Source organism: Danio aesculapii, chromosome 6 (genome assembly GCF_903798145.1).
Source record: "Danio aesculapii chromosome 6, fDanAes4.1, whole genome shotgun sequence".
In the NCBI taxonomy this organism is placed as follows: Eukaryota; Metazoa; Chordata; class Actinopteri; order Cypriniformes; family Danionidae; genus Danio; species Danio aesculapii.
Genome location: NC_079440.1, coordinates 19,145,897 through 19,267,792, shown reverse-complemented (window position 1 = coordinate 19,267,792; position 121,896 = coordinate 19,145,897). Strand labels below are relative to the sequence as shown.

Below are 121,896 nucleotides of genomic sequence, written 5' to 3'. Positions count from 1 at the left end.
GTTTGTATTAAATCAGTAGTAATGCATAAGCTATGATCTTTTCGTCCCTGACAGTGGGACATGTCAAGGAAAAGCTCCCTCATTGGCTATGTTGCTGCCAACGTCATTTTTGTGCGCCTCCAACATGCGCATGAAACCTTCAAACCGGTGTTGCTCCAGAGAGTCTATAAATGTTCATGCATCGGCGGGTTAGCACAGAGGGCAAATTATGCGCGAGCGATTATGTCCGAACCATGGCTTTACCCGACAGTTTACTCTGCATATATACGGATTTTTTCAGCAGCCACAGACCACTGGAAGCTTTCCTAATGCCGTTTTTTGATGGGCCTGATAAAAACCTGACAGAGACAGAGGTAAATGAGCCTGAAGGGGCAAATGACGAAAGCGTGCAGTAAATTGCATGTTAATATATTATTACATGCAGGACGGCTCTACGATAACGTATTTAATACCTAAACCTAGCGTGTGTAACAAAATAGGCATTTGGGTGGAATTTGGGAAACGTGTTATATTCCATTCAGAGCCTAATTTTTAAACAATCTACTTAGGAAGAGAAATATGTGACGAATTTAATGTAAACACTATTACTTGAGTAAAGGAATGCTGGCAGATTTCACATCTAGCTGGTGGGAACGTTCACTGGGGACATTCTAAAACGCTTAACGCGAAAAAAAGCTTATAAGTTACCTAAACATCAACCAAAGAAACCAAAATTTCTGTCAACGTTACTTGTACTTAACTTCAACTACTTTAAAAAGAGCGAGCCCCAATTCCATGGAAAAAGTGAGAAACATCACATTAAACGTTTTCTCCCGCATTGGAGTCTATTATAAGGAAAAGCCTAACGTGGCTTAATGTACCTTAACACCAGCGGGAGGAAAAAGTTCTATCAAATTTTACATGTGATTTACACCAAGTTTGATTTTATAAACAGCTTTTTTTAACATTTGGCTTCCCTCGGTTGTTGTAAAGTTATGTTAAGCCCTTTTTTATTATGGACTTCAATGGGGAGAAAACACTTAACATTATATTGGTCACTTTATCTATGGAATTAGGGCCCACTCTTTTGAATAAAGTTAGTGTTAATCATAAGTAAAGTCTGACAGAAACTAAGGTTTCCCTGGTCAGTGTTAAGGTATGTTAAGCTGTTTCCTTATAATAAACTTCTACAGGGAAAATGCTTAAAGTGATATTGTTTACTTGGTGCAATAAATTAAAAGCTTGTTCTTTTAACAGCAGAAAGTGTTTGAGTAATTTTTATAGATATTTAATTGTATCCGAATGTTAAGTTAAACCACATTAAGCTCTTATAATGGACTTTAATGGGGATAAAACGCTTGACGTCACATTGTTCACTTTATCCACAGAATTGGTGCTTGATCTTTTGCTAGTAGTTAGTGTTTATTATACGTAAAATTTTTACAGATTTTTGGTGTGCCCCACTTGTCGAGGTACGTTAAGCCATGTTAAGCTTTTTTCTTTTATAATGGACTTGAAACGTGAAATTATATAACGTGAATTGTATAACGTGAAAATTAGAGCTCATTCTTTTGACATCAGAAAGTGTTTGTTATGAGTAAAATTTGATAGAAATTTAAATTTTCTCACTTGTTGTCAAGTACTTTAAGCCACATTAAGCTTTTTCCTTATAAGACTTTAATGGGGGAGAAAATGGCTAATGTGACGTTTTGTCGTTAATTGTGGCTCGCTCATTTCACAGTAGTTGAAGTGAATTGCAAGTAAAGTTTGACAGAAATTTGAGTTTCTCTGGTTGATGTTTGATACATTAAGCGACGTTAAGCTTTTTTCATGTTAAGCGTTTTAGAATGTCCTGTTGACAGTTCCCAGGAGCTAGATGTGAAGTCTGCAGGTTATTTGGTCTAATCCTAAAAGTTTAATCCCTTCCCAAAATCCTAAAGCTGAATCACAAGATTTCCTGTATTTTGAAGAAAAAAAATAACTAAAGCTTGCTAAAAAATAAGTTATGCTTGAATCTTAGCTTTTCGCTGTCAACGCTTTTGGTCTGTTAACAGTAAATAATTGAAATTTTACGTGCAATGACTTGATGAGAATGTTTTCATGTTTAAATTCAGTGGTGTAAAGTAACAAATTACAATTACTCAAATTATTGTAATTGAGTAGTTCTACTCAGTAAAGTACAATTCCTCAGAAGCTTTAAAAATGTGTAATTTTACTTTTACTCGAGTGTATTTTTTGTGCGTTATCTGTACTTTTACTCCACTACCCTTCTATAACCTACAGTACTTTATTTTTACATGTATATAGATAGAAATGCATTACATAGAAGTAGTAAGTAGAATAATCTGTCCTGTGATTTCCATCCAATCAAATCGCTCATAGAAAAATGGCAGCATACAGAACAACCTCAAGAAATGGGTGCTTTATAAATGCCGCAAATGTATACAGTGTGGAAGCATTAAAAGTGTCCAAGAAGACACTGTTTAGATAATGATGATGAAGTAATCTACTGTGTGAGGACTGGAATCACCAAATGGCTTTAAACAAAACTAAAATCACTACCATAATGATGATACTTTATCTCATCTTTTATCTTATGGTTTCTTTTATATTTTCCTAAAAAAAACGTGTCTGCCAAATCTAATCCACGTGGAGCCTCTTAAAACTGAAAGTGATATCACAAAAAGGGTCTCCACTGACCCTCATGACTTTCGCTTACTGTATGAGGATGTACTACATTTGAAATTGAACTTTCCTTTGTGAATGTTAAAAAAAAGTAGGGAAGAATGTGAAAACCCCGATTTAAACCTCTTTTTTACTTTTCTAATTTTATGCACATTCATTTTGCGTCTTCAAAGTATAATTTTACTTCCAAAATTAATTCTATTTTTCATACACTGTGTACTTTACCCCAGAAATGGAAGTTAATGTGACGGCATGTCTCATAGGCATGGGACAATAACTGTTTTCAAGGTTTACCGCGGTTTGGAAAAGTCAAGGTTTTAAAACTGCCAAAATGTTCTGCTATACCATTCCTAAAGTGTGTGTAAGATTTATTTATTTATATTTTTAGTTTTTCAGTACAACAGTATGTCCAGCAGAAAAGATATCCAATGATGGAGTTTTAAAATGTAAAGAAATCTGTGTTTTTGGAACTAATGAAGACAGCAGAAGTCAATGATTCATTTGATTTAGCCTGATATCTTTACTGTCCCAAAATATTTGTTTCTCAAAATAAAATATATTGTGTTCAATGGGGAAAAACATTGGACATTTAAAAAAAATTTGGACATGCCCAGGGGATAGGCAAAAATACATTGAAATATATTTTAAAATAAAATACCAAATACTTCAATTTTATGTGCATCAAAATAAACTACAAAATACAGCAGTCACAACAAGTATTAAAATAAAATACGTTTTTTTAAACTACAAAATACTTTTCCAAGGGAGCATGACGTTTCTTCGCAAACCTTCCATCAGTAGGCATATTTGATCAATCCCTTCACCATTGAACTGACTTAGTGAAGTAAACACTGACTTTGTTTACATGGACACCAATAATTCAATTTTAATGCAATTAAGACAATACTTTGATTTAAGAGTCTACCATGTAAACAGCTATTTTTGATTAATTTAATCAGATTAAGGTCATAATCAAACTAAAGAGAAATCGTATTAAGATGTGTGGAGCATGGCGATTTTAGTCGCATTATTGAAGTGCAGTACAGACATGTAAACACCTTAATCGATCTACTACCGTGATGTAGGGCTTTTCGCCGCGTTTTGCGACAGGCTAGTCTCTCTCACACACACACATGGCAGTTTGACGCTCTTTGCACCTACAGAGTCAGTGCAGACCACAGACACCTGCATCGTGAAATGAGGAGGCTTTTTTCTTCCATTCAGCATGCGATATGAACTTCCATTAAATCAACAGTCTTTTAGCAGTTCATAGTTGCATCCCGTTTTACATGTTATAGCCTTGATTAAATTAATCGAAAATCGCTGTTTACATGGTTAATTCTTAATCAGAGTATTGTCTTAATCCCATTAAAATCAAATTATTGGTGTCCACGTAAATGTAGTCAATGTTTGACAGCAACAGCTTTTCTCTGAACATTCTTAATCATCTCTAATCCTGTACATGAGGAGTTATTCATAAACTTTTGTTTCTTTCATATTAGTATACATTTTGTTCATATTTCACACAGAAAGTCATGTCTGTGAAAACCATGTAATGCAGATAATGAGTTGGAATGTAGTACTATATCTTTTCATTGTGTTTTCATCCATCGCGTGGCCAGTAAAATTGCAACCATCTCTTAACAGTCCTATATTTTTTAAGGGTGATATATGAAGAGGTTATTTTAATTTTCGTTTATTCATTCATTTCACAGTGATGGGTTGCAGCTGGAAGGACATCCGCTTCGTAAAACATATGCTGGATAAGTTGACTGTTCATTCCACTGTGGCGACCCCTGATTAATAAAGGGACTAAGCCAAATAGAAAATGAATAAATTCATTGTACTTTGGCTTAGTCCCTTTTTTATCAGGGTCACCACAGCAGAATGAACTATTCCGGCAAATGTTTTTACGCAGCGGATGCTCTTCCAGCTGCAACCCAGTGCTGGGAAACACCCAAACACACTCATTTATTTATATATATATATATATATATATATATATATATATATATATATATATATACATACATACATACATACATACACACACACACACACACACACACACACACACACACACACACACACACACTCATACATTACCGCCAATTTAGTTAATTCAATTCTCTAAACTTCATTAATATCCTGCTGCTGCCATGTCACAGGAGTCCAGACTGTATAGACTAGAGGTTTTTTTTTTTAAATATTTTTTATATCTATAGACTGGAATATTATTAAATATTTGTGTCTCATATACTGTATTGTGCCACTTTAACATCTTTCCTTTTCGTTAACTATAAAGAGCACCTGCAGATCAGTTACTGGCATCTGAAACAGCCAATGCAGTATTTTAGGATTAACCACTACTCTGTAAGCCTTATTTTTATCTTGTTTGTCTTATTTTTTTGGCATCACATCAGCAATCCATCCAAAACTACTTTTATTTGTGCAGTTTACTCATTCTGCCAAGATGTTTTCAGTTCTTCTTTAACTGGAAGAGTCTCAGGGAAGAGTATCTCTTTAACTTTACCCCCTCAGTGAACACCAGTACAGCATCTTTAGGTGTTTTATATTTTTAAACTTCCTCTACATTTCCACCTGCAGCCCTGAGGCTGACACTGAGGATGTTCTGAAGCTCCTCATCTTGTTCTTAAGAACTGATATTTTAAAAGCATCAATCAGAGGCCACATTTTTATGATGTCATCATGTAGACTTCTTACAAAGTATTTTTAAAAGTACAAGACATTGATACAAAATATTTACCCATTTTCATAACCTCCTATCAAATACAAATAACAAAATACTATTTTGTATTAAAAAAAAAACGTATTTAAAAATACTTGTATCAGAAATACTACCCATCCCTGGACATACCACATTTGTTTACTGCCACAAGGAAAATCAGTGTTTTTTCTGCCAGTTTACTAAATATGAGGAACATGTTTTTATTTGATGTTAGCACCAATATATCACATGACAGGAATTGATTGGATTTGAATAATTCATTGAAGCTCAATCTAAATGTTTCTGGAGTAGAGATTGCCGTATCTTATTGCTTGTAACAATATACCAGTTAAAATTCTCCCACACTAAAATTTTACTTATTGTATTAATAAAGAGAACCCCTGTAATTGGTCTGTGCAATGAGTTATCACAATAGTACATGTGCAATAATTTTGAATGTTTAAGCCTTATAAGACATTTACTGACATCTGTTCTCTGTAAATTCTCTTCATAACTCTAGTCGAGCGTTTGAAATGACTAATTTTTGTGACCAGACATTAAGTATCTCAGAATGAGGACGAAATCATGCTGTTTTATATTATTCAATACAGTGAGAAAGACTAGGTCAATTAGCATTTCATTATAAATGTAGTTTATGCAAATAAAATAACCAGGATGGCTTAAAGAACACAAATAATCCATATATTGTCACAAGCATATGTTTGATCCACTTATCTGTTTCTATCATATCCTTTATCCTCTTTGCTGCCCTGAGCTGGCATCTTTTCTTTAGCACTATATATGATAATATGTATGAATGCTTGACTATGAAAAAAAAAAAAAAACATAATCACGATTATTTTGGTCATAATTGTAATCATGATTATTTAAAATGATTATCAGTGCACTGTTAAAACATTCTTGCTGCCTTAAATATTTAAGTTGAATCAAATGAACTTTTTCTAGTCATCTCAACTTACATTATTCAAACTGACTTAAAATATTAAGTTAAAATTTGTAAAACTTAAATAATGTTGTTGAAACCTGATCATTTAAAATAATCTAAACCTAAATTATTAAAATAAGTTAAAGCAGCATAAAAATATAAATATGATTCAATAATCATTTTATCTCGATTAATGTTTTTTTCATAATCTTTGGAAGCCAAAATCAAAGCTGAATTTCGATTAATTGCACAGCCCTGATAATGGCCATTTTTTTTGTCTCTCAGTGGATTCATATTAATTATCGTCAATAATATCCTTTTTGCAATAAGTACCAGAAAAGATCATGATATTGTGTCCAAGATACAACATCAAAATCAGTGGTCTCAAACTCTATTCCTGGAGGGTCACCGCTCTGCATAGTTTAGCTCCAACCACCTCCAACTCACACCTGCTTAATAGTCTCTAGTAGTCTTGAACACCTAGATTATTTGGATCAGCTGTGTTTGATTAGGGTTGGAGCAAAACTGTGCAGAGCTGCGGCCCTACAGGAATTGAGTTTGAGATCTTTGATCTAGATGCACTGGGAGGCAATGTCAGTGACATATACCGGGGTCACTGGGTGTTTCAGGTCTTTCAACACCAGGCATCCCAGTAGCAATCACCCACCGATCAGCTGTCTTTATCCATAGCCATCTTGTGGCTTTCTCTGCAGCTTTGCAAACAGACTTAATGGCCCTCTTCCCAGCTGCTAGGCCTAGTTGGTTGAAGATTTTACAGAGTGAATACCCTGCAAACCCTCTACTGCCCACCTATATTGGCTCACAGTGGGTCTTCCAACCCCCTTCCCGGCACTTCTCTACTAGCTCCTGGTACTTTGAGCATTTCCTTTCATTTGTCTTTTCCATCTACTCTTCCCAAAGCACTATAAGTTCAAGCATGATCAACTGTCTTGTTGCTTCAGAAATGATAATTATATCTGATCGGAGTTAGACATGGGCCGGTATAAGATTCTGACGGTATAAAAACCTTGGATAAAAATATCACGGGTTCACTGTATCATGGTATTGTGATTACTGCTCTAAAATATATTCTTTTTAAATGTCTGGGTAAAAAAACAATAAATTTTTTCCCCTTTGAACACTATTAATTTTTGAGAAATGTTTAAAATATTTTGGAGGAGTAAATATGTCAGGCTAAATAAATCAAATGAATCATTGACTTTTGCTGCCTTCAGAGTTCTTTACAATTGAAAACAGCATCTTAAATCTTATATATACCTTAGGAACGATATTAAAGAAATTTTTTTGCGGTTTTAAAACCTTGAGTTTTCCAAACTGCGGTATACCTTGAAAACGGTTATCGTCCCATGCCTAGTCGATGTGATGTTGTAACAATGTGCTGTGGGAACTTTAACTCCTTCCCCAGGTCCACTTGCAACTCCAAGTTAAACGCTAAGTGAAATAGGTCCGACCTTGTCCTTTGCAGTTGGCAGGGTTCCTCCCCAGCTTTCACAAAGTCAGTTCTCCTTTTCGAGGCAAGATTGTACCTACTAGAGATGAGGGAATTGCATATGCTTTCTGTCACCACCTTCAGTACTGGGTCATGCTCAATAGGTGTTGTAATGATCCCCTATCAGAGCATAACTGGCATGCTGGACTCTCAATCTTGCCCCACACGTAAAGGTTGGCTGGACTTGGTAGGGTATTGTACACAGCCTGGATGAGGAATCGGATGTGCTGGAATGTTTTTTCAAGTGTTTTTACATTTGTAGGTTACCCTCCCACTTTGTCCATACCTCCTGCTGCCTCAGCCCCACTGTCCTGCTCAGACGCTCTTTTGCCACTCCAGCTCAACCTTCTTTCTGGACAAGCTGGTGTCTCTTCTTTCCTCTGGCCTTGCCCACTAGGGTCTTTGGAAAAAATCTAAAAAAGCCTAAATCTATAGATAAATGGATATAAATCTATATCACCAATAATTATTCTGGAGAATTATTTTAAAACATAAGTACATAGATTAAGATTTAAAGCGATCACTTTTATATGAAAATGTACTTGCTATATACTCTCCCTCAAGTGGTTCCAAATCTCTGAGTTTCTTTCTACATTTGTTTCTATAGAAGAAATAGAAGAAAGATGTTTAAAGAAAGCTGAAAACCTGTATATTGACTTGCATAGCAGGAAAAACAGACACTAGAGAAGTCGAAGGTTACAGGTTTTTAGCTTCCTTCAAAATCTCTTTTGTAGTCCACAGAATAAAGAAAGTCAAACAGGTTTGGAACAAGTGAAGGGTGAGTAAAGACCACACCATGTTCTTAGGTAGGGCTGCACATTATAGCGTTTCAACATTGATATGACAATGGGATCATTCGCAATAGTCACATTGCAGGATCTGCAATGTTCAGTTTAGTCATCCCTTAGGAAATTTGAGTTGAATTTTAGCTGACCAGGAACCACATTGTTGAGTCATTGTGAAGTTTAACCTTAGAGGTCCCATGAAGTGCTTTTACAAACATGTTTGACACAATCTCAAAAAAAAAAAACCACGAAGAGAGAATAGGACATAGTGGAGCTTCTCCCCTTTAAAAAAAAAAGTTTTGTTTTATAACAGCTCTGCTAGTGAGAGTGGTTGAGCTCAAGTGCATCAAATGAAAAGCAAATCAGAAGCGCCTTGAAGGGGACGGGTCATGTCAGATACTGGAGAGCATTTGATTGGTTATGATGTGATTAGAAACTATAGTGTGAGGTGACATGAATTAAACCCTTGATTTATATGGCCGGAAGTGACAAACTACAAACTTTACATTATTTATATCAGTTTTATTGTTTCTAAATGTGAATTTTGTCACTGTTTTGGAGCACACTAGCTTATATATATATATATATATATATATATATATATATATATATATATGCTAAAAACAAATGATACTAACATCTAAAAAACTTTATTTTAATTTTATGGGACCTTTTAATAGTTAAAGTTTGCTTGTTTACTTTGTTTTTAAGGACAATGACTGTAAGTTTTGAGATGCGTTTAATAATTTGTTTACAAGAAATTATAACAATGAAGAAATTATTGTATTTAACTTTTTTATACAATGAAGACTGTTAACTTGTTCTTGAATACAGTTTAATTACAGATTAAGTGTCCTACGAAATCATCCCAATCAATTGAAAATTAGGAGTTCTTTCCAAATTGAGCTATTTAAGCCATCAGGTAAAGTAATTATATTCATATCACAGGTAATTAAACATTACAATGTCAGTTTTCCAATATCGCAATATATATCGCAGAAAGATATTTGCAGTATCGTTGAAGCCCTATTCTTAAGCCTCATTCACACAACGAGCGACTTGCAGCGGTAAGCAACCGTTTGTTTCAATGGAGTCAGCGACTTCCAGTGACCTTTGTCTACGCGAGCGACAGCAGCTGTTGGCGACCAGGTGGGGGTGTCGAGCGATGCAACAAATTCGAGAATCCTTCAACTTTATGCAAATGTAGAGCGACTATCTTGAGTGACATCCAATCGGAGCACCAGTAGAGCTCACGTGATCCTCTCTCAGCTCGCTCAGAGGATGGTTGTGTTTGTGCTGCATGAACCTACACAGACCTATGTTTGCAGCAGGTCGCCATCTTGAGCCATAAAGTCGCTGCTAGTGTGAATGAGGCATTAGGCTAATTGTGTTTTAATCAAAATCATTTGACCCTTCTAACTACTTTAATTTTATTACAGGTTGTGAGCGAGGTCTACCCATTATGGACATATTCCTACCTTGCCCTGCTCTTTCCTGTTTTCTTGGCCACAGATTATCTTCGCTACAAACCTGTAATCATTCTCCAGGCGGCCAGCTACATAGTGACATATGCATTGCTTGTGAAGGCCCAGGGTCTGCAGGCCATGCAGGTAGTGGAGGTCTTCTTTGGTCTGGCAACTGCCACTGAAATTGCTTACTATTCCTACATATACAGTGTCGTGGAGCCGTCTCATTATCAGATGGTGACTGGATTTTGTCGCAGCGTGACTCTTTTGGGCTCAGCCATGGGCTCTCTTCTGGGACAGATTCTGTTCTCTGTAGCAGATATTGCTCTGTTTTACCTGTGTGTCATCACACTTGTGTCTTTCTGCATCGCGTTTGTTGCCCCTTGGTTCTTACCGATGCCCAGTAAGAGCCTTTTTTTTCACCAAAGAGAGAGCAGCTCTCAGGATGAAGCAGTTCTGGAAACCGTAAACAGGAGTCCACTGATTGAGAAGCCAGAGGATCCTTATTCCAACAAGCAGTTTAATGCACATGAGAAAACGGTGGGTAGACTTTGTGGTATAATTTAAAATATATAAAGTAGAGGAATCATACATAATAATTTTTTACATAAAATAATTTTATTTATTTAATTATTTAGAACTTGATCTGGCGTGCGTTTCCCAAACAATGACAACTCATGCCTGAACTATCATAGTATGATGCATCATTTGGGAAAAGAACGATGTAGTGACGAGTGTTTACCAAAACCCGTAGTTTCTCTGTCACAGATCCATCATTTGAACCACGTTAGTTATAACGTAAAACGCCTAAAATGATGCTCTAAACGGTAAAATAAGTAACAACTTCTTTACAGAAGGACCCCATAATTTATTTGTGCAAATTATATTGTTTTAGATGTACACGCATTTAAAAAAAAATTTTATTAGTTTATAATTATTTATCAATATTAGGTTTGGTAAAAACATGCACTCGTTTTCTATATTAATTGAAATATATGTAAATGGCACATATAGGGCCTGTGTTTCCTTTACAAATATTATTGAGAACATTACATATTCTATTCTAACATAAAATCAATTACAAAAGCGAACACATATTCTAATATCATATATAAATATAGGCTATTAAGAAATTAAATGTATTATTTATTAGGAAATGAAGAAAATCCTACTTTAATATTAATGATGATGATGATTATTATTATTATTTTATTATTCTTGTTATTGTTAAGTAGGATTTTGTTTTTTATTTTTTGAAAAGTCTACTTTTACAATTTGACACATGCAAACCACTGCAGAAATGTTCTAACCAACAGGCCCATGTCATATACCTTAAAGATACTTAATAAATAACCTACTATAAATTAAAAGCATTAATGTATGCTATGTTTTTTGCTTTCACAAGGATTGGTGGCGTAACATAAATTCCGCTTATAGCTTTGCCATGAGGCACGGCTGCGTTCAAAATGACATTAATGTTTTCAAAGTGCATTGCGAAGGGAGCACAATTGTAAACATAGAGATCACTAAAACGGAACTGTAAAAATACTTTGAAAGCAAATTACACCTAAGAGTGATGAAGTTTAAATGTTAGAATGTTCTAAACAAATAGGGCAAAGGGGGGGTAACTGGCAATAGAACATAGCCAGGTACTATGTTTTTAACTACAGCTCCAGAGGTGTAGTTGTAAGTGTACAAGTTTGCGACGCAGTATGCGAATGTTCATTGGAACGATGGATTTGGGAAATGCCAAATCAGCGAACTATGTTTGTAAATGACGGAACATATGACCTTAATTGGCGATGGTTTTAGGAAATGCACCTTTGATTAAGATATTTCGTATAGAGGTTTACATATTGTTCCCAAGAGCAAATAAAAATAGAATTTTTAAAAATTACCCAATTCAAAAGTTCCATTTACTTGATTCTTAATAGTGTGTTTTTACCTGAATGATCCACAGCTGTATTTTTGTTGATGTTTAATGATAGTTGTTCTTGAGTCCCATTTTTGTCATGAACAGTTAAACTAATTATTAACAGTTAAAAATGAGCTCATTTAAAAAATGTTTTTAAATTCATCAGGTTGACAAATGTTTCGTTTTTCAGCATTTCTATGCATTTGATCTGTTTTTCAAAGAATGACTGTTCAATTTGTTTTGTCACTTACCTTTAATTGAAAATTGTTATGTACTCATGCTCTTGTCATTCCAATCCCATAAGATTTTTATTTTTGAAAATGCAATTAAGATATTTAAATGAAAACTAAAAGGCTTTAGTCCACTAAACAAAGCCGAGAAGATCCACATGGGTAATCTAAACCAGTGTTTCCCAACCTTGTTTCTGAAGGCACACCAACTGTACACATTTTCAACCTCTTCCTAATTAAAGGCACCTGAATCAACTCATCAGAACATTGGAAGAAACTCCAAAACCTGAAGTGAATGGGTCAGATAAGAGAGACATCCAAAATATTTGCTTTTGATGTGCATCCAGGAACGGGGTTGTTAAACACTAATCCTAAACCATTATTATTGCAATATTATTGCTGACCATGTCCATCCCTTCATGACCACAGTTTACCCATCTTCTGATGGCTACTTTCAGCAGGAAAGCGTGCCATGTCATAAAGTCAGAATCATCTCAGACTGGATTTTTTAACATGACAATGAGTTCACTGTACTCAAATGGCCTCCACAGTCACCATACCTCAATCCAATAGAGCACCATTGGGATGTGGTCACATCATGAATGTGCAGCCAACAAATTTGCAGTGACTGCGTGATGCTATCATGTCAATATAGACCAAAATCTCGGAGGAATATTTCCAGTACCTTGTTGAATTTATGCCACAAAGATTAAGTCAGTTCTGAAGGCAAAAGGGGGTCCAACCCGGTACTAGTAATGTGTACCTAAAAAAAAAAAAAAAGTGGCCGGTGAGTATTTTTAACAGCTAATTAGGGTATTTCATGCAAAAATGTGCAAGTATTGTCATATTTTGTTCAATAACACAATGTTCATTATTACTAAAGCATTTCATGTTGTAATTGCATTATTTTGAATTATCAAGTTAATTGTTTCAAGTAATCAGAATCAAAATCAATTCCAAATACTTTGAAACTGAACAACAGCTTCTTTACTGTAATTCAAAATAGATACAAAACATCTTGAAATTATAATTTTGTTTGTTTGTTTAAAAGATTTAGCAAAGTCTTTAGGTTGGAATGACATAAATGCAAGTTATTTTTAGGTGAACAATCCAATAATGGCCTACTCAGACAGTTGACAATTATAAATTAAGTACATGCATGTTTATCAAGTTACTATATGACAAATTTTGTCTCAATTGTTTGACTTTTAGACTCTGAAGAATAATACCAGCAGTAATGGATTACTGGAAGTGTTAAAAATGCTGTGGGCAGACTTCCTGCAGTGCTACTCCTCCTCCACCCTACTGGCCTGGTCTGTGTGGTGGGCTTTGTCCACTTGTGGTTACCTCCAAGTGATTAACTATGCTCAAGCACTTTGGGAGGATATATTGACTTCCAAAAATTTCGACGTCTACAATGGATACGTGGAGACCATTTCTACGTTGCTTGGTATGGTCATCTGTTTTTCTGTTTAAAATTGACTTGATTGTATTCCCATTCTTAAACTACTCATGCTTTCTCTGTTAAGCATTTTTTCTGTGGTTTGTCAATTTCACAATCATATATAACAACAGAGACGCACTATATCATGTGATTAACAACCAAGGCAAGTTCAGAGATCAAATCTTATTTTTTTATTTTACCTTTACCCTTACTTTTAGTGTAATAGACGGTCGTCAACATTTGAAGTGGTTCAAAACCTTTCATCAACATTGTTCATAAACTATTGAACAACACCCATTTTTGCCTCAAAAAAACTTTTCTAGTTCATATATTGACTACTGTAGATGTTTGTGACCATGCCAAAGGGAAGTAATTAATTCTGAAGCAATAATTGATTGCGTAATGCTCACCTACTCACTGCTTTGCTTCACTCTCAATGAGTTTAGGTATGTGATTAGCTATGCCAAGGATTTTGTTTTCTAGTTCCTTGTGTTTTCTTGAGCTCAGACTGGTATGGCAAGACTGACAGCATAGTTGATTTAGATATAATACTGTTTAGATATAATACTGCTGCTCATGAAGCCTTAAAAGCCAAAACCCAATTATGGCATCGGGCTTGCTGATTTATAACATTGGACTTTTAGAAGAGGTATAGGTTTTAAAGACATGGAAAACAAAGTTCAAAGTAGGATACAGGTTTTTTTTCTCAATATTAGGGATGCACCCATTTTTGGCCAATATCGATAACCGATAACTCTTAAGATTTGGAGGCAGATAACCGATAAACTATAGCAGATAAATATAAATATTTCAAAATGTTATATTTTTATACAATAAACAACTGATTTTATTTTAAAAACTTCATAAAAGTTTGTACTGGTCTTATGAACTGTAATAATTTAAAAATTGCAAGGTCATTATATAGAACTATATTCATGATTTTACGTAAATTAGCATGCTAAAAATAAATTATTTCCTTTTCTTTTCTTTTGCATTGCAAATTAACATGCAACTTGACTGTTGCATAAAAATAATTAGTTATATAACAAAAAGGGACTTTAACAAACAAGTTAAATAAATAGATTTTAAGTAAAATGAAAATAAAAGAACTAAAACCAGCTCAAATGTTCTTGAATGAAACGTGCTACAGTAATGTACATATGTACAAGTATGTAATATCCGAAAGCGTGTTTTGAGAGGTGTTTTGACCGTTTAGAGCCACTGTACAAGCAAAAAGCTGGAAAATGCAGCATAAATTTGTCCCATTTTAGATTCTGCTGCTTGTCAATAAGACAACGCTTCTATGTTTTTTCTTGCTGTCAATTGCGGGAAAAATGATCGATGAAAGGTTTATGATAAACCGCTGTGAGTTTCAAACTTTAACTGCAGGCGCGGTGCAATGCGCGTGAATGAGAAGGAGAGTCAGATTTGTCCTCAAGTCAGATTTTGATAAAACACCTGAGCATTGAGCACAGATGACTTTGACAATCACAGTGCATAATATAAAGACAGAATGTGGCGAAGGGTTGAGAACGCTAGATTCAGTGACTGGCGCACATCTCCCCCTGCTGCTGTAAAGGCTCTGACGGCTCACTAGTCACTATTTGTGTGCGTGGAAACAGCCATCAGGTGCGCTCATGATAGATATGCCGATCAAACTGAATACAATCTCACATGCATTGCTACTATTATAGTTACACATTTAATATTTTTCCTGAGGCGATTAAAAACCAAAATACACAATTACACTCTATCAAACATATCTACAATGATAAGGAACATGCACAAAGAAAGGACAGAATTTAAAGTAATAAACAATGTGAGAAAAGCTCCATTATAGTGCACTGGACAAGTCTGAACAAGTTCGACCCACACATGCACGAGGCAGGCAGTTCTGTACAATTACGCAACCGATCGGCCTAATTTTGATATCTGCTCAATAATGATAACATTAAAAATAGCATTTATCTACCGATAATGATATGGCCGCTGATATATTGTGCATGAATACATGCATACATCCATATATATATATATCTCCATCCATCCATCAGACCTTTCATATACTTCATATTGATGGAAAAACAGTAGGATGTTCTGAGCGTACTTCACACAGGTTAGTGGGCTTGATAAACCACATGTAGTGAGAAACTCTTTCCTCTCCTTCACACCCAGACACTTTATTATAAACACTCTATGTTCCTGGGATAACATTATGCGATCCTGAGTGTGCTTCAAACGGGTAAGTGGACTCCACTTGCTAGAAACACACTCTTTCCTCTCTATATCAGGGTGTCTGCTGGGTCTTAAAAAGTCTAAAAATGTCTTAAATATCAAAAACAATTTTAGGCCTAAAAAAGTATTACATTTACTTAAATATTGTGTTTTAGGCTTAAATCATTTTAAACAGGTCTTAATTTTGAAATTTTTTTTTTGTAAAACATTCATTAGAGAACCACATTGAAAGCTTTCTGACATTTATATCACATTCCCATTCAGAATCATATTTCGAATTTCCCCCCAAATAAAGCATATTCAATGTTCAATATTCACGAAATCAAAGCTTTTGAGCTAGGGATGCGAGATTTTCACCCTGGTCCTCTTTTATTGCTCAAGTAATGAAATTTGAGATTTGCTTGGCAGTAAATCTCAGATTTCTTGCAAAAGTGTTGTAATTGAGCTTGGACACTTTAATAGGATTTGCCATAATATAAATAGTTTATTTTTTTGTCCCACCAGGTGCTTTTGCGGCGTTTGTTGTCGGCTATGTGAAAGTGTCCTGGGCAGTGTGGGGAGAACTCGCTCTCTGCATTTTCACTGTGGTAATTGCAGTGTGTGTGTACCTCATGTATGCTGTCAGAAATATCTGGGTTTGCTACACCTCCTATATAATCTTCAGGGCTGTCTACATGCTTCTCATCACCATAGCAACGTGAGTAGATCTGTGAATCTCTACACATTTCCTCTAGTGTTTGTATCAGATCATGTTCAAGTGCTAAATATAACCGGTTTCTATGTTGCCATTTTTTTATACAATCTTCTCAAACCCAATGATGAAATGGTCATCTGAAGTTGAGAAAAGGTTATGAAATTAAGTTGGTTTATCTACTGTATTACCAAAGTAACTTTTTCAACTTCATTTACTGTGAGAATGCAATATTAAATTATTTTGAAAACAATTAAAAAAAGCAAGTATACATAATTAAGTATTCAATTTTAGCAGTTTGTTAAATGTTAAAAGTTTCTGTCTGTCTCCTGTCTATCTGTCTATCTACTGTATCTATTTAGTTTTAAAATGTTAATAACCGATAGACTGTTGCCTTAATACAATCTTTTTGAATTTGAGTTGAAAGTCCTTCTATTAAAAGTGGTAGTCATTAAGGAATGGATCATTCTTTTCCACCAGAATGGTCATGTTCTGGAGCCGAAGCCCATTATAATTTTTTTTTAACAGTAAATCTGCAGTCTGTCACGAACGACTGTTATTTTTTTTATTATTTTTTTTTTTTCACAAACTTAAATCGCAATATTTTCTTTGGCAATATTATATCAATAAACTGACCCACATATTAAAATATTGGCAATATTTATTATACTATTTAGTTCTATATTAAAATCTATTTCAGTCCACAACAGTAGATTTTGATGTTGAGCTTTGTATTTAAGTCTGATTTATACTTCTGCGTCAAGCACAAAGTATGCTCGAGCGCAGCATTCGTGCGGTCTCATAGCTCTCGTCGTGGCTAATGTGCACAAACGGTATTTTCGACATTTAATACAAAAATATGGTGAAAATTATGGCGTTTTGTAGAATGTTTGTTCTACAAAATCGCTACAAAAAACAGCATTTTTTTGATGCAGCCAAGAACGCCGTTTTTGAGGCAGTTGGCTCTCCATATTTGTCAAAGATGGCAAAAAAATTAAAAATAAAAATAAAAAATGAACAAATAAAAAATTCCATTTTGTGTAAAACAGTTCTTTGCTTGCTATACAGACACTCAGCCACTTGCAGTCCAATGTCATGGAGGATTGTCAATTACAATTTACACTTCTACTGCAATCTTGAATTATGTAAATTAGCCTGTATGATTTTCAGTTAAGCAGCTGAAACATCTCTCTCTCTCTCTCTCTCTCTCTCTCTCTCTCTCTCTCTCTCTCTCTCTCTCTCTCTCTCTCTCTCTCTCTCTCTCTCTCTCTCTCTCTCTCCTCTCTCTCTCTCTCTCTCTCTCTCTCTCTCTCTCTCTCTCTCTCTCCTCTCTCTCTCTCTCTCTCTCTCTCTCTCTCTCTCTCTCTCTCTCTCTCTATATATATATATATATATATATATATATATATATATATATATATATATATATATATATATATATATATATCAGGTACATTCTGTTTTTATATAAAAACTAGGAACAGTTATATTTTTCGGGAGTCGCAATAACCCAGTACAATAGGTTTTAATACGACAGTACGTTGGGAAAGTGTTCAGTCCCGATAGGGAGGACGATGCGGAGCTCACCTGCTACCCAGAGGGGAGACCTGGTGACAACCTGTGGACTAGCCCAGAGATAGGGAGTCGATGCATAAGGTGGGTTAGCGGGAAGGGAAGACACGAGCCCCCCTTGAAGGGGGGACTAAACCATGGCTGATTGAGCGTATGGGATCGCCAGCGGGGATCACGTATAGCAGGCACCTATACCCAGAACGCGGGCTGACCAACGAGCATGCCAACAACGTAACGGGCCAACACCTGACTCCTCCGCTGAGTCAAGTGCTGGGGGCCTCGGAGGAACAGGGTTCGCCAAATGGGGAACTAAACTGACAAACCTGAAAAAGCGCACGTATCTCCGGGTTAGGGAGAATGGCGCAGCAAGCGTGTTTCGACACCTCAACCGAATAGTTTCCTCAATCACCAAGGGTTACCAAATACCCTTGAGGAAACCGGCTCCACTCGCAGAATGTAAACCCTGCAAATGTATAGGGTGTCACCCAACCCGCAACTCTACAAATGTCTGTCATAGAGGCGCTGCGTGCTAACGCCCAGTAGGATGCGACGCTCCGAGTGGAGTGCGCTCTCACCCCTAGGCTAGGGAGTCAGGAAGATGGCATCCACTATCCAGTGGGCCAACCTTTGTTTAGATACGGCACTTCCCTTCTGCCGACCACCGTAACAGACAAAGAGCTGGTCAGAGGATCTAAAGCTCAGAGTGCGGTCTACATAAATTCGCAAAGCGTGAACAGGACAGAACAATGAAAGGGCTGGCTCTGCCTCCGCAGGCAGCGCTTGCAGGCTCACTACCTGATCCTTAAACTGCGTGGTAGGAACCTTGGGCACATAGCCGGGCCGGGGTCTCAAGACAACGTGAGAGTAGGCTGGCCCGAATTCTAGGCACGAGTCACTGACCGAAAATGCCTCCAGGTCCCCAACCCTCGTAATCAATGCCAGCAGAGCTGTCTTCAAGAACTGAAATCTCAAGGATACTGAGTCGAGTGGTTCGAAGAGATCCCCACGTAGGCTCTTAGCCCTACCGAGAGATCCCAAGAGGGCATGAGAGGGGAGTAGGGTGGAAACATCCGCCTCGCGCCTCTGAGGAACCGGATGATGAGGTTATGCCTCCCCATGGTGCAGCCATCCACCGCATCATGATGAGCGGAGATGGTGGCCACGTAAACCTTCAGTGCGGAGGGCGACAGCCTTCCTGAAGGAAAGAAAGCACAACACTGATCTGGCAAGATCGGGGTTCTTTTCGGCGAGAAGCGCACCGCTCAGTGAATAGACTCCACTTCAGGGCGTAGGCATGCCTCGTAGAGGGTGCACTAGCCTGAGTGATAGTATTAACCACCGCCAACGGTAAGTTACCCAAGTCTTCCTCGTCGCGTCTATGGACCACACGTGGAGGTTCCACAGATCTGAGCGAGGGTGCCAGATGGTGCCCTGTCCCTGAGAGAATAGGTCCTCTCTCAAAGGGACCCACCAGGGGGGCCGTCGCGAGGAGGGAAAGTTCTGATATCCAGGTCCGGTTGGGCCAGAGAGGCGCAACTAGCAAGACCTGCTCCTCGTCCTCCCCGACCTTGCACAGTAACTGCGCGAGTAGGCTCACTGGGGGAAATGCATATTTGCGCAAGCCCCGAGACTCGCGGTGCAGTCGCCATTCTCCTGGCGTAGGAGCTGCCGTGAGAGCCCGTTGGCTGCACGGTTGGGCTCATCTGGGATGTGAATAGCAAGCAGTAACTTCAGCCGCGTATGACTCCAGAGGAGCAGACGGCAAGCGAGCTGAGACATGCGGCGGGAGCGTATACCCCCCATATGGTTGATATACGCTACCGCCGCCGTGCTGTCCGTATTGACCAGCACGTGTTGCCCCCTCAGCACCGGTAAAAAGCGGCGTAGAGCGAGAAACACTGCCATCGGCTCTAGGCAGTTGATATGCCAATGCAGCTGGGTTCCCTTCCACAGGTCCGCAGCAGCAGGCCCGCAACACACAGCCCCCCCCCAACCCGTACTGGAGGCATCTGTTGAAATGACAACATGCCTGGACGCCTGACCTAGGGGCACTCCGGCCCGTAAAAAGAAGGGGTCCCTCCAGGGGGTGAGGGTGCAGCGACACAGCACAGTGACAGTCACTCGGTGTGTGCCCGCATGCCATGCGCGTCTGGGGACCCGATCGTGAAGCCAATGCCGTAGTGGTTCAGCATTAGCTCGGAGAGTTCTCGTGAGAGTAGCACCTTCATGGTGATCGAGTCCAGCTCCAACCCGAGAAAGGAGATGCTCTGCATGGGGGCGAGCTTGCTCTTTTCTCGGTTGACCTGAAACCCCAACAGGCGGTGGTGCCGGAGCACCTTGTCTCTGTGCATAATCAATTGCTCCCGAGAGTGGACTAAAACCAGCCAGTCATCGAGATAATTGAGCATGCGGATGCCCGCGAGCCGAAGGGGTGTGAGGGCACCCTCCACGAGCTTTGTGCAAACCCGCGAAGACAGAAATCCCGAAGGGGAGGACCCGTTCTGCCATGCTCGACCTTCAAACGCAAACCGCAGTTTTGTGGCGTGGAGGTATGGAGACATGGAAATACGCGTCCTTCAGGTCTATTGCTGCAAACCAATCCCGAGGACGAACGCATCGGGTGATGCACACCTGTGAAGGCAGCGGTTCAAAGCGTGCAGATCTAGGATTGGCCATAGCCCACCGCTCTTTTTGGGCACGATGAAGTACGGGCTGTTAAACCCGCGCTCCATCTCGGCTGGAGGTACCGGCTCGATTGCATCCTTCGCCAGGAGGACAGCAATCTCCTCTCGCAAGACAGGGGCGGATGCAGGGCTGACCCTGGTGAAATACTGGGGGGGGGTGGAGCGGTCATACAATCCCGCCAATAGAGATATCGCCTCCGACTGCTCCATCACTGGTGTGAATTCCTGGGCAAATTCACCGACGATGTCGCCGAACAGGCCAGCCTGGGATATGGGTGAGTTAAGAAGGCGTATCACTAGGTTTAGTCTGAGGTGGCGTTCCTGTGTGACCATCGTCCTTCCCAGGGCACACACAGCCGACTATTTATTTATTTTTTTACATTTTTTTTTAAGAGCATAGTCTGATGCGGTGCAGAGCTCATGCTCAGTCCTGGGTCGGAACCATCCTCGCGCAGCCGGGCCAGTGCCTGCGCTTGGTAGCGCTGGTAGGTGGCCATAGTATGCATGGTGAGGGCGAAGGCGCACGCAGCACACTGCGTGAGCCTACTGTGCCCATCCAGGAAGAAGGGGATGGGGGAGGCTTAGAAGGTCTTGCCTTCATCCTCCACATCACACCCCTCTAATCGGTCTGGCCGCGGGGCTGGGGGATAAACCATCTCCAGAGCCACGGCCGAAGCAGCCTGGGGAAGCACAGCCACAAAGTCTGCTTCTAGATTCGACGCCGCGCTCATCATCCCGGAGGGAGAGAGCGGGTTCGAATCCTCAACAGACCTTGACAGCTCACCCTCCAAGGATGGTGAGGATGGAAGCGCACGCAGACCGGGCAGAAAAAAGTGCCCTCAAGACTGCGTGAGTTTACTGTGCACTTCCGGGAAGAAGGGGACAGGAGGCTTTGAAGGTCTTGCCTCCTTATATCCTCCGCATAACACCCATCTAGTCGGTCCGGCCACGGGGGCTGGGGGATAAACCATCACCAGACCCACGGCTGAAACAGCAGAGAAAGCACGGCCATCATGTCTGCTTTTTAGATGCCAACGCCGCGCTCTCCACCCCGGAGGGAGGGAGAGAGCGGGTACGCATCCTCATCAGACAATGACAGCCCATACTCCGATGCAGCAAGCCGACGGAGCGCTTCTCTTTACCTGAAGCTTGGTATAGTGTAGTGTAGTGTACTTTGTCATTATGCTTGGTCTTTCTTTGGCTCTGTAAAAAGCACCACATCAAAACTGCAAATCGCAATTTTTATCAGAAAAGTCCCAAATTTTCAAATCATGCAGCCCCAGTCTGTTGACTTGCATAATAAAAAAAAATACTAAGAAAGTAATTGTTTACCACCATCAGATGTTTGGATATCATATTGTTTAAAAAATGTATTAATAGTTTTTGTTCCCAAAAAAAACACACGTTTGAAACTAGATTAAATGATGACATGATTGTTTAATTCCCATCAAAATCCAATCAAATACACTTCCTCTGCAATGGGAAGCTTCTAAATCTGACTGCAGTCTCAGTTAGCTGTTGTTGAGTTCTCCATAATATTGCGTTGTGTTCTTTTTATATTCCAGGTATCAGATTGCTGCTAACCTAAGCATGAAACGATATGCTTTGGTTTTCGGGGTAAACACTTTCATTGCGCTCTCGCTGCAGATGCTTCTCACAGTGATTGTAGTAGATTCTGCAGGTCTAGGCCTGGACATTTCCATACAGGTAAAGTACAGCATGAACTCAGCGTGTTTTCAATTCTCGTGCATCACTAATTTCTGCTAATATTCTGTGTTTGCTCATGTCTGCAGTTTTTGATCTATGCCAGTTACTTTGCGGCAGTAGCAGTGATATTCTTTTTTGCTGGGCTGTATAAACTGTTCAGAAGCAGGACGTCTGGAGGACAGAATGAATCGTCTTCAGCAGAGGCTTGAAATGACCCGCATCAGCATCTGTTAAGCACAAGTTTCTAAAGTTATACTCTGTTTAACTGAATAAGTAGGTCAAAATAATAGAAAAGCCAACTTTGCCAAATCTGTTTGATCAATCCAACTTTAAAGGTTTTATTAGCACTGATGATTATGATTGTGACTGAACATTGTAAGTGGCTGCTGTGGTTCGCTGATTATGTAGGATGAAATGTATTTATGTAAATGACACTATTATGATGCCTTACTGAAAGGCTGTTACTTGAAGCTAAGAAACTATAGGTAAAAATAATCTTTTTGATTTATGGGGTCATGAAATGCCATTTCCTGCGTTTTATGTTTCACAAGGTTAGTTTAAAACATTTTTCTGCGTAAAATTGTTTAATATTTCGCCACCTTTTAATTTATATGGTTCTTTCTGCATTCAAAAAAAGATCACGATCTCGATTCAACCCTACACACGATCTTAATTCAGCTTTTCTACGATTCAGCCAATTATATTTACAAGGTTCACAGCATCTTCACAGCAACATGGACACCTTCACATGGCTTTAAAAGTGTGACATACTGTATTTATAAGGTATAAATTCCCCAAAAATGTCATTTCTGTCTTCATATAATGATGTACTCGCGGCTTCGAAATCACACGTGAGGTGAGCGCAAGCTGTTTGTTTACTACTGAGAATGCACGTCAATGACACCTACTTTAGTATACAGAACCTGCATAGACTGTGAATAACAGGTAATAAAGTTGTAAATAAAGTTCAGTTTGTTGCACAGAGCGATTGTTTGAGGGCCGTGCGGGAGGTTTGATTTTCATGTATGTGTTTTTTTTCTCTCAGTGTAGGCAGCCATGAGCCGCACTCAGCAGTGAAAGTGAAGCCTTCGCGTGCATCATTTAAATGATCATATTGCATTTTACAGTTATGATTACGACAAGCATTAGTAATGTTTTTTCTTTCATAGCTAACACATAGTGTTATGCATGAAAATAAAGGTTTACTGTGTCAGTATAGCTACTCTAGCCTATATATGATGTTCAATATAATGCAAGAAGTAATCTACCCTACTGAAAAAAACAGCTTAAACCAGCCTAGGCCTGGTTTTAGCTGGTCATCTCCCAGCCTGACCAGCTAGGACCTGGCTGGGAAATGGCTAGAAACCAGCCTGGAAATGGCCAAAACCACTCTAAATCCAGGCTGGTCAACCAGCAAAAACCAGCCAACCAGCCTAGGCTGGTTTAAGCTGGATTTTCCACAGGGTGATAATGACAAATGAAAACAAATGGTCTAATAATGTCAATGACATATGACAAGCATGTCTTAAACATAATAATTAAACTTTATAATTATGAATCGTTATATTCTGATGGCATCATTTTACTTTGAATTAACAAACAGAACATATTGAAAGTCTGTTCATGTCCACCATAATGTCTATACAAAATGTTGCATTTTAAGCAACAGTAGAGCTACACAAAGGCCTAATATTATAGTTGTTTTACCATATTTTTGAGAATTACCAACAATAATAATAAAAGCCTTCTCGTATTAACCTTTATTTTACATCCACAGAATCGTGAGAAAATCGTGATCTTGATTTTAAGCAAAAAAATTTGTGATTCCCATTTTTTCCAGTATCGTGCAGCCCTACTGAGCTCTGAAGTGTTTGTTGTGCATAGCATAAATGATATAGGGAACAAGTCTATTTCATCATGTCAGGGACCCTAAATCAATTCTACAGCATCAAAATCCTTTTCAATTTATAAATCTGGATTTTTTTGGAGCAGGTCAAATGTTAATGTTAATGTTAAATTTTAATGTCAAATGGTAATGGAACATTCTAATCCAAAATCGAATGCAACGATTCAATTGAACTTATTTATTTCATATTTTGGAAATAAATGTTGTTCAAGTTAAATATTTGTCCAATGCAGAAGTTAATTATAGGTGACAATATGGGGTGGATAATTAAACTTTCCTTTTCCTTTAGACAGGAAGCAGGTAGTGCTTCTGTAATTTGTCTCTAGAGATGAATACGGGTGAAATAAAAACATTTATTGTAATTAAGATCTAACATTAATACAATGAAAGTTATGGTGCAATCTGCTAGAAAACAGACAATTCTTCAGCATGCTTTGCTTTACATTAAAAATATTTCAGTTATTTCATCTGCATAACAACAGTTTATAAAATAGATTGTTTTGTTCTATTGTAAAATAAAGGGAATCGGTTTTTCTAAAGCATGGGTGGTTTAGGAGTTCTGCATCAATATCTACATCAATATGCTGCGTTTTTGGTTGATACGTAAAATGGCATTCTGTTAGCTTTGTTAACAGCACTAGCTATCATATTTTAAATGAGGGCATTTATATTACATCTTGGTCACTGAGATTATCCCGATTGGTCTTCTTTTTTGTATTCAAAGTGCTAATTGGCTCACAAATAAAATAGAGACACACACAGAAGTATTTTGGTAGGACTTCAGATTTTACATTTTAAATTTGTAAATAAAAAGTCTCAATTTACACTAGTTAAAAAAAGAAACATTGCATCATATCAATAAGTGGTCATAGAATAAGTCAAATAACCAAGTTTTGGGATAGAACCTTATCATTCAAAGGTGGCGATTTATTAATAAATCATAATTTTCATCCTTATTTTCATACTTGAAATCAAGCAGCGTTAGCTTGTGCAGTAACAAAAGTAAACTGCTGTGATTAAACAGATTTTATTGAATCATTAAAAATGCACTCGGTGTGTTTTAATAGTTAAGATATCTATGATAAAGCCATATTTAATAATAGTCGATAAATCTGGGGCAACAAATCTGCTTCAATAAAAATTTGTGACCTGTTGAATCTCCCAGTTTCAAGTCAAAGGATCGTACACCAAATTACTCTTCAATAAAAAATAAACATTAGCAGTTTGAAAATGATACATGTTTATTAAGAACAGTTAGATTTGTCCATCTCATGACCCCTTTAAACATAATTCAGAAAATATCTGTTTGATATATACATTCATTAAAGCAATTTATTTTTACTAGTCTATTGTATGAAGGTGGATGATATATTGAACTTGTATATCATTAACAAGAATTAGGCCAATACTAGTTGGCGGCTATATTAGCTAGTTTGAATCTCGCTACTTTTTTGTTTTCTTTCCTTCATGCCTTTTTGTTTGTTAAACGTATTGTAACTGTGTTCAGAAGAGGGTGATCATTTTCCCACTGACAAACTGATTGGTGGTGTTGTTGTTCAATATAATATATTGTTGTTAGCAAAACTAAATGGGGCTTTTGTCAGCTAGCGGTTTAGTTATTTATCACATGAGTGATATGACCACTGGTAATCACAGCCTTGCAGTCGCTGCTGTTCTAAATTTGCAAGTATGATCAGTGTTTTTTAAGAATTGAAAATGATTAAATGACTCAATTAAACAGATCATCACATGATCAATCACATTCAGTTACCAGATATTGCAAAAAGCATAGTGGTAAGCATGGATATCAGTATCGGGCAAAATGTCCACATTATTGTTACCCGATAATCAATAAATAGGCAGATACACAAATCTTTATATGAATTATTCTGAACCTGATTAGATAATACGCAAACACATACAGTGGGCAACTGTTATAATATTTGCAAACTTTAAAACCTTATACATCTACATTTTTCTAATAACAGTAACATTAAAAATAAGCAAATATCGGCCAATACAGGTATGGTCACCGATGGGTCACTAGTAAAAAGTTGCTTATTTATTACCTGATAATCATAATTGGAACCAAAAGTATAATTTGACAGCAGTTCATCATGTTGTGCCAGACAGAATCTGTGGACAATTTTTTTGCTATTTTTACGGAGAAGATTTATGCTGAATGATTTTGGGAGTATTGTAACTCAACTTAGAACTAGAAATAAAAAATAATGACTTTAAAATTAATTAAACTTTAAGGCTTACAGTGCAAATTCCTTTAGATCCATTTGTTTGGTAAACAAAGCAAATCTTTCATATAATATACACTCACTGGCCACATTATTAGGTACACCTTGCTTGTACCAGGTTGGACCCCCTTTTGCCTTCAGAACTGCCTTAATCCTTCATGGCATAGATTCAACAAGGTACTGGAAATATTCCTCAGAGATTTTGTCTGTTTCGCAGTTGCTGCAGATTTGTCAGCTGCACATCCATGATGCGAATCTACCATTCCACCACATCCCAAATGTGCTCTATTGGATTGAGATCTGGTGACTTTTGGAGGCCAATTGAGTACAACGATTCACTCCTTATGACATGGCATGTTATCCTGCTGGAAGTAGCCATCAGAAGATGGGTACACTGTGGTCATAAAGGGATGGACATGATCAGCAACAATACTTGAGTAGACTGTGGCTTTGACACGATGCTCAGTTGGTACTAATGGGCCCAAAGTGTGCCAAGAAAATATGCCCCACACCATTACACCACTAGCAGTGGTGAATACCTCGGTGGTAACGAGTGGTTATTTGAGTTACTATTGCCTTACTATCAGCTGGAGCCAGTCTTGCTATTCTCCTCTGACCTCTGGCATCAGCAAGGCATTTGTGCCCACAGAACTGCTGCTTCCTGGATATTTTCTCTTTTTTGCACCCATCTCTGTAAGCCCTAGAAATGGTTGTGCTTTAAGATCCTAGTACATCAGCAGTTTCTGAAATACTCCGACCAGCCTGTCTGTCACCAACAACCATGTTCAAAGTCACTTAAATCACCTTTCTTCCCTATTCTGATGCTCTGTTTGAACTGCAGCAGATCATCTTGATCATGTCTACATGCCTAAATGCAATGAGTTGCTGCCATGTGATTGGCTGATTATAAATTTGTGTTAACGAGCAGTTGGACAGGTGTACCTAATAAAGTGGCGGGTATGTGTATCTACTAAAAGACAGAAAATATTATTTTACAAACTGTATTGTAAATAAATCATAGAAACATTCGCATATTAGTTAAAACAATAACTAAAATGAATGTATTTATATTTACTTATATTAATACTCGGTGGAAAAAAAGTGCATAGCCTATGAGTAAATTCCTTTCATAAGTGTCTCAAATGTTTTCTGGCATTTTTGCAGGTTAGGATGCTTTCAGAGCATTGAAAATTGACTCAACTTAAAATTGTAAGGCAACTTATGCAGAGCTTTTTTGAATTGACTCAACTTTTAACCTAAGTACTGCACTTGACTCAATTTAAGTTGCATCAACTATACCTCTGCAGCCAAACAAAGAGCAAAAAAAGGCCTTCAACTGTTCAATTGTTTTGAAATAAAATTATATTTCAAAACATGATATCAAGTCAAATAACATACTTTAATAGTAATTTATTATATTTATATTTGGGAAAAAAATATACAATTGTGTTTGTGTTTTGCCACTGATTACATCAGATTCAGAAACTGAGAAAAAGAAAAAGTGAGTTACATGCAAAAAGAACTAATAAAATTAACAAAAAGCATTCCACCTTTTCACGGCAGTAGTCAACATTTGAGGGTGGCACAGAGGTTCAGTGGTTAGCACTGTCCCCTCACAGCAAGAAGGTCACTGGTTCGAGTCACGGCTGCATGAGCCAGTTGGCATTTCTGTGTGGAGTTTGCATGTTCTCCCTGTGTTCGCGTGGGTTTCCTCCAGGTGCTCCGGTTTCCCCCGTAGTCCAAAGACATGTGCTATAGGTGAATTGAATAAGCTAAATTGGCCGTAGTGTATGTATGTATGTGTGTGTGAATGTGAGAGTGTATGGGTGTTTCCCAGTACTGGGTTGCAGCTGGAAGGCCATCCGCTGTGTAAAACATATTCTGGATAAGTTGGCAGTGTTGTTCCCTGATGAACAAAGGCACTAAGCCGAAGGAACATGAATAGTCAACATTTGAACACTGTTGTATTGTTTTAGAACAACAATTTAATCCACTTTCAAATGTTGACTATATTATTTCCTGCCTGTTTTGTTTAGTTCACATGCTTTCTAAATGAGGTTGTAGGCTTGATACTTCCATTCCCAAGTAATGTTCACTGTTAGGATGCCATTTGTATTTTGTTGTCAATTAATCATCAGCTTATTTTTCATGAACGTATCCATTTTAAGCTTTTATACCCCCCACCACTTACTCCCATAGATTATTATGGGTCAACGTTACATTTTGTTGTCTGTGGAAGGCCTGAGAGCTCTCAGATTTCACCTCAAATATCTTAAGTTGTAATTAGAAGATGAACAAAGATCTTTCAGGTTTGAAACAACATGGGGGTGAGCGATTTAAAGAGCCCCTATTATACATAAAATAGGCTCATACTTTGGTTGTAAGGGTCTCCAACAACAGTCTTAATATGCATGCAAGGTCAAAAAACACTTTCATTTCACCTAATTATCCCAGAGACTCCCAAATGAATCTTTCAGCGATTCATTTGTTCCCAAACCCCTCCTTAGTGCAAAGCTAATCTGCGCTGATTGGACCGATGACAGCATGTTGCGATTTATCGACAGCGCTCAGTGCGAGACCGAGTGAAATGCACTCCTTATCAACAATATTGAAGTAGTCAGAGTGCATAGTGTATGTGTGAGCATACCTGCCAACACTCCTGTTTTTCCCGGGAGTCTCACATATTTCAGACCCATTTCCAGCCACCCACCCATTTGTTATTTATTCCGGAAAACTCCCGTAATTTCTCAGCATTGGTCCTCAGCATTTTGGTACGGTCGATGGAACCCAACTGTGGTCGCCAACATTGGTATAGGATCCGATCGCAGCGGCCGCCCAAAACACGCGTCATAGTAGTTACTAACACCATAGAACTCAGTACCCGGTTCAACAGTGTTATCAGGGCTGGCGCATTCATAGAGGCGACCTAGTTGGCCGCCATGGGTCCTTACTTTCATCCACGACACCCACCCCCTCCCTCCCGATCCTCACTTTCATCCGCGAACTGGTCACTTTCTTTTTCACTTTTGGGTTGATGGCAACGTGATCGCCGTTCGCCTAGAGTGTCAGTTCAGCTTGCTCCAGCCCTGAGTGTTATTCAGACACCTCACCCCGAACCTAACCCCCTGGTCTCCTGGATTTTCAGGGATAGATATGGCAGGTATGTGTGTGCATTTAAACACCAGCATATTGCTCTAGTCTTAAGCATGACACACATTCAGTATTAATCCACACAGCGGCAAAAGCTGAACTATTTTGAAACTTGACCGCTGCACATGTGTAGGATCAGCTGACGGTGGCCATAGCAACGACAAACGGCTGGGGAAAACGAGCTCACAAACGCATTTAAGTCCGTAAACAAAGCGGCACGTGTCACGTTTTAACGTGGCATTAAGACATGAGAATATATAGAGTTAACCAGATACAGTACAAGCGGTTACAAGTAACAGAACACAGTTAAATACATAATTTGGCAACCATTTTAATCGCACTTACTTGTGAAATGGAGGAAGAAACTGATCTATGATCCACTGATCCATGTACTGAAAGTCCTTTTAACAAACGGCTGATGAATTCTTCATTTTAAGCGTGTGTATTCCAGAAGCACTCGAACAGCAGAAGGCTGGGCTATAATGCTGAGGTATTTTTGCAAAAATAAACCTCAACCACTGACTCTTCACAGTTTCATCTTTGGGTAGAGAAAATAGCACTAACTTTCCCCTCACACTTCCAGTAATATCCAGTTGAGCACAGCGTTGATTCAACCGTCGTCTGCTATTGTGCATTTCTAGCCTCTTTTTCTTTGTGTACTGTGCTTGTGGGCGGGACCGCAGGTTTCAAATTTCCCGGGTTTGCGCGCGCAACAACTGGGTGGGGCTTAAGTTTCATATCCACGTCACGGCGAAATGGCTAAAGACTCGTTATCAAGACGATTCATTCTACTAGGAGTCGACTCTTATATAAATGAATCAATAGTTTTATACACTGTCAACTTTCAGATTTAAGCCTTAGCTGGATACTTCACTTAGAGCTGTGTTTCTACACGGAAGGTCATTCTCAAAAACCCATAATGGGGGCTCTTTAAAGGGACAGTTCACCCAAAAATTAACATTTACTCACTGTTTACTTGCCCTCATATAATTATAGTTCTTTGTCTATTGAACACAAAAGATATTTTGAACAATGCTGAAAACCTGTAATCACTGACTTCTTTAAAAGGAAAGTACTATAGAATTTTATGGTTACAGGTTTTCAGCATTCTTCAAAATATCTTATTGTTTAATAGAAGAAAGGTTTTAAACTCGGTGAGCAAATTATGACAGGATGTTTATTTTTGAATGAACTATCCCATTTAAAACAGTTTGGTCATCCTCAATGCCTTCATTAGACAGGATTTAATAGATGATTCATTAAAAAGCTCTTCTTCCCTTAAAGATACAGGCGAGCTTGTCTGTGTACTTATCGAACACTGCTCTTTTTGTCCCGGAAGCATCAGATTACGCACAACACAATCAAATGAATTATTTAGATTTGCTCAATACTTGTTACTGAAGAATCAAGAATGAGGCTAAAGATACAATAAAAGCACTTTTATTATTATTGACTATAACGTCAAACCAGCTGAAAGGTGCATATTTTCTACTGTATTTATTACTTGTTGTATCTTTAATTATTTTCTCTGTTCAAAATTTAAAGACAAGTGTTACATTTTATTTTGGAAGGCTTTTTAGAAATATACAGAACTCAAGTTTACTGTAATAATACATTCATTCTAAATAGAGTCCTGAGGTTTTAAGAGGATAGTTCACCCAAAATGAACGTTAATTCACTGTGGTTTTAAACCTTTATGATTTGTCTTTCTTTGGTTCTACACAAAAGTCTCATTGTAGGAATAAAAAAATACTATGAAAGTCAATGCGTTCCATGAACTAGCATTCTTCAGAATATCTTCTTTTGTGTTCAACAGAAGAAAGAAGCTTAAATGGGTTTTGAACAAGCGAAGAGTGAGTAAATGTTGATTAAGATTTCATTTTTAGGTGAACTATCCCCAAACTTTTAATGTGTATTTGTACAGCAATAACAGGATTGTTTTTTGGACGGTTGAAATGATCCATGAATGTGCCAACATTATAAAAATGTGCTTCGATTTCTGTTAATATTTTGTTGGGACCAAAACATGATGGCGTGAGCATTTTGTATGTATGAACCATATCAATGTTTATTTATGTTGTTGAATTTGGTCTAATGGAGAAGGTGCACTATCAGATGTAGTACTGCTCTTTTCTTCTAACAATGGTTTTGTAGCTTTATTTTTCTGTTGAAATTCAATAAAGGATATATATATATCTATATATTACCACTGAAATTGTTTGTTTTTGTATATTTTTATTTAGGAAGAGGATTAGGTACTAATGAGTGTCTTTTTTTTGTTTAAACATTGGGATAGTAGGATTAGAATTAGCTTTAATCATCACAAAGGCATGGATTCATCCTGTCTTTTATCAGTGGTTCAGGCTGATGGTGGTGTAATGGTCTAAAAATGGTGTGAGGGAGGATTTCTTGGCATTCTCTGGGCTTTGTAAGGTTAAAAAATGACTTTTTTTTGCTGCTTGTTTTAAGTACTTGAGTTGAAACAACACAATTCTTTACGGCTATTAAGGGACAACTTAGTCATTTTTACAAATTTAAGTGGATTGAACAAAAGTATTAAGTTTTAGTGAAATTTCGAGAGGAGCACGTAATATGATTGATCACGGCTGGTCTCTCATCTGTAATCATTAGTATGCCAATCGAATTATTCCAATCTCACTATAAATAGCCTGTACACTGTAAGAAAAATCCTGTTTGCCTTTATTTTTTAACCTAAATCAAGTGAACTTTATTAGTCCATTGAACTTATATTATGTTAAACTGACATAAAACAGCTTGCGTAACTTATAAAATTAAGTTAGAACATGATTAACTTTATTTTAATAAGTTACAATGACCTAAAACATGCTGTCAGGACTAATTGATCATCTAATTGTTTTACAGTGTAACATTACTCCTTTACACTGTAAAAAGTGATTAATTATTTAATGCGAGTAAAGCAATTGCCTTTAAAGCAACAAGTTGACTTCACAAAGATAAAGTAAACCCACTGTAACTCGGAACTGTTAAGTTGAATTATTTTTTACAATTATGCAAATTTAACTCAATTTTTAAAGTCAACTAATCCCTTTTGTCAGACAATTTAAGCACATATGTTCAAATAATTACTGTAATTATTACGTTACATATTTGGTGCTTCGTTAAGTTTATAAAATCTGTATTGAATTTAAAATACACACTGGAGTCTGGAAGAGCAGTTCTATTTTACTGTATGTTATTTTGCTAGATACAGAAAAGCTGGAAAAAACTTATATAATAAAGGTGTATTGGAAAAAAATGATTAGTTTATTTTTATTTAAAAGCACAATTTGCATAATTATAAAAATAAAGTCAACTTAACAGTTTCAAGTTATAATGGATTTACTTACATTATTTTTGTAAAGTCAATTTGTTGCTTTTAAGGCAATTGGTTTACTCGCTTTAAGTAACCAATCACTTTTTACAGTGTATTTTCATTTTTGAAGAATCCCCCCATCCACCCCTTTACCAGGGGGAGCTCTCGAGAACTATCTGATCTCGTACCCCTTACATGCTCATTGACCAAGCGGGAGCCATGGGCTCAATTATCTCAGAGCTCAGGGTTCTCTCCTGGGACAGCAAGCCAAACTTGCTATTAATATCAAGCAATATCTAAGTGTGAACTCTTGAAATCACAAGGAATTGTGTGAAACTCACCATTTTCTACAATGCAGTCTACCACAGATTTGCTGCTGACCAGTTAACTATACTATACTAACACAATTAACAGAACACCTCACAGATCTGAATATATTGAAGTTGTTTTTTTTTTCCAAAACCTGATTTTAATATTGTTTCAATAGCGATATTTCAATATTGTTAATGAAACATGGAGATGGATGACACACAAGGCCAGACAGAATCTGTAGACATTTTTTGCTATTTCTGCAGAGAATTTTGTGGCTTTATGTGGAATTATTTTTAGAGTATCATAACTAAAAACTTAATATTTGAAATATTTATATTTTTTTTACTTTTTAACTTTTATTTAATGTTTACAATCTAGATCCACTTATTCACAGCAGTCTCTCATATAATATATCTACTAAAAGACAGAAAATATTACTTTACAAACTAGTGTAAAAAAATCCAATAAACATTTTCATATCAGTCAATAATATTACTGAAATTAATATAAAAACTGAATAAATATACATTTACACAAGCAAATTAATAAACTCAATGATGAGCTAAAAATCTGCGGATTTCTATGCGCGCAGATTCCGTGTGCGCCTACATAAAACATCCAATGCAGCCACTTTTTATTTTTATTTTTAAGTCAGGAGTGTCCCAACTCGGTCCTGGTGGGCCGGTGTCCTGCATAGTTTAACTCCAACTTCCTTCAACACTCCTACCTAAAAGTTACTAGTAAAACTAGAAACAGCTTGATTAGCTAGTTCAGGTATGTCTTGGAACTAAGCTTTGCAGGACACCGGTCCTCCGGGAGTTTGGGCAACCCTGTTTTAAGTTGATTCAACTTCAAGACTATAATATTACGTAAAACAAATGCAACAAAATCAAGTTGAGCTAACTTATAGTTCTAAAATTACTGTTAGATAAACACACTTTTTATTTGATACAGGTAACTTATTTATGGGTTGCAATATGTAACCTGTACTCATTTTAATTAGGTTTAAGAAACGTATGTTGTTAGTAAAATTAACCTAATCATTTGGTAAATTAACTTATTTAAATTGGGTAGCTATAACCTCATACAAATAATAAGCACTATACAATGATCTGAACTAACAAGAGATTAACATACTTTCCTGTCAATAACAATTACAATTTTAATTTAATAAGAAAAAGATGGGAAGATAAACCATAACATTTATTGTCATTTTAATAGTGACTGCCAAAAAAGGCTTTTAAGTGTCATTTTTGGTATCATTTATCAACCATTTGCAGAAATGACAGCTGCACATCTCTCATGGAATAGAAATAGTGTCAATATATTTCCAGAGAACTAAGCTAAACACTTCCATTTGAATTCTGTAAAGGAATATGATTGTTTACATTGACACAGAAATGCATTTAAAAAAAATTACATTTGCTGTTTGTTCAAATGAGTCATTTACAACAAGTTTGAAACGACACAATTTTTCAGGTTTTAAGCACAACTTAATAGTTTTATGTTCAATTCACTTCAGTTTGCATAAACAATTAAGCTAACTTAATTCCTTCATGTTGTCCCAACACAACTCGATTGTGTGAAACCAAGCTTTTTTTTAAGTGTATGTCTTATTTTTTGTGTAAACAAAGTGACCTCAATCTCTTATATAATGATGGTTTTCGATGATGATTTTATTTGTTTTATGTGTATTATGTGTACTGACCAGTTCAACAACAACTGAAACTTGTCAAACAAGCCAGTTTTTCTGATAGTTGTGGCCTACACTTGAATACTTAAATACATTACACTAGAATGCCCACTAGAGGGCAGCAGAGAAATTTTAGATGAGAAGATTTAGAGTCAGGTTCATATAAAGCAGCAGTGCCCAAACTCAGTCCTGGAGGGCCGGTGTCCTGCAAAGTTTGGTTCCAACCCCAATCAGATACACCTGGGCTAGCTAATCAAGCTCTTATAGGCTTTCTAAAAACATCCATGCAGGTGTGTTGAGGCAAGCTGAAGCTAAAATCAGCAGGACACCGGCCCTCCAGGACTGAGTTTAGACACACCGATATAAAGAAAAGCTAATTCAAAAAATTGTTTTCACAATACAAAATGTTAAAAAATATTTTAAAGGAATAACTCTGTGAAAATGCAGATGAAAATGAAGAAATATAACGAAATCACCTTCATTTTTCTTTATTAGCATTTAATATTTATAGTTCTTCAAGGGTTAGTTCACTCAAAATGAAAAATTACTCATTATTTACTCTCCCTTGAGTGGTTCTAAACCCTTACAAGTTTTTTCTTCTGTTGAACATAAAAGAAGATATTTTGAAGAAAGCTAAAAACTGTAAACCACTCACATCCAAATATATGGAAGTCAATGGTTACAGATTCCCAGCGTTCTTCAAAATAGATTCTTTTTTGTTCTGCAGAAGACAGTAAGTCAGGTGAGTAAATGATGATAGAATTTTCAGTTTAGAACAGGGGTGTCAAGGACAGTTCCTGAAGGGAACCCTGCTCCAACACACTTGCCTTTAGGTTTCAAACAAGCCTGAAGGTCTCAATTAATTTGATTTTAATTAGAGTTGGAACCAAACTGTGCAGAGCTGCAGCCCTCCGGAAACTGAGTTTGACATCCCTGGTTTAGATTAAACTACCCTATTAATTCGTAAAAACTTCATACACATGCAAAAACCATTTAACATTTAGATTGCAAAAACACCTTTAAAGACATTTAATTTGAAATCTACTCACAAATTACAATTCTAACTACCACAAATTATTAAAAGTAAACTTCACTACTACTTTTTTGAAGTGGGCTCATTTTACAACCTCCCTAGAGGTAAGCAGTTGAGTTTTTCCATTTTAATTTTTAATTTGCGCGAGCCCTTGATAATGTCTCTGGGGCCCCCATAAATATATGGGCCCTTAGAATCTTCCTAACTTTCCCCCCCCAGCGGCGCCCCTGTAACACTGCCGGTCTTACACCACTCAACCCGCTCCGAGCTGGGATCGAACCGGTGGCCTTCCACATGGGGGACGGTTGCTCGAACAAGGAGGCTAAACACCATGGCCTCTAGCCTCTGTCGCTAGAGCACCTTTAGAGGTCAGAGGAGTGAGGTTTACCTGCACAGCACTTACTAGCTGGCCTCTGTTACACTTACTTTTGACATCTCTGCTAAAAACAAGACAATATCTTTTGCCCGTCTACAAAATGCTTCTTGATTTAAGATTTTTAGATATTTGGACTATAACAAAACAAAAACTTTAAGTACACTGTTAACGATATTTGTAAATCACACGTATTTAACTGTAATATAAACTATTTTTTACTGAGACAGTTATGCAGTATGTTACTGTATTTTCAAGTTAGATTGTGAAAATGACTGCATATTTTACAGTAAAGATATACAATACTGTAAAAAAATGGTGCTGTAAATGTAAATACAGTATTTTTGCTGTAATTGATCGACACTGTAAAAAAAAAAGTAATGTTACTGATTAAAAAAAAGTAAAATAACGTCTGTTAAATTACAGAAATATACTGTAAAATAACAGGTATTAAATTACAGAAATTTCCTTAAATTTAAATTTCTGGTAAACTTCTGTAATTTAATATCTGTTATTTTATGGTAAATTTCTGTAATTTAACAGACGTTATTTTACTTTATTTTCGTTCCGGAAATAAAATTTTTAGATTTTTAAAACTACAGATTTTTTTTTACAATGTACAGTAAGTAACTGTAGATTCTACTGGAAATTGTTAACAGTGTAAGAAAAGCATTTTTCCAGTGTAACTACAGAAGGGTTGAGCTTTAAATAGCAAAATAATCAAAAATTGAGTGAGATGATAATGGTCTAATACGATTCAATAATTTATGCTAGTTTGACCAAATGGATTCAAAACTAGTAAAACTCATTTGTTTATCACTAAGTGAGTTGTAAAATAAGCCTGTTTATTTAAAAACTCGCAATGTTCCTTTAACCTAAATACATTTTATTATTGTTTAATAAGAATGATTCTCAGACCAGTTTTCAAATGATCCACACGTTTTCCCTGTATAGAGTGCGCAGGCTAACAGCCACATGCCTCAGTTCTTAATAAGCATAACCCTGATGATAGGCCTCATGGTAGCCATCATGATGAGTGTAGTCATGGTCTGGACAGCGCATGCCGAGAGACTGTTGGATGGCCATTTCCTGTCTGCGCAGCTGCATGGAGTCCACCAGCTCGTATATGATGGACATGGACCACATCGGAGACGGGTACCAGGACTTGACGTTGCCGTCTTTCCCAACAAGCAGCATGGAGAAATACTCCTGGCTGATCTGAAAGTAGTTCCTGATGTCCTGCACCAGAGAGGCAGACAGAGCCTCGCGGTCCACTGATGAACTTCCTGCAATGCAAACCACAGCTTTTAGTTTTCTCAATAAAAAAACACAGCAACAGCAGGACATCTGAGTTGTTGGCAATGAAAGTAGCGCACAGATCATAAAAGCCTGTGAGGTTTGTTCATTGCTAATTAGTCACTCTTACCATTTATGGGATAAAGCTCCAAGACTCCACTCATGTCATCCAGGGTCTTTCCAAGCAGTTTCAGTAGAGACATGTGACGCAGCCCTGTGAATTTATGAACATTTGTGAAAAACTTACAGCTGCTCAGATATAAGCCTCCATTTGTGGCCAACATGAATCACTGCTTTGCATGTTCTCAGTTCTTTATTGTGGTCTTGTTCTGTCATTTTTAATGGTTATCTTTACTGTCGTCTTGTCATTTTTATTGTCATTTTAGTTTTTGATGTCATCTTTACAGCGGTCTTTTTTACTATCATGTTTACTATAATCTTAACTGTCACGTTCTGTCATTTTTACTGTCATTTTGTTCTGTCTTTCTAAAAGGAGTGGTCCACTACGATATCTTTATAATGATGTTAGCAAAGCCTACAGCGAATTAAGTTTGAGGACTACAAAAAATATATCCAGGCTAGTGAGAACACAAACGCTTCAGGTTACTTACATGCACCCTGTGCAGAAAAGGGGCACGGCCGGAGGCACTGTAATGTTAGCAGAGTATAAAATGAGCTAAAATGCTGTCCAAACGCTGCTATTTCCACAGAGCTTGTTCCGTTTCTGTATTTGGGCTTCCAAAGGACACAACACAAAGAGAGGAGTGCTTATTAATTTTAATTATGTTCCAAAGAATTATAAATATATATATATATATATATATATATATATATATATATATATATATATATATATATATATATATATATATATATATATATATATATTATATATATATATAGCTCTAGCATTTGACAAAGGAGAGCTTCCAGAATCTCTCTCGGTTCAGTTCTGGAAAACTCCTCAAAGAAGGAGCAGCTCCAAGCATAATAGATGAAGCTGTGGATTGTGAGCCACAACCTGTAAGTATTTTTATTTGTTCAAATTGATCTATTACATGCACAGTTTCTAGCATTAATGGTATGTTGTAGCAAGGAAATAAACAACAGGAAATACTGTTTGGGCATTGTTAACAATTAGCTACAAATTCATATTTATCTATCAAATCCCTGTAAACACCCACAATCTTCACAAGCGCTGCAGGTGGTCTCTCTATGCGGCCGCTTCCCTGCGTTATAAATCTCTAATAACAACTTTACAAAAGTTTGGCATTTATTGCCCTACTTAAAGCAGAAGCAGATACCTCAGATGTTGAAGATAAAATAAACACAGACTAGTTTGAACTACGACTCGAGTCATGGTTCAAACTATAGTCTATGTTATTTTATCAGTGCAAAAGCAACAAATATCAGTCAGCATTTAATGATATATTAATGTTAAAGAGCTTTAATATCTATTTATTTGATTATAAGCCTTACCATTTTTGGAGTACAGTGCGCTATTCTGTGCTTCTGAATATGGCAGTATTATATGTTTCTGTCTTGTTACTTCTGGTACAGATTGTTTGTCGCTGGAATCTTGTGCTATGTGTGTGTTTTTGACACTGTGTTACACTGTATCCTGGGGATTTTTATAACTTCGAATATAAATCTAATTTCTGAGGCTACTGCTGTCCTTCGAAGGCCGCGCTTTCAGCCGTAGCCAAATGCATTGATCCAGAGTTCTTGACTAAAAATGAAATACGGTGTGTTTTCCACAAAGGCAAAGTGGAGTGCTGAAATACAATTGGGTAAACTGGCAGTAGTGGTGGGCAGAACGAGGATTCATGAAACACTGAAACAGTCGAAGCAAATGTGTTGAAGCTTTGAAACGTTTTGAAACCCATGTCTACAGTGACACCTAGTAGTCATTTTTATGTATTGCTCTGGAACAGCTTCAGCAAAGAAACAATTACGCAAATTGAGGAATTATATCCCATGATGTACAGTCGAGGTTTCCAGTAATTTTGTGAAGCGGTGAGAGTTCCAGACTAGCATGATGAGATATGGGTTTGAATCTAGGGTGATGCAGCTATAGATATCAGTTTTTAAATGCTCTGTTCTTGTAACATATTTTGTTTTAACATTGGTCTGACACCTGAATAAACACTTTGAAAATAACATTATTAAAATACATCAAGTCATAATTTCAGCGCATTTGTATAAGTCAGGATTCGAAGTCGGGTCATTTGCAGCACATTTGTTCCGTGCACTAGGCTACGTGAGATTGCATGAGGGTTTTTGCCTATCCTGTCAATCAAACATTCACCAGGTTCAGAAACACTTATGAAAAAGCTGCTGCTTTGAATCGCTTAAGTCACTTGGCCTGGTGTTTCAAATTATGCTTCAGTGCAGTGTTTCGGAACACGTGTGCTTCGGGATCTCTACACTGTCAAAACGTCGTTAAAATGGCAGTGGGCGGGTTATAGAGACCAATAAAAAAGACGTTCCATCACAGAACACAGATTTTTAAAGGAGAATAACAGTCTTAAGCTTTGTTTTTCAGATAAACAAATATATTCACTTAGCATGTTTCTTAAATATCTGCAAACATATTATGGTATTTCTATGACTTGGAACAGTCAAACTTTAAAAATGCACCACTTCCATTGACAACAACAGAAAAAAAATGCTTAGCTTGGGGGAAAATGTGTTCCTGTAGACACGAGCCTTTACACCATGTCTTAACTACATGTAACATGACAAGATTCCAGCGAAAAGCAATCTGACTGTCTGCACCAGACATGACAAGACAAAAAAAACTAAATTAAAAGTGTGGAATAGTGCACTGCACTCAATGAAATGAACAGGTTTGTAAATGAATCAAGGAATGACTATTAAACGTTTATACGTTTTAAGTGCTGAGTGACCGATGTTGTTGGCTGGCACTGAATCACAGTTCTAACGTTTGCTTTTTGTGTTTGCAGTTAATTTATTTCCCAAATCTGAGGTGAATCTGCGCCAGTTTCAACGTGGCAATAATTGTCCCCTTAAAATGGTATTCAAACTCATTCTGGTAACATTCAACACAAAATAAAGCACATAATCAGCACCTGAGGTGATCATTGTCATAGTAATTTATGCTGTTGTTTCAATTGTGAACATTGTGAAATTGAAACTGTTAGGACAAAAACTCTTTTTACATTGTAAAAGGTACCTTTTATCACGTCCCAGTATTGCATCTTGCTTTGCTGTTTCTACTATTATTTTTACTGTCCTCTTGTGCGGTCATTTTTACTGTAATCTTTACAGTGGTCTTATTTCTGTCATTCTTACTGTCATATTTACTAACATTTTAACTGTCATCTTGTTCTGTCGTTCGTACTATCCATTTTTTTGTTGTTTTATTGTTCTTTATACACTGAAAAAAATGATGTCTGCACAATTGTTGTAATTCATATCTGTTGAATTTAAACAAACAAATAAAATTTAGTAATGTTCAACTTTGTTTATATCCAGCCCAAATAAATAATTTACAACCACTTATCTTTAAAAAATGTTTAAATCCAAGGAATGACCTTTGAATATTTTTTTTCAGTGTACTTATCTTGTTGTGTTGTTTTTGACTGTCATCTTCACTGTAGTCTTGCTATATTGCCTTTAGTCTTGTTTTTACTGAGTATAACATTAATAGACTTTTTAAAAGAGAAAACAAAGTATGCTGTCATTCATATACATGCAGAGTTGCCCAAACAAAAGCCTTATTTGCAACCAAAGTGATATTAACATGACTGTATAAGTAATATTGAAATTACTTACTTTTTTAAATTTATACATTGTAAAACACACTACTAAAACATACAAAAAAGACACCAAAAACATGCAACAATAAGCAAATACACTGGAGTATTTTGAGCAAAAAAATAATAATAAGAATAAAAAAAATAATAATAATAATTAAAAAAGAAAAACCCTAGTGCAATCTTATATACAGAAAAAACAAGTCTACAATGTGATGACCAGAACTAGTATTTAGTACCAAGCTTATTGGGGGGGTTGGAATTGGACTTATTGGAATTGGAATCAGAAGGAGCATGGTCAAGCTGAAGAGTTTATAGATGTTTGCGAAGGGGTTCCCACAATTTTATAACAATAGTGCTAGGTCGGTGAAGAGAGTACCTAATTTTCTCTAATTTCATAAAATAATGAACATTTCTTATCCAACAAGTGTGAGAAGGAGGGTATAAGGGCTCTTCCAGTTAGCCAGAAGAGTTAAGAAGACTACAAAGTCTACAAAATGAGAGGGTAAAGAGTGGTGAGACGGGAGAACCCCAAATAAACCAATAATTGGACACGGTGGGATATCAACAGTGGTAATAGCCGACAGCGAGAGGAAAATTTGTCTCCAAAAAAGAAAGCATGGAAGGACAGCACCAAAACATATGGATTAAAGTAGCTGAACCAGAAGCACACCTGTCGAACTCAGGGTCAATAGACGGATTGATGCGAGCTAGCCTGCTTTTGGACTAATGAGCTCTATGCACTACCTTGCATTGTATTAGGCTTTGACGTGCACAGATCGAGGAAGTGTTAACCCTGTTCAAGATAGCTTTCCATGTCTCCTCGTTAATGTCAATTCCAATGTCTTGAGACCAGGTGGTCCGTAAATTATCGGAAGAAAATTGCAGATTAACAATGATATTAAACAATTTAGAAATTGAACCTTTAGCACAGGGTTCTATGCCCAGTATGGTGTCTAGATCTGAAGCAGGAGGTGCATTTGGAAAGTTAACAAATTTTTAGCGCACAAAATCTCGATTTTGTGAATATCTGAAAAAATTAGCTTTAGGGACATTAAATTGAGAGGCCAACTGACCAAAAGAGGCAAAACACCATCGATGTAAAGCTTACCAAAAAGAAGGTTAGCCTAAGGGCCCCCAGTGGGCTGTGAGTGCAGGGCCACTGAGATTTTGCCCTGCATGGGCAGCCCTCACTTAGCCCAGAGAAAGCACTCACTAGGCCCACACAGTGCTTATACTATAATCTACTTAAATCTGTTTCATTATAAATTATTCTCAGTTCAGGCTTTTATACATCTGGATTTGTTTATAATTATTCATAATGCCATTCCAGCACTGCTGTCTCAGAGCAAGAAGGTTACTGGTTTAAGTCTGAGCTGAGCTAGTCAGCACTTTCTGTGCGGAGTTTACATGTTCTCCCTGTGTTTGCGTGGGTTTTCCCCAGGTACTCCGGTTTCCTCCCACAGTCTAAAGACATGTGACACAAGTGAATTAAATAATAGTAACAGTCACAAGCACTTAATGCGTACACACTAGCGTGGTTGGCAGTGTATTTCCATAGAGCCATCTTATTAACCAAGGTATAGGCTAAATGAATCAGAGGAGCCCTCGAGAACTACCTAATCTCGTATGCCCTTAATACTCATTGACCAGGCAGGAGCCTTGGGCTCATCTATTTCCTAGCTCAGGGTTCTCTTCCAGCACAGCATGCTAAACCTGCTAACATAGTCAATCCTTATCTTAGTGTGAACTCTTGAAATAACCAAAAGAAGCCAATCCAAGATCTCTCCACGAGGCATAAGCACTGTCCAAGACTGCAGTTTAATTTCTAATAAAATGTTAATACAGCCAAACTGTTTTGTTTACAAAAACAAGGGAAACCGCTGTATTTCAGCTCTTCTGCTTTACTTGAAAGTCCCCTCCTACTCACATTAATGAATTTAATACCTAATTTTGCTGACACGGTGGCTCAGTGGTTAGCATTGTCACCTCAGCATGAAGGTTGCTGGTTTGTGGAACTGAATATGCTAAATTGGCCTAGTGTATGTGTGTGAACGAGTGTGTATGGATGTTTCCAAGTGCTGGGCTGCAGCTGGAACGGCATCCACTGTGTAAAACATATGCTGGATGAGTTGGCGGTTCATTACGCTGTGGTGACCCCTAATGAACATAGGGACTAAGCTGAAGGAAAATGAATGAAAGAATTTTGCTGGTAATTAAGGCATACTTTTATTGACAGTTTTGCACTCATCTAACATCTGTACACATATTTACATAATTGTGACCCTGGATCACAAAAACAAATCTCATATTGCACTTATATTGTATTTTTTAGCAATTGTGAGTGAAAATTATTGATTTTTAAGTCAAGTATTAAGTCAGGTATTAAGAGTATTAAGTCATGTTCCATGAGGACATTTTGTAAACATCCAAAACTTTTGTTAAGTACTTAATTAAGACAACTTTAAAGATGATTTTCTCCATATTTTGATTAGTTTGAATTCTCAGATTACAGATTTTTTCAATAGTTGTATCTAATAGCCAAATATTGTACAATCCTAACAAACCATACATCAATGGAAAGCTTATTTATTCATGAGCTTGATGTATAAATCTCAATTTCAAAGAAATTAACACTTACAACTGGATTTATGGTCCATTTTGTCTTTAGACATTTGTACACACAATCCCCAAACGTATATTTTCCAAAAATGAAAGGCATTACTGATGATAACACAACAATACAACATAAACCAATAATATACTAACTGATAATCAACACATACTCCTGTTTATCTGAACAAGTAGACTGATATGACTTTTAGTTCCATATGAAACAACAAAACAACAAAGGATTACTCAGGTTTGTACTATTCATGGAAGTTGATTGAGAGTTTTTGCAGATATGTTCTCTGAAACGTGCATGTCATCTGCATTAAAGATGTCCGTTGTTGTTTTTTGTTCTAAAACGGGCCTTAGTTTACGAGGGTATCAATCAAGCTGTCATGCCCCAGAGAGGAAGTGGTCCCTGTCGGATCGCTACGCACGACTCTAAACATTCACAGGTCCTTCTGGATTGTAAAGAATGCAGAGAGAGATTCTTTGCAATGTTCCTACATCCAAAATAGCCAACAAAAGAGCCGTAAAAGGACTGCGTGATGCTATTTTTATTAGTCCCATTCTTCAGAGCCTTTTGTAAATCGAGGGTTCCTGTGCAGATGAGAACTGGTTCCAATTAAAAGAATAGTACCAATACATATGTGCATTTATATCTGAAGGAAACTCTCAGGATAATCAGACTTGACCAACACTGTAAAAAAAACCACAATTCCTTCATGTTGTCCCAACACAAATAAACCCTTATGTACTGTTGGGGGTGTTCTCATCTCATTCTGGGGTGATTTTGAGTCTCAATTTGGCCATAACTTTTTCTGTGTTTCAGCTAGCAGAATGTTCTTTGGTGACAAATTTTATATTGACACATATTTTGAGAAAATGCTTTGAAATTTTTAAAGAACTCAACGATACACTCTAGGCAAATTTATTACCCTGTTGTTATGTTCAGGATGAAAACATCCACTGAATTAAACTTCTGTAAAATGCATCAGATAAATATTTTTTTGCATAAATCTGTTAATCAACCTCAGTCCTGATCAAAACTACTAAATTGCTTAGAAAATTACAGAATTTTAACTCTTTAATTGCCAAATTCATAAATGATGTCACTAATTTGGTGAAAAAACCTCACAAAATGACGTATTCTCAATATAAAAGGTTATTGTAGGCTGGATTTTTTTTTTACTTTTATCAAAGTCTTGGACATGTGAAACAGCATTGCCTTTGATGCATTGTTTTTGATTGATTTTCTTTTTTCCCCCTAATTTTCTGTCTGTGGCTGTTTTTGCCCATTGACTTCCATTATAACCACATTTTTTTTAAATTGCGAAACCATGACACCATATAATCATGCATTTTTAATTGTCAAATTTAAGGGGTTGAATTTGTAATTTTTTACAGTTGATCATCAGTTGGCACCCTTAACCCTTTAGATAGGTCTGTGCAAAAGAAAGCTTAGTTTCTGGATTTTATATGGAATATAACAGCAAATTAAAGTGTGTGTTTCTGTGTGAGAGTGACCTTTCCACACTTAATGTGTCTGAGAAAATCAAAATATGCTTTTGTAGCTCTAAGAACTACATGGAGTAAACAAAAACAAAGACTGTGTATTTATGCACCATCAAATGTGGTTATAATAGAAGTCAATGGGGCAAAAACAACCACCAACAGTAAATTAGAGAGAAAAAATGAAAATCTAACAATGCATCGAAGCCACTGTTGTTACTAATAATTGACATGTCCAAGACTGAGATAAAAGAAAAAAATCCAGTCCACAATTACTTTTCATATTGAAAATACGTCATTTTGTGTGTTATTTTTCTCCAAATCAGTGCAATCATGTATGAATTTGGCAATTAAAGAGTTTTGTAATTCTTAAAAACATTTAGTAGTTTTGATCAGGATTGTGGTTGATTAACAGATTTAGTCAAAAAAATGAAAAAAATATTTATCTGATCAGCAGTTTAATTCAGTGGATGTTTTCATACCTAACATAACAAAAGGGTAGTAAATTTGAACAGTGCACAAGGGTTAAGTTAATTGTTTTTACAAATTTAAGTGGATTAAACATTAAAAATTAAGTTGTCCCTGCAGACAAACTCATTTTAAATAAGTAGTTTGAACAAGCAGCAAAAGTCTTTTTTTTTGAGTGAAGATCAACTCCAAATACTTTTTTTTATGTCTGTTTGAGTTGTTATATTGAAATGATGAGGTTGTTTGGAGGTCAACAGTGGATTTAGGAGTAGTTCTGTGAAATCATGCATTTTTGATTGTAAATGTAGACATAGATGACAGCTGTTGACATTATTGCATAGGGTGTTGACCGCACCCGACCCCAAAATTTGTTTACAAATGCTTAACATGGAATTTCTGGGAACAAAAAACTGTCTATTTTCCCAAGTTACATAAACAAATGGGAGTGATGTTGATACAGCAAAGCTCTTAGAGCGTTTTGTATACATTTCACAAAATGGTAATAATGTTGATGTTGAGAGTGGTGTCATAAAGTCTCAAATTTCTTGCACATTCTCAGTCTAGTGAATTCTTAGATTGTATGATTTTATGCTTTCTAGGACCCCAAAACACTTTGCTGAAAGAATTTTCATATTAATCATATTAGCATTTGTTTTAATTGGTAATCATATTAATTGGTTTATAGTGTTTGTTGTCTGAACTAATTTGTGGTATAATTAGGGTATAATTAAGGTATTTTACATTGATGTAATAGAACCAAATGGGAATGAATAATAGTTTACTAAATAGGAATGCAAAAGAAAATTGCTTCAACAAATATATTTAATGCGGTACAGTGGCTCAGTGATTAGCATAGCCGCCTCACAGCAAGAAGGTCGCTGGTTCGAGCCCCACCTGGGTCAGTTGGCATTTCTGTGTGGAGTTTGCATGTTCTCCCCATGTTCGCGTGGGTTTGCTCCGGGTGCTCCGGTTTCCCCCACAGTCCAAAGACATATGGGTATAGGTGAATTGAATAAGCTAAATTGTCCGTAATGTATGTGTGTAAACAAGTGTGTATGGATGATCTTCAGTACTCGGTTGCAGCTGGAAGGGCATCCATTGTGTAAAACACATGCTTGATAAGCTGGCGGTTCATTCCCCTGTTGCGACCCCTGATAAATAAAGGGACTGAGCCAAAAACAAAATGAATGAATGAATTATTGTTATTATTTATTTATTTTTTACTACTCATACTACTATTTACTCTGTTTACTGTTTTTTTTTAGTATTTATGTATGTTCTTTTTAAAGTAAACTGTATAAATGATTTGGCAATACATTTGTAACATTTGTCATGTCAATAAAGCAGTTATTGAATTGAATTTAATTGAGATAGAAAGAGAGAAGAGTGTTGTGGTTTGTCAAGCCACTCACCTGTGTGAAGCACACTTCATAAATGCACAATATTTTTGTTTCTTTTTATATTTATTTTGATATGATATGCAGAAACGGCATACTTCCATATTATATATGTAGTACACTAAAATCAGTATGTGAGCCAAGCAGTATGTCCAAGTTCATAGAATTCAAAAATCAGAATGCAAAAAGTACCCAGATGACCTACTACTTCTGAAGGTTCTGAAGTGCGCATCCCATGCCTTGCGAGAGAATTCATGAATGGGAGGGAAGCGACACAACTCACGAGGGTAGGTCACGTGATCATGACAAAATGGCGGATGTTATACGTCCGAAATCCATTCATACTGCTCACATTCATACTGTGTAGAACAAACTTTTCTAATGGCCGAGTAGTACGTTTAAATTCAAATTCAGTGCCAACTGAGTATTAGGCGATTTCGGACGCAGCTTGTGTTTTTTTTTATGTACAATTCACATTATTAACAAACCATTAACTAAGACTTTTAGCTCAACAAACTACTAATTAGCTGCTTCTTAATAGTTACTAATGTAGTAGTTAAGTATAGATATTGAGTAGTATTAGGGATGTAAAATCAAATCATACTTTATAAGTGATTATAAACAGTTAATATCTTAATATTAGGCAGGTAATAAGCCAGTGAATGTTGTTAATTGTTACTTAATCTAAAGGGTTACCTCTTTTTTTTTCAGTACATTTTTGTACCCCAAATGGGCTCATCTTGACAAAACCATTTTGGAATCCCTAAGCTAGAGTCCTGCTTTGTGGTTTGTCTATAATCAGTCTATATTAGTCCAGCAGCACTATTTCACAAACAGCGATGTTGTTTCTAAATGAAGTTACTAAGGTTTACTGAAATGAGCTCACCCAGATTGCAGGCTTGGCTATTAATGGCGTAGAGTTGTTGCTGATAGGCCCATTCTTCATCACTAGGGGTGGATATTATAAACAGTCTCCGCCTCCAACGGAATCTTATAAGAGACCATGACATAAAAAATGCAGACATTGCTTATGTTAATGACTTGTAAAAATATACTAATAAATTCAATCACTGGAATAGGTAAATATTCCTAACCTAGATAGGAAGTCCTCTAGCGATCTTGATTTATCTTCTTTCTTGCACATAGCTCCAAGTTTCCTCTGCTGCTCTATCTCTTTAATGCGTGTTGACAGCGTGTCAATATAGTCAAACATTGCTTTCATAACAATCGGCACTTCATACCGTTGCTGTGGAAACAAGAATAGTTTAATTTAGCATGGTAATCTTAAAAGGACAGTTCATCCAAAACAAAACAAGTTTGATTTCATTCTTATGTTAAACAAGAAATTAGATATTTTGAAAAATGTTGGAAACCCTATCACCGTTGACTTCTATAGTATTTGTTTTACAACAATTTTCTAAATATCTTTGGTGTTCACCAGAAAAAAAGAAAGGTTTTGGAACCACTTTAGAATGAGTAAAAAGTTAATTTTTATATCTAAGCGAACCACGCTGTAAAAAATGACTACGGCTTTCAATTTTTACAATGAATCAAATAAATTTTAAACCTCAGTTCAAACTTACATCAGTTAAACAGACTTAAAACATCAAGTTAAAATTTGCATTACTTAAATGATTATAACATTTTTACAGTGTATCCCTTGTAGTCAGAAATTACACCTCATATACAAAAAAGTATGTTTTTTTAGAGCTCACCTTCACTTTCATGTCAAAATCTGTCAGTACCATGTTGAAATCGTTATCAATCATCCCAAATTGCTTCCTAAATGCTGTGATGAGGTCCTGGTTGATAAGATCACTGTCTGGCAGACCCCGCAGAGGCTTGTCCTGTTCTGTATAATATTTAAATGTTTTCATCTCAGTGACAGCATTCTCATAGTATATTTTGAAATCAAACATTTAAAGCAGCACCGACCTGTCTGGTAGTGTTCGATTTTCATGGTACTGTTTGTTAGGGGACCAAAGATGCTGATGATAGAAATTTTACGTAGAGCCATATCACACACTTGCTCCAGGTATTCATCCCTTTGTTCACTGTACATATGATTCTGCTCATCTGGAGCTGTAATGACCTGCAGACAAAGACTTCAGAAGATTAATAAATATCTGAGCGTTTTTAGACATTTATTCAGTGTTTTTCTGTTCCAAACATGATAATTTTATCAAATAATAAAATAATAAAACTTGAAACTTGTACATCATAAAGCAACCTCTTAAAAATACAGGTTTCTCTAGGGGGATTTTACATGTTTCTTTAATTTTTGCTTAGTTTGAAGATTAAAAAATAATGTACAAAAAAGTAAACTCTTCACTAAAATGCTGTTGTTTATTCAAACCAAATTATAGATAAATATATATAAACCTATTGTTGGGTTAATTTTGTTGGTTCATATATCCATATTGAAACAAGCCAGCATTTTGAGAGTGTACAGAATTTTTTGTCCAATAGAAAAGCTTGATAGAGTGCTCAGCATTTATAAGTACACCCCTCACAAATCTATCTTTTAAATTCGTATTTTTAATAGGAAGCTATGCAATATTAAATGTGCATACACATTAGATTAGTCAGCGCTGAAGCCAAATCTGGAGCTTATCTAACAAAATAACTTACGATAATTCTTAAAAAAATAGCAAACCCAAATTTATATGTCATAGAAAAATATTAAATACAAATTTAAAAATCAAGAGAAGCAAAAAATTTGAAAAAATAAGTTAAAATTTTCTAAATTTGTAAGGTTGTAAATTTTTTGCAATATTTTGCTTGAATTTAATGGTATTATCTTTCAATTTCTCAATATATTTGGTGACTAACATATTATTTTAATAAATATATCTGTTTAATAAATCTGTTTTGTTTAAATGCACCAAAATACATTGCCTATATTCACTGAGAAATGAATAAAAACATTCACTTCCAAAAAAGGGTCTACTCAATTGTGCTGAGCACTGTAGTTCATCATGGAACTGCAGATTCCAATGTAAATCCATTACTTTTAAGAGAAATGTATGTGTAATGAGTGAAAAGGCATCGATAGAGCTCAACAGTAAGGGCCCAATAGATTTATTGTTAAGAAATCATGATTTTAAAGATATATTTTTCGCATTTATCAATTACTATTTCTTTCATCAATGAAAATATTTTAAATTATATGTATGTAAATATGAACGAGCTTAAAATTACATATTAATATTTCTGAAAACAGAAAAATAAAGCTACAAATTTTTAATAATTGATATGTAGCTACAAAATCTGATCATCAGAATTCCATCACAAATTCTTATGTGGAAAAAAATTATAATAATAATAAGACATAGCACAGCTCCATCTGGCTAAAATTTCTCTTGAACTGGCCCAAGGACATTGGCCTCTCTTTTATTGGTGAGCCCTATTTTATGTTTCTCTACAGTAATTGTGCCCATGTGTCTCACTGATACAATACATACTATGAGGCGTCGTCTTCTCTGAAAGTAACTCAAAAATGTTTCTAATGATTTCTTCGGATTCATTGTTTGGTCCACAACAGCTCTTTCTTCAAAAGCGTTTGTTTTTTGTGCTGTGTTTTTATTCTGAATGCTGACATTTGTCTCCTTAGTCACTTTGGGGTCTTTTTTCCCAGCAGGTATCTTCTTTAAAGGCTTTTCAGGCCTATCCGTCTTCTTCCCCCTGTCAGCACTGTCAGGTTTAGCTCTCCCCTTTGGGCTGGTCATAAGTTCTGTCTCTGGTTTTTCAGCAGTGGGCCTCAGTGCGTCCCGTTCTCTTGTGTGCTGACTAAGCTTTTCTCTCCATCCGTGTTTTACTACAGGCGGTTTGTTTTTGGGCTTCTGTGCAGACCTGTGTGTTGGTAGGACTGCAGTCGGCATCTTTTGTGTGGGGTCAAGGTACTTTTCTTTATGTTGTTTGCGTAAGTTAGAAGTAACTGGGTGACTATTTTGAGTCTTTTCTTTAGGTGTTGTAGTCCAGGTTGTGTCTGGATGTGTTTGCTCCATTGTGGTGGGTACAACTGTGGTAACAGTTGTAGTTGTTGAAGGTAAAATGGTAGTAGTAGGTGCTGTGGTTGTTGTAATTGTTGTAGTTGTAGCAGGTTGTGTGGTTGTCGTTGGAGGTTTGGTGGTTGTAGTTTTCAAGGTAGTCGTTGTAAGTTTTTTGGTTGTAGTTAATGCAGATGATATTTGTGCCTGAGTCGTCTGGGTAGGCTGAGGGACGGGTCTAACCCTCTGCCGCCTTGTATTTACTGCTGTATTAATCTGTGGTTGCAAACCAACTGTATTTGAGCCAGCAGACTGCACCACTTGGCCTTCAATTCCAGCGGTCTTGCACTTTTGCACGAAACCTTTATGCCTTGCCTTCTCCAGTCTACGCATAGGCGTCTGGTCTATCGTTTCATAAATCGCCTCCAGTTGAACAGGGTATGGGTATCTTTCCTCTATTTGAAGGGTCTTTCTTAAAAGCACCATGCCAAACTTACCATCCTCCAACTTCAGGAAACCCATCAGTCTGGGCACCAAAGCTGGATCCAGCGGTTCCTCCACCAGAGATCCCTGATTGCTAACCCGTCTCACCTTGCCTCCCATCTTGCCCTTTTCATGAAACATTATAATCTGTTGCATATGTCTGTCCGCCATCTCACAGTACACGTCCGGCTTGAGCAAGTTCATCATTAACCTGTAATAGCCATCAGAGTCATTAGGTGCAGAAATGATCAGCACACGATTTTTACCTGCAAAACCAGCTAGGATGTTAATGGAGCTTGCAGCTACTAAACTTGTTTCTTGAGCAGGAATGCTATCATTTACACTGAGTTTCCTGAATAGAGCTGGTCTTTGCCCTTTCAGGACCCTCCTGGCTGGAGGTCGTGCGTTCTCCTGATCGTTCTGAGGTTTCCTGAGAATATGTGTATTCCCAGAGGCGGATAACCCCGAAAGTCTTCTATTAGATTGCACATCCTTTGTGTATTTGTTGACAAAAGTGTTTGATTGTAATTGTGCATTTCCTCTTTCTGTTCCTGTGTAATCCAAGTCTGATGCTTGAATCCACGTCAGTGTCACCAAAATAACATAAACCTGTAGATTTTTCATTGCAATAACACTAACACTGCTAATATAACTAGAACATATATATTAACTGCTTCTGACATTGGATAGGCGAATAGCCTATGTCTGAAAAGAGTCTGAGGTTAATTTGAGCAAACAGAAACGAGACACAAACTAGCATCAAACTAACAGTTAAACCCTGTTACATTACTAATAGTTAACAAGGAGCATAATACAGAGGAAAAGGTGTGTAAGGAAAATCACTCAAAGTAATTCCGACTTGTCTTCGTGGAAGAAAAAACAGTGTCATAATCCAAAGCGAATGAGCTTGTCAAGTGATTGAGAGAAATGAATTACTCCGTAGGTATTCCCTCATTATAATATTCAGTAACGTCCCGAGAATGACAGGGAAAACTCCACAGCTCTTTTGTCAGTTTGCAGAATCCTTCAAACAACAACTTTCAAAAGACCCTCAGCGTCTCTAAAAGTTCTCAGTGCTCTCTGAGCTCCACGCACTGAGATCGGGAGACAAGTTCTGAACAAGCGGGGCTCACAGCCAGAATGGCCACGCCCACTCCCTTTTGATATGCTAATAGCGTGCCTGGTTCATACGTTCTATACCTAATTTGCATAACATCATGTTATATAATAATGCATAAAATAGGGTTGGAAATAGAATTATATAATCACATATATTAAATAACAAACCTTTTTGATCAATTACCTATTTTTGTAGTTTTCTTTGCTTTTTTAAAATTATTTAATTTAAAAAATATATACATTATTATTTATTTATTCATTCATTCATTTTGACGTTTATGTACAAAATCAGGCGTTTTATATAAGAGGGAGAGAGAAATAGAGAGGACCGCCATCTATTGGCAGAGACCAGAATTTAATTTATAATATTTTACTTCATTTTAGATGTTTTTTTAACCTATTTTAAATATTCTTGCAGCGTCTTCGCCTACAAACATCCTCAAACACTCTCTGCTTAAGGTAAGCCTCTTACACTAATGCCACTTGTTGCTGAGCGAGCATGGGATGGCAAACTCCTCAAGAATATACAGAGATTTAATCGGCAGTTACACATGATGAGGATTATTATGACCAGGCTCAGGCTAAAACATTATATGGAAATAAAAATAGTGTAGACCTGTGTCGGGTAGTTTGAATCTGAACGCCTCTGAGCATGTCCGGAGACATTGTGGGAGCGTGGGACGTGTCCCTGAGCGATGGGCTTTACCGAATTGAGTTTGAACACGGATCAACGACAGGGAAACGGGTCATTTATATTAATGGGAAGGTGAGAGTCAGTAATTTTCACTTGTATATAGTTTAATTTATCATTACAGACATTAATGTTATCATAAATCAAATAACTGATGTTGTCAAATCTGTCTGCATAGCCTATACATGCACAATACATGCACAAACCTAACAAGTTAGGTTGTGTCCTTTTTATTTATTTTTTTAAATGAGCAAGCAATATTAAACTATATCATACATATTTACCATGATTTAGGCTACAAAAGACAACAAAGTTTATACACCAAAGAAATCTGATCAGGCATATTTAGATTAGAACAACAATCATTTGACATTAAAATACTCTGTTCATGATTCTATGCAATAGATGCAATTTTCAATTATGTATTAATATTAACACCAGCTGTTCTTTCATATATTTTATTAAGGTCAGAATATGAATGTTACTCTGAATTATTTTGTAGCATTATTTCATGCACGATTTTGTTTTTATATTTTCCCTACAAAAGTTATTTCTGTTTATAAAATTACTTTTGTAAATTTAACTTAATTTACACAAAGATTGGATGTCTCATCTCATCGTAAAAATAAACATTTTTTTATTAATGATTTTTTTATATAATGTTTTATTTGGTAACACTTATAACACATAAAATAAGGTTATATAAGTTAATGTTATGCATTTATTAACATGAACAAACAATGGACAATATATTTATTACAGTATTTGTTCATGCTATAAAGTTCTTCATTGTTAGTTCATGTGACCTCATGATGTATTAAATATTGTTAAAAAACATAAAATTTGGATGTTAGTTATTGTTTAGGTATGATTGATAAATTCTGTACAAGTATTGCTCATATAATAAGTTCATTTTAGTAAATACATGAACTAAACCTTATTGTAAAGTGTGACTTTTTATTATTTTTTTCCCCAAATATTATATTAAGTTGATTCAATAATGAAATAAATATAAAAAATAGCCTTATAAATTCTTTTTTTAAGGAGGTGTTGAGGAGGGACTGGATGTTCAAATTGGTGGGCAAAGAAACGTTCCCTGTTGGCTGTACAGAGGCAAAAGCAACCATAACCATTGAGGCCATCACTGGGTTTTCCTATGAGTACACGCTGGAGATCAATGGAAAAAGTCTGCAAACATTTCTGGACAACCGATCAAAAATTTCCAAAACATGGGTGATGAAACTGGATGGTGCCGATTACAGGATAGTCCTAGGTAAGCTCTGTGAAAAACACACCTCTTGATTTTTAATGGAAAAAATTCTTTGAAGGCCTCTGTTGTTGTCAGGTTGCCAGATTTGCAGGAACAGAATGACTCGATCAAGGGTTTTTAAATTAGGGAGCCAAAATAAAAACAAAGAGACTTTAACTTCAAGTAATATAATAGGCTATTGCACATGTTTAGAGCAGAGATGCCGAAAGTAGGGCCCGCGGGCCAAAGTTAGCCGATGGTAACCTTTGATTTGGCCCGCTGTCCCATCTGAAAAGAGAGTGAGAATTATGGAGAGGGTTTGGGCGAATGCCTCTGACAGAGATCGTCATTTTGAATTTAACATAACCTTTTATTTCTTTGTTTTAATGCTGAGCTAAAAAAAAATGAAATTAAGTGATTTAATTAAATGTAGAAAAATGAATCAGACTTTTAAAATTTTGTCACTTGACCAATCTGGCAGAAGCAGCTCGACTAGTGTATTCAGCATTGAACTCCATTGTGTTATAAATGGGATTGCTTATGTTTTTACAGTAATAAGTTCATTTTAAAATGTTAAAAATGATACTGGATTAGTTAATATGATTTAAGGCAACATTTTCTAGTTTTTTTATATTATCTTTAAAAAATACTGTATTTACATTTACAGCACAATTTATCTGGCTGCATATGTCTTTACATTATTGTATGTATTTACTGTATAATAAACAATAATTTTCAGAATGCAGCTTTAAAATACAGTAACATATAGTATAGCTCTCCTACAGTAAAATGCTGTTCCTATTACAGTTGAATACTGTGTAATTTACAGTGTAATGTATATATTGTAATATTAACAGCGCTATGTTCACGAATGCTACAGCATACTGTTGTATTAACTATAGCAAACTGATAAAATACTGTATTATACTTTTCTTTTTTACAACTGTAGTGGTGTATCATCTAGCAATATACCATTTAGTTGTAAAAACGACAGTATTGCGTAATTTGTTTATATTCCTAGTTGTTGTATTATCACAGAAACTACAGAATGAGCACAACAGATCAATTCAGGTATAAATTTCTAGAGTATTTTTTCATGTGGTTGGTTTGTTTTGAAGAGATCACAGATATGGGGGTTTGAGGCATCAAAGGGTTAAATTACACTACTCTCTTCTAACATTTGACCTGGTTTCATACAGAGATTAGACAGCTCTGACACTTACGACAACCCTTTTGCAAATGACAGTTTCCTTTTATTTCACTATAGAGAAAGACACTATGGATGTGTGGTGCAATGGACAGAAACTGGAGACTATGGTGAGTACTTATAATAACGTACAATGTAAAAAAACATCAATAAATCAGCAGTTTTTCATATTTTGGGATTCATGTTTTTAGTTTTTATTTTTCCCCTGTTTATTTATGCTTTTAAATTGCATTATGGGACCTTGACCTTTCTTCCAACAACTTTTAACCTTGAAAAGTTTGAAAAAGTGACTTTTATTAATGTTTTAAATAGTTTAAAGTGAAATGTTGTCTGGGTTGGTGTTTTATATTACGCTATAAAAACCTTAAAATAAACGTCCAGTACATTTTTTGTTATTTTACAGACTTATTTCTCTATATATTACCTCTTATACATTATATTATTATTTTAAACTACTAAAATGTCAATAAACGTCAATGTTTTCAACATAAAAAGCTGACAGAGCAGCGATCAAGGTCCCATAATGCAATTCACAAAAGTAAATAAATGGAAAACACTTGTGAATCCCAAAAAAACGAAACATAATTAACAGATATTACTAGAACTGTCATTAAATTGTATGAAAGAATCAAACAAGATATCACAACAATTTGTACTTTTTGTTTTAGTGGCTAAGTTGTATGAATTTGTATGAACTCATTTGGACGATCTGCTGTGATCTGCTTATCCTCCAATGACAGTTGGGGTTAGGGTGGGGTTTGGGGGCACACCTCCTTTTAAAAATGTAGTATTTTTGTATGAATGAGCCAGAATTAGATTTGGCTGGAATCACATTGTTTAAAGAGATATTCTACGCCAATGGTGTAGTGGTTAGTGTGTCGGCACATGGCACTGCGGTGTTCACGATGTAAACCTCACTCCTCTGACCTCTAAAGGTTTGTCCGGGATGGGAGTGAGGTTTAAGGGGGTGAGTGTAACAGACGCCATCTAGCGAAGTGCTGTGCAGGTAAACACCACTCCTCTGACCTTAAAACGTGCTCTAGTGACAGACGCTAGACGCCATGGTCTTTAGCCACCTTGTTAGAGCAACTGACTCCCACGCAAAGAATCACCGTTGAATCCCCAGCTCAGACCGGGTTGGGTGCAGTAGGACCAGTGGGTTACATAATTATTAAAAACAATAAAATAAAAAAAGAGACCCTTAAATGAAAATTCTATCATTTGCTCACCCTCCATTTGTTTAAAACCTTTTTGATTCTTCTATTAAACACAACACAAAATATTGCATAAAAAAATGCCTAAAGTCACGAAATCAAAATGTACTCTTCTTAATTATATATATATATATATATATATATATATATATATACACACACACATACACATACACATACACATACACATACATACATACATACATACATACATATAAAGTAGTTTTTGTTATAAACTATGGATCTGTATACTCAAGTATTGAAGCCTTCCACCCCCTTTGAAACAACTTTCTACAATTTTCTTCACTTCCTGGTAACATGGAATTCCTTTCGGGGAGGAATATCAAGTGGGTGTCTTGATTCTGCTCTGAATTTTTTTTCTCATTTTCAAGTGGATGTACATCACAATAGCTGAAAAAAGGACAATCTTAATTTTCATTTCATGCTGATTATTATGGAAATGTTGAGATGTGCTTACATTTTGAAAATGTGCATAAATACATATGCGCACAATGAGTTAAAAAACTGTTTATCAGTGAACATCTGCATAAACTATGATGGAAACACACTTATGAAATAAATTCCATGTTTATGCATAAAAAAGTCATGTGATATTTGTTTAACAGATCATGTTTTGACAAAAACGGGTGCAATGGTCAGCGGATTGACCATATTGCATGACATCTGAAATGTTGTTTTGGTCATTCTAAAATCCCTCAGCCAATGTCTGTCATCAAAGTGGAGTGGTCTCCCATCTCCAAAAGCCACTGAGTGTTCATTGTGTTTGGTTTTCGTCTTGAAATGCAAGTAATTTATTATACAAGTCAGAAAGGCCCACAGTGCATTCTCCTTCCACTACAAATTCCACTTTTCCTTAAGACGTTTAATGCCAGTTCTTCAGGAAGTGACGCTTTTGTTCTCTTTGACTCATTGGATGGAAACTGTGTTTTATTTGCAAATTTTAAACACAATATTCCAGTTTTGAACATAAGTCTAATTCACACCTTTGGATGGAAACTTCCATATTGTTGGCCCATAATATTTTTTATTCCTATACTCTGAATATCATTGGCTGTTTTTCCCCCAACATTCTTCATATTGTTTTGTGCTCAAAGGAAGAATAAAATTCATAAAATCTTAGGACCACTGAGTAAATGGAAAGGAAATTTTTATTTCAGGGAAGTCTGAAGGAAGTGATATATATTTTTCATAAGCATTACCATGACGTGTTCTTGTGTTACAGGCCTGTGTTTATTGATTTTTTTTATGCGTGCAGGGAGAGTTTACAGAGAACGGATCAGAGACACACTTTGCACTGGGGGACCATGAATGCTACATAAAGGCAACAACTAGTGGACGAAAGCGAAACGGAATAGTTCATTCCTTACTGGTGGATGGGATCAGGATAGAAGAGGCCATTGAGTGAAATGGAGGCTAATAGAATTCAGCTGTGCAAGACATTTAGCAAGAGTGTACTTTAGCACAATTAGATACAGATGGCACTGAATGGATTTTTTTCTTCTTCAATAAATCCAATATGTTGGAAATTGTTCTGTGTGGACAAGAACATTTCAAGGTGTTAAGGGTCTTAAAGTATCTTAATCATGAGCGTTTTATTTGAATGTGATAACATGACACAAACAAACAAACATGTTTTCTTTTATCAGATGGCATAAGGCAACGTTAAGGCAAGATGACTGGAATTTTTTGTTTTTAACCATATAGAGCAGCTACACATCGATGGATTTGCTCTTCAGTGTTTGGACTTTCAGCAGTAAAAATTAAACCACACTGAACTGAACTGAACTTTGAAAACTGGACAGACACATGCAGTTTCAATTGCAATTTACTAGAACTTCTATGTTAAGCTGCTTATGTTAAGACACAATCTACATTGTAAAAGCGCTATAGAAATAAAGATGAATTGAACTGAAACCATATAGCTGTCACCTTAATCCATCTTACAAATGTTCTTAAATAATATCTTTAATTGATTGCATTTTTTAAATGAAGATGATTCACAAAAGATAAACTTAAACCCTTGGCTTATATTGCATCTGGAAAGTATTCATAGCGCTTCACTTTTTCCACATTTTCTTATGTCACAGCCTTATTCCATAATGGATTAAATTCATTCAGTTCCTCAAAATTCTACACACAATACCCCATATTGACAATGTGAAAAAAGATTTTTTTTAAATTGTTGCAAATTTTTTAAACATAAAAAACCTGAAAAATCACATGTACATAAGTATTCACAGCCTTTGTCGTGAAGCTCTGAATTGAGCTCAGGTACATTCTGTTTCATCATTCTTGAAAAGGCACACACCTGTCTATATATATCCCAGGGTTAACAGTGCATGTCAAAGCATAAACCAAGCATGAAGACAAAGGAATTGTCTGTTGACCTGAAAGACAGGATTGTCTTGAGGCACAAGGCTGGGGAAGGTTACAGAAAAATTTCTGCTGCTCTGAAAGTTCCAATGAGCTCAGTGGCCTCGATCATATGTACGTGGAAGATTTTTAGAACCACCAGGACTCTTCCTAGAGCTGGCCCGCCATGTAAGCTGAGTGATCGTGGGAGAAGGTCCTTAGTCAGGGAGGTGATTAATAACCTGATGGTCACTCTGTCTGAGCTCCAGCGTTCATCTGTGGATAGAGGAGAACCTTACAGAAGGACAACCGTCTGCGCAGCAATGCACCAATCAGGCCTGTATGAGTGGCCAGACGGAAACCACTCCCCACCTGGAATTTACCAAAAGGCATCTGAAGGACTCTCGGACCATAAGAAACTAAATTCTCTGGTCTGATGAGACTAAAATTGAACTTTATGGAGTGAATACCAGGCATTACATTTGGAGAAAACCAGGCACCGCTCATCACCAGGCTAATACCATCCCTCCAGTGAAGCATGGTGGTGGCAGCATCATGCTGTGGGGATGTTTTTCAGCAGCAGAACCTGGAAGACTAGTCAGGATAGAGGGAAAGATGAATGCAGCAATGTACAGAGACATCCTATATGAAAACCTGCTTCAGAGTGCTCTTGACCTCAGACTGGGGCGACGGATCGTCTTCCAGCAGGACATTGACCCAAAGCACACCACCAAAATATCAATAGAGTGGCTTCAGAACAACTCAGTGAATGTCCTTGAGTGGCCCAGCCGGAGCCCAGACCTAAATCCAATTGAACATATCTGGAGAGATCTGAAAATTGCTGTATGCGAACACTTCCCATCCAACCTGATAGAGCTTGAGAGGTACTGCAAAGAGGAATGGGCAAAAATTCCCAAAGACAGGTGTGCCAAGCTTGGGCATCTATTCAAAAAGACTTGAGGCTGTAATTGCTGCCAAAGGTGCATCAACAAAGTATTGAGCAAAGGCTTGAATACTTATGTACATATGATTATTTAGGTTTTTTATTTTTTATAAATTTGCAACAATTTCAAAAAAATCTTTTTTTCACATTGTCATTATGGGGTATTGTGTGTAGAAGTTTGAGCAAATAAACGAATTTAATCCATTTTGGAATAAGGCTGTAAAATATGGAAAAAGTGAATATATACTTTCCGGTTGCACTGCAAATTGTCCTCAATGAAGAATGAAGACAGAAAACCCAAATTGGCATGTTGATATTAGTTTTAATGTTAATGTGAGTAAGGGATTTAATATTCAATAATTTATATTTAATGTACATTATAAATATTCTTTATTCATTAAACCAATATGCAGGAATCATAGCTGTTTTGACTTCTTCACTTATAGAGATATAAAGAGATAGAGATATGAGTTGACCCAAAAGTGACAATGTTGTCATCATTTACTCATTCTTTATTCGTTTCAAACCTTCATGAGTTTCTATCATTATGTTGAACACAGAATGAGATATTTTGAAAAATGTTGGCAACCTGTAACCATTGACTTCCACTGAGTATTTGTTTTCCCACTATAGAAATCATTCATTCATTCATTTTCTTTTCGGCTTAGTCCCTTTATTAATTTGGGGTCGCCACAGTGAAATGAACCACCAACTTATTCAGCATATGTTTTACGCAGCGGATGCCCTTCCAGTTGCAACCCATCACTGGGAAAAATCCATACACACTCATACACTACGGACAATTTCACCTACAGTATACCACAATTCACCTATACCACATGTCTTTGTCACACAGAAACACGTCACACCAACGCAATCTCACGGCAATTCGTAACTTTTTGATTTAGTGGCTAATTCATATGAATCTAATTCGTACAATTTAGTATGATTTGCTCATCCCCAAATGACGGTTGGGTTTAGGGGCGGGGTTTGGTGCCATGCCTCCTTTTTTAAAATCGTTTTCATACAACTCAATTCGTTCAAATTCGTATGAATTATGCACTAAAATGACAAAACGTAAAATATTTATGTTTCCTTGTGAGATCAGGCTGGTCACACATAAACGCCAACTGATCTAGCCAGGGCTCAAACCAGCAACCCTCTTGCTGTGAGGCGATTGTGCTACTTACTGCGCCACTGTGCTGCCCTATAGAAATCAATAGTTACAAATTTTCCGCATTCTTCAAAATAGCTTTTTTTGTGTTCAATAAAAGAAACTCAAAACTCAAACATTTAGAAACACTTGAAGGTGAGTAAACAGTAAGTAAATTATCATTTTTGCCTCAACTATCCCTTTAACTCAGTTTTTCTCAACCACGTTCCCGGAGGACCACCAGCTCTGCACATTTTCAAGGTCTCCTTAACCAAACACACCTGATTCAGATAATCAGCTAATTAGGAGAGACTTAAAGACCTTTAATGGGTGTGACATCCAAAACATGCAGTGATAGTGGTCCTCCAGGATTGTGGACAATACGAATTATATATAATATTATGTATGTATACTAATCAGAATTCAAAAAAATGTTTCAAATTATTTTTTTTAAATTACAAATTACTTGATGTTTGATTGATTACTTAATTGTTCAAATAAATAGTCAAATACACATGTTAAAAGGTTGTACATTGATTTGTTAGAGGCAATTGTACAGTAAAAGAACAGTTTAGGATTAGTTCAATTCCAGAATGAATATTTTCTGATACTTTACGCTTTTGAGGAAAACATGCAGGATTTTTCTTCATATTTTGAATGTTTATGGTGCTCAATGATTTGATCTACAGTTTCAAAGCAGCTTTAAATTTCTTTAAAGGATCCCAGCCAATGAATAAGGGTCTTACTTAGCAAAATAATCAGTCATTTTCTTTGAAAAAATAAAAAGATACTTTTGCTTCCCAAAACAAACTCTGTGGTTAAATACTACATAATGTAAAAAAAATATTTTTCAGAAAATGAATGATCATTTTGTTATGCAAGACCCTAATTTCTTGGCAAGGATATTTAGAGACATTTAAAGCTGCATTGAACCAAAGAACTCAACCATCAACCACTGAGCACCAGAAGTCCTGCCTGTTTCTGTCAAAATCCTTAAAGGGATAGTTCACCCAAAAATAAATATTTACTCACTATTTAAACTCCCTCAAGTGGTTGCAAACCTTTATGAGTTTCTTTCTTCTGTTAAACACAAAAGAATATATTTTTAAGAAATATAAAAACCTATAACCATTGACTTCCATTGTAGAAAAAAATACTATGGAAGTCAATGCTTACAGGTTTTCATCTTTCTTCAAAATATCTTACTTTGTGTTCAACAGAAGGTACTCATAGGTTTAAAACATTAAATAATGACTATCCTTTTAATTTCTTTTTGACCAAAGAAAGCTAAAAGAATCTTGTATGACAAAGGAGGAGGAAATTATCAGGATTGTTTTATATTCTGGAAGTCAACTAATCCCCAACAATTTATACACATATGACAATTTATACACATATGAGGCACACATTATGATGAGCCTGTCTAATATGTGCTGGTCCTCTGCATGCTGCCAAAACAGTGAAGACCCACCGAGGCATGGACTCTACAAGAACTGTGAAGGTGCCCTGTATTTTTTGGCACCAATGGCAGCAGATCCTGTAGCTTGTGTGATGGAGCTGCCATGGATCAAACTTGTTGGTTCAGCACATCCCACAGATGCACAGATGGGAATCTGGAGGTCAGGGCAACACCTTTCCATCATGCTCTTCAAAGCATCCCTCAATATTATGTGTAGTGTGGCAGAGTTCATCTTGTTGAAAGCGCTCCTTCCACCAGATAAAAGGGGTGCACCTGGTTTACAACAATGTTTATGTACAGCACATGTCACACACTGAAAAAAAAGAATTAATTGGATTTACTACATTTTTTAAAGTGTGTGGTTGCAAACAATGTATATGGGCTGAATTTAAACAAACAAAGTTGACCATTACTAAATTTCATTTGTTTGTTTCAGTCCATATAAATTGTTTGCAACCATACTTAAAAGGATTTTAGCTAATCTAATGAATAATTTTTTCCCCAGTGCCTTTGATTTCAAATGCATGGGCAGAGCTTAGGTTTACCTTCACTACCGGTCAAAGTTTGGGGTCAGTTTTTTTTTTTATGTTTTTTTTTTTAAGAAAACTATTCTGCTCAGCAAGGGGGCATTTATTAAATGTAAAAAAAACAATGTTAAATTGTTAAATATTTATTGAATTTTAAAATTCCTGCTTTCTTTTTGTATGCAGGTTTAAATGAAATTATTACTCCAGTCATTATTGCTTTTAATACTATTACATTAATAACAACAACAACAATAACAATAATAATAATATTTTTTATTAAATCTTTTTATTGTTTTTAGCATAAGAAAATAAACAGTAACATAAACAGAACAAACAGAAAAAAGGCCATTTCACAATACACAAACAGTCAGACACAACATAATACAATATCATCCAGAAAGCAAAAGAGAAAAAATATAAAATATAAAAATAATAAATTACATAGAAATTTGTATGCTCCGCAACTATGCCAAACCAATCCCACCTAAAATAAGTTACAAGTCAGTGTTACTGATATAAAACATAATTGGGTTCCAGATTTTAAAAAAATATATATGTTTAGTTTGTTTACCATCCCAAATTGCATTTGTTCCATGGGCAACGCATAACTTAAGCTCCTATTCCAGGTTTCAAAGACAGGCATGTGATCTGACTTCCAAATTTGTAAAATTAAATTTTTGCAAATATCATACACAAAGATACTGCCTGTGAGATATATATATATATATATATATATATATATATATATATATATATATATATATATATATATATATATATATATATATATATATATATATATATTTATCTCCAATTTCTGAGGTGTCTTCGAAAATGCCCAATTTTGGCTTTGGTGACAGATCAATCCTATAAACTTCAGATATAAAATAAAAAACGTTCTGCCAAAATGAACTAATTTTACGGCATGACCAGAATGAGTGAGTTAGTGTACCTTCAAAGTTTTTACATTTATTGCACAATAAGGATACATTTAGGAAAATCTTATGTAATTTTACTTTTGAATAATAAAGTCTGTGGATAACCTTAAATTGAATCAGTCTGTGTCTCGTGTTGAAAGAGCAATCATACATTTTGGAAAGATAATCTTCCCATAACTCATCTGATATCTCTGTATTAAGCTCCTTCTCCCACTCTTTCCTAATTTTGTCAGTGTTGGAATTAATAAAAATTATTTATTAAAGTGATATCTGTAACTCCAAAAATCATGTAACTCCAAAGACTGGAGTAATGAAGCTGAAAATTCATCTTTAAAATCAATGGAATAAATGATCAATTAAATGATAAACTACTTTTAAACAGTTATTTCATAGTGCAATAACAGTTCACAATTTTACAATTTGTACTGTATTTTTGATTAAATAAACGCAACCTTGGTGAGCAGGATAAGCTTATTTTAAAGAGCCCATATTATGGGTTTTTGAAAATGCCCTTCCATGTAGTGTGTAACACAGCTCTAAGTGAAGTGAAATATCCAGCTAAGGCTTAAATCTGTAAGTGTACAGTGTTTAAAACTATTGATTCATCTATAAAAGAGTCGACTCATAGTGCTTCAAACGAGTCGCCTTGATAAAGAGTCATTAGGTGTTTCGCGATGACGCAGCCACGAAACACAAGCCTCGCCAGTAGTTACGCGCGCAAACCAGGGAGATTTGAAACCTGCGGCCCCGCCCACTAACACAGAAAAAACACTAGACACACACACACAGACGCCGCCGGTCGAATGAAGTCACGCTGTGCTCAGATGGATAATATTGACAGTCTCTACCCAAGATGAGTTGTTAACCTGGTACAGTACATGCGGTTACTCTTTATATTCTCTTATCACATGTAAGCCACGTTAAAAACGCGACGCGTGCCGCTTTGTTTACGGATTTAACATTAAAGGCTTTTGTGAGCTCGCGTTCCACTGCCGTTTGTCGTTGCTATGGCGATCGATCGTAAGCTAGGAGACAGGAGACTCGTGTCACTTTCCCTAGTTCTTCTGAGGAGCGTTGTGTGTGTGTATGAGAGAGAGAGAGACTCGCGTCGCTTTCCCTAGTTCTTCTGAGGAGCGTTGTGTGTGTGTGTGTGTGAGAGAGAGAGAGAGAGAGAGAGAGAGAGAGAGAGACTCGCGTCGCTTTCCCTAGTTCTTCTGAGGAGTGTTGTGTGTGTGTGTGTGTGTGAGAGAGAGAGAGAGAGAGAGAGAGAGAGAGACTCGCGTCGCTTTCCCTAGTTCTTCTGAGGAGCGTTGTGTGTGTGTGTGTGTGTGTGTGTGAGAGAGAGAGAGAGAGAGAGAGAGAGAGAGAGAGAGAGACGCGTCGCTTTCCCTAGTTTTTCTGAGGAGCGTTGTGTGTGTGTGTGTGTGCGTGTGTGTGTGTGTGTGTGTGAGAGAGAGAGAGAGAGACTCGCGTCGCTTTCCCTAGTTCTTCTGAGGAGCGTTGTGTGTGTGTGAGAGAGAGAGAGAGAGGGAGAGAGAGAGAGAGAGGGAGAGAGAGAGACTCGCGTCGATCTCCCCAGTTCTTCTGAGGAGGGTGTGTGTGTGTGTGTGTGTGTGAAAAAAAGCCTTACACTATGAAGCGCGTGTGCACTGTGACTACTTTTATATAGTTGATTACCAGCTGGGCATTTCACTCTGTCTCGTGCTGAAGCCTGTCACTGTCGACCAATCGCAGCAGGCTGTCATCGGTCCAATCAGCGCAGATTAGCTTCGCGCTGAGGAGGGGGTTGGGAACAAATGAATCGCTGAACGATTCATATGGGAGTCGTTGGGATAATTAGGTAAAAATAAATGCAGATTATAAGACCATCAAAGTGTTTTATGACCTTGCATGCATATTAGACTGTTGTTGGAGACCCTTACAACCTAAATATGACCCTATTTCATGTATAATATGGGCTCTTTAAAACATTTACCTGTTAAACAGTAGTGTACATACATTCTATTTACTTATAAAAATGTTTGTAAATATATATTTATTCACACTCAAAAAATGTTTGCTGTGTGTTTAAACTACTTATTTAAAATGCGCTGAAACAACACATTTCTTGAGTATTTTGGGAGGCAACTTAATTGTTGCATGTTCAATCCACTTAAATTTTAAATAAAAAAAACTGCTAAACTAATTTAATTCCTTCATGTTCTTTCAACACAAATCGATTGTGTGGAACCCAACATTTTTTACACTGCATTTTTATATATTACGAATAATATGCAAGTGTTTTTGTGGTAAATGTACAATACATTCTGCATTCTGTGCAGAAGTAGCAAAAAATGTCCGAAGATACTGTCTGGCCCAAGACAACCGTCTTTCACTATTTTAATGTCCAGTTTTGATGCTTACGCAATCTTAGTATGGAGCCCTCATGGTGGACAGGGGCAGTCAAGCTCTTATTGGCTCAGTAACTCCATGCATGTTGCATAGCCAAGTGGGTTTTACTGTGCATTGTGACATATTCTCCACAAAACAATCATTACATTTTTGTGACGTGCACCACTGTAGACTTTCTGTATCAGAACAGAAAACTTTTATTTCAGTATGATGGTGTATTTCCAGCCGAAATGGAATATTGAGTATGAGGCTGGGTTTTATTTTCACACTCCTCCTAAGCATATTTTGCCCAAGTCATCAAACTGACATCATCAGAGAAGGACTGCCATTCCAGAGCGATAGCAAATGGTGTTGAATTTTAAATAAAAATTACCAAAACAAATTTTTTTAAAGAGCTCCTATTATACATGAAATAGGGTCATATTTAGGTTTTAAGGGTCTCCAACAATAGTCTAATATGCATGCAAGGTCAAAAACACTTTCATGGTCTTATAATCTTTTTTTACTATTTTTACCTAATTATCCCAGCGACTCCCACATGAATAGTTCAGCGATTCATTTGTTCCAAAACTCCTCCTCAGCGCAAAGCTAATCTGCGCTGATTGGACCGATGACAGCCTGTTGCGATAGGTCGACACTGACAGCCTTCAGCGCGAGACAGAGTGAAATGCCCAGGTGCTAATTAACAATATAAAAGTAATCACAGTGCATACACGCTTCATAGTGTAAGGCGTGGATTTTGACTGCCAGTGAGTGAATGTAAATACAGACGATGGACTTGAAATTACGGACGACTAACTATTTTATTGAGCAAAAACTCCAAGAACTGGCGAGGAGATCTCCTAGCTTGTCACACTCTACCTGCTCTTTTCACACACACACACACACACACACGCACACACGCACACACGCACACACGCACACACACGCACACACGCACACACGCACACACACACACACACACACACACACACACACACACACACACACACACACACACACACATTACTCTCCTCAGATGACACAACACACATGCTTAGAGCGCCAGTTCAGCTTGCTGGGTGCAATTTAGACAACTCACCTCGAACCTGAGCTGAACTATTTTGAAACTTGACCGTTGCATGCGTGTAGGAACAGCTGACGATCCGTAAACAAAGCGGCACGCATCGCGTTTTCAACGTGGCTTTACACGCAATATGAGAATATAAAGAGTTAACCTGGTACAGTACACGCGGTTACAAGTAACAAAACACAACTAAATACATAATTTGCAAGCTAGAGTAAACGAGGCAACAATTTTAATCGCACGTACTTACACTTGTGAAATGGAGGAAAAAACTGATCCATGATGCACTGATCCATGTTCTGACAGTCTTTACTGATCCTTCCTTTAACAAACGGCTGATGAAGTTGTCTTTTTAAGCATGTAGTTTCCAGAAGCACTCGAATTGCTCAAGGCTGCTGGGCTATAATGCTGAGCTTTCATCATTGGGTAGACTGTCAATAATATCCATTTGCACAGCGTGACTTCATTCGACCAGTGTCTGTGTGTGTGTGGCTTTTTTTCTGTGTTAGTGGGCGGGGCCGTAAGTTTCAAATCTCCCGGGTTTGCGCGCGCAACTACTTGTGCTTCGTAGTCGCGTCATCACAAAACACCTAATGACTCGTTATCAAGACGACTCGTTTGAAGCACTATGAGTCGACTCTTTTATAGATGAATCAATAGTTTTAAACAATGTACACTTACAGATTTAAGCCTTAGCTGGATATTTCACTTCACTTAGAGCTGTGTTACACACTACATGGAAGGGCATTTTCAAAAACCCATAATATGGGCTCTTTAACTTCACTTTAAAACTAAAATTGTTATTTAGCTAAAAAATGTATTTTGTTACTTTGGTCTGCATCACAGGCTCCATCTTTCAAAATTCGGATATCACAAATTGCTACACATACCATTAAAAAAACTTACCCATGAAAAACATAAAAAATCTGACAGATTTTGGTCAATTTGGTCTCCCCTTTGGGAAAACATAAAAGAGCTCTCTGAAATTAACACAGGATCCTTGTCATTTATTTACAATTTTTGTTTAATCTCCACTTAAAGACTGCTCTAAAATGGTGTGATTGTACTTTATTTCTATCTATTTATTTATGTTTTTTAATATTAATTTCTTTGTTATTTTCCATTTTTAAGACTGTACACTCTGTAACACATTTATACATTTTGATGTTAATGTTTTGTGAATGTGGGCATACAATAAAAACAATCAATAAAAAAAACATTGTGTGCTTGCAAAATAAACATTGTAATTATTTTTTGATTTCATTCAGACTTTAACTTTAACTGAGTACAAATAGAGAGCCAGTGAAATGCAGTTAGCAGAAGTGAAAATACAAATATCTTCAAAAAGGGAGATGTAAATCTGTTCTCAGTTTCCCTAAATTTAGTTAAGTGTTTGACTAATATATTTCCGATGACATTTCCGATGACATTTCTTTTAAATTTAAAATAAAATGTTGTCTCCTTTCTCAGATTCTGTATTCTCTTTCTGGGAAGGAAAGGTCTGAAATGCTTTTGAGATCTCTTTATTAACAGCATGCTTGCAAATTTTTCTGAATTATTATCCTTATTTAATCTGCTCCCCTCCCACCTATTTCGTTATTTTCAAATTAGACATTGTGCTTCCTCTCTGTTCTCTGGATTTCCCTCCTTGCCTACGAGGTCTCTATGGGAAAAGGAATTTAAACTAAATGGTCGTATGAGTGGGATCATTTCTAAGATATACGCAATTATCTTGTTAAAAGACAACTCTCGTAACATTAAAGCTATCAGGGCCAAGGAAAAGGAACTAGACTTAGAGTTTGAAGATGACTACTGGAGTGCAGTATTAGACAATGTGCGCACCTCCACTTGGTGCTGAACTCAGTTTTATACAATTTGAAATGATTCACAGAGCTCATCTCTCAAAGGGCAAACTTTCTAAAATACATCCAATGTTTCAGATATGTGTGTTAAATGTAAACTTTCACCATGTAACTATTTGTCTATTAGTCTTATCTTTGTATTTTGTCCCAAGTTGCAAAACTTTAGGATTACTTTCTTTAAAATTGTTTCTGATATTCTGGGGGTCAGGTTAGCTGTTTGCCCTTTAATCGCTATCTTTGGTGTTCCCTCTCAGTCTCAACCTTTAAACCAGTGACTTTTGTGAACCATTGTGAACCATTGTGGCTTTTGCATCTCTTCTCACTATATGCGCAGAATACTGTTGTCTTGGACCTCTCCACAAGCTCCCTCTATTTCACTGTGGCTGAAAGATTTGGTCTTAATTAAAACTTGAGAATATTAAATACAATATCAGAGGTAGGGGAGAAGAGTTTTTTGAACAATGACAATTTATTGCATTCTTTAATCACTTAAAAACCATAGATTTGGACTGAGTGAAGGTATATGTGTATGGATGTATATGGTTGAGGCATGGGCTGGTATATATTCTGACAGTATGATAAGCTTGGATAAAAATATCATGGTTTCACGGTTCCACGGTACTGTGATTACTACTACTACACAATATATTTTATTTTAATAAACAGTCAGGCTAAATAATTTAAATGAATCATTGACTTCTGCTGTCTTCATTTGTTTCAAAAACACAGATTTCTAAACCATTTAAAATGGCATCTTTGGATATAATTTCTGCTGGAGATATTGTTGTCCTAAAAAACTAAATAAAAAAATCGTACACATACCTTAGGGACGGTATAAACATTTTTTTGGCGGTTTTCAAACCTTGACTTGTCCAAACCGTGGTATATCATGAAAACGGTTAACGTCCCATGCCTAATATGGTTTGTTATTTTTTTCTGTATTTGTATTTGTATTTATTTTATTTATTATTATTATTTATTATTATTTAATTTAATTTAATTTTTGTCAGATGTTGATTGTTTTATTTGGGGATTGTTTTGTGGGTTGTTGTAAAATGTAAAATGCTATTTGCAAGAATAAAAATTCCATGACAAAAAAAATAAATAAAATGTTGTTAGATCAGTTTTGCATAAAAATAACAAAATAACAAAAATACTCCATGCTTTCATACATTTTTTACCTTAAGGAATGTTAAGAAATCATTATGTGGGGGAATAATTAATCTATATCCCCAACAAATGAAAACAGAAGTCACAAACGTTTGATATTTTGTGTGGAGTTTGCATGGGTTTCCTTCGGGTGCTCTGGTTTCCCCCACAGTCCAAAGACATGTGTTACAGGTGAATTGGGTAGGCTAAACTGTCCTTAGTGTATTGATGTGAATAAGTGTGTATGGATATTTCCCAGAGATGGGTTGCGGCTGGAAGGGCATCCGCTGCGTAAAACATGTGCTGGATAAGTTGGCGGTATATTCCGCTGTGGCGACCCCGGATTAATAAAGAGACTAAGCTGAAAAAAAGATATATATATATATATATATATATATATATATATATATATATATATATATATATATATATATATATATATAATTAAAGCTAAATATAATTGAAAAAATAAATGTTAAATTCCCACATTATAAATTTGACGGATTTATCATCATGCTAAATATGAATCAATGACACATTGTTTTCAAGTCACATCTTACCTTAAGCTCATGTCTGTTCGCCAGTAAAACCTGCACATGTTTAACCTTTATAATTGGTTGGATACAAAGCCTACTAGTGTCACACCTACGTTATCATGAGACTCTGAGGTCATATCTGAGAGCTGAGAACAGCAATTCATTCAAACGGTTTACTGGGCCCGCCGGTCAGCATTGAACATGTGTTCATTGCAAGATAAGTGCGTTCTATAGCGCCCCATCCAGTCTGTGGCGACCCGTATTTACAACAACAGCCTGCGCAGAACTAGCGCAGCTACGACCTGAACGACTGTCTGAAGCGCCGACGTTTTTCCAGTAGGAAACGTCCAAAGGAAGGAGCAGGCGCAATGATGTTTGAGAGGATACAGACGGGACGGACCTCAGTGCGGGAGGAAAGGGAATGCACCCATCTTTGCGGATAAAACAAGAGAGCTATCCGAAAACCTCCCCGGCGATACTATCTCGTTGAGCGTGACGTACATCTATGGTTTTGTGGATTGGGATCGAGAACCACAGAAAGTAGTTCAGCGGTTGTAATGTCAGCATGAGCCGAAGTGAACAACAGGAGAGCGCGACTTGACTGTGTTCGGAACACATACGCCGTGTTCAGCTCGTTTGTGCGAACTGTAGTTTCTCGCCGAGTTTGATTGTTAATAATTAATCTTCGCTTCTACCCCTTCGCCGCTGAAACCGGGGACTGTGAATGGAGCTCACAGCCGGAGGCGACCATGTGGACACTTCTCGCCTCGGACCGTAGACTTCAGATGGCCTTCTCTTGCCTATTATAGTCCGTTGCATGGTGATTTGGGGGAGCTACTGTGTTTTATGCTGTATTTATGAGGATATGGGGCTTATGACTGTATGCTGGGATTTCAGACCCGGACAGCTGCAGATCACCCTTCAGCGTCTGGACTTGTGTTGTGATACACATAAACCAAAATATTACACACACTGATATTAAAACCTCTGCTAGACGTTAGTTTCGGTGATTGAAAGCCTGATATTTAACGTTTTAACAAGTTAGTTTTGCTGCCATCTATACCATATCATACAAATATTTGGGAACATTCTAGTTTGTTTTTGTTTGGTTTTGACCAAAATCGTTGGAGCTGACCACAGACCTCATGTGGACATCTGATCTCGCTCCTGTGTTTACGTGTTTGCAGTATATCAGTGTCCCCAAATCATCTGCAAACACTCTTTAGATAATTGCATATCGGGTTCCGTTGGTGGAGAGATCACATTGCAAACATGAATTATCAGCAGCACCTGGCGAACTCAGCCGCGATCAGGGGTGAGATACAGAGGTTCGAGTCCGTCCATCCCAACATCTACTGCATCTACGAGCTGCTGGAGCGGGTGGAGGATCCTCTGCTGCAGAATCAGATCCGAGAGCACGTCATTGCCATTGAAGGTAAGGACAGCAAGGGCGTTTGGACCCTGCAGAAATTAAGAAGAGGTAAAGTTGGTTTTGTATTCGCATATTCGTTCAGTGGCAGTTTATGACATTGTCCCTATAATGTTTACCATGATACTTTTTAATATTCAGTTTTAAATTACATGCTAGATGTAAGTATGACTTCAAAACAACATCAGCACCAATTCACTGACTGTAAACCATGTTGTACTTAGACAGTCATTTGCTGCTAATATAATTTCACTATGTAGAGTTCGAAAATAATGCATTTCTGCAATTTTATTATTAAGGAGAAGGTCAGAATGTGCGAATTTAAAACCAACTTTACCTCAATAAGAAATTTCTGTCAGAGCCAGTTTTCAGACCCCCCCCCCCCCCCTTTTTATCTTGTCTGTGGTGGATCAGTTTTTCATGGGTGGAAAACACCAGGTGATTATTGGATAAGACAACAAACAAACATGCTCTTTAAGAAAGTCCTATCTACTATCTAAGTTTAATTTTGACAAAAAAAATCATGTCCATAATGAGGATTATGTTACATAATGAATATTGAGATTGCAATTCTAAGGGTGATTGCTAGTTCTCTTTCATCTCAAGAGAATCTTTTTTTGGACTTGTAAAGATGAGTTTGCGATCGTCATCTCTACTGTTTGTTGGTTACTGTAGTTAAAACACTTGACGTATTAGTTCTTTAAACCATTTCCTTGTCTTGAAGATGACCAGGGTTTCAGATTCAGTCATGGTATAAGTGTGAAATGGGCTTGAGTCAAACTTGGAGGTGGTGTCTTTTCTTTGGGATATTCTGTATTTAGGTTTACACCAGAAACAGCCAGGTTTTGTAGATACAGTGTGTTTGATAGATTGCACTGTCATTGATTGACATTAAAGCCTTTTGCAGATTTCAGCAGTCCTGTGCAATATTGATCTACATAATCTTGGTTTCAACATGTACTGAATGTCAACTCTTCTACGATGGCACTTTTTGAAGCAAAGCAAGTTAGGATAGAAAAAGAATACAATTCCAGGCTAGGTGATAAAAGACCAACTAGGGATCATTGGAGTTTTGCAGAGAGCTTTGGTATGTACAGTAAGTTCTAGAACCATGCCATGTTAATTAATACATTATTTATTGTTGGTTTTTTATTTATTATTTATTAGATATGAGTCTTATTAGCAAACACTCTAGGGTTGTGGAATATGACGATAAATATCGTATGGACAAAAAAAAAAAGGTTGTCGTTTCCTATTATTCTCTATCATTTATTTCATGGTTTTACAAAGTTCATTGTTTATGCTAATACTTCTTCATAATTTATAAGAGCACAATATTGCACACCAATATGGCGAGGCAAACAGAAGCAAGAATAACAGCATCTTGAGAAATTTGCTAACTTGAAAGTACAATGTTTTCATTTTGGATTTTATTTAGTGATATTTGTTATTTTTATGTTCGACCTGTAGTCATTGGTTTTTCAACAGTCTGTTATATTTTAGTGGTGCCACGATACTGGAATTTTCATCTTTGATATGATTCCTTGAAAAATATCGATATTCAATATCATTTTCGATATCATGCACTATTAATTATTGGACTTTAAATTTACAGTAAGTTACTTGCTAATAATTGCATTACTTTCACAGTAATGTAGTGTATGTAAATTCACAGTAAATTACTGTGAGGTACTTCATAATAACAATAATTCTGTAAATATTTCTATATATCAAAAAAGGGCCTGTACTAGCATAAAGATTAATGTGTATAATTTCTGTTGAATGAAAAATTAATAGTGTTTGAATTCCTAGAACTATGGTGCAAAAGCTATAGCCATTTTTACAGTAATTTGGTGTTATCATGATGCCAGCCTTAATTTCACAATAAAATTTTCTGAATACGTAAAATTTAATGGTTAAATCCAGTAAAGTGACACTAATGTATTTACTGTGAAAAATTACAGTAACAGTGTGAAATTCTGGGAATTTATTTTAGTCTGGGGAACAAATTCTGCAGTATTAAAAGCATGCAAATACAAAAAAATAACCATATAATCATTATACCAGGTACATCATCAGTCCAAAAGGCAATAAATTATACTAGATTATTAGATAGATATATTAGATTAAATTAGATATATCGATTATACTACATTGTATCTTATTTCTTAAAATTAAAACAAAAGTGTTAAAATCTTAATATATTATTTTATTATTATTAATTATTCTTCTCCCTTCTGGTGAGAAGAGAGAGTGCGAAAGAGCAAAGCCAGTATCCATACTAACCAAAAGCAAGATTTTATCATTTTAAATATTTCAGTATCGATATTTATTAATTTATCGATATTTTTGACAACACTATTTTTTATTACTATTTATTTTATATTTCTACATTTTTAATTAAATCTTTGCCCTGAATTTCTACACAAATTGAGAAATGTGATCACATATGAATGAGTAAATGTCTGGGTATACTTTAAAATGTAAAAAATAAATAGTTCTTTAAATGTGGTTAATAATATATAAACTATTAATTGATTAAATTGACAGAAATGGTACTATATCATTATATATATCATTATTAGGATATGAGATGACTTTTATCGTGAAATGAGATTTTTGTCATATCGGCCAGCCGTAGAACACGCTGTCAGAACAATTTCACAGGCTTTCTTTGGTTGCAACACCGGAACAATAGCCACATTTGAAGCTCTCTCACAAAGAGAGAAGCCATGAGTCGACCAAAGAAATCATCATGATTGTTTCAAGTAGTTCATCTTTTATCAATGACTGTCCAGAATCCCACAATGCATGTCAAGCATTATGGAATGAGCCTGTGTGACTCCCAGTGCATTATGCAAAACAACAACAGCAATAACAACAAAAAATTGTCATGCCCATGTTTAAGCAAGGTCTGTACTGTAACTTGGAATTGTAGATGGTTGTTTTTGTCTGATACAGTGTTGTTGTGGAATGACTGATGAATGAATGAATGAAGATAAAATAAGTGTTGATGTTTTCATGAACATTACTGGTATGTTGGTGGGAGGTTGTCTGTCATTATCAAGTTTAAATGGCTTTAAAATAAGTCTTTCTAATTTTATTAATAATTAATAAACATTACACACAAATGCTATTTATAATATCTACTGTCATATTTAGAAGTAAGGCTACATCTTTTTTTTTGTTTGACAACCCAGAATAATGCAATGTAGGCAATAGGTATACAACATTACAAACCTTTTATTAGCCTGTGTGACTGCCAATCATTGCATAATTTTGATGTATACTAAAAAAAAAATTTGAAATAAAAAATCTATCAGCTATCTGGATTAGGATCTGTAGAGACATGGAATTGTAGACGTTTATGTCAGGTACAGACTTGTGAGGACTGAAGATAAATAAGTGTTGATGTTTGCATGAGAATTTATGGCATGTTGGTGGGTTGGCTGTCCCAATCTGTCTTTACTTTAAAAATAACTCTGTTAAGGGTGGATGATGTAACACATAATCATAAAACAAAATTTAAAACATATAATTTTTATTATATAGGTAGTTGAGTTACACTGGAAAGTCAACAAAAAGGGATTTATACAATTAATAAAATGAAATCAGAAATGATGAACTTATTTCATTACTTTTTCCTTTTGACCTTGATAAATATATTAAATAAAATATGAACTTGGATTAACCTCATCATAACGATGAATTCTACTGCATATCAGATTTCACAGTTGTGTTTTTAAAAATATATATTTATATTTTATATTATAATTATAATATATATATATATATATATATATATATATATATATATATATATATATATATATATATATATATATATATATATATATATATATATATATATATATTTTCATTCATTTTTTCGGCTTAGTCCCTTTATTAATCTGGGGTTGCCACAGCGGAATGAACCGCCAACCACGGAAGCCCTTCCAGCTGCAACCCATCACTGGGAAACATTGATACACACTTATTCACACACGGACAATTAAGCCTTCTAAATTCACCTATAGCGCATGTCTTAGGACTTGTGGGGGAAACCGGAGCACTCAGAGGAAACCCACGGGAAGAACATGCAAACTTCACACAGAAACGCCAACTGACCCAGCCGAGGCTGGAACCAGCGATCTTCTTGCTGAGAGGCGATTGTGCTACCCACTGCGCCACCATGCAGCCATAATATATATTATATTTATTTAAAGTGTAATATATATAAGATAAACATTAAAAATAAATAAATAAAAGGCACAATTTTTCAGTTATAATGACAAATCTATTATTATAAAGTGTCCTCTACTAAGTTTTACAGGTATAAAATAAATTTTATAAGTACACCTTGAAGGGATAGTTCCCACCAAAATGAAAATTGTTTTATTATTGATTCATCCTTGTTCAAAAATGTTTCTTTTGTATGCAAAAAAATATATATTTTAAAAAAGGCTGGAAGTTAAAAAGGCTGGGTCCTTGCAACCAGCATTCTTTAAAATATTGTGTTTTGTGTTCAACTAAAGAAAAAACTTAAACCACATCAGGGAGAATACATGATGATGTGATTTGCATATTTGGATGAATTATCTCTTTAACAATCAAATAAAAAATGTCAACACAAGAATTATTTTGAAAACTCCCAGTGCTTTCACTAGTCCAGAGTTATTCACGTCCACTTAGTACAAGGGATGTCAAAGGTATTGAGTTTGTTACCAATCTAAAATTTTAAAAACGTTCATTTCCTGCTAACATTTGAGTGCATATTTAAACACAGTTGATTGGCCGTTGTGTTCATGTGCTCAACATCAGTGTACACACTGAACAGTGCTCAAATGTTAGCAGGAAATGGATGTTTTTTAAATGTCAATACCGATTGGTACTGAACTCTATATTTTTGACAGCTCTACTTAATACATCTGTCAATCTAGTCTGATCTCATGAGGAAACGTAACTATTTCATGTTTTGTCAGTTTAGTGGCTAATTCGTGCAAATTCATACAAGTTCAGTTGTACTCAAAAAGGAGGCATGTCACCCAACCTCACCTTAACCTAACCGTCATTGGTAGATAAGTAAATCAAAAAAAATGAGATTGTACGAATTCATACGAATTAGCCACTACATCAAAAAGTTATGAGTTCTGTGAGATTGCGATTTAATGAAAATACACCGATTTAAAAAAAAATCTGTTAAGGATGACTGTTTATTAAGCTGTAATGATATATAATGTCATCTCCAAGCCCTAAGTGCTGTTGTTATTTAATTTAGTGATAATCGACATGCTTTTTACACTATTTACAATATCAATCGTCATTTTTAGCAGTAGGTTACATAATAGTAAAATGAAATGCTGCATTGTGTAAAATGAAACTCGGCCTTCCACTAGGTTGCAGTGAATTCACTTTCCTAACGAGTGGGTGCTCGTCTCTGTGTGTGGTCAGTGACGTGTCTCTGTCAAAGCTAAGAGAGAATGTGTAAATCTCTGACCCCTTTCAAAGAAAGTAAAACGTAGGATGAGCTTGAAATGGTTGTTGACTTGCTGAGACATGCACATGGATAAGCCCTGACATAGACAAACCTGTCACTAGCGCTAGCACATCCCCTTTCAACAGACCCTAGCCTGTCTGATGCCTGAACTAAAAGATAGACTGCTTGAGAATGATCGTTTACTTGTATTTTTTTCCTTAGTAGAATGTTTTTTTTTTTCAGTTAGTCATAGTTGGTAGCATAAAAGCAGAACTTGATAGTTGTCGTGTTTATTTTCTTGCCAAAACAAAATGACTTCTGTAGTGCAGTGTTTTGCTAGCCATGCTAGCTAGCTAAGTGCTTAATAGCACGCTGATGTTATTAGCAATGTTTTTATGTGGTGAAATCCGCATTTAGGATTTTATTTCATTCAGGATTAAATGTATACTTTAATGGCACTTTCATTTACTACTTTACTACCCCCCCCCCCCCCCCCCCCCCCCCCCCCCCAAGCTTAACAGATGGCAAATCTGTGCTGAAAACTGATACTTTACACACCCTGTGATCAGAAGCATGTCTGGCCTCAGAATTAACAGTGGTGTAGTATTTACTTTGGTGTGCACAGTAGTCAATTTAATCAGTTTTTACACAAGATGCCCAGTTACACACCAGGGAAGGGCTAGGTTTGAGCATAAGCAGATCACTCTCTATGCTACGCACGCTTGTGATCTCAGAGACTCTCATCTGGGTGACACTTTGGCCTCCTTGTTTCTTGCATAAAGGGCATGACATTTATAAGAATGAGTTGTGTAGCTCCTGCATAGAAAAGACCATTTGTATTAATGTATTTAATATGGCTGCTGGATAAAATGAAGAAGATCCGAGGAGGGAAGTCAGATGGGAGAAGTATTATGTACAATAATTTACAGGAATGTTTTTAAGTAAATGAGGGTCAGATTGATTTCATATTTTAGTTGTTGGTAATGTAGCAGGTATCTCACATACTCACAGCTCATTTGTTGCTGGATGAAAGCAAACATGATTTTTTTAAAAGCTTTATTTCTGATTTCATTGAATGAAGATTAAAATGTTTATTTGTTCATTTGTTATCATCTAGCATGTTATGCAGCATCCCAAAGTGCAAATACGTAAAATAAATGAAAATTAAAAGTTAATTGTCTTGGAGGGAATATTATCAAATTTGGTACCTTTATGCTTTTTTGGGTGCATAGAGTTGACGAATATCCAGCATTCCACGTTCAGTCATATTGTATGCTGCCGTGAAATGTGATATTTTGTATTTCATATGCTATTTTTGTCTATTTTGTGAAGTCATGTTGAATTTCAGTCCTATAGCGGTTCATTTAAACTGTTCTTGTGTATCTCGTATGGATTAATTTGATATTAAGATGACAAAATTACGTGTCAAAATTAAAAATTAAGTGTCAAAATTACTACAGGGATTTTTAAACACCACCTCCAAGTTTGACTCAAAATTACTACTTTTCTACAGTGCTTCAAGATGTGATCGAGTATTATTCAGTTTTGCAACAGACCATATAACCAATTATGATGTACTGACAATTTTCTGACATCATTTATTGTAGTAGCGTGCTATGGCGAGGAAGGTGAGATGTGTGTGTGTGTGTGCGCGACCAAATAAAACCATTTTACAATCTTCAGTACACTGAAGGTACAATAGAACCCAAGATCCCCCCTGAACACAACGCTAAGCATGGTGTTATTGGTCATTTGATATCTGATACATCCAAGAAGTGTATTTACGTTGAGCAGGTAAAATAAAAGATTCTGAAAGTTCTGACTATATCTGACTATTCGTGTTAGGGCTGCACGATATTGAAAAAACTGACATTGCAATATTTCGTATTTCTGCAATATAAATTGTGATATGAATATAATTTTACAGTATGACTTAAGTAACTGTTTGGAAAGAATTTATCATTTTACATTGATTGGAATTATTTTGTAGAGGAGGGCATCTGCCTAAATAATCCCCCCCCAAAAAAGAGAAAATGAAATAAACAGCGCTTTATGGTTTTCGGTGGAATCTAATAATTTTGCACATTTGCCTGTAAGAATGACATCCCGCCCTACTTGTATTTCTCTCTTCATATAGCCGTATACATGGCTATTACTAGGGCTATTACACACATTGCTGTTTCTGTGTGAAGTCAAGAAAGAGATCTAACTATGTGCCACTGCATAACTATGTGTTAAAAAATATATATTCATGTCCTGATCAGGAGGTAACGTCTGATTCCGATCGAGCCTGAAACTGTGTGATCCGGGACATCCCTAGTTGTTACACAACCATAATACACTTTGCTATAACCTGGTTCGTTGGATCATTTTCCTTTCACACTACAATTGATCTGCTCCAGAAATTCAGTTATCAAATCTAAAATAACACTATATATTCTTCATTTTATAAATAAACAAATATTTTTTGTTAAAGCGGCAAAATTGATATTTTTTGTGCATAAATGATTTGAATAATTTCAAAAAAAAAAAATGTATATATCTTACAGTTGCAAGCCTTAAAAACACATCCAAGTAAAAATCTTTCACACTATTAGACTATGGTTAAAATTCACAATGACTCCACAAATCATGTGTACTGAACTGTGGTTCCTGGTTAATTATAATGCCAACTTGACATTGCAGGTCCTGCAATGTGACTATTGCAGATGCGCACATCACGATATCGGTGCTGAAACTATATATTGTGCAGCCCTTGTTTGCAATTAATGACAAACTTGTCTACATGACATGTGAAGTAAAACTGAAAATTGAGGATCATCGATCCATTGTGATATCGTATTGAACCGAATGGATGACATGATAACTGTAAAAAAAATTGTAAAAAAAATATGCGATATCGATGCTAAAACGATATATTGTGCAGACCTACTATGTTTAGTTATTTTATTTTTTAATCATCTGTCATTAAGTTTGGAACTGTATGATTAAAAAAACCTCCTTGGTCTAAAATGCGCATAAGAATAATTGATTTTGAGTGCAGTCGTAGATCTGTTTTTTCCTTGAGAAGCTCATTGTGTGTTTGTTCAAGTGCCTCACTAAAAACCTCTCCTTGAGACTGTCCATTTTAGCAGTACGGGACAGGTCCTCCTTGGTACTCTTACCTAGGAAATGTCTGACAGATTTAATGGTTGGGTCATCTATGCAGCAAACCCCCTCCAAATGAGAGGTCGAGGCATCATGCAGATGTCGGGAACGCAGTCTCTCCCATCAAATCTGTCTGGAAGGCACCATTAGGGAGATGCTGTCGCAGCCACCCATATAGTTCGTTAAATGTGTTTTGAGGAGCATGCGTCACCCTGCGACATGGCAGCAACAGCGCTGCACTGTCAGAGGCATCCTTCCATAAAATTCCATCTCACATCCTACTGCTGTGTCATACTCTGCTTTTATGGCCAGTCTGTCTGGCACATTAAAGATTTTGGCCATCTCTTCGGACATATTTCAGCCGCCGCGGTCAGCATTTTGTTTAAGTTGCACTGAGCATTTGGTGCAATAGAAGTTAACCAGGGGAATGGCTGCAAGGAGACCATATATCTCTTTATATTTAATTAGAAGGCCCTGAAGCACGACCATAGAGACCAAGAGAGAGGAATGGGGCCTCATATGGGGGGGCCATATGCTGGAAATCCTGCAAAGTCTAGACTGGGTTCAGGGATTAACAAGCTGCCAGTACAGTTGAATAAAATGGCTCAGTGGGATTCTGAACACAAACAATATCGAGGCAGATTAGGGGCAGTAACTGTCTCTTCTCGTCATGAGAGTAAGTAGATTGCTTGACCTTCACTGGTTCTCACATAGGCCACGTCTACGTTAATCTGGAAACATTTGAAAATGGCTTTTTCGATTCAAACTCACTCTGTCTACTTAGCCTTTAAAATGTTTTTTTTGTCTGCTTTAAAACATTGGAAAATGGTTAAATCATCTTACTATGCATGCGTAGGACTAAATCTCACTTTAGAGATTATTATATTAATTTGCATGAGGTTGTCATGCTTTTTTGGTAATAACATTTAGCAGAATATTCCACTGCTTACTTATGTGAACAGGACAAGTCCATGTTGTTGTTGTTGTTGTTATGTTTGTCGTTATAATGACTTTTTAGTATACATAATGTTATCCTATATTATTGCTGAAAGATGAATAGCGATATTTGTGGCCCACGATCAATAATTAAATATCTTTATGATTTTACAGTATAAAGACCAAGCTGTTATTTTAATGGGCGGAGTTTACAGATTGTACCGCATCACAAGCGTGACCGTGTCTAGATTGCAAGTGTTTTTTTCGAGGAATGCAATGTTGATCAGGTAGCCTTTGCTCCCGTTTAGTCCAAACTTCCCAAGGTAACACAAAAAACCTCATTTACCACCTTAAAAGCCATCACAAAGTGGCTGTCATCAGTGGTTTATTAAGCTCAGGAGAATTCTGCTTTGCATTTTTCTATGCATTACTAACATCACTAAACCAGACAGCATTTGTTTTATTAGTTAACCAAATATTCGCGGAGATTCAGCAGTTTTTTTTTTTCTGATGCCTTTGCCAGTCATGTAGACAGAAGACACTGTATCAAATTGTTTCATTGTAAAAAAAAAAAAAAAGTCATTGTGGCCCTGTTCACGCGGGTATTCAGGTTCGTTTTCATCAATCTGATGCAACTTTTATTATTAACAAGAAAAGAAAATGTAATTAAAAGTTTCAGATCAATTAAACTCAATTTATAAAAAATGTTAATTATTTTATGCATCATATAATTAAATGGATAACTAATTTCCTTTATTTCTGATTAGACCATGCACTGTACTCTGTTTTACAGTTTTAATAGGTATATAAGCTTTTTTTAAAATAACATTCGTTTAACAAATATATTAGCAAATCTAAAGTAATTAAAAAAACCTGTCTTTTGAATAAAAACTTAATGGAAAGGATCAGTAATTGTCCGCGCACGCAAACGCAGACCATTTTAATGTGGCGATGTCACTGGTCCATGAACATTTCCTCCTTGTTGTCAACCTATTTCGTAACTGTAATAAGTGGCAATTCAGTCATATCTTAGCGTTAAAACAGCTATCATAACTTTGTTTATCAATTTGTGGACCTTTTTGGATTCTTGGAAGCTATGGAAATTAAAAATGCAATACAGGAAAAAGGAAAGGACCATTGTTATTGTTTACATCCCTCAAAATGGGCTATAGACTGGTAATTCATAGTTTTCTTTGGGGCATGTTTAGTTGTTCGGTGCGACTCGCGCAAGAGAGAGCCCTCTGGCTTTAAATAAATTTACTACTTATCACATGACTGTACTTTCCTCACAAGACAGTGGCAGCTTTTGCTAAATCGCAAATGTAATTTTATGTCAATATATAGTTCAGCCCTATCCTATATATTAGGGCTACACAATATTTCAATAACTGACATTGCGATATTTTGTTTTTCTGCAATATATTTTATGATATGAGTATAATTTAACAAGATGACATAACTCTCTTTGGAACGAATTCATAATTTTACACTAGTTATGTGAGTGAATCTGCATAAAATTAAATAACAAAATACAAGCATAAATTAACAAAGATACAAATTAAATTAACAGTTCTTCATGACTTTCTCGAGAGTCTAACATTATTGATGTACAAAATTTTATAATCAAATTTGCTTGAAATCGTACGTAATCACAAAACTTAAATCTTTTTTGTTCTGAAGTGTCTTCTGGTTAATTGCAACTACAACTCATTGTAGATCCTACGATTATTGCACATTCACACAATGCGATATCAATGCTGAAATGATATATTGTACAGCCATATTATATTTAATTAAAATTAACTACATTAATGTCTTTATAAGACCATTTTAGGCCACTGAACATATTATTATAAAATAATAGTAAAATGTTGCTATATATTTTTTCAAAGGCTTTAGATTTTTAGATTGAATCAGACTCAGATTAAATTTACAAGTTCTTTTATTTAGGGCTGCATGATATTAAAAATATCTAACATTAAAATATTTGTTTTCTGTCATATTGCAATATGAAGATTACAGGCTTTCACCAGATGGCTTGAAAAACTATTTCATAAGTTTAGGTTGATTCTGTTTGAGAGTAAATCATTTATAAAATACTAGAAACAATGTACAAGCATAGAAATATACAATAAAGCAAAGATACAAGTGAAATATTCTGTGCTTTATTGTTTTCCTGTAGAATCTAGCAGTCTTCAGGCTCAGAAATTCAATAATCAAATGTAAAGGAACACTGCATAGTTTTGATTTTATAAATTACTCAATAAAATTAATCTTTATTGAAGTTACAAATGGTTCAGTTCCATGTGCTGAATGCTTTAACACTCTTGAAATGCCTGCACATTTAAGAAGTTCTTAAAAAAATACATAAAAATGTTCACTCTATTATCCTTAAACTCCACAAAACTCATGTGTTCTGAATGGTGGAGCTGCTCAACTTTAAAACCCACCCATCATTGATGTGATGTGACTATTGTTGATTCCCACATTAAGAAGTCAATGCTGAAACTGTACATTTTGCAATCCTACTTTTAGCTTAACATTACCCTGACTTAAAATGAGGTGTTTAAATGTTTAATACCTACGTTAAATGATTATAAACTACCTTAAATGATAATAGAAAAGAATAAACTACCTAATGTGTTAAAACTACCATAATTTATTTAAATATAATATGAAATAAATTGCATATCCATCATTGAAAACAAATGGAGGCAAACAGATCAGGTTACATTGCAATGTTTTTCCTATTGTAGAAATAAACACGTCACAGGAATTTTGAGAGCATCTTCAGAAAGTTTTCTTCAATATTGGACAGAAAGCCAAATCTGTGAGATGCATTTTCAGGTGCATATCCATAGGTATTTTTTAGGGTATTTATTTTTCAGTCTCACAACAAATATAGTACATATTTTGGGGTTCTGGTTCTCTAGTGAGTGGGACAAAACTTCAGTAGTATGATGGGCCAGTCCCAAGGGCCTTTTTTTATTTGATGGTGGTAGAAGGCAGCAGAGGAAGTTGAACTCTTCTAAGTCACTTTCAAAGGAAAAAGATAAAACCCTGCCACAGGCAAAGCTGTAAAGAGTCTCGAGTCAAGTTCAGCTCTCTCTCCATCCCTTTCCCTCTCACTCCCTCGGTTTATCATTCTCTTTCTCAGTGTGGGTGGTGAGCGAGCAAAAGTTCTCAGCTGAATAGCGATTTGTTCTTTCCAGTGTAAAACGAAAACAACACCCTCATCTCTCACTTACTGCTTTTATCTTTCCACATCCTCGTCCTTTCAGCAGACCTGTACACCCGTGCCCTCTGAAAAATGTGCTGGCTGATTCAGAATTGTTGTCTCATTCCTGTTTGAGCCTCGTGTTTGTTGCTGCCTTCTTTTCAGATAATAGACCAGATGCCGGATAATCAGCAAAATCAAGATGTGAGAATTTAAAGACAGGCTAAATGACAAGATCTTCAAGACAAATGTTGTTACATTTTACACTGCAGTTACCAGTTATTTTATAAGTACTAGAACTTATGGCTGGGTGATATTGCAAAACAAATTACGTGGTTTCCTTGACCATTTACAACGGACATACCATTACTGCAGCTCTGATGCAAGTTTATGGAGAAAATGAAAAAGCACTGCAGTGTTTGTCTGAGGTAATTAGTCTACCGTTATTACTGAAATGTGTATATTTAATACAAAGTGTGAAGCAGACTGGTTAGTTCTGCTTGCATCACGGTGCGCTTGCGACATTCAGAAAAGTTCTGATGTTTTTCAACTAAGTGTACCTGAAAAATGCGCACGTCACGTGTGCGTTGCTCCGATGTGTGCATTGTGCAAGTCACATGCTTCCTTTGGAAATTACAAACTTGTACCCTAAGCTTATTGGCATTCCTTCCAAGATGCGTGGTCAGCAGTGACATTTGAATAAAATGATAGCACTTTATAACGAAACTACATACTGAATTTTTTTAAACTGATATTGACAATGGTGTTCGGTCAATAAATACAGATTTTATCGCCTAGCCCTACTAGAACAGCCATAGTGGTCATTCTGGTCATTCATATATATATAAAAAAAAAACCCTAAATGTATGTATGCAAATATTTTTTTGAAAATTTATTTATTTTTTGTAAGGTTTGTTTTTCACTTTGTACGTCAAATAGGACAGCAAAGTTTTTTTGACCATAGTGCATTTTTATCTTTTTTTTGTTGTGGTTTTTATCCTTTTTTAGGACAGTATAGGGTAGACAGGAAAGCATGGGGAGCAGGGAGAGTTAAAGGATTGGCAAAGGACCTTGAGCTAGGAATTGAACTCGGGTGGCAGTGAAGATCTCAGTGCTGTGTTGACGCACTAATACTATTATTAACACTGGGTATTACCGCCAACTTTCACAGTGTTTTTGCTATGTTTTTGCTATTGGAAAGTTATGTTTTGATTAGCAGAAATTTGCAAGGCTACAGAACGGGGAAAAGTAGCTGAGACTGAAATCCATGCGATCAGTTTGACCATTGTGGCCAATCAAGGTACTCTTTTGCATTTTCTAATTTTAATAAAATAATGGTAGAATGAAATCTACACACATTCAGGGAAATTTGTCATTTTGTATTCATATAGGGTGAATAAATTCTTTGTTGATGTATGTTTTATTAGGATAGAAAAGTTATGTTAGGTTAGAGTTTTAAACTGCAATAAAATTTTTTTGTGTTGTTATCCATATTGTCTGAATTGATACAATTGTGAATGTTGAAAAATACAGGTAGGTCCATTATGCCGTTTCTCATGGAATGGACTTCAGTGGTAAAAGTTTTTATATTCAGCATGATAATGATTTGCTAATTACCGTGAAATCCTATTTGGAGAAAGAAAACAGCTAATCAAACACAGACGGTCATGAAATGGCCTCCACAGGGTCCAGATCTGAATATTATAGAGGCTGTATGAGATCACCTGGACAGAATAAGAAATAAAGACAATCTAAACCCAAAGAAGAACTAAGAGAAGCCCGATATTACACGTCACATTATTTCAGAAAATGTCAGGACAATTAGAACAAAGCAGTTCAAGCTATGGTTGGTGCACATTAAACATAGACATTTGCTTGAAGAGGAAATTTTGTGCTGTTGTTTTTTTGTACATATTTCTTATATTTTCTTTTTATTTTTAAGTCTTCAACAGTCTTCACGGCAGTGTCATTCTAGATCAACCCTCAAGTTGTTTTGTCTACATCCTTGTGAAACTGGAAAATATTCACCCTCACAGTTTCAGCAGTAATGGGACTCTTTTAGCCCATCCTCTTCATATAGACTAACCTAGTTCTCAGAAGACATTTGAGACCGGAGGAAGTGTCAGGTGTTACAGCGTCGCTCATTGAAAGAGAGATGATGTAGAAAACTGATGTATTAGATGAGCCGGGGGAGGATCCACCTGTTTGTCCAGTTTTGTGGGGAAATCCATTAGCAGGCCTTCTACATGGAAGTCATTTGGTTCCTCTTATGCTTTTTATGTATAATGTAGTTACGCAGATCACAGCATGTTTGAGCCAGACTGCTGTGTGCAAGAGAGATATTGTATTACTATTCTGAAATTGAACTCAATAATCATAACTGGGTCAATGACGTGACATGTTAATTTGTTGGAAAGTACATAATGCAATTCCTACATCACTTTAAGGATGTTTTTTTTTTTACATTTTAACTTTTTTCTTATTTGGATTGCAAATAATGCAGATGAATATCAAATACAGTGCATTACCATACAAATAAAACATTAAAAAGACAGTTATTATGTCATAAATTTCTGTGTATATTAAATAATAAATAATAATTATGCAAATTAGAATGTAAAGCAAAACAAAACACATACACCCTTAATTAATTAATTGGGGGTATTGCCAATATCATAGCCATCATCTCATTACACGTTTGCTAACATTGTGGGTCGCAAAAAATGCTGATATGTTCTTGATTTATTAAAATAGTTTCAATCCTTCCATGTATACTCGAAGGAAAGTTTTTCAAAAGCTTTCCACTCATCCTAATTTCGACATCCACTCAAAGATCTGAGGTCTTTTGAAAGATGTTTAGTTTTTTGTAATCACCCAAACATAATACAGCTCTGAATCCACCGTGAATCAGCTTCATCACTGTGACTTAAGGGACAGGGGTCACCACACTGTATATAAACACGGGCAAAACTCATACTGGGTCTGGATATCTTTACCAGATAATTATGCACCTCTCTCCAAAAATATAAATTTATGCCATAATACATGAATCTGAGTCAGTGAGCTGCATTTTGTGTTGTATTGAATTGTGTTCATGTGTAAGAAAGGTTATTAGTGAAAATACATGGAATGGGCTAATTTACTCACTTGCTTACTCAGTTTACTTCTGCTTATTCCCTGCTTTATCAGGGGTCGCGACAGTGGAATGAATCACCAAGGTAGACGCCTTTCCAGTCACACCCACACTCTCCCATTCACACACTCGCACACTAAGGCCAATTTAGTTTATTCAATTCAAATTTGCCGCACATCCTAGGACTGTGGGGCAAAGTACCTGAAAAGGTGACTCATTGGGACTTGAACCAGTGACCTTCTTGCTGTTAGGCAACTGTGCTAAGCACTTTGCCACCATGACAACCCTTTGACTAATCTAATCTTATATTATTATTAGGGGTGTGATCCTACACTGGTCTCACGGTTCGGTTACGGTTATCATGTCATCGATTAGGTTCAATTCGGTATCACGGTGTATTGATGATGCTTTCTGTCCACAAATAGATTGTTTTTCTTCACAACAATAATTCTCAAATTAAAATTAAAAAATTTATTTCTACAGTATATTATTTGTAATACAATTTTGTCCTTTATTACAAGCAGTCAGATATGAACTGTAGCTTTAATTTTACCTTTGTTTAAAGAAATCACTCTTTTTGAATGCACCAAACAAAACTGAAAAATGATCACAGAAGACAGCATGAGCATTTATAGCAAATAAGCTAATGTAAATATTATCCCACTTGCTTTTTGAGCATTGTTGAGCATGATCTTACTTCCCTATGATTGGTCATTGTGTTCACACGCTCTATTAAAAAGGCTGCAATTGGCTCTAAAACTGTCAGTGCCGTTCACCGATGACTGATGCGGAAACTGAAAACTGTGTGGTAACAGTATGCATGCTTGTAAGAACAGTAAATAATAATAAAGCGCACATTGCACAGCTATCACTGTGTCAGGATCCACAAGTATCACTTTAATAGCGATAGAGGAGAGGAAACGTTTTCTTACAAATATGTCAGCAGTTCTAAGATCCAAAGTGAGAGAGAGACAGAGCTTTCATTTTCTCTTAAACAATTCATTTTGACACCCTTAATTATTATATCTTATTTTAACATTATTTTAACATTTTACATACTTGCAAAAAAGTTTAGTGTTGGTTGCAAACACAACATAGAAACAAACACAAAATGGAAAATAAGCTATATAATTTTTTAATTTTTATTTTTTATTGCATAACAAGAACAATGGCATACAAAAAAATGAGGAATACAATGCTTACATTTTTTTCACATCAAAGGAACAAATCAAAAAAACGACCAAAAAACATACATCCTTACATACATTGCATACATCCTTATAGCTTTTTTATTTTTAATGTCTTAGGGTTTCGATATAATTCTTAAGATCAATTTTAAACAAATAAATGTTAGGTTTATCATTGGACCATTTTTGTTTGTGTACATGGTACTTCTCATATATAATCATTAAATTAATGAACAAATTTTGCTCAATTTTTGTTTTTATTATTGTATATCAAAAAAATGTCTTTACAAGAAAACTGAATTTTTAATTTTGTAAGTTTAAATAGAAGATATTCAACATAAAATCAAAACATTTGGGTATATATATGTGCATTCAAAAAACAGGTGTTTTGTCGATTCCTCCTCTAATTCACAAAAAGTGACGGACATTCCATTAAAAAATTGTAACAACTTAACAGCAATTTAAGTAGATTGAAAATAAAACATTAAACATTTCAGCTTATTTTAAATAAGTAGTTTGAACAAACACCAAACATATTTCTTTGAGTGTATAACAACATAAACATAACATTTTAAAGACGTTATCATAAGAGCAGATGCAATGTAGTTGAAAATTAAAAAATTATCTTAATTTTTAATTTGACACTGATAGCTGTTAGTGAAGCACAGGCTCTTTGAAACCTGGCTGCCTCTGAAGATCATCGTAGAGGAAATACCACAGCGTCGCAGTGAGTCCTAACACGGAGGACGCTGGTGATGTAATCCCTCCAGAGACACAGGGCTTTGTTGTCGTTTTGTCCTCTGCATGCTTACTCGCTCTGCTGATGGGTTGGGTTAGTGTCTCTTGTCAGACCTGCAGCTGAAACTGTATTCTCTTTGTATTTTCACACCATGTGATTTACCTGTTCGGTGACCTCACATGCTTATATGATTGCCCTTTACCTCTTTTTTTTTATTTGACTGCAGTGGTTGTGAATGGGTGTTCCTCCCCAAGAAGATGTTTTGACATGACCTCATTTGAAAGTCAATGATTTAGATCTTGCGGTGTTGATGTGGTGCAGTGTTTTGTGGTGGAGTGTGTCATGAAGAATGTCGAAGCAGCTGTAAACACACACCAATGCAGCCAGGACACTTCCCTCTACTCTAGAGGAAGTGACTTTATTATGATCATGTACATTAAATGTTGGGGCTGCACAATATATTGTGATAATAGTGCTGAACTGTTGTCATTATAATAGTATATGGAATTTCTGTATTGCAGAGGATTGCAATAAATTAAATGTATTATCATGTGTCGAGCATTGCATGCATAGATTATCCAGATTTGACCAATCTGATGGTGCTTTATGTATTTTTTATACTTGTCCTCTTTTACACGGTAAAAAAATCTGATAATTAACAGCTTCAGTATTTTGTTTTTCATTTATTTACAAAAGTACTGGCAATGTATTTAAGGCTTTAGTACTGTAATTTACAATACCATAACCAGTTCAGACGATATATTACTTCAAACTATAGACCATTTCAATGTGGTGATGTCATTGGCCCATGAACATTTCCTGCTTGTTGTCAAACTATTTCATAACTGTAACAAGCAGCAATTCAATCATATCACGGCATTATTTATCATTTATGTGGACCTTTTTGTATTCTCAGAAGCTGTCGAAAATAAAAACGTAAAACAGGAAATACCTTAAGACCATTGTTATTGTTTACATCCCTCAAAATGGTCTATTAATGTTAACAAAAGTCACGTTTATCAAATTTCCAATATCAAATGTTGTTGGGCGTAAGATCAAGGTCCCACAATACAAAACATGAAAACACAGAAATCACAAAATACAAAAAAATCATATTTATACAGGTGCTGTTGTGCTGTTAGCTAGATTGGCCCAAAGATGAACCTAGTACCTTAGAGCAGAGAGTTAAATATAAATGCTAATGGTGAGAGTAGAGACTAGTGAGGAAAATGACAACAGTAAATAAGAATCAGAATATCTGCTGAGGTTTTCAGTTATTAATAATGTATTAAAGTCAAAATGTTTGCCCCTTGACTTTTTTTTCCTTCAAATTAAATAAAAAAGGATCTGTTACCATTTTATTTTTAATTTTAATTTTTTTGGTATATCATTACATAAATAAGTAAAACTAGCATTTCATGCTGTTCAGCCTTATAATCTTAAAATGTATTATAATTTAATTATATTATATAATAATTATAATAATAATTTTTATGGACAGAATTTCAAGGCGCAGCCTTGAGTTGGACGGGGTCCGGTTCGGGGACCACAGGATATCATTTCTTATTTGCAGACAATGTTGTTCTGTTGGCTTCATCAAACATGGACCTTTAGCATGCTCTAGGGCGGTTTGCTGCAGAGTGTGATGCGACTGGGATGAGAATCAGCACCTCCAAGTCTGAGGCCATGGTGCTCCATGGAAAAAGGTGGTTTGTCATCTCCAGGTTGGAGGAAAGTCCTTACCCCTGGTGGAGGAATTCATGTATCTTTGGGTTTTCTTCACGAGTGAGGGAAGGATGGATCGTGAGATTGACAGGCAGGTGATGTACTTGTCTGTTGTGATAAAGAATGAACTGAGCCGAAAGGCAAAGCTCTCGATTTACTGGTCAATTAACTAGGGGTGTCACAATTAATTGTTTCTTCGGTGCACCGCAATGCAGATAATTCGGTATCGGTTCAGGAATTAATCATAACCGGTTATTATGCAGTGACGTCATTTTACTCAATTGCGCTATGTCTCCGTAGCTTACTATGGCGAGGGAGGCGAGCGCGAGTATTTACTATGCTCCAACTACTTAAAAACGCAGAAACTACACAATTTGTGTTTGCTGGACAGTCTTTCATTGACACTTACAGCAGAAGTAAGTGACTGAGAAAATGAAAGTACTCCTTTTCTTTCTTTTTCTCTCTCCCTCTCTCTCTCTCTCTGCCATTTATCAGTGTTTATTATCGGTAAACAGCGCCAAAGTATTAGAGCCAATCACAGCCCTTTGTTGAGCACATGACCAATCATAGGGGTGTAAGAACGAACTCACTAGACAAAGCTCAGAAAGCAAGTGGGATATTTATATTTGTTTATTTGCTATAAATGCTCGTGTTGTTTAAAGATGCAGTTTATATATATCTCACTGTTTGTATTAAATGACCAAGATGTATTACAAATAGCATATAAATATAAATATATTTATACATTTTAATACAAGAATTGCTACTGTGAAGAAGAATATAAAACTGTGTATGGAAAGCATCGTCAGTGCACCTTGATGCACCAAGATATCGAATTGAACCGAATCGATGGCATGATAATCGTAACCGAACTGTGAGACCAGTGTAGGTTCACATACTTCAAGGATCAAATACTATCTGCGATCCTACTGTCACCTATGGTCATGAGCTTTGGGTCATGACCGGAAGGACAATATCTCGGATACAAGCAGCTGAAATGAGTTTCCGTCGCAGGGTGGCAGGGCACACCCTTATAGATAGGGTGAGGAGCTCTTTCACCCAGGAGGAGCTCTGAGTAGAGCCGCTGCTTCTCCACATCGAGAGAAGTCAGCTGAGGCGGCTCACGCATCTGTTTCGAATACCTCCTGGACGCCTACCTAGGGAGGTGTGATTATGTGCTATAGAAGTTACAGGCCATATATAATAACATATTTGTCTGTTGTATTGTATTAAATACTCTATTTAATGGCCACATTGCAGTTCCTAATTGTCATTTTATTATTGCATTCTTTGCCACTATCCTTCAAACAAAAGTTTACCCATTTGTCAACTATAAGATTTTAATCTTTTAAATTAATACAATTAGGGGTGATCACTTATTCTTTTACTAAGTACAGATCACAATAAGTGTGTTTAATTACATAGAAAATGATTTCACCCATTATTTTAAGTGCATTTTCTTTGAGTCATTAGACACATTTCATCAAAATATATGTAAGATGTTGGATAGCAGGTTCTCTTGCAGGTTTTCTAGAGAGAGTTGACTCATACTTGAGTTATTTTAAAATCATTTGCTACTTCTGTGTGATTTAAAAAAAAAAAAAAAATTATTTTCCCACATGTCTGAAGACAAAGAAATGCTAATTATTTGTTTCACAAAACATGTCACTTGTCAATCTATTATTATTATTGTCCCACCAGATTTACACTGCCCTATTTTTGAGTTATTTGAGGTAATATTTTGCTTCTGTCTGGCAGTTTGATGCAAAGCTTCATTTAAAACCATTAGTTTTTTTTAACTTTGTTTTTGATTTTTAAAACATTATTTGTTAGAATCTGGTGATGAAATGTAATTATTTTAGAACTCTAAAATTAATTCTTATCCATTTTATATACACATGCATACATGAAACCTGAATTGATTTACACTCATTGGTCACTTTATTAGGTACACCTGTCCAACTGCTTGTTAATGCAAATTTCTAATCAGCCAATCACATGGCAGCAACTCAATACATTTAGGCATGTAGACATGGTCAAGACAATCTGCTGTAGTTCAAACCGAGCATTTAAGCGTGTGCTCACACTATACTATCCGAACCGTGCCCAGGCCCATTTCCCGGATGGTGAAGTATGAGTACTCTGAATCGGCCTAAGGCACGGTTCAGTTGGCCGGCCCTGTCCCGGTTGGAGGAGTAGTGCCAGAGCGCTGTTCGCTTGGGCTTTGACGCGGTGTGCTTGTAGTGTGAGTGCAAGCACACCTGAGCCCGAAACTGAAGACGAGACGTGACTTTTAAGGGACTGTTTCATATGTATTTATTAATCATTCTTACTGTTCAATGAACGCAAACCGTCGTAGATTAATAAAGACACAAACCCCTCACTGCACAACAGCTGCACCTTTAGCAAACCTCATAATTCCTGCAGCACAAGAACTTTATGATTGTTTATGAGTGTCAAAAGTGGCTGATCTATTCGGCGAAATATCTGACTGCGTGTCACCGCATCCCAAACGACTAAAATAATATGACTAAAGAAATCTTCACTGTGCTGACTGAGAGCGCTTCTTACTGAACAGCGCATCATCGATGACGTAAGCGCGCTCAGGTGTGAATGCAATGCGAGTGAGGGCTGTCGGGGGAGACGGGAGGGGGAACAAGCGTGCTTTGGCCCGGTTCAAGGCAACTGTACATAGTGCGAGTACAACTTAAGTGACTTTGAACGTTTCATGGTTGTTGGTGCCAGACGGGCTGGTCTGAGTATTTCGGAAACTGCTGATCTACTGAGATTTTCAAGCACAACCATCCCTATGGTTTACTGAGAATGGTCCAAACAAAGAGAAAATATCTAGTGAGTCTTGTCAAATGTCTTGTTGATGCCAGAGGTCATAGGAGAATGGCTAGACTGGTTTGAGCTAATAGAAAGGCAACAGTAGCTCAAATAACTACTCGATACAACCGGTGTATGCAGAAGGGCGTCTCTGAATGCACAGCACGTTCAACCTTGTGGCGGATGGGGTACAGCTGCAGAAGACCACATCAGGTTCCACTCCTTGTATCAACGGTTCAGGCTCGTGGTGGTAGTTTAATGGTTTGGGGAATAGTTTCTTGGCACACTTTTAGTACCAATTGAGCATTGTGTCAACTCCACAGCCTACCTGAGTATTGTTGCTGACCATGTTCATCCCTTTATGACAACAGTGTACCCATCTTCTGATGGCTACTTCAAGCAGGATACCGCACCATGTCATAAAGCGTAAATCATCTCAGACTGGTTTCTTGAACATGAAAATCAGTTCCCTGTTTTCAAATGGCCTACACAGTCACCAGAATTCAATCCAATAGAGCACCTTTGGGATGGGGTGGGACGGGAGATTTGCAAGTGACAAATCTGCAGCAACTGCGTGATGCTATAATGTCAATGTGGACAATAATATTTCCAGTACCTTGTTGAATCTATGCCACAAAGGATTAAGGCAGTTCTAAAGGCAAAAGTGGGTCAAACCCAGTACTAAGGTGTACCTGATTAAATGGCTGGTGAGTGTATGTTGCATGGTGCAATTTGTGTTGAATTGTACTTTTTTGAGTATGTAGAATTTGTCTGAAATAAATCAAATCAAGCATCTTCAGGCAGAACAAGGTTTAATGCTCTATCTGTAATTACAGTCCATGACTTTTTATGGTCATATGGGCTTATAAAGAACAGCTTCATTCATTCCTGTTGTTCCAAATAAGCCCACTAAGATAAAACCACACTAAATCTAATATAAAAAGCATTAACTGAGTTATTCTTTGTTCAGAACTGATCCTTTTAATTTATGATCTGTACCTTGCCAGGGAACAGAAAATAGCAGACAATTAAAGATTAGATTAAAGAAGCATTTGGACCTCAAATCCAATTTTAAATCTGTAATCCATATTTGTCCAGTCTGGTCAGCAGTTCTTTATAATATTTGATTAATATAAATCAAAACTGAGCTGTTTATTCTAGTCGTATATGAAACTTTCTGAACAAATACCGTCCTAAAAGCTTGACATTAAAGCTCGACTTGAATTGACTTTAGTGGGAGGCTGTTCACATATTTATAAGGAAAACCGAAAACCTGGATTTGGGTAAGTCTAATAGTTAGAGCAGAAAAAAGGTTGCATGATGTAAGGCAAGGCTGGTGATAGAGAGTTACACAATCACTTCAGCATCAACACTGTAATTGTGCACATTCATAGTAGTCGCATTACTGGATGTGAACTGTCAAGTAGGGAATATATGACCAGATTTTCAACACTTCAGAATTTGTGGAGTCATTGCAAATTGAACCATAATAGGAGGAAAGTTTATCATTTGCTTGTGTTTTTATTTCATGCCCTTGACTGTCGGTTATTAAGTTAACAAACTTTAAATGTATTTAATTATTTCTACGATGAAGACTCTACAGTTTTATTTTACATTTTGATTCAGTTTTTGCACATGCTTGTAATTAGTTTATTATATTTTATGCACATGCAGTCACCTACAAAAAACGTTTCAATTAATTGAGAATTTACAGAGAGCTATTCCGATCATCTGGTCAAATTGTACTCAGAAATATAATTTTGCAATGTCAGTTTTTCTCCAATATCAATTTAAGTAATCAAATAGAAATCATATTGATTAAATGATTACATATGCTGTGTCCCAATTCGCATACTATCCATCCTAAATAGTATGTGAAAATAGAATTAGTTTGTCCCAAAACATAGTATTGTTGAAAAAGTGTATGCCAAATGTTGTGTACTATTTCCGGTAGAAAATTGAAGTACCGCCGAATTACCATACACATTTTAACCGCTAATATTGCCCAAAATACATTGTGTGTTGGACTAATTTTGATTAGTAAAAAGTCTAAACAAACTACAAACATGGCAGACATGCGAGACTAACTGTCAAGATGCTTCTGTATAGTCATTTGAACATCTATTAATTAATATCTAGCTCACATTTTTCGAGTTATATTTCATCTGCAACGACAATGTGAACTTTTATAAAAACTTGTTTGGACATTAACTTCTAAAATGCATCATTTTGCAAACATCTGAGGAGATTTGTCTGCATGAGAGTCTTGTGAATGGCAGATTAAACTCCTGCTGCATCTCCAATAAGGCAGGTAATTAAATAGGAAAGGAATGTGTATGATGTGTCGAGATGATTGACAAGGGACTTAACTAAGGAACATAACAGTCCGTTTATGAGGAAGTAGTATGTCACAAAGGTTGCATACTCTTCTGTTACACGCTAAAAAGTATATACTTTTAGGATGTAGTATAAGTATGCGAATTGGGCAGTATGGGCTCATCCTGAAAACGCAACCCTATATACATTTCTGGAGATTGCGAATTATGTAGCCAGAGCATATGTATGGCTATATTTCATCTTTAAAACAAACGCTACAGGGAAGTATGATTGCATTGCTTTTTGCACTAGCAGCTGACCACTTACCTTTGTATGGATGGTTTTCCTGCCTTTACCAGTTTGTCCAGTGCCTTGCATCATACGTTGACAACTTGAGATGCAGAGAGGAGTTGACCGTGATGACGGGGTTCGAGACTGTCGAAGAAAGGTTAGAGTAGGTATGACAAACAAAAACCAAAAAATAAAATAAACTAATAAATAACTGGGTGAGACTGTGGTAAAATGTGAAAACGTGGTAAAAATCCTGTGGCTTTTCTTTTTCTGGATTGCTTTTTAAAACTCTCGGTTGGGTTTAGGGAAGCAGGTTGGCGCTGGTCAATTGGTACTTTTTAAAACGCAATCGGTTGGGTTTAGGGAAAGAGGAGGGTGGGTTAGATCAGTCAGTCCGTTAACAGCGGCCTCTGGTGGCTTTTCGTGAGAAGAGCGAGTGGCACCCACATTTGAGATATCAAAAAACGGACACAGCAGCCTCTGGTGGATTTACTCTAGATCAGCAGGCGAGAATGGCACCCACAAGAGAAATTTGAGGTCTGAAAAATCGTACACAGCGACCTCTTTTTTGCAAAAATGAAAACTGCTATTAGACTACTGTTTATAATAACATATTTATTTAAAAAAAAAAATGTAGTCATCATTATGTGAGGATTTGTGTGGTTTTAGCTGCGGTTGACATGATCTAACAATGAAAGTCCAATGGTAGGGCAGTGCGATTTGGCCTAAAATCTAAATCTTGATTAATAGGACATTTTAACTTGATTATGAATAATGAATGATTGTTTATTTACTTATTTATTGCTGACAATGTTTGCACAGTAAACACCCATTTTACTTTGGTATAAGCTGCCCTTGTTGCTCAGTTGTCTCAGTGTTTAAGTTTTCCATACGTAACAGAGCAGTTACATGACTTCACATGCGGTATGGAAAGTAATCGAAAAAATCAACCTGCAAAATTAAATCGATTATTGGTTTTATGTCGATTTTGATTTTATTTTTCAATTATCGCCCAGGCCTATCAAATGGTTTATTGAAACAGTCAAACTGTTACAGTTTCACCCTTTAAAAATAGGTTAAAATTTGACAGGTTTGACTGTTTTTGGAAGGTTTGGGAAGATTTACATCTCCATCCCAAACTAAGCTACTGTCAACTGGAATCTTCTAAAAGATGAATTCATTTGTGGATCACCAGCTTCTTCAGTGTCATCAAAGTGTTCTATTAATAAAGAGTAAAAGTAATAATGACGAGTAAAAATAGTAATACTGATAAAACCATAATTAACTGTCTAGTTTCTGCAAATTTCATTTGTAAGAGCAAAAACCTGGCTTAAAAGATTGACCTTTTAACTTTTAAATGATTGACATCGAGTGATATAAAAATTATTAAATTGATTACGAATAATTTATTATCAATTTTTGGCTATATTATCCAACCCTTAATTGATGTAGGCTTTTTGTTGTTTATTTAACGTCGTATCTTGAGCACAGCAGAAGTGCCCCAGCTCCTTCTGGCCCTCATTCTCCAGAAATTGCTCATCTTTCTGGTCAGGGCAGCAGACAGCAACCAAAAACAATAGCACCACTCTGATTCAGATCTCAGGGAGGCAAAAAATAGCCTCGTGAGCAGTGGCCTTCCTGCTGCTCACTGTGCTGCTTCCCCCATTAATGTCTCCAGGGGTGTGATGTCACTTCCCCATCATTGATCGCTCTGTTGTGGCTCAAGTGGATGTCCTCCAGCTGCAACCTGTCCCAGCGGCTTTGCTGTCACTCACATTGTCTTGCTCACATTATAGGCCAATGGATTATTTCTCAGACGGTTTGACATTATTGTGGATTTTTCGATTTTAATCCCATGAAGTCAAGAAGAGTTCAGATTTATTTATTATTTATTGAGAATTGTGTGGTGTAACATGTAAAAATGTATACAGTAAACATACTATTTTACATAAATAGAACATATTGTCATTATCACTTGAATAAAGGTGAGGTTAGGCAACTTATAACAATCATATGTGCATAGTTTATTAATTATTAAAGAGCCCATATTATGGGTTTTTGAAAATGCCCTTCCATGTAGTGTGTAAACCAGCTCTAAGTGAAGTGAAATATCCAGCTAAGGCTTAAATCTGTAAGTGTACAGTGTTTAAAACTATTGATTCATCTATAAAAGAGTCGACTCATAGTGCTTCAAACGAGTCGTCTTGATAACGAGTCATTAGGTGTTTCGCGATGACGCAGCTACGAAACACAAGTAGTTGGGCCCGCAAACCCGGGAGATTTGAAACCTGCGGCCCCGCCCACTAACAGAAAAAAAAGTCTCACACACACACACACAGACAGACACCGGTCGAATGAAGTCACGCTGTGCAGATGGATATTATGGACAGTCTAATCAAAGATGAAACATCAGCAATATAGCCCAGCCTTGAGCAGTTCTGAGTGCTTCTGGAAACTACATGCTTTCAAAGAAGACTTCATCAGTTTGTTAAAGGAAGGATCAGTATAGACTGTCAGAACATGGATCAGTGCATCATGGATCAGTTTCTACCCCCATTTCACAAGTGTAAGTAAGTGCGATTAAAATTGTTGCCTCGTTTACTCTAGCTTGCAAATTATGTATTTAGTTGTGTTTTGTTACTTGTAACTGCGTGTGCTGTATCAGGTTAACTCTTTATATTCTCATATCGCGTGTAAAGCCACGTTAAAAACGCGACGCGTGCCACTTTGATTACAGATCGTCAGCTGTTTACACACATGCAACGGACAAGTTTCAAAATATTTCAGCTCAATATTATTGTCTCCTCGTGTGTGTAACGCACGGGTATTCGCGGATATAACTGAGCGCCGCTCCTCTATGGACGCGCCGGCCCTATGTGTGTGTGTGTCTGTGTCTCCTCGTGTGTGTAACGCACGGGTATTCGCGGATATAACTGAGCGCCGCTCCTCTATGGACGCGCCGGCCCTATGTGTGTGTGTGTCTGTGTCTCCTCGTGTGTGTAACGCACGGGTATTCGCGGATATAACTGAGCGCCGCTCCTCTATGGACGCGCCGGCCCTGTGTGTGTGTGTGTGTCTGTGTCTCCTCGTGTGTGTAACGCACGGGTATTCGCGGATATAACTGAGCGCCGCGCCGCGCCCTCTCTATTCAGCCGCTCCTCTATGGATGCGCCGGCCCTCTGTGTGTGTGTGTGTGTGTCTCCTCTTGTGTGTAACGCACGGGTATTCGCGGATATAACTGAGCGCCGCGCCCTCTCTATTCAGCCGGTCCTCTATGGACGCGCAGGCCCTGTGTGTGTGTGTGTGTGTGTGCGTGCGTGTGCGTGCGTGCGTGCGTGCGTGCGTGCGTGCGCGCGCGCGCGCGTGCGTGCGTGTGTGTGTGTGTGTGTGTGAAAAGAGCAAGAAGACTGTGACCTCCTCGCCAGTTCTTGGACTTTTTGCTCAATAAAATAGTTAGTTGTCAGTATTTTCTAGTCCATCGTTTGTGTTTACATTCACCCACTGGCAGCCAAAATCCACTATGAAGCGTGTATGCACTGTGACTACTTTTATATTGTAGATTAGCAGCTGGGCATTTCACTCTGCCTCGTGCTGAAGCCTTGTCCGTGTCGACCAATCGCAGCAGGCTGTCATCGGTCCAATCAGCGCAGATTAGCTTCGCGCTGAGGAGGGGTTTGAGAACAAATGAATCGCTGAACGATTCATATGGGAGTCGCTGGGATAATCAGGTAAAAATAAATGCAGATTATAAGACCATCAAAGTGTTTTTTGACCTTGCATGCATATTAGACTGTTGTTGGAGACCCTTACAACCTAAATATGACCCTATTTCATGTATAATATGGGCTCTTTAAATATCATTAATTGTATGAAATCACACAAATATGACAGGTCTATTCTTATATTTAAAAGTTTAAAGCAGTTCAAATATTAATAAGCAATGAAACAGATTTGTGTGCTTAAATAATGATTTAAAATGGTGATAATGAATTATTTTAATTAAAATGGTGTATAACGAATTGTTTTAATAATTAGAAAGATATACAGTGACAAACTACAAAGTTTATAACTCAAACTAGGAATATAGAGTTTCCTCTGTGGTTTGAAAACAGGATTCTCACTGAACCATTAACTCCATTAAAATTCAGCTCTGCATTAGTAGTTTTCACTTTGCATTATCTATTTTATTTCAGATTTTTCCCAGCCTTTATTCTTATGAATCAATAAACCCCACCTTTGTGGTGAACTGGGAATTTAATGTGTTTTAGTCTGCCTTATATCCACTCTGTTGATTTTTCACTGGAATTCCCCCTCAGTCTTTTTTTTTAAACATCACTTGGCTTTAAAATAATTGTACTTTTTCATCTGTTGTACATTTAAAAATAACATTCTGGCTGAAAGGCATTGTTAAAAAAAAGAAAGAATGCTTTGTCTCCTTCAATTCTGGAATCCCCATAATGGGAGAGTCTCTGTTGTAGGGCTACACGATTTTGAAAAAAGCTGACATAGCAATATTTTCCTTTACAGTGAAATGTTTTGCGATATAAATGCAATTTCACCAATGACTTGAATAGCGTGTAAAAAGTGTATAACTTTAATCATCATTGTGTGAGGATGTGTGTGGTTTTAGCTGTGGTTGACATGATCTTAACACTGAAAGTCCAGTGGTTTATTGAAACAGTCAAACTGTTACAGTTTTACCCTTTAAAAATAGGTTGTTAAAATGGTTTAAACAAACTTTACTGATAAGAGCAAAAACCTGCCTTAAAAATATCAACCTTTTAACTTTTAAATTATTGACATTAAGTGATACAAAAATGACTGTGTTGATTATGAATAATTTAATAATAATTTTTGGCCATATCACTCAGCCTTTATTTAATGTAGGCTTTTTGTGTTTGTGTATATAAAGCAGATAAAAACAGAAATAACATAATCACGGTTTATTAATAAAAACAACAACAATATATTGTTTTCATCAAGTAATTATGTAATGTACACTTATCTTATACTTATAATATAATATACTTATTTTATTATATAATGTACACTTCTCATACACTAGGCGCAATAAGGCACAAGACGTGTTTGGCGTGATTTGTTGCTTTTTCTGTTTATTAATGACAATTTGTATAATGTTGTTGTTATTATTATTATTATTATTATTAGCAGTATTATTTATTATATGCATATTCATATTTGTTTTAATAAAAACTAGTTTAGATTTGTCCACCTGTCGGGTTTTGGAGATGTATGCATTACCATATGGTGCATAAGAATAGAACGATTGCTTGGATACAACTCAGTTTTTTGACCACACTTCGTTATTGTTATTATTGTTCATTTATACGTTGTACGTGCTGAATATTAGAACTTAATTTACAGATAAAAAAAAAAAGAGGTGAAGCGTTCATTTTTCCACTTACAAAGTCCGCCATTTAAATAGCAAATGTACCTCTGTGTGACGCAACTGACTCTTAAAAGGAATGGGGGATGAGACTTTGAATGGTTTAATGATGTTAAGCTCAAAACTAGAGGTGCGAACCTACACTGGTGTCATGGTTCGGTTACGATTATCATGCCATCGATTCGGGTCTATCAATTCGATATCTCGGTGCATTGACTATGCTTACCATACACTTTTATATTTTACTTCACAGCACAAGAATTCTTGTAGTAAAATGTAAAAATTTTAAATACCTTTTATATCTATATGTAATACAATTTTGTCCTTTTATACAAGCAGTCAGATATGTACTGTACCTTTAATTTGACCTGTTCAAAGAAAACTCTTTTTGAATGCATCAAACAAAACTCAAGTACATGTACAACATGAGCATTTAAAGCAAAAAAAAAACAAATGTAAATATTATCCTGTTTGCTTTTTGAGCGAGTTCTTACACCCCTATGATTAGACACTCGCTCAACAGAAAAGGCTGAGATTGGCTCTAATGCTCTGGCGCTGGTCACCAATAAGTGACACTGATAAACGGAAGCGGGAATCACAGCTAGTGCATGATAGATGCGGTGGTAAAATCTCGCTCTGCAGACACACTTGTGTCTGGATCGGATTTACAAGTATTGCTAAGCCAAGCCAAGAGCAGAGGAAACATCACGGTCAAAGGTCCACAGAGAGAGAGAGTAAGAAATAGAGTTTACTTTCATTTTCTCCACTAGGAAAAGGGGCTTCTGCTGTAACTTTAGTGTCAGTGAATGACCGTCCAGCAAACACAAGCAGTAAATTGTGCAATTTCTTTCTTTTAATCACTCGCTCGCCTCCCTCGCCATAGTATTCTACTGCGACATTACGCATATGAGATAAATGACGTCAGTGCATAATAACCGGTTAGGATCTATTACTGAATACAGAATTGTCCGCATCTGCATCACGGTGCATCGAAAAAAACTATAGATTTTGACACCCTACTCAAAACACACCCATAACTCATTAAGACAATAAGCACAACCCTGTTTGACCATGCGCTGGGGCACAAACCATATTTTAAAATAGCAAAAGTGGATTTGGACACGCCTTTAATGCTTTTGCGCCATTCGCTTTAGACTTTCCGCCTACTGTATATCGTTAAAATAGAGCCCTTAATCTTTAATTTAATCATTTTAATTCATTGTGCCTAACTTAGCCTTAAAAACAAATGCTAATAAAAAATATTCACTCTAAACTTAAAATTTAAAAATGACTCCTATGTCGTTAACTGTAAAGTCTGGTCAGCTATAATCCAGACTACATTGAAGATCCCTACAATGTGACTATTGCGGATTTGCACATTGCGATATCGATGCTGAAACAATACATTGTGCAGCCCTACTCTGTTGTGTCCCATATAATATTATAACTAAATTGTTTAGTCATTTATAACTGCCTGGGACACTTTTTTTTCCTGACTTGGGCATCATTTGTTTATGCAGTAGTGCTTTGTGGGAAAGCCTCAGTTAGATTATGAAGCGCTCCAGCTGCACACTTACTAAACCTGCTCTAATTTCAGCAGAACAGCGATAACTGTGTTACCTGGTCTTTTAAAATGAAACGTTTGTGTCCACAGTCCACAGGCCATCTGCATCCACCCAACCCCCCCGTTCTTGTAAGGAAAACTGCTACGGATTAGCTGAGCCTGTGTCGGTACAACTTAGGGTTACCGCCTTACAATGGGTAAAGCTCACCGACTGAATTGGCATTGAAAGTGGAAGTCTTGCGTCAATAAGAGGCACTGCTCCCATCTGGCCCCCGTTTAGAAAGGAAGAGGGAAATCAATGGCACTTTCCTTCAGGACCGTCCTCTTGTATTAGGTCACCATCTGCCAGTTCTAGACCCCGCTTTCAGTGTTAGTGGAGTAATTAATGACTTCTGCTGCACCTCGAGAGTCTGTGCTAACATAGCCTGCGAGCGTCGACCCAGATCTCTGCGTGGTTTGTGTACATGAACTACTTGGTATGTCTGACTTTTAGTTCAGCCTTCCAGAAGTCTGTGAGACTGGACCATTTTTATAGTCTAGATTGGACTCTGTTATTTCTGTTAGGGCTGTGCGTTTTGGAGAAAATATTTACTTGTGTTTTTTATTTTTTATTTTTTGACAGATATTGCATTTTCGATTTGATTTGCGATGTAATTTTGTAGTCAAACTTCAGTTCAATAATCTGTATCGTAGTTCTTGTTCTCCAACTTTTATTCAAATTTGTTTATAAATATTCAGATAATAAACACAATTTTTTCTCTAGAACAAACAGTAGTAAGTTATGGCATTAGCTATCTCCTGGTACCTTCGTGATGTTTTTTCATATGGTGTAACAGCCGCAAACATCTCTGAAATTGTACTTCGCTGTTGCTTGCTACTAGATTAAGGGTCATTGGCAATACGTTGATTGACTTTTTAGCAAGACACTCCTCGTGTGGTGGTTTTTTTTTTTTTTAGGTGCTGGTTGTTGTATTTCCTCGTGCTGTGGCAATACTTCTGCAACAGCTCTTACAAATGACCAGTTTTTATTTGGTGACTCCCATATTACTGACATGCTGTTTTTCTTTGATATAAATTAATCTATTAATGCTTCTGTAGCGGCAGACGCCATCATCCCACTTGTCCACACTTTCCTGTTTGTTTGTTTTATTGTGGGCGTTCTGCAAAGTTCGGTCGCTCAATTTTGATTGGGCAGAATGAATGTGTGCTCACTCAATTGGCTAGTAAGTCTGTCACACACAGATGACAGTCATACATTTGCTCTGGGTGGGGAAAATTATATAATACATATATATATATTTTATATCATAGCCTGTTGCGATTTAACTAATTGCAACATTTCAAATCACGATTGCGATTCAATTTTGATTAATCGCATAGCCCTAATTTCTGTGATGCAAAACTGTATTAAATATTGGATGAATATATCAAAAGTAATGCTGTACACCCAATTATATCTTGATATTGATTATTGTCAAAAGTACTGACTTAAATAAATATTGAATTTAAAAAAATAAATAAAAATGCACTACACCAGCATTTCCTTATAAGCATTGAGCACCTTTGAGTGGATTCTTAGTTTTTTAAAAAAAAAAGTTTTTAATATTTATGGGAAAAGTTTTATGTGTTTTTCCCAGCCTGATCTCACAAGAAAACGTAAGTATTTTACGTTTTGTCAGTTTAGTGGTTAATTCGTTCGAATTTGTACGAGTTCAGTCAAATGAAATTGTACGATTTTAAAAAGGAGGCGTGGCATATAACCCCACCCCTAAACCCAACCGTCATTGGGGGATGAGCAAATCGTACTGTATTGTACGAATTAGATCATACGAATTCCTACGAATTAGCCACTAAATCAAAGTTGCGAATTGCCGTTAGATTGTGTTGGTTTTTCCTGGAAAAGTGCATAAATCAAAGTGGAAGTTTTTGAAAATGGCGTCATTGTTGTGTCCGTGTAAACAACCGAAAACTAGAGTCTTTGAAAAGTTGATGTCAAGTGTGTGCATACTATGTGTTTAAGGGATTTGAACCTGCTCTCACGGTTCAGTTCATTCATGATTATCATGTCATTGATTCACTTCAGTTCGACGTTTCGGTACATCACAGTGCATTGATGATGCTTTCCATACACAATTTAATATACTGTATGTTATTTAAGTAATTTTAATTACTTGCGCTCACCTCCCTCACAATAGTATGCTACCATGGCATAGCGTATATGATGTAAATTATGTAATTACATAATAACCAGTTATGACCTATTTTTGTTTGATACTGTATCCTCAACGTCTGCATCATGGTGCAATCATTTTGATACCCCTAACGTGTTTAGAGAGGTGTAGATTAATGGCATGTGCTAATAATACATTGGTGAAAATATCCAAAAATGCTGTATTACGTAAAGCAGACTAGTGTTTGATATCATCACTTCTTTACAGGTTTACTGACAAGTTGACAGCGCCAAACACTGGCCTGGTGTACGTAATACATTGTTTTTGAACATTTTCTCCAAGGTATAAACACTGGTTGTTTTTAAAACATTGTAGTGTAAATGAGAAGTTTTTGTTTAAAACGCAATAGTAAAACCTTTTCCAATTTTGGTTACATCATTTATGTGTAAACGTATAACCTTAACCACCTCTCATTGGCCATTGTGTTCACATGCTCAACAGATGTGTCTGTGAGCATCCATCCGTATCGGAGACATCCGATTGACAGATCTGATAGATGTGACTTTCAAATGCTCTTGTGTCTGTGCATCTTTGTAAGCGCTCAAAGAGCTTGAAGTAATGATTATAGTGCTGTTTATTCATTAATTAGTAAAAATACAATGCAAAAGTTTGTATTAACAATGTATGTCTGTTTTAGTGTGTATATTTATATATATGTGCATACATATACATATAAAGTAAAATATCGACATATTATTTATAATAATTATAATTACAATAAGTTTGTAATATATATTTTAAACATGAATATAAAAACACTTTCTATGAATCAATATACATGTATACAGGGATGTGTGTATTTATATATACGTAATAAAATATACACAGTACACACAAAATATGTGAAGCAAATTTATTTTGTATACGATTAGTTTTGATTCATTTTTTAAAGTTTTAGATGATTATTGTAGCCAATTACAGACATACTGTGAGCACATGAAAGTGAACCAGTTGTAAAAACTTTTATTACTTTACCACTTATTATCAGATAAATATTAAAAATATATATTTTTAAATTGAATTATATGTTCATTCTTTCTTCTATTTTGGTGTTTGTTACTTCAGTAGGTCAAACCAAATTAAAATGAGAAATTATTTCTTGCGCACTAGCTGAAATAAAGTTAGTTTTAGCTTAAATATTTTATTTCAGTTAACATTTTATTACAAGTTACAAATACTACAAATATAGCTTAGAAATATGATTCAATGTTTAGATAATCATAGTGATCTTTCACTGGAGTGGTATGATTGCTTTTAAATTATATCTTTTCTTTTTGCAGTTTTGGACATTCATTGTAATAACTAAACAGTAGAAGCATTCTTCAAATGCTCTTTTTTTGTGGTTCAAAGAAAGCTGAGTTTTTGAAGTCTGAGTAAACGATGACAGAGTAGACTGCTCCTTAAAGTTTTATAAACCTCATGTGAACCCTACAGCATGGTCATAAAGGACAGTAATAATTCACAGAGTGACACAGATTTCCTTGTAAAGTTAAGACTCATTCATGCTTTTTCAGCTGCCTCATGGATGTTCATTCAGTAAGCCATAGAAATTAGTGTAACAGTTTATTTATTGTGAGGTTTCACAATCTTACATTGTAGAATTAAATAATGAAATAAATTTGTTACATATGTTTTTGTTCAATTGCACACCTGTTTAGAACATTTTAGACTTTTATTTAGGGGAGTGTGATTTTATTTTAATTATTTATTTATTTTTTTTTTTTTTTGAAAAAAAAAAAAGGAATTTTTTAATGTTGATACCCTCTTCTGGTTAAGTCATAAATTGTTCAACATGACATTAAAACCACCAGAAGGTGAAGACCTGAAGTCCCTGTCTTAATGAATGATTCATTGGATCATTATTCAAATGATTCATTCAGACCAGCTGATTTATTCAGAAATGAAGTAAAATGACTGTTTTTAGGAATTGATCATTAAAATATTGATGCAAAGTATTCTTTTAAAAGTGAATTAATTCAGGATCAAAACTCTGCAGCTCTGATGTGCGCAAATGATCTCCATTTCCAGAACTAAAAAGAGTCTAAAATGTTGCTTATTCAATATTTAATGTCTTGTTTATTTCAATTGTTGTATTAAATCAATGTTTCATTTTTTTCCATTATAGTGCTTAAGTGCTGATGTTCTTGAAAACAGCTTGTGGGATATTACTTAACCCTTAAATATCTCAGAAATTTCTAAATACAATAACCCTACAATGATATTTTTCTTATCTAAATTAAAGTCATTCTAATACACTTCATCATACAGTAAATGGTTTTTAACTACATCCATAGATTTTTATTTTTAAAGTCTATGACATACAGTTGAAGTCAAAAGTCGCCCCCTTGTGAATGGATAACGTCAACCGTCTTTGTTCTACTCAATGACAGGCTGATGGATCTCAAAAATTACAAGTATTTCAAATAGGCACTATCCTCATAAATAAACGGCATAGTTGCAATGTAAACAACTCTCCTAAAAAGCCCCAAAAGTACATTATGTTGTCTTAACAGCTGCAATATTTGTCAAACTGTAGTGAGTTTATTGATCTGCTGTCTATGTGGGCGGAGTAATACTGAAGAGTGAATAGGCTGTACGAGTTCTGATATTGCAGAATATCGCATATTAGATTCAAGAACCAGACAAAACTGTTATAAATAGATTTATTTTTTAAATAATAACCAAATGATGTTTAACAGATCAAGGAACTTTTTACACTATTTCTTATAATTTTTTTTCATCTGGAGAAAATCATATTTATTTTATTTCGGCTGGATTGAAAGCAGTTTTAATTTCTTTTAAAACCATTTTAAGGTCAATAATATTGTTATGTTTTTTTTTTCGATTGTGTGCTGAACAAACCATCATTATACAATGATTTGCCCAATTAACTTAACCTGCCTAGTTAACCTATTTAACCTATCCAAAGCTGATTTGTACTTCTGCGTCGAAGCGCTCACGTATGGTCCGGAGTAGCCTTCGCCCAGTCGCATAGTCCTTGCCATGGCTGATGCCGACGCTGATTTACACCACTCAGAAATGTAATTACACGTCACAATGACGCATAGCGCAAGTTTTGTGATTGTTCGGGTTGGTAGCGGTGGCGAGTGTGGGCAGTGCTGACAGCCGCGAGCCTGATGGAGTGATTGTTCACAAGTGTAGAGTCCCGTGAAGTAGCTCTAAATAGAAACTGTTGTTTTGTGTTTACCTTATGATTATTGTTGTTGCATGGCAAAGATAAAATAAACCAGTTACTAGAAATTAATTATTAAAACTATTATGTTTAGAAATGAGTTAAAAAAAAACTTATTTCCATTAAACAGAAATTGGGGCAAAAATATACTGAAGGGCTAATAATTCTGGCTTTTGATAATGTCACCATACTTATCATTAAAACTACTATTTTTAACCTTACCATACTTAATGAAAATTATAATTAATCTTCACTACACAAGGCTCAAAATTAACCTTTTTTTTCTTGGTAGCACCGGTGCTCCTAACTTCAAAAATTTAGGTGCACCAGACAAAATTTAGTCGCACCCACCAAAAATTATAAGCACAGTTACTACACATTTTATATTAACACATTTATCACATTTGAGATTGACTCTAATCAAAATAAACAAATAAACAAAAATCTACATGCGCTCACTGGCCCTGCACGCACTGCTTGACATGAATGAGATGAACTGAATTAACAGTAATAACTGTGGTGTGTTCTCACGGGTGGTGTCTGATATTGCACAGATGATATTGACATATAGCTTATTATTTGCAAAATCTAAAAACATCTTAACATCTCATGCTTAAAATGTGTAGATTCAGTGGCTAACACTGTTACCTGAAAACTTCGTCCCATCAGCTTTACGGTGAATGCTTTAGTCATTTTCATAGCGGACTTTAACCACTGGAAGTCTTTTATCCACTCTTCAAAAAGTGTAAATGCTGGATTGACATTCATTACATAATCACTAATCAGATGTGCCATTATTTGTAACTTTAGGTGGTTTCTAAACTAAATCTGTCAGTGTTGTTTTCATTCTCTCATTTTTTATTTATTTATTTATTTATTTATTTATTTATTTATTGCTGAAACCATGAACATGTTTTCATTCTCTCGTATCCAGCTGTAGCTCCCTGTCATTGGAACTGAGGGATTGACAGCTGATATTAACCAAGCCATTCGCGTTCTGTTCTAGCACAGTAGACCAATAAAAAGAACTTGAGGGCGGGACAAGCATTGCGAGCTTCATTTACTGCAGCAAGTTGACATGTCCACTGTTTTAAACCATTTTTTCTTTCTTAGGTGCAGATGCATAATGCGTGAATGACTCCTAAATTTGCGCATGTGGTGAACATTTTGCTGTGAAAACTGGTAGCACGACAACAATTTAATGCACTCGCACAAATGCTCCCAAATATATTTTGAGGTCGCATAAATAAAATTTCGGGCATATATGCGACCAAAACGGTCACGATTTCGAGCCCTGCTACATCTTATCTTGTCTGCTCTCTAATCCTCCACATAACCAGTCTCTTTACAGACAACATTTTTCCAAAGAATGTTTTAAATGTCAAGGCTCATTCTAGTGACCTACAGAGGTCATGCTCTTGTCTCGGCGTGTTTCTGGCATCTGGATTACAAAGGTGAGGGAACAGAGTTCAGTAAACAGAATGTAAATAATGTAACGTGATGCAGAAGCCTGCGCTAATCCCCCTCGTCGGCAGTTAGAGATGTTGCCTGATTCTGGAAAATTCACCAGGGCTGTTTTGTCAGCTGCTCCCCTGGCATCAGAATATAGAATTTCTATTTAGGCCATTTAGTGTGGACAAGTTGGCACTGAGAGGGATGAGTGTGCAAAACACACACATGCACACACACAGTGCTCAGGTGTTCTGAGGTTGCCATGGCGCCTCCGCTGGCTGGTTTGGCGGAAAGCTGGGCTAATTAACCCCTGTGGATGCAACTGCCTGCGGGCGGCCGTGGTTCTAGGTCATCCCTGCTGACTGGGAATTGCACCAAACTCCTCAGACCTCCTTTTACCTCTTCTTTCACTCCACTTGTTCCAGCTCTGATTTGGTGCACTTGCTGAGTTTTCATATAGCAGGGTCATATTGTGCTGAAACGGTGGTCTTGTGTTGAAAGGAGATCCAGCGGTGTGACATTGTTATCACAGTATCACAACTTCCCGCAGAGAGTTTAACAATACATAACTTGAGTGCCAAAAATCTGCTGCGATTGTTTCTTATGCGTGGGAGGCCTGTGGGGGAAGCGAGATATTTCAATTGCATATCTGGGTTTTGGCTGAGGCCGTTTAATGTGTATTAATGAAACAGAGGACGTGCGGCATAGTGATAGCCGTATTCTCACTGAGAGAGATGCTATGACAGCTTGTAATTATGGGAACAGATGCCTCTTGAAGGTGTATAATATTACTTGTGTGCATTTCTTAAAGGTCGCATTAATGGTTTAACTTTAGGATGCACTGAAATTTCCACCAGATCAGATAAAAGAAAACTTTGATGCAGAGACGAGAAGCTTGTATATGAAATCAAGGGTTGAGGTTTAATTATGTTTAATGTAATGTATAATAGCAGAAAGTGTTTGAATTAAAGTTGCTGAAACATATGTTGTGTAAAGTGAGTATGACGGTGCTTCAAAGGGAAGCACATTGCGGTCAAAATTCAAATGCACTTGCAAATTTAGTTTTCAAATCTAGTATTTTGTCTGATTTTGCATGAACAGTGTATGACATCATTCAAACACATTTGCTATGCTATAAATAACAATATTTATTTATATATGCATTTTCTAAACTCTTAATAGATACTGCGTAATAAAATAAATGTATTCTTAATGCATGCAGTCTGAAACAAGAGGCTAACCTAAATCATGTGTAATAAATCGGAGTACATATTGATATTAATATAAAATTAAAATAAAAAGTAGAAGATAAAAACAGTCCAAGGAGTCCTGGTGTTATTTTTAAGGAGCCCCCGTTATGGGTTTTTGAAAATGACATTACATGCAGTGTGTATCACAGCTCTAAGTGAATGAAAAAATCAAGCTGAGGTTTAAATCTGAAAGTGAACCGTGTTTAAAACTTATTGATTCTTGTCGACTCAGAGTCAAGTAAATGAATCATGTTGTGTTCAGATCTTTTGCTTGAACGCATCGATGTTGATATGGCACATCACCAAATATGAAGTGCCGGATTCGGTAAAACGTAAACGTGCCTTTCCCTTCAAACACTAGCGGAGTGCGAGGGATCATGGGACTGATCATGACACGAAGATGACGATCACTGAGAGATGGAGATTTGGGAATAAAGGGTTAAAGTTAATTGTAACAACAATACCACAGTATAGCCAACCTGCTGTGTTTGTTTCTGTCATTTTTCTGATGATTCATACAATAACCTACCCTGCAATGTGGAATTCGTCGGCCGTTTGCTATTAAAGGAAGGAGCAGCAGAGACTATTATGTATGGGACTTTGTCTGACTTTGACAAAAACTTTGTCAGTAATTGTTACTGTTCATATGGACCAATCTTCCTCCTGATCATAACATGTAAGTGCAATTAAATTTGCTGCCTTGTTTTCTGTAGTTTGCAAAATATGTATTTAATAGTGTGTTGTAACTTGTAATTGCTCCACACCTCTTGTAATCACTTATCTATTATAGCTCAGTGCTTGTACTGTATCTTTTAGGTAAAATCTTTATGGAGCTGTTCACATAATGCGTCCAAAACCCCTTTGAAAACCTGACACGTGCTTCTTCCTTTACTAATTAAAATGCATTTCTGAGCTCACGATCCTCTGCCGTTTGTCTCTGCGAGCCACCATGAGATGTTCCTACAGATGGGTGGTGCAGTCAATTTAAAATAGTTCAACTTTTGTCTCTATGTGGAATTATACTGAATGCGTGTCATTGTTATTACCTGGGGTTGTGGTTAAGAGTAGAGGTGCTGGTGTTTAACTGCATTGCTTCATTGCACCCCTGCATTGGCCTCACCTACTCTGTCCTACTTTATACCCGTGGTGGATGTTTTTCTCCATCTTGTGCTGAATCCAGTGGGACAATCACAACAGACTGGGTCATTGGACCAATCAGCGCAGATTAGTCTCACTCAAAGGAGTGGTTTGGGAGCAAATGAATCACTGAACATAGGGCTGCACAATATATCGTTTGAGCATCGATATCGCAATGTTCACATCTGCAATAGTCACATCGCGATCTGCAATGTTCAGATTATAATTGAGCAAGAGACATAATTTCGGAAGCAGGAGATTTGTAGAGTTTACTCACAATAGAGCAACCTTTTTTAAGGTCTGTGACTGTGGATTCTGGTACAAGAAATTGTACCATTTGTAACCTTAAAAAAATCATTTTATTTTAACTATTTATACAGCTTTACAGTGCTATTTTACATTTGATTACTCCATTTTTGTACTCCCCAGAAAACCTTAAATCAATATTTATTTTACTTTTATTTCTCTTTTTAAAAATTATTTAAAATATTATAATTCATGCACGATTCACATCCAGAGTAATCCCAAATCAGTCTAAATTAATGAATTCTTTACAAATAGAGCTGTTTGAGCTATCTGGGGAAATGACTCCTATCGCAATAAATATTGCAGAAAAACTAAATATTGCAATGTCTTATTTTTTCAATCTCAAGCAGCCCTAACTGAACAAATCATATTATAAGGCAATGAAAGTGTTTTTTGACCTTGCATGCATATCAGCCTGTTATTGGAAACATGACCTTTTGTAATACATAATAGGGGCTCTTTAAAAAGTGAAAGAGATAGCAGCAATGTTTAATATAGATATTTGCTTGTTTAATGATTTGGGGTTTTGACTGTAAGTAGGGACCTTCTGAGAAGCTGAAAATATTTTTTCAAGTGATCTACGGCCAAGCTCTACCTGGACCTACTTGAGCTGTGTGTTTCACTTAACATAATTGCGCTAATCAGAACCCAGCATTCAGCAGCTCTGTTATATAAAGACAACAGTATTAGAAGATAGAAACTAGTTATTCTTGCATTTTTTTGAGCTGTTTTGTTCTTCTGGTTTGAAAGGAAAACTTGAAACAATGTCTCGAGTTATAAGTTAAATGAATTATTTCGAAGTGGTGTTTGGCTGCCAGAACATGTAGAATACCCAATGACATGACATCATCTGATTCTGAGCGTTCCTCTGTATTTAGTCATGAAAAACAGCTGGTTCAATTTAATCAACATGTACTATTATGAATGACATATAATTCAGTGTTTTTCATGAGATTATTGGTAGATAGTATTACTTCTGACTCCTCTATACTACCTCCTTGTAACCATTCAGAAACATTGAATGTGTTAATTTTCAAAGTGCATGACACAAAAGTGGTTTTGCATTCGTAGCTTTCAGAAATTTAGACTGGCCGATGGCTGGTTTGCCAATCGCCTCCTTTTAAACAAAGATGTTGTCCTGATTCCTGTTGATTTTACTTGTCTCCACAAGTGTGTTATGTGTGTGCTGCAATATTATTTATGCAGATCAGTGGTCAAATTAACAGAAAATAACCTGTCAGTGACATCATTTTTTTAGGCTAGCTGTAGTAGGCTAATAGTAATAGTCTATAGCTGTGGTTCTCCACTACATTTCTGGAGCCCCCGCCCCTGGAATGTAGGGATGGGTAATACTATATCATTTGCAATATAGCAGTAAAGATTCGCCCCACGATAAAATTTTTTACACATTGTTATAACAAGAAAACCTATAATTAGTTTTTCAAATGATTTATTATTATTGTAGTACAAGTGTGATAGTTTTGCATATTTGAGTCTGTTTACAAATATGGATTTACTGACATGCTTTAACTCTAAATTCACCTCATAACACCAGTCGAGTGTTTAAAATAACTTTTTTTTGTGACCAGGATTGTTTGATATAAACAAACATACTATTTTAAGTGATAAAGGCTCGATTAGTTAGCATTGCGCTATAATTATACTTTATTGCTTATAGAATACCCAGAATACCTTAAAGAACACAAATAATCCAGATATTGCCAAAAGCATTTGTTTTTTCTCTTGCTTCTCTATTCTCATGCTTGATTTATGTATCAGTTTCTATCATCTTTATCCTCATGCAGCGAGAGCTGACCTTAGCTGATTACTCCCTCAGCAAAGCATATTTGGAGATCTCAGTGAAAACATAAAAATTACTGATATCGCAACAAATACCAGAAAATACCATGATATCATTTTAGGTCTGTATCCCCCATCCCTGCTGGACTGCACATTTTTCACATTTGTTACCTTTGTCACTCAACCATTTCAGGTCCTAGAGTCTCTGCTAATGAGCTGATGACTTGAATCAGGTGTGTCTGATTAAGGGAACATGGCTGAGAAACACTGAGCTATATGGGACACTGGCTGCCTTTGAAATCGCATACTTCCAAGCAAACAGAGTAGCATGTCTGAATTCATAGTATTCAAAAATCAGTATGCGAGAATTACCCAGAGGACCTACTACTTCTGGTGAGATTCTGAAGTGCGCATTCGCTATACTATCCCAAGATGCCATGTGAGAGATTCGTGAAGGGGAGTTAGGTGACGCAACTGATGCGGGTAGGTCAAGTGATGATGACAAATGGCGTATGTATTATGTCCAAGCTCCATTCATACTAATCTCATTCATACTGTGTAGAATGTACTTTTCTAACAGTCATGTAGTAAATTTAAATTAAATGTAGTACCTACTGGAGAGGTAAGCGAATTTGGACACAGCCTATAAGCTTTCACTTTTAAATTTGCAATCTCCTTTACCCAAGTGAATATATTCTCATCGTTCCTCCACTGCATCAGTCTTAGACAAACACTTTTGAGTTTAGTTTGATGAGTTGGCTGCAATGTTAAGTTGCTGTAAATGAAATAATTATTGTGTGTGTAAGGCTCCAGTCCAATATTATTACAGATTTTTCTGGTCATTGTTGGCTGTACAAAAAAGATTAAGACATCATTTTAAACTAAAGAGACTGCTTCTATTTGTATTTGGAAGATAACATCTAGGATGTACTTGTCTTGGCATGAACATCATTGAACTGAGCACATCACAGAAATCAGCCTGTGTACTACTTGTTGACGCAGTTGTTTGGTTTTGTTAATTTGTCCATTATTTGAGGCAGTGGACCTGCACTGTCATCCATCTGTCCACTGTGTAAATCAGGGGATTCTGATGTGTGGAACTGCTCTCTGAACTGCTGTATTTGCTGCTCTCGCCATTCCTCTCCACCTATGTGTGTGTTTTTGCATTGCCAGTGTGCTAATCAGCTGTCAATGTGTGTAATGCCTTTTTTATGCAATCCTTTCCCTCTTTCCACACTCCGCTCCCATCTGTTCACAGCTGAAAACACCCCTTTTATAAACCCTTTTTAAATGAAAGGTGTGAAAAAACGCTGCTGAAACAGGGGGGTTTCGTGACACCTTAGAGTAGGGCTGCACAGTATATCATTTTAGCATAGATATAACAATATGCCAACCTGCAATAGTCACATCGCAGAATCTGCAATGTCAACATTTACATATTTTACATTGAATATCTGTACCTCAATATTGCTAGATTCCGCCAAAAATCACAAAGCATTGTTTATTTTAATGTAATCTTTGTTATATTGTTTTCATCTGTTCTTTAAGTTCTTAATTTTATTTTGGGATAGCTTTCTATACTTTATGCAGATGTGATCCCCTACAAAATCATTCCAATCGATGTACAGTAATTAATTTTTTTACAGATAGGGTTTTTAAGTCATCTTAAGAAATGATATTCATATTGCAATATATATTGCAGGAAAACAAAATATGGCAATGTGAGATTTTTTTCCATTATCAGGCAGCCCTTCTTCAAAGAGCCCCTAATATGGATTTTTGAAAATAATTTTTCATGTAGTCTGTAACACCGCTCCTAGTGGATAGAAATATCCTGTTGAGCTTTAAATTTGAAAGTACACCTGGTGTAAAGTTATGGTGTCATTGGAGTCATTAAAATGAGTAGTTTTCAAAATGGACATGTTTCATGTTGAATTCATAGTGGATCATTGCACAGTTGGAAGTCTTGATAATGTTCACTTTCATTTCAGTATAATCCCAAACCTTGTGCTTTTTTGTGCATTTTACTGATGACTGTTGTAGCAACCATGCCTACAACACAGTATTTGCAGGTTGGTTGTTATTAAAGGTGCCATATACTGCATTGGTTTACTGTAAGTTAAATTGCTCTCTGATATCTACATAGCAGGTTTATGGCTTCAGTAAGTTAAAAAATTTCAAGAAATGGTTTAATAAGCTCCTGTATTAATCCATAAAATACTCCTAGAACCAGAAGGTCTATGATTGACCATATACGCTTTGTGTCATGAACAAAAGAGAGTGGTAGAGATGTATTGCGTTGTATTTGGAAGCTATATTGTCAAAGAAAAAGCCAGGACATATGACAGTTGAGCTGAGTGATTTGACATGATTCATCAGTCTACATGTGTTTGTTGAAACGTACTCATCAAATTTCACAATAAACATGATAAATTAACAAAAGATGTAACTAAACATACCTCATTCCCCTGCGGAGTGGAGATGAATAGATGTGTAATCTGTAAATCTTGCATTTTGAAGTGAGTTTGGACATGCCTTGTGCTGTTGTTGCCCAGTAACGCATAGTAAACAATTTGGCGCTCCATTTACAAAATAAAAGTTCCACTAAAAGAATAAAAGAAAAGTATCACTGTTGTATCACTAGAAAACGCTTGACTTATCAAAGTCGTGCATATTAATGATTTTAGAGCTTTTTTTATGCTCTCAGAGCTGCATATTGAGTTTGTGCACTCTTGATGATGCGGCTGCTTGTTAGGTCTGGATGAATGACCTAAAGTAGGCATACATGCAAATGTGGAGGGCATGGCCCATGAGTCTTGTCACAGTTTGTTTTGTCTTCTAATTGGTCCGTTATCCACCCGGGGTTTTACACTTGTGGAATTTACATGAGAACGATGAAACCGTGGTGTTTGAGGCTCACGGTATGCCCATTTCCATATACTGATCTTTTATTATTCTATGTCTTGGTATACCCAGATTTTCATTATAGGGCACCTTTAAAGAAAGAATCACTACCCAGTTTATTTGGAGCAGTTGCTGCTTCCCCTGCATCACAACCTATACAGTAAATGTGTTTTAATCGATTTCATTCATGCTCTGTGTAGTATGCAAATTGTGTATTTAGTTGTGTGTTGTGGTTGCTCCACGGCTTGTAGTTAACTGGCCAACAGCAATATATGTTCGGTTGCAATTGTCTAGAAATGTGTAGATGAGTAGAGAATGATTGTTGTTGATGTTACTTGAAGTTATGCAAAGAATAGAGCTCTATGCTGCTGTACAAACTGCAACGCTTTATCAATATGTTCTTGTATTGGGCTAATGCATATACCATTACTGCTTGTTTGTTTACCGTCAAGCTGTGGGCTAGGTTTGCTAACATAAGCATAAAACAGCTTATTTCCTCTAAGTCTTTTATTAGTTGAGCAGAATGCAGCACCATTAATATTATAAGAATACAATGTACATTAAGTCATGCAAGCACTGTATATGTCAAAGTTGCATAAACAATAATGACACTTACCATTGAGAGGTCCAACTCCAGTCATGTTTGACATTTACATTCTGCTTTGAATTAGTAAGTTAAAATTGAAGCCATGTTGTTTTTTCATACGCTGTGTAATTTTTTTTTTTTATATACATGTGATATGCCATAATAATGGTGTTTTGTTTACAACATATGCTGCACACAGTAAGACCTATCACAACAGGTTAGATGATCTGACCAATCACGACAGATTAGTGTCATGCAAAATAGAGTTTGATTTGCTGGATGAATCATTGGGGAGTCATTGGACAAATACGGTACAAATAAATGTATTTTTTGACCTTGCATACATGTCATACTGTTGTTGGGGAATTCTGCCAAGCTAAAATATAAATGCTTCATAATCCATAATAAGGGTACTTTAATCAAATGTGGCTTCTCTGTTTCTGATCAGATCATTTTTGGTCATTAAATTCCAGCAAAGCTTTCAGTCCACTGAGCCAGAGAACGCATTCAAATGTTCAGTCCAAAAACAGCACTAATATAAAGCAAACCAGACTGATTATGTCAGAGAGACCAGTGACTCACAGCTCTTTTACTTAATTATTCATTCATTCAAGTGTGCGGTGCACTTTCTAAACACAAGCTCTGTCATTTTCTCTGATGGGCTGATCACACACTGTCTTTATGCACAGGCATGTTTTAGTAGATTTACATTGTCTTCACATGCCTTCAGGATGATCTTTTCATTCATCCTGTGTATGTTACTCTGTTCAGTCATTTTGGTTGTATCCATGTTCTGTAGTAGGTCTATGTTATTAGGTGAAATGTTCCATATCAGTTAGATCACTTATATCATTTTAAAAAAGTACTTTGAAGAAGGCTTGCAGAAACAAGTTTCATCATTTGATCTGGTGGTTTACTTTTTTGGATAGGGGATTACAAGGTCAATTTAATAAGCTTGATTTCATGATAACTGCCCAATTAATTATACAGTAAAAATATATATATTTTTGAATTTCATCATTAGATTGAATACAAGTTTTTCCTGTTTTTTGAAAATCCAATAAAACATAAAGCCAGGCATAACAAATGCTGTGTTTCATTTCGGAGGCACCTACCCCTCACTGACAAACGTCCAGAATTTGTCCCATACATGAGCTCATTTGTCCTATTTTGACTGCTATGCCAATATGGTGAAAATAACCCAAAGGCAATAATCAAAAAGGCTTTAAGACTGAACAAAATCCTCTGTTGGCTGTCACTTCGGTGTGACTTCAGCTAATCAGTTTTGGCCAATGCTAACAAATATTTTTTTTATGAAGCCAACATCCAGTTGTATAATCTGATGTAGGAGAAGTCATCTTTGTTGAGAAAACATTTAAAAGTAACTTTTATTCTAAATCTTTGACCTTATTCTTGACAAAAATCAAAACACCAGTAAAAAGATGTAAAGCATAAAAAACGGCCCATATTAAAATTTATTTGAATACTATTTTGGCAAAAATAGTGAAAAGTGTGATTATGATGATTATCCGACAAGCTAATTCAGAATTGTGCTAAAATGTCACTAAAATGCGGTATTTAAATTTCATCATTAGGTGACGTG

The 121,896-nt window shown here is 36.2% G+C and overlaps 4 protein-coding genes across 6 annotated transcripts in view; 3 read left to right on the top strand and 1 right to left on the bottom strand.

Moving 5' to 3' along the window:
• Positions 1 to 222: 222 nt before the first annotated feature.
• Positions 223 to 32,084, top strand: slc19a2 (solute carrier family 19 member 2). Its single transcript, XM_056459719.1, is given in 7 exon segments — positions 223 to 247; positions 250 to 353; positions 10,073 to 10,639; positions 13,457 to 13,694; positions 16,428 to 16,620; positions 22,436 to 22,577; positions 22,664 to 32,084. Coding segments are annotated over 7 exon segments (1,392 nt in total). The 3' UTR covers positions 22,787 to 32,084.
• Positions 32,085 to 37,178: 5,094 nt separating this feature from the next.
• Positions 37,179 to 52,791, bottom strand: ccdc80l1 (coiled-coil domain containing 80 like 1). 2 transcript variants are annotated; one of them, XM_056459716.1, is made up of 7 exons: positions 51,154 to 52,791; positions 49,625 to 49,781; positions 49,405 to 49,541; positions 48,784 to 48,935; positions 48,576 to 48,679; positions 38,054 to 38,137; positions 37,179 to 37,913 (listed from the first exon to the last, which is right to left on the bottom strand). In XM_056459716.1, the coding sequence occupies exons 1-7, from the start codon at positions 52,783 to 52,785 to the stop codon at positions 37,615 to 37,617; spliced, it is 2,565 nt and encodes an 854-aa protein (XP_056315691.1). In that variant the 5' UTR covers positions 52,786 to 52,791; the 3' UTR covers positions 37,179 to 37,614. The 2 variants fall into 2 exon arrangements, with proteins under 2 accessions (XP_056315691.1, XP_056315692.1); XM_056459717.1 differs by lacking the exons at positions 37,179 to 37,913; positions 38,054 to 38,137 and adding an exon at positions 44,231 to 44,912.
• A 1,141-nt stretch (positions 52,792 to 53,932) lies between these two features.
• faimb (Fas apoptotic inhibitory molecule b) lies at positions 53,933 to 59,518 on the top strand. Its single transcript, XM_056459718.1, has 4 exons — positions 53,933 to 54,046; positions 55,016 to 55,244; positions 56,488 to 56,537; positions 58,918 to 59,518. Exons 1-4 carry the CDS (start codon positions 53,933 to 53,935, stop codon positions 59,065 to 59,067), a joined length of 543 nt encoding a protein of 180 aa, XP_056315693.1. The 3' UTR covers positions 59,068 to 59,518.
• A 12,851-nt stretch (positions 59,519 to 72,369) lies between these two features.
• Positions 72,370 to 121,896, top strand: part of agap1 (ArfGAP with GTPase domain, ankyrin repeat and PH domain 1) — a 354,815-nt gene continuing 305,288 nt past the window's right edge. The window contains exon 1 of one of the 2 annotated variants that reach the window (XM_056459714.1): positions 72,370 to 73,473. In XM_056459714.1, the coding sequence (XP_056315689.1) occupies positions 73,311 to 73,473 (163 nt within the window). In that variant the 5' untranslated portion in view covers positions 72,370 to 73,310. The remainder of the gene's footprint in view (positions 73,474 to 121,896) is intronic. The other variant, XM_056459715.1, reaches the window with a different exon arrangement.

Excerpts from the sequence above, each read along its gene's own strand:
- ccdc80l1 (XM_056459716.1), bottom strand. The coding sequence starts at position 52,785 with ATGAAAAATCTACAGGTTTATGTTATTTTGGTGACACTGACGTGGATT. Across the intron at positions 49,542-49,624 it reads AATCGAACACTACCAGACAG|AACAGGACAAGCCTCTGCGG; the intron begins GTCGGTGCTGCT and ends AATATTATACAG. Across the intron at positions 48,680-48,783 it reads CTAGAGGACTTCCTATCTAG|ATTCCGTTGGAGGCGGAGAC; the intron begins GTTAGGAATATT and ends GTCTCTTATAAG.
- faimb (XM_056459718.1), top strand. The coding sequence starts at position 53,933 with ATGTCCGGAGACATTGTGGGAGCGTGGGACGTGTCCCTGAGCGATGGG. Across the intron at positions 55,245-56,487 it reads CGATTACAGGATAGTCCTAG|AGAAAGACACTATGGATGTG; the intron begins GTAAGCTCTGTG and ends ATTTCACTATAG. Across the intron at positions 56,538-58,917 it reads GACAGAAACTGGAGACTATG|GGAGAGTTTACAGAGAACGG; the intron begins GTGAGTACTTAT and ends TTATGCGTGCAG.